This window comes from Osmerus mordax, chromosome 26 (assembly GCF_038355195.1).
Source record: "Osmerus mordax isolate fOsmMor3 chromosome 26, fOsmMor3.pri, whole genome shotgun sequence".
Lineage (NCBI taxonomy): Eukaryota > Metazoa > Chordata > Actinopteri > Osmeriformes > Osmeridae > Osmerus > Osmerus mordax.
Genome location: NC_090075.1, coordinates 9,081,667 through 9,213,018, shown reverse-complemented (window position 1 = coordinate 9,213,018; position 131,352 = coordinate 9,081,667). Strand labels below are relative to the sequence as shown.

Below are 131,352 nucleotides of genomic sequence, written 5' to 3'. Positions count from 1 at the left end.
ACCGATTGATCTCTGATCTCCAACTTAACCTGCTCCCGACCAGGTTAGCCGTTCAGCATGTGTTACCATGGCGATCTACCCCGGTAACAAGTGATCCTCCGTCGTAGTACAGAAAACCCTGGGTTGAACCTGAAGTTACCTCTCTAACGCCAAATCTTGATTCGTAGTACAGGCCCCAGGTAGACAACGCGAGGAATACAAATATTTCACTGAATTTTTTTATTGTGAAAAGTTTTCACAACATGACTATGACTCACCATGACTTGGATACAGCACGAGAGTTGTGTAACAGACTAGGTGCGGCGAGTCACAACAAACCCGATACAGCGCGAGAGTGGTGTAATAGACTAGGTGCGGTGAGTCTCAACAACTTGAAAACAGCACGAGAGTCATGTAACAGACCAGGTAGACAACGTAAGGAATACAAATATTTCACAGAATTTTTTTATTGTGAAAAGTTTTCACAACATGACTTTGACTCACAACGACTTGGATACAGCACGAGAGTTGTGAAACAGACCAGGATCGGTGAGTCTCAATGAACACGATACAGCACGAGAGTGGTGTAACAGACTAGGTAGACAACGTAAGGAATAAAAGAAAATGTTTCACTTTATTTTTGTATTATGAAAAGTGGTCACACCATGCGCCATGACTGTGCTTCACAACGACCCGGAGACTGAGCCGTTTTTCAACACGAAAGTATCTGGGACTTGGTCCTCATGAGGATCATTGTCGGCTTTGTCTTCTTCGGGCGCCGACAGGTCGCGGCGGTCTGCGTTGCGCTCTTCTCCGCCTTCTTCTTCTTCTGACACATTCTCTGCGTTGCGCTCTTCCTCGCCTTCTTCTTCTGACACATTCTCTGCATTGCGCTCTTCCCCGTCTTCTTCTTCTGACACATCCTCGGCCTCCTCTTCAGAGTCACCCTGCTCGACATTTGCAAACATCTGCTGTCAGCCATAGCTGCGTGACTCTAGACAACGGCTGCTGGCCTGACCCTAACCCACTGAATGTATGTAAGTAGGAGCACTTCCCCAGACAACCTCCTCTGAAACGTCCAAGCCCTCAGTGTCCAAGCGCTCAGTATCCCACCTACTCTGAGACGTCCAAGCACTCGGTGTCCAAGCGCTCAGTATCCCATCTCCTCTGAAACGTCCAAGCGCTCGGTGTCCAAGCGCTCAGTATCCCACCTCCTCTGAAATGTCCAAGCGCTCAGTGTCCAAGCTCTCAGTATCCCACCTCCTCTGAAACGTCCAAGCACTCAGTGTCCAAGCAGACAACGCGGATACAGCGAAAGAGTGGTGTAATAGACAACGCAGACAACATTCCTATTTCCTCATTCCTCCGACCGAGACGAGGGGGGAAGGGCGCTCATTCCGTCCAACCTAGTTGCAGGGAGGGGGAAGGGCGCTCATTTCGTCCAACCTAGTTGCAGGGAGGGGGAAGGGTGCTCATTTCCTCCGACAGAGACAATGGGGGGAAGGGCGCTCATTTGTCCGACCGAGATGAGGACGTTTATTCTTCCAACCGGGATGAGGAAGTGCATTTCTCCAACAGAGACGAGGGGGGGAAGGGAGCTCATTTGTCCGACCGAGATGAGGAAGTCTATTCTTCCAACAGGGATGAGGAAGTGCATTTCTCCAACAGAGACGATGGGGGGAAGGGAACTCATTTGTCCGACTGAGATGAGGAAGTCTATTCTTCCAACCGGGATGAGGAAGTGCATTTCTCCAACAAAGACGATGGGGGGAAGGGTGCTCATTTGTCTGACCGAGATGAGGAAGTCTATTCTTCCAACCGGGATTAGGAAGTGCATTTCTCCAACAGAGACGAGGCAGTGTATTTCTCCAACTGAGACGAGGAAGTGTAGTCCTCCTACCAAGACTTGTATGGGCTCTGGGGGTGAATGTGAGAGATATTAAACTCCACTGAAGGGAGAAGTGTACTCAGCTCCGCTCAGCAGAGGAGACAGAGACCCAGGCTCCGCTCAATCATGTCCTACTATGAGGTATGCAGCAAGGTCTTATTCAGCTTTGTTGTTGTATTTATGTATCTATGATTTGTAGGTGTACATTGAAGGTCATTTTACAACTGCTCCCCAATGGAAGGTCCCACAGTCACAATGTGGCAGGTCTGTCTAGTTCTTTTGGGTCTTTGAAATCTATCTTTAGATAAAGGATATTTATAAAAAGGATAAAGGATCATTATAGTCTGGAAAGTTGGTCTCAGCAAATAGAAAGATGATTGTGCAACTTGAAAAATATATGTTTGGTCAAGAATCTTTTCAGTTTTGACCAGTCATCATGTCATCCTTTTTTACCAAGGCAAGTTATGGTGGCTTGTGAAACTGCTTATTCTCTCTCACTTAATCTACTAGTGTCTTTCTATGTATCTCATGACTGTTGCCATCTCTCCCCCCCTCTCCTATCTGTCTCTCTGTCTCTCTGTCTCCCTACAGCATATTGTGTTTGACTATGACATAAACTACACTGGTTCTGGCGACTTGGGGGTGGCCCTGGAGGATCCGTGTGACCTGGATCAAGTTATAACCCCTGACCTCCAGTGTTCCTCCCTGTGGTCTACGACTTCATCTTTGTCCTGGGCATCACTGGGAACGGCCTGGTGGTGATGGTGCTTGGCTGCCAGCGCAGGTGAGAATAAAGATGGATGATGAAGACGATGACAAAGATGATATTAGTTTAGTTCATTAGTAAGTTTAGTTAGTTACTTTGTACATTTTAATCATAAAAAAATTAAGATCCATACATTCGTTTATTGTATGCACCTACCTGTCACAGTAAATTCCTTGTTTGTGTGAACACATTACATGGCGGATAAAACAAATTCTGATTCTGATTTAGAAGATGACACACAGAGGGTTTTATCTGATTGTCCCCAGGTCAAAATTGAGTCTGACAGACCGCTACCAGCTGCACCTCTCTGCTGCCGATCTTCTCTTCGTGCTGACGCTCCCGTTCTGGGCAGCGGATGCCGCACTGACGGACTGGCGTTTTGGATTAGGCACCTGTGTGGCCGTGCACGTCATCTACTCGGTGAACCTGTATGGGAGTGTGCTCATCCTGGCCTTCATCAGTCTGGACCGCTACCTAGCCGTGGTCAAAGCAACAGACGCGCACACCTCACGCACGAGACAGGTACTGGCACGGAGACTGGTGTTTGTAGGTGAGCTAGGTCTCTAGCATCATCCCTTATCTCTCTCTTTCTCACAACGTGCCCATGCCTCAGATGTACAGAGGTACATCTTCACTTGTATTCTCCATCTCCTGATCTAACCACCAAATCTCCTCTTTGTCTCCCTAACCCCTCTCCTTTTCCAGGAGCATGGTTGCCTCTCTTGGCAGTGTCAGACAAGTGTTTGCCAAGACTTGGGAAGCAGGAGATGGGATGATTGTGTGCCAGCGCTTATACCCAGCTGACAACGCTCCTCTCTGGGTGTAAGTGTTCCACCTGCAGCTGGTGTTGGTGGGCTTGGTGGTACCGGACCTAGTTTTACTGGTGTGTTATTGTGTCATCGTGTCCAGGCTGACCCGCAGCGGCCCTCTGCAGGGGCAGAGACAGAAGCGCAGAGCTGTCAGTACCACTGTGGCATTGGTCCTCTACTTCTTCCTGTGTTGGCTCCTGTATGATGCTGGAATCACTGTGGATGCCCTCATGCGCCTATAGGTCCTTCACAGGGACTGCAGTCTGGAGGTGGTGCTGGTTGTGTGGCTGGCGGTGGCTGAACCAATGGCATTTGCCCACTGATGTCTAAACCCGCTGCTGTATGCCTTCCTGGGGGCGGACTTCAAGTGGTCCGCCAGACGGGAGGACTCAACACTCGGTTGCGTCGTCTCCAGTCTGAAGATTCCACCTCCTAGACGCCCAGGAACCTGAGGATCAGTGATGGTGACCACAAGGTCACCATCACTGATGTTGTTGTTTTTAAGTTTGTTTATATACAATAACATTTCGAATTAAATGTTCTCACTTTTTGTGTTACTCTTCCTGTCTCTCAGAGTTGTCAGTGTGTGTGTGTGTGTGTGTTAGTTTCAATTATTTTGGAGGTGTTTACCCTTCCCTCCTCAGTTAGTGCTGTGGTAGTCTTGGATGTGTCTACATGACTGTCATCATCACACACCAACTATGACTCATCTTTGACTCATGATGGTTTCTGAACAAACGCATGTCAAAAGCATTGAAACATTATATTGAGAAAGAAACTAGGTTTCAGACTAGTGGCTTGGACCAGGTGTATGCTTCCTCCTTCTCCTCCTCCTTATTTTAGAATATACAAGGAGCAAAACACATTATTACAATGCCACATTAGTGGCGGTGTTGTAATACACAACGCGGACACGGCAGGGGGGTAACAAGGACCCTGAGACAGCGCGAAGGATAAAGAAAATGTTTAACTTTATTTTTTTATCATGAAAAGTTGTCACAACATAGCTGTGGGTCAAAACAACCCTGATACCGCGCGAAGGATAAAGAAAATGTTTCACTTTATTTTTTTATTATGAAAAGTTGTCACAACATAGCTGTGGTTCAAACTATTGTAAATATCCTTTGGCCTCTTCTCCAATTGGCCTTGATACAATCTAATCTAAAATCAAATGAGAGTGAATAAGAGATAATGGTAGAGGGATGGTGTTCCACTGTTCTGCTTCTCTTTTTCGCCACTCCTATGAAACTTTTCTGGGCACCACTGCTTAGTGGCTAGTCTAGAATGGCTATTAGGCCAAGGAGTGAAGGTGGGGGCTTGGTCAGCCCACAATGTCCTGAAATATTGTGGTGCGTCTCCCCAAGCTCGCGCGTGTGTCAAGGGCTCTGGCCCCTTGTGTGTGTGAGAATTTGGAGCACGCACGCAGAGGAGCAGAGGGAGGATTTGGGGGAAAAGCCCTAGCAATTAGCCAAGCATGCATATTTGAAATATTCACAATAAATCTACTTTTCATCTTACATTAAACTTTTTCTCAGATTTGTGTACTAAGCATTCTGAAGAGTCTTTTTGAACTTGTGACTGAATCAAAGTATCACTTTTTGACCGGCGGATGTGTAAAGCATTATTTTAGCGTCAGCGATAAATTCAATTACCTTTATTTCAATCATTTTTGGAGATATGAAGTTGCCTTTGCACATGGTAACATGTGGTAGTGTCTTCCTCGTGACATACCAAGTTTGGTGTTAATATCTCAAAGATTTGCTGAAATATGATCCAACTTCCTGTTTGGTTGCTTTGCTGCCGATTTTGATTTGCTGTACCGGACAAACGGTTTTCAGAATCAGAATAGAAAATCAGAAATCCCTAGGATGCCTTTTGTGAGGCTCAGTTTGGAGATAATCTCTGGCAATTTTGAAGAAAATTTGACCAAATATGTAGGAGGAGTAGCGAAAAAACGTGTTTCCTTAATCTTTATTGTACAGAAAAATCCAATATGGCGGCCGTTATAGGTTCTTGAGACTTTTTTGTTCCTCATGAGAAATAAGGCATATGTAATGAATTTCAGAATTTTGGGACTTATGGCCTGCAAATGGCATCACTTTTAAAATTGACATATTGGGGTGTGGCCTGTAGCGCCACCTATTGTCTAAAGTGACCCATGTTTGGTAATGGTCTGCAGTTTAAACATGCCAAATTTCAAAACTTTTAACAGCTCTGGTCTAGGGGCTGCCATTGAATCCCATGGAACCAGCATTGTAATACTAACAAAAACAATAGGTTCCCTCCTACCGGAGGAACCCTAATAATAATAAGAATACTAACAAAAACAATAGGTTCCCTCCTACCGGAGGAACCCATATAAATATAGCTGCAAGCAGCGATGCGGGTTCCTCCGCAAACTGGCAAAATATTATAAACATGTACACTGTAGAAGATCGAGAGTTGAAAAAATCGGGTTGAGGACTTTTTGAGCTATTGAGCCATTTCATGGAGAAGAGGAAAAATAATAATAACTAGAGAGGATACAATTTCTGGGGAAATTGTAGGGTGTGCTTGCTTGCGTCGGTTGCAGATGGGTCCATTTAATAAACATTTACATTTAGTCATTTAGCAGACACTCTTATCCAGAGCGACTTACAGTAAGTACAGGGACATTCCCCCGAGGCAAGTAGGGTGAAGTGCCTTGCCCAAGGACACAACGTCAGTTGGCATGACCGGGAATCGAACTGGCAACCTTCGGATTACTAGCCCGATTCCCTCACCGCTCAGCCACCTGACTCCCTAAACAAGCTGAACCCCCTTTGAAACAAGCTATTCTAACCACGTTGTCACCGGCAGTATTTTTCAGATGGAATCGCGATTCAAACAGTACTAGTACCATCTGCTGACTGCAAACACGTAAATAAGCTTGATATTTATTTAGGGGGAATGGCTAATTCAAAAAAAGTTTGCTGGAAGCGATCATTGTCAGTAACAAAGCCAAAAGCGACTTTTTGGTCTCAGTCTAGAGCCCTGCCTGGAGAAGCTGAATTGTGCTACGAGCAAGCTACTGTATCCTAGTGCTAGCTGCTGTTGCTAGCCAAACTACACTGAGGGGATTGTTTGAATGCGACGGAAATTAAAAACTTTTTGACATAAAGTTTAGGCTGTGGCATTGAAGACAGTGATGCACCACACAAGCTTGAGTTTAAATACATTCTTTAATGTGACATTACTTACTGTACATGCAAGTCTTGAATTGATTAAATGTATAATGCTGCTAGTACACCAAGGCACAATACGATACTTTCTGTGCAACAGTCTATATGCACGTCGTATCTAATGCGTCGTTGCTAACGTGTGCCGACGTTGTGACGTTGAGTTCGTTGACATAAGGCACTTTTTTGCCACAAAAACTGAATTTAAACTTAAACCATGCAACGGAACGTAAATAAAAATATATGCAACTCAATCGCTACCAAGACAAAACTTTTGACACCTACGCTGTCTATGTAGTCCAAATATTGACTGAGGCTTAGGGGTGGGAACAGAAAGAAAAAGAATATATATGAGAGAACAAAGGTTGCGCCCTTGCCGAATGCAAAGCACACCCAATAATACTAATAATAACAATAGGTTTTTTCCTGACGGAGGAATCCTAATAATAATACTAACAATAACAATAGGTTTCCTCCTGACGGAGGAATCCTAATAATACTAACAATAACAATAGGTTTCCTCCTGGGGGGTATTTCAGAAAGCAGGTTATGCAACCCCTCCCTGAGTCACCACCTTACAGCGGTGGAGGGGTTTGCATGTCCTAGTGATCCTGGAAGCTATGTTGTCAGGGGCTTTATGCCCCTGGTAGGGTCAGCCAAGGCAAACAGGTTCCAGGCGAAGGACCAGACAAAGCGTGGCTCAAAAACCTACCATGAAGAAAACAAACAATGGCCCCTGCCCGGAGGGTGTGCTCCAACTTTAGGGGGATCACGCATGTCGCGGCGGTAACCCTCGGACCCGGAGGTGAGGGAAGCCGTCAAGCTGAAAAAGGAGGCCTATCGGACTTTGTTGGCTGGTAGGACTCCAGAGGCAGCTGATGTGTACCGGCAGGCCAAGCGGAATGCGGCTTTGGCGGTCACGGACGCAAAAACCTGGGCGTGGGAGGAGTTCGGCGAGGCCATGGAGAATGACTTCCGAACGGCTTCGAAAAGGTTCTGGACCACCATCCGGCGACTCAGGAGGGGGAAGCAGTGCACTGTCAACACTGTATATGGTGGGGATGGTGCGCTGCTGACCTCGATGGGGGACGTCCTGGATCGGTGGAAGGAATACTTTGAAGACCTCCTTAATCCCACCAACACGCGTTCCGATGTCTGGGAACATTGGGGGGGGGCCCTTCTATCTCTGGGGCTGAGGTTGCCGAGGTGGTTGAAAAGCTCCACGGTGGCAGGGCCCCTGGGGTGGATGAGGTCCGCCCGGAGTTCCTTAAGGCTCTGGATGTTGTAGGGCTGTCTTGGTTGACATGACTCTGCAACATCGCGTGGACATCGGGGACAGTGCCTCTGGACTGGCAGACCGGGGTGGTGGTTCCCCTCTTTAAAAAGGGGGACCGGAGGGTGTGCTCCAACTTTAGGGGGATCACACTCCTCAGCCTCCCTGGGAAAGTCTATTCAGGGGTTCTGTAGAGGAGGGTCCGTCGGATTGTCGAACCTCGGATTCAGGAGGCGCAATGTGGTTTTCGTCCTGGCCGTGGAACTGTGGACCAGCTTTATACCCTCGGCAGGGTTCTGGAGGGTGCATGGGAGTTCGCCCAACCAGTCTACACATGTTTTGTGGATTTGGAAAAGGCGTTCGACCGTGTCCCTCGGGGGCTCATGTGGTGGGTGCTCCGGGAGTACGGGGTACCGGACTCCCTGATCGGGGCTGTTCGGTCCCTGTAAGACCGGTGCCAGAGTTTGGTCCGCATTGCCGGTAGTAAGTCGAACTTATTCCCGGTGAGGGTTGGACTCCGCCAGGGCTGCCCTTTGTCACCGATTCTGTTCATAACTTATATGGACAGAATTTCTAGGCGCAGCCGGGGCGTTGAGGGAGTCCGGTTTGGTGACCTCAGGATCGGGTCGTTGATTTTTGGAGATGATGTGGTCCTGTTGGCTTCATCAGGCCGTGACCTTTAGCTCTCACTGGAGCGGTTCGCAACCGAATGCGAAGCGGCTGGGATGGGAATCAGCACCTCCAAATCTGAGGCCATGGTTATCGACCGGAAAAGGGTGGAGTGCAATCTCCGGGTCGGGGAGGAGATCTTGTCCCAAGCGGAGGAGTTCAAGTATCTAGGGGTCTTGTTCACGAGTGAGGGAAGGATGGAGCGTGAGATCGACAGGCGGATCAGTGCGGCGTCCGCAGTGATGCGGGCTCTGCATCGGTCCGTCGTGGTGAAGAAGGAGCTGAGTCAAAAGGCGAAGCTCTCTATTTACCAGTCGATCTACGTTCCTACCCTCACCTATGGTCACAAACTGTAGGTAGTGACCGAAAGAACGAGATCGCGAATACAATAGATAAAATTAAAGAGTTTTCGCCACAGGGTGTCCGGGCTCTCCCTTAGAGATAGGGTGAGAAGCTCGGTCATCCGGGAGGGGCTCTGAGTAGAACCGCTGCTCCTCCGCGTCGAGAGGGGCCAGTTGAGGTGGCTCGGGCATCTGATAATGAAAAATGTACATTGTAAAAGATCTAGAGATGGACAACAAGAGAGCAAAATTACTTCATATTTGACTCAAGAGCATGAGGTTGCAAGCCACCCTTTCTGCTACACATCAACTGTTGAGCGTTTAGGAATAGCCATATTGTCTTGTACATAAAACCTGGACAATGGGCCTCATTCACCAAATGTTCTTAACCCTCGTGCTACCTTCGGGTCACATGACCCAAAGGTTCATAACGAACCATCATTGTGTTTACCCAATTTTACCCAATACAAAAACAAATAAAAATAATTTTCTTTTAACCATTCCAATGTGGGGGGTCTGAGACAGCCCGACAGTTAAAAGAAAATGCTTCACTTTGTTTTTGTATGAGGTAAATTTGTCGCAATACGACGGTGGGTCACAATGACTGATGGGTCAGAATGACCCGAAGATAACACAAGGGTTAAGAACAAATTTGTTCTTAAACCCCACTTACGCAGTTTTCACGATGATTCTGGCATTCACCAATGTTTTCTTATTTGGGATTTGTACTTAGGTAAGAACAGAATTTACGCACACCCAAGAGTACACTTACACACAATTGAGAGCTGACATGTTTGCGCAAAATAAGTAGTTATGCCGTTTTCATCTGTTCTAATAAAAAATTGAATATTTCTCTCCTTTATAATTTTGCAACTAATAATTTTCATTATTTTACACAATGATATGTTTGTTTGTTTTAATAAATACACACCACTTACACTTCTGCTCATTTGAAAAGCACTTGCCATTGTGTATGAATTGTGCTAGGCCTATATAAATAAACTAACCTTGCTTTGCCTTCAATTCACATCAATTATGTTAACGGGGAACCTTTCCATCCAATAATAATGACTGATCACGGTATTTATAGGCCCAAAGTAGGCCTATTCCACACACTAGGACTACTCCACACACTGGTGTATTTACTGCTTTGTATCCACCGCTGACGGAACTAAATATGATGCGTCGTTATTCACTAACTTCTTGCAGCTGTACCTACGCTTCAGAATTACTGAAGTTTTTCTTTCTTTTAGAGTCGAGGCCTCCACCGTCTTTACCAAGTCTTTTCGACATGGTAGAGACGAGTGTGCACACGACCCTGCCATCTCATGGACTTTTATGGGAATTAACGGGGTTTACCTATGCTCACAGGGCACAAGCTTTCAATTTACGACATATTGGGATTCATCATTCTAAGACCACACCTGCGAACAATTCTGCTGTTTAGGAACACGTCATGAATCACACATAGACTTTTCTTAAGAACTTTCTTAAGAACAAATGTAAGAAATAACTTAGAAGATATTGGTTTATGAGGCCCATTGGGATGACTGGGTTGCTGCTGTAAAGAATAGGTTACTCATAGTGCATTAAAAAGGTTGTTTGGGTTGCCATAATTTGTCATGGAAGGGAAATTCAAATCCTACGCACACCCAACATGACATGACCCACAGAGAGTTCAACGCCGCAAGAAAAGAAACAGACTGGAAATGCCTTGCCTGCAACAGACGGTGTCTGAAAATGTCCTGCACTAAAAATAATGTCTTTGTTTTAATAAATGACTAATACCACAATAATAAAGACTTGAGTTATGATGATTAGCGTGGATTTCATGCTATTTTCAGAGATTAGAGATTTTCTATCATTCTTTTAAAAACATAATTGAAAAAGTAAAGGGTGTGGAAGTAGGCCAGACATTATTAGAATAATCTGGTGTATATTTGAGATTTTTTGACACAAGTTTGAAAAATATATTGAGATTAGCAAGGATTTCACGCTATTTTCAGAGATTAGCGACTTTCTATCATTCTTTTAAAAACATTATTGAAAAAGTAAAGGCTGTGGAAGTAGGCCAGACATTATTAGAATAATCTGGTGTGTATTTGAGATTTTTTGAAACAAGTTTGAAAAAGATATTGAGATTAGCGAGGATTTCATGCTATTTTCAGAGATTAGCGATTTTCTATCATTTAAAAAAAAGTTTTATTGAAAAGGTAAAGGGTGTGGAAGTAGGCCAGACATTATTAGAATAATCTGGTGTGCATTTGAGATTTTTTGAAACAAGTCTGAAAAGATATTGATTAGCGAGGATTTCATGCTATTTTCATAGATTAGCAATTAATTGGAATTTTATTCAAAACTTTATTGGAAAAGTAAAGGGGGTGGAAGTAGGCCAGACATTATTAGAATAATCTGGTGTATATTTGAGATTTATTGACACAAGTTTGAAAAAGATATTGAGATTAGTGAAGATTTCATGCTATTTTCAGAGATTAGCGATTTTCGTCACCAGATTTGCATTGGTCTCTATGGGGCGAGAGTTGGACTTTGTCTCGCTTTCGTGGGGCTCTGAACAAATGTGTACGTCTGTTGGATTCAACAGACAACTGTCTACGATCAATTCTCAAAATGTAAACATTTAAAAATAAAAAATCCTGATTGTTAATTGTCAAACCAACATTTTTGTCCTGTGTGTAAGAGCAAGATAGACGATCTGTCATAGCCCCCAATCAAGCAGAAGAGAAATTTGTGAAGATTGACGACACAAAGTTAATCATCGAAGATGATATGTAGCTTAGTCCTACATGGAGTTGTATTCCCCACAGCACGTATTTTACAAAGACTACGGCAACAAAAGCCAAACGTTGCCACGTTATGTTGGGAATGGGATGCTGTTGCAACGGGTTGGAGCAACAAGTTGCCTAATTAGACTGTAGCCTGTGCCATGTTTATGTACCATGTCAGCTTGACATGTATAAAAGGAAAGCTCAGACAAGGTGAAAGGCTTGGTGACCGGCGTGGAGAAATGCGCGTCTAGTGTGAACAGCATCGCGCCATTCGTAGCAGATTGTGGCGCTTCAGGGCGCTTCGCAGCCAGTGTGTCCCAGGCATTCACGTCAATGAATGAATGAATGAATATATAAATGAATAAATAAATGAATATATAAATCATTCAATCAATTCATAAATGAATAAATAAATGAATACAAAAATAAATACATACATAAATGTAGAATATATGTAACTATTGTTTGACAATTGTGCATTAATGAATACATATATTCGTTTATTTCTGTCTAAATGCATGGATGTGGACATTTATTTATTCATTCATTCATTTGTAAATATGGCAGGTTTGGTCCTTCATAGGCACCATCGTAACTTTTTGTGAGCATTTAAATACATCTCTTGTTCTGCCTGTTTTGTAATATACGTGTCTAATATTTCTATACTAAAATAATATCGTTATTATAAGTATTATAACTATGATGATTTTTCAGTTGGCTATTTTTTGGTGCCCCCTCAGGAGTTGGTGCCCTACGCACAGCGCGTAGTGAGCGTTATGGGAGCGGCGGCACTGGCTACTAGACAACACAAACACTGTGTTTGACGTGATTTAACATAACATTTTGATCGAACGAGTTGCAATAAAGTACTCACATTAAGGAAAGTCATGACTGCGTTCATAACGTGATATAACATTTTAGTTGACATTGTCCAGGGCCCCTTAGATGTCATGTGCCCCTGGGCAAGTGCCCAGTTGCCCTAATGGTTAATCCGGCCCTGCATCACCGTGACAACGACAGTCACGCACCACTCAGTCTCACGCAGGTGATTGGTATTAGCTGATTAGTGGAGTCACAAGACAGAGTTTGATAGTATTTCAACCTAATACAATTTACAAGAGGTGACTGCAGGTGCTGCTAATATCTCTTTTACTACTATTGCTAATGGAACTGTTTTATTCTACTCAGAATCAGAATGGGATTTATTCGCCATGAAAGTTTGCACAGACAAGGAATTTGCTTTGGCAGGAAGGTGCATACAATAAACATATAGGGACCTAAAATTTAAATATGTGGACTATCTATAACTAAGGGTACATAAACTAGCAGTACTAAGTGGGATTGAATTGAATTAAATATACAATAAAATAAAATATAAATTGCCGTAAATTACAATATTAAAAATACAAAAATACAAATATTACAAAAAATACAAATGTACAAGATACAATTTTGTAATGCAGTGCAAAAAGCAGTGTGTTTTAAGCAGGATGTCATTTGAGTCAGTGTGGTCCCTTGGCCTTGTTGAAGAGGCCAACAGCGGAAGGGAAGAAAGTTTTTGTGGCGTGAGGTATTGGTCCTGATGGACCGCAGCCTTCTGCCGGAGGGGAGTGACTGAAACAGCGAGTGTCCAGGGTGGGAGGAGTCGGCCACAATCTTCCTCGCTCGCCTCAGGGTCCTCGAGGTGTGCAGGTCCTCGAGGGTAGGCAGATTGCAGCCAATCACCTTCTCAGCAGTGCGGATGTTACGCTGCAGCCTGCTCTTGTCCTTGGCAGTGGCAGCAGCGTACCAGACGGTGATGGAGGGGGTGAGGATGGACTCAATGATGGCTGAGTAGAAGTGCACCATCATTGTCTTTGGCAGGTTGAACTTCTTCAGCTGCCGAAGGAAGAACATCCTCTGTTGTGCTTTCTTGATGAGGGAGCCGATGTTCAGTTCCCACTTGAGGTCCTGGGAGAGGATAGTACTCCGTTTACATGTGTAATTAGTTATGCGATTACTCAATAAGCGCGTCTACATGATTCTTTTTATTAATCTTTGTATGCTCCATGGACAGAACTTGCACCATCATCCTTCTGCAACAAAGTGTCGCCGTGTCTTCTTGTATCGGCCCTACTGCTGTATGTTTCATTCAATCAACACATTGAATCCTACTAAGAAAGCCGAGTAAACGCACTCAATGATAGGCTACATCTGCTACTGCTATTACTATCCCAACTATAATTTCAACTGTTAAGACTATAATATTCTTTTTATGACTAGCTAGCCTAGGCCTACTTTTTCTTCTGTTTAACAGTTCAACCTTAAGCTTCTCCCGCATTGTATTTCAGCTCTTAGCATTGTTAGATGATGCAGTTCAGTTTCCACACTGCCTCTTTTGTGTGACACACACATTTTTGAAATTCATTTCAGCTTGCGGGTATTTTCTCATTTCTGTATTTTCTGCACCAGTGCTCACGATTGATTACTTGCCATCTAACTAGACAACATTCCCGATCAGGGTGAACACTCAAATGATCTAAAGGCCATAGCATTACACATTTCAAAACAGAACGAACACAACTATAGAACTCCAAACAATGCTTATTTAACTAAGCTAATGCCCTTAATTTAGTAGCTTTTCAGCTTGCCGCAGGGCATTCTGGGTACCAAGAGCAATGCACGAGTATAGGCGATCTACAGCATTGTGTAACACACTTCGGTTGTGGATAGTATGTCCAGAAATAAAGCAAAGTCACTCATTTAGTGGCAGAATCCATTGTTATGTCTACAAAATTATTTTAGATATAGTATAAGTTTAGCTGACTTGCAAATCCTGAGGATAGCCTACTGTAGCAGACCTTTCTATGTGACAACGGACAAGGGTGTTTTGTCCCTCGGGAGTTGCCGTAGGCTTGATGCTGAAAGCATTTGTAAAATCAGTGAGGGCTGTTCGAATAGCGATGCCAAGAAGAGCAGTGGTAAAATACAAGTTATGAAAAGAGACCGCGTCCGTGTCTTATTGTCCACACAATCATATACAATTAGATCTAAAACAAACTTACAAAGAGCTCGGTTACACTACCAAAGTTGAATTAGTAATGTTGTTAGCGATGCTAGCGTTATTTTTGCTAGAGCTAGCTAGCCTATAACATTTCACTGGGTCTTGCAGCTGTTTGATTAACTGAAATTATGATGAAATGTTATGTTCTACTAGCCATTTGCCTACTTTAGCAAGTCACTGTATTACCAAGCCCTGATAGTGTAACTGAGACTACTGTGTTGCCTAAATAATTCCTCTGTCAAGTAATAAGCCCCTGTTCAAGTGTTGAGCATTAAATTAGCTGCACGGTCTGTAGAGATCTTGAGACGAAGCCACTTTTTTGTTTTAAAACCGGATTATAAACTGCTTTGAAATATATGCCGCACAAGCACAAGCAAACTGTAAAATCGGAGTACAAGCCTACTGACTGTGTCAGTTTGTCTGTTATTGGAGTCGAAGTACTAACATTAACTTACACAGCTACTGTAGGCTAATCAACATTCGTAAAAAATGTTCAGGACACCTAAACCCAATGCAGACCTTAAAACTTACTTCAAATATTATGCCTTTTTCAATCACGAAAAGAGCTTGTGGAGCTGTGGAAATATTGTCTATTCTGCTGTCTGTTCTTATTCTTCTGTATCTCACAACAAACGTCTCTCTTCGATTTGAATAATGCAACGCAGCAAAATAAATTCTTCTTTCAACAAGAGGTCAAATGAGATGTCAATCAGCATCAAATTTCCAGTAGCAAATTAAATTTTGGGGTGGCACCCGGGGTGGCCAATCAGATGTCAGGGGTGTCCAGTGCCACCCCGGACACCCCTCTGTCTCCGCTACTGATCGCAATAGGGGTGAATTGTATCGTATGGCATTAGTAGTTGCTTTTATGTATCTTTAATGTATTGGATCGTTGGCAGTGCATCGAGATGGGTATTGCATCGTCCTGATGGAGATGCACATCCCTAATGGAAACCGATTATGAGGTCGATCGGACTAAATGGGCGAACACAAGGCACTATTTTCCCTAATCTCTCTATATTGTTTTTGTGCAGCCGGGAGAGAAATGTCCGTGGCAAGCTAACTAGTTATAGCAAAGGGCAGTTTGTCAACGCTCAGAATGTAGCCCTAAAACAGGAGCACTCGTCGGACATAAACTCAAATACCTCAAAAGTCCCAACTGGAAAATGTTAGCTGTTTTCCAGCGCTGTAGAGGAAACCTTAGTGAACAGATTTACAGTTTAGGCTTTGGCACACTGGAAATTCAAGTTCGTAGTCAGATTGTTTCACATTTGCAAAAATAAGGGAGAGCCGAAAAACTAAGGGAGTGCCGAAAATGTACTAGCGCCGTTTGGCTTCCTAGAACAGTTGTGGAATTGTTTTCCTTACCAGTGACAGTGGGCTACACTGGTTTAAAACTACAGGTATATAATGTTTATTTCACCAACTTATAGTTTACTTTCAATCTAATGTCATAAATCATTTTATTTATTTTGTCCCCAGTGATTTCTGTGATATAGCAGTATATACTGCAGTCTACTAGTCTGAAACACATTTTGCCAATCCCTTTACAAATTAAATGCCGCTACTGTAGCTAGCTAAACTTGAGGCAATCTCCAGTACAGAATGACAAACACTAAAGTTTGTGATTTTACTGTTGAGAGTGGATAAGTGTATGAATGTATGTATGTAATTATATTTGTCCAGGAGGAGGCACGTGTGACTGATGATCTTATAAAGGGGGATGTTCACCCTCTCTCTCTTCACTTGTTACCTGACTCTCACGGAGAGAAGCATGTTATACTTTCAATAAATAATGCCACGCATTGATGGCTAAAGAGACAAACGTCTAAATGTCCGTTCATTCCTCTGAATCATTATTCCGCTGTGCAGGTAGGCAGAAGGTATAAGCCTACCTGTTAACATTTACTGGTAATTTTGATGATGAATGAGGTGTTGAAATGTCAAACTAATCAATGTTAACTAGTTATGCCTCTACCTGTAACAGTACTGCACTGAATTTCTCCTTCCAAGGTTTCAAAAGATTTTTGTCAATGAGTTATGCTGGAAGTTTTTCCTTGTCTTCCTTAAGGGTTTATGTTGGTTGAAGGGCTAGACTAGACTAATTGAGGCTGTCAATAATAAGGGGTTGTCTGGGGACTCAATGCCGTTGCCATGGATGAGTCGTGTGAGACAATTATGGATAGGCATGTCCTGAGTGACATTCTACAGATGGATGCAGTGTGGCTAGCGGTGTCCGATTCCATTCTGTGGAGAGACTGAACTGAGTCACATCAGGATTTCGGATGCTGGAATTCAGATAAGGAGTACTTGAGTGTTTTAGTTCCAGGGTAGATTGACTGTTTTCAAAATACATTTCTTTTCTATTTTTCATTAAATCATAAACAGGTCTATTTTACTTTAAGGTATTTTCACAATAAAATTAGTGCAACCTCAAAATATATTTGGGAGCATTTGTACGGGTGCAAATAATCGTTGCGATGCGACCTGTTTTAATTCATTTACAAAACGCTAAAAGCGGTAGGCCTACATCTAACACAGCAGGAAGAAAGATGTGTCTCTCAGGTCACCAGGATCTGCCTTCCAGTGTGCCACTCCAATGACCCCCTCGGTCCAGTAGCAACTTGAGAAGGCCTGGTTGCAAGGTGGAAGCATTGCACAAACACATTGTCAATAATCAGTTTTATTCAGTTTGATACATACACATACCCATGTTAAATCCAAAATGAAGCCCTATCTGTCCAGGTGCCGATAATATACACTTTGAACAATGATGGCACAGCAGTAAGTATTTAGGTAAAGAGAAAGGTTTGGTATGGTATGGTTATTATAAAAAATACATGCAAAACACCTATTAACAATCATGTAACACAAGTGAGGTAATTCTGCGAGATGTTTTATATTTAGAAGAGTTTTATAAACTCAAATTTTTGGTTTTAACTAATTGCATTTTAAACTAACCAATCTGGCAACAATTTCCTCCTACATGGGACAATGCATCAAACACTGATTTGCAGGTTTAATAAAGGAATATGAAATTCAAAGATCCCAATGGAGGAATGGATGGTTTCAGTTTATGCTAAACAATATTGCTGTGAATACTATTATTGTAGTGCAATGATGAGTTACAACAGATTAATTTCAATCAACCCACAGCATTCTTTCAGATCAGGAAAACAGGTATTATTTTACTTAACTGTTGGCACTTGGTTAGATTTGAATTTAATTGATACCTCGTATACTAAAAACGTTATTCGGCATCTATTCTCTCCTCCAACCTGGGCGGGTCGTGGGGTTGTGTCATTACCACTCCAGCTCAACAGGGTATTTCCCTGTCAGGCAAGCAGTGCAGTGGCCAACCTTTCTATTTGCTTTGTTATTTGAGTCGATCATCTCATCCTTCTCCAGGAGGGATGGGATCCCTCCCTGAACAGCTGACACCAGGCCCTCCACTGACAAGTACTGAACACTGGTGGCACCTGTAAAACATCAAATTGTGTCTGAATCAAATAACTCCTTACAGATGTTACGGAAAATGATAAGGCCTTGTCAACAATCACCTTCATTTAAAAAGCTAAATGTAAAAAAATAAACACCAACTGGCTATGTTAATTCTCTTACCAATGTAGCCAGCTATGTCCTTGAACTCTGGCTTGTTGGCAATGAGCTCTTCCTTGGTAGGAATGTTGATCCCCATGTAACAAGGGAACCTTATTGGAGGAGAAGCTACCCTGATATGAACCTGTGGTAAAAATTATTATAGACCATGTGAGCCATGGTTAGTAAAAGTGCATTAGTAAAGGAAAGATAAATTGACATCGATTGTACTTAAGTCAGTTTTTGTGTACTGTGTATTAATGTATTTGTGTACTGTGTACATTTTCTAACTACTTTGGATTGCTCTTTTGTTGCTCTCACCTCAGTTGCCCCTGCCTCCTTCAGCAGTTTGATTATGGGGGAGATTGTGTTGCCCCTGACAATGGAATCGTCTATAAGCACCACTCGCTTGCCAGAAAAGTTGTCAGTCAGTGCACCAAACTTCTTTGCCACTCCTAGTTGTCTCAGTCGTGTATTTGGTTGAATAAACGTCCTCCCAACATATCGGTTCTTACACAAAACCTCCACATATGGTAGCCCAGACTTCAGAGAGGGAATATAAGCATAAAGACTGAAACCCCCCCCCCATCTCCTCTCCACACACACTTTTTAACAAATAAGTGCATTGTCTTTGTATTCTTAGTTTAAACAAGTCAAAGTATGTGTTCATAGTACAAATGTATACATTCAGTTCGTAGCTTCACTTCACTCACCTGTTGTGCGTAACCTAATGCTGCAGGGGTGGCAGACTCTGGCACAGTGCTGACAACATCTGCATCTGTGGGAGACTCAATGGCTAGTTGTCTGCCACATTGCTGTCTTACTGTGTAAACCATCTGACCTAGAGACATCAAGAGGAAACACTTAGTGCAACTGCTACTAGTGTTGCATCAACTTGACTGTTTGTTCACATTAATATATGACAAAATAGTATGTCCTGTTTGTAGTATCATGTATTCATTTAGCAGACATTGGCATCCAAAATGACATACATGTTTTGTACTGTTAAACTGTACATATGCCATTGTATGTATTTGTTGTATAATGAGAAGATTGCTGCAGTTTTGGCCAATTTGAGGCCACTAAATGTACCTTCAAATATGGAGTCAGGTCTGGCAAAGTAAACATATTCAAATATGCAGAAGGCTGGGAGATCTCCCTCTGGGCGGGGAACAATACTCAAGGTCTTCACTCCATGTTTTGAGATCTGTACTATCTCTCCTGGGAGGACTTCTCTGTAGTACCTGAGGAGCACACAACCAGGGATTGCAGTGCATGAGCCATGGGGCCAGACTTTGCTATGGCAATGAGGCAAAGAGAGGTCAGGTGATAACATACTTGGCACCAATGGACTGGAAGCTGCAAGACTCTGATGACACCACCCAGCCCTCTGTATCTCCTTCTCCAGCACCTAGTGAGAGTGATATAACTGAGCAGTTAATGATTCATTCTCCCTAGAAACCAGCTTGCCAAATCAGGGATTGCCTTAGATCCAAGCATAATGCCTGTTACTTAGATAACTTGCCTCATTAACATTATTTGGTTGATTAATTTAGATTTTTTTCTGCAGAAACAAACAAACTTTCAGTGTCTCTATACCTGATGTGTGGAGTTTAGAAATGGGGACAAGGCGTCCAAGACTGAGGGGTCGGTTTCCATATGGGTCACGGATAGCATAGATTACATCTGTATACATCACTAGCAAGGAGTAGGAAGTAGGCGTTTCAGTCATCAGATTCTTTATCCTGTAAGAGAATAAATAACAAAAGCAAGGTAACTAGATACCACTTGTCATAAGTATTATCTATGCATTTGCTAATTTGAGATTTGTGAATTACCTGGCAACCCAGTCAGGAGCATCTAGCTCCTCCATTGGTGGTGTCAGAGCCAACAGTTGGGTGATGAGCTCACTGTCTGAGCTGGTAGACAGGCCCACACCATGACGCATCACCTGCATGTCACATATTGAATCAGAATAAATATAGTGCATACAGAGTAATTAGATCTGCACAGATACTTTAAAACCAGCCATCTGGCTGTAGAGTTATATAGGAGGAAGAAGAGCACAACTCCCATCTTCCATCTAATCACCACACACATTGATACGCATCAATCCGACACATGATGCTCATGTACACCTGATACCAAGGGCATAGGTTTGGTTAGAACATTGGTGGGGACACAGTTTTACCAAATACTTAACAAATCCTTTTACAAGTTTGCAGGTACTAGCTAGCATAGCTTTGACCGCAACTACGGTATAGTGTCCATTCAAGACAAATGAATGTCCGATAGCTAGTCTAGCAAGCAGACAATTCCGTAGTTGTGTTCCAGAGTTAGCAAAGGCTTGTTAACTGTGTAATATAATTTGATTTTATCATTTATTATTCACTCAATGTTAACATATAGCTTACAGGATTAGCCTGCCAGAAATAATCATTAAATCTCTTCTCACAGTCAAATAACTTGGATATTATCAATATTATTATTGTTCTTCCATATTATTTGTCACAGTCTCGCTTCGATGCTCACCTGACCACTGACACTGACAGGCTGGTACACATTGTGATCAGCGCTCTCCTGCCAATCAGGAGTAACGCTGACCTTCAGAGTTAAGTAGCAAATTCAGAAATGTTAAAAGAATGAAAAAAATATGTTTAGACTCGCAATTATTGGTGGGGACCATTACATGTTTCCTAACATTGGTGGGGACATGTCCCTACTGTCCCACCCTAAATTTACGCCTATGCCTGATACCAATCAATAGATGACCATAAATACAACCATGCTGTGTGTTTGAGTACCTAGGATCCAGGTGCAAAAATATCATATATACTTTGGGGGGGACAATTACATGAAATGTTCTCAATTGCAATTTTTGAGAGGGGACATCAAAAGTAGTGCTGTAACACATTACCTACGTTGTAATATATATTGGGGGGACAAATTGTATTTTGCCTAGGACTGGGGGGGGGGGGGTCATGTCCCCCCCACCCCCCTGGTATTTCCGCCAATGCTAGGATCTCCCCATAATTGTTAAATTATTGGATACATTATGAAACTTTCCATAGGAATTTGAGATTTTGACATAATATGTAGTTTACAATGTTACCTGCAAACACAACTCATTATTGTTTATTTAAACAAGTGTTGACATTGCTTTATCAATAATACATGTCAAATACAGCTGCAATAAAGGAGGCCAAGCAGTCCCGCAAGGCAAATGACACAAAAACCTTTTGGAAATCTGCAGAACTGGGTTCAGAGTACATTTACCGAGTTTGGTATAAATGCATCAAAGAGCATACAAAGCAACTTCCTGTTTGGTGGCTAAGCGCCAATTTGGATGTATTGGAAAAATTGTTTAGAAAAAAAAAAATCCATCCGATATCTTTTGTTAGGTTGGTTTGAAGGTCATCTTTGCCAAATTTGGTGAACATGGACAAGATTTATCTACATGTTGGTTACATAAAAGCGACACCAGTTGCCTGTACTACGAATCAAGATTTGGTGTAACGAGGTAACTTCAGGTTCAACCCGGAGTTTTCTGTATCACGACGGTAGATCACTTGTTACCGGGGTAGATCGCCATGGTAACACATGCTGAAAGCCTAACCTGGTCAGGAGCAGGTTAAGTTGGAGATCGGAGATCAACCGGTATAAAAGCCCCGCTCTCTAACTCAATTCTTGAGGATAATGGCTTCATAGAGGATTCTGTGGAGCTTGGTGCGCTGATAGTGAGAGGTGCGCTCAGAAGAGCCAGAACATTTAGAGACCGACAAAACCCTTTGGCATTCCCTGATGATTATCTTTATGAAAGATATAGATTCCCAAGGGAATTACTTATCTTTGCCAACTTCTTGAGTCGTATGTTGCCAATGCGACACATCGAAGCCGTGTGCTCACAGTCCCACAGACTGTATGCATAGTGTTGCGTTATTTCGCTACGGGTACTTTTATGTAGTGTCATGTTGATATGTTATCCCTATTCAGTGGGGTGTCTCCCCTTAACCCCTTCTGTTGTCCTTGGGTTGCTTTGACCCATTTTCTAATTATTTCCATATCAGAAATTTGGGTTTCCTTCAACCAAAACATTTCAAACCAAAAAGAACGTGTATGGTACCGTACAATGCTCTTCACAAGTTAAATAAATGATCATTTCACTACTTTAATTGAATTTGGATGTTTCATTCACTTTTATAGCATTTTTTAAAACCAGCCTTACTTAAACGCCTCTTATACTCTATATCGTGCTCCAGGGTTCTTTTATACAGGGCCCTCACATTGTCTGCTCCAACCTGAAACAAATTAAGAACATTGTCCCTTTGCAAGGCACACTTGGAGAAAGTTGAAGGTGTCCATTTGACTACTGTGTTTCAAGGTTCATTGCTTATACCTTGTGTCTTTGTCTTGAAGTGGAGGCCCTAGGCTCAGGGGGAGGAAGAAGTTCCTCTTCCTGCTGAGTTTAACACCATAGCAATTTAATCAATTGAGTCATATTTGAAATTAGCACTGTAAGGTCTTGTGTCTCATTGTAGCAGAGAGTCAACAGACAAAGCATGGTACCATCCACACCTTTCTCCTACCCCCAACAAGGAAAGGGTCTTCCCCCTTTTGTCCTTATCTCCCAGAGCAGGAGCTTCAAAGCTTCTGGCCCAGCATGGGGTCAGGAACAGAGGCCACACAGCCTCATAGTATCAGACAAAGGATTTCTAAGGAAGAACTTTCTTTTGTGGATTTACAAACATATTCTCAAGGACTACATGGCTCATGAACACTATTTCAATGACAGTAGTTAATGTGTTATAATGAGTGCTTTTCTCATTTACTTAGAACGTTGTTTAATTGATGTTTGAGTATGACTTCCCTTCAGGAAGAGTTAGGTTAGTCAATTGTAGATCCAAAATAATTGTGTCATACTAACAAAACCATTTATGAATGTTGTATTGTTATATTCTGAAGTTTAAGCATTCCATGGACATTTGAAATAACGGAACTCAAAGCTAGCAGCCACTTCACACTTCTAGGCAAATCTCAGGATGACGCCCAGGTGGGGAATAACTGACCAATGACCGAGTTCACCTTCACATGGATACCCCCCTGTTCTTTGGAGTATAAAACCCTCAAACGTACAATCACCCCCGCTTGCTCGTAGGAATAACTGAAGTGAAACCATAGAGTTAATATTACTAGAGGAAGCAACTTTTGTCTTCCAAGATGGCGTCCCCATTCATTTCTATGAAAAGTGCTCAGTGGCGCAGTGAGGCAAGCGAGAGCGCGAAACTGGACTGCGCCATCTTTCCACTTCCGAGTCTTCCGGTCTAGCTTTAAACAGTGGCTCTTTTTTTCCCTAGCTCCGAAAGAAAATTCTCCAGAGAAATTATGCAAACTTTACGGAAATGTATTCTGTCACTGTATAGTATTCCTTTCACTTGGTTTTTAGAAATAGGCTATAGGGCTAAATATAGGGCTATTCTAGATGGAACTCATCACATGTTGCTTTTTTTCTTGTGATTTGAGTATGATTTCCAACGCATTGTATCGGATTAAATAAACTGTTAACATGAACACCTAGCTCTGTCGTTGTTCTCGCCAGGCAAAGAAAGCTTAATAGTTATTTTGGTAACAGAAATCCATAATGCAGACTTACCATAGCTTACTGTGAACTGTATATTCAAACGAAATGCCATGAAATTCACATATCAATGTAGAAATGTGGCCTGTGTTTTATATGTTCAACCTACAAAACCAAACGCCTATTAATGGATATAACGTGATCAGACTTGGAAATAATGTAATAAATAAAAGCTTGAGAAGTGTCTAAAATATACTTTATTTAAAATGTGCCTTTGAAAGGGGCATATTAACAGAACTAGGCCTATATACAAGATGTTTCCATCAGATATAAGTAGGGGTGACAGTCAGTGAGGACCTTCATTGTCCAACAAAAGCAGTCTGGCTTGATGACATGATTTAAAAAAAGAATAATGGGTGTGTTTAACAAAAGCTTCTGAAGGCAAGACTAATCATATTTATATCATTTCTTATTGTGGTTATCAGTATCAGTATCAGTATAAGTATTAATCTACGTCTTTGCTCCAGATAGACATGTCAACAATCTATGCTCACGCTTAAAGATCCTGTAAAGTAAATTCCATGTTTTGCTTCTAAGTACATTATATACGTGTGAAATGAGTTCCTGAAAGCATGTGCAAAGCGCTAAAACTTTGTCGCACTGAAATGTGGAGTTAAACCGAAGAACAGTTTCTCTTCCGTTTTCAGATCAGGTTTTAATGGGCGGAGCCAAAAAATGCCCTATCTACGTCATTTCGCCCTATCTACATCAGATCACTGAATGGCTCCTCCTGCTGTACTGTTATTGTAGCCTACATCAGCTAGCTAGCTAGCTTCAGGATGTCTCCCACCAACCGCAACTGCATCTTCCCTGGATGCAAGAACTCCAGCTGCGCTGCAACGCCATTTAAGTTCCCTATTGATAATGAAAGGAAAAATAGGTGGATAGATTTTGTGAAGAGCCACGCTGATGGAAAGCTTCGGATAAACTCCAACAGCCGCCTCTGCAGTGGATAAGAGAGTCTGCTAAATGAGTAAATGCAGTGACCATTTCACAGCGGATAGTTTTAACATGGACCAGAGACAGACGGGGTTCGCGGACACACGGCTTCTCTTGCAGCGCGGAGCCGTACCAAGCATCGCCCTCCCGGCCGTTCCTCCTCCCGGTCGCACCTGGACAATCCACCACTGCCAGCAGTTCATCACTCTGTTCTGTGTGCTTGTTATAATTATACTAGATAACTTTACCAGAGGTATCTCTGCTATGAGTTAGTGCAAACCGCTAAAAATTGATAGGCTACTCGGTGTAGAATGATGGTATTTTGGTGAAATGGTAGCTAATGTGTTAGAAGTAGCCTAGTTGGAGAGCTCACTGTCTGCTGTCTCTGGTGTCCATTTTTACTGTTACAGCTCAGGGGAACATTTCATTAATATGCATCTGTATGTTTCAGTCATTGAACAAATAAATTCTAATTCTAGCCTATTAGGCCGTAAGGTGAACCCTGTTATCGTTTCAACCCGCTCCACAGTCTGGCATCTACACAATCTTTAGCTCATAAAAAAGAACGAGTCCTGCTAAGCTACCAAAAAAAAATTGTTGCTGAAATTCCAGTCGATTGTCGATGCGTCTATGTTTTATGCAGAACTAGTTTCTTCAGAGCGTAATAGGATTTTGGTGGCGCGGTTCGACACGTGATCCTTCTACACCAATAAGGTAGCTGCTTTTTGTCAACATGGATGGATATGGTTGTCAAAAAGAGGATGGGACCTTGCACGTTAGTGTTTCCTATGTTTATTTTGCCGTGGCGGCCCGCCACGACTACATTTCTGCCGCCATGGTATCAGAAATAGGGCTGTACAAAATCTTAGGACGTCTATGTGATTGTTAGAGTGCATGTCGGAGAATAGCATGGATACGCGCATCACACCGCAGTTGAGATTGTGTGTCTTTGAGAAGTCGTATAGCTAACTTGTCAGTTAATTTAAGCCTGTTATTGTATTAGTCTATATTCTTGCTAATTTAAATTAAGTTAACTGGTGATCTGTATTATTCCCCTGCTAGGTAAATTGCACATGTCTGTTGATTCGATAGCGATTGCTGCCTTTGCTTACGTTTGTATTTTCAGTGCATTACTATGCAGAAGTAGTTTTAATTAATAAATAGTGGGTTTATTGTTATTATTTGCTACAGAATGCTTAGCCTATCAAGCTCAAATGAAGCAGACAGTGTACATGCTTTCGAGTACCTTAATCGATAGGCTACTGACCAACGTCAATTATTAATACGTCAATTAATAATTGGCAGCATTTATGCCATTTAGAACATACTTTATGAGTGGAAGGTCTCTAAGTAGCCTAACCTTATTGCTTTAGGGGAAATAGTACGAAAATATGTGCAATATTACATTAGTTATTAAACTAGGCCATTACATTAACCTGGGGGGGGGGGGGGAGAGACAGACTTATGTCGTTGTTGTAACATTCATTCATTCATTCTTCCACAAATTAAAACACATATCAACCATAAAAACAATCGTAATGAAAAATATGAAATGATATATAAAACTGTACAAAACATAATAAGGAATAACAGATTAAGGACACTCAGTCCTCACTGTCAGTGTCAGGACAGTTATCTCCCAGTTTCTCAGTTTCTTTTGTGTTGGCACAATTACAACAACGACATAAGTCTGTACAACACAGTCCTGCAGAAAAACATGAACATCTGCCTGTCTCACACGCACTTTTGCAGCCGCAGTGTATCACGACAAACTTTTTTTTGGTAGCTAAGCACGAATCGTTCTTTTTTATGAGCTAAAGATTGTGTAGATGCCAGACTGTGGAGCGGGAATCATTTTCTAAAAGACTTTTCGTGGTTCACCTTGCAGCCTATATATGGTTTTGTTCAGCTTGACATAGCGTCTATTATCTGGGTCGGAGGTAGGCACTAGGCAGCGAGGGGCGGAGCTTCAGCTCCTTCAGGCGACACGCCCCCCCAGTCTCAAGCAGAGAAGACTGCTGATTTTTTCACGATTTCAAAGCCTAATTTAACATACTTGGTGTTCTTTTTTCATTCTAATTTGGATGGGTAGTTAATAACACATTATTCTGTGGTGTGGCGAACTTAAAACTTGTTTTCAGGTCCACTTTACAGGATCTTTAACATAATATAATATTTGCCATCATGTCATGAACGTAAAAACGTTCTTGACAGAAAAATCTGTTTTTAAATAACGGGAATAAACTATATTAACAACATTTCATGTATGTGAGACAACCATTTGCTAAACTTGCTACAACAGGGCAGGTAACTCAAGCCATTTCTCCCTGTGCTCATTCAATATGGCTCATTCAGCTCCAGGTAAATCGGCTATCGGCCAATGTGAACTTTTCGTGCCCTGTTAGTATCCGCGAGCACATTTGCAGGCAACTTTTATTGACGTAAGCAAATAAATGGGGTGCTAGTTTACCCATTTCGGATTGGTTTCAAACTACAAAAATCAGGAAAAATGATTCTATGAAAAAGCTAATAGTGTGAGCCAGGTTCGAGAATCCAAAAAAATTATTGGGGGAGATAGTTTTGTAAATGTTGACTGGAGTTAATAGAATAAAAACGACCGGAAGAGCCGGAAGTCTAACAAGAAATGCAATACCACCTACATCCACCGGGGCCGTTGCTTCAAGCCGAGGGGCGAGGGGTGGGGGCTTGAGTGAAACGCGTCATTTCTGACTTTCCTCTTAACTTGCAAATTCACTGAGCGCCCGGAACGAGATTCCGCTTTCTATTCGTTGGACATAACGAACCATTGACTCCTTTCTTCAAACCGACAAAAGTAACTGTGATTTGCAATATTTCTTACTTGTGACATATGGGCATGTTGTGGTTTAATTGTTGATGTTTGATTGCAGTTTACAAATGATTTAACCTAACCATCGTTAGGTCAGTTGCCATTGATCGTCCATTTGTTGCTATAGAGGCCTACCTCTTCCTCTTTCTCACTCTCTCTCTCTCTCCCTTCCCCCTCCCCATGTGCTCGCCATCATTAGAATCTAGGCCAGACATGGGCAAACTACGGCCCGCGGGCCATGTACGGCCCGTTAGGCTTTTTAATCCGGCCCGCCGAACTTGTCCAAATTATAGTAAAAACCTTCTTTTTTCCCCTTTCCCTGTCAAACAAATCTTTCGCACATTTCCCCACACTAGCCGTGCAGAAAGAGGCCGCCCGAAATGCGAAGAAATACTGCAAATCACTGGACGATCTGCACAGAGAATTTTGCCGTCGGTTCTGTGATTTTGAAAAAATTGACAAGTCACTTCAACTGGTGTCCTGTCCCCTGTCGCAAGACCCCGAATTAGCACCGCAGGAGCTGCAATTAGAACTGATCGATCTTCAGTCTGACTCCGTATCAAAGGAGAAGTTCAAGTCTCTTAAACTGAATGACTTTTACGCTTCACTTAACGAGACCGCGTTTCCAAACCTCCGGAGGACGGCGCAGAAGATGCTGGTGTTGTTTGGCTCGACTTACGTGTGTGAACACGTTTAGCGTCATGAAAATCAACAAAGCCCATCACAGATCCAAGTTAACTGACCAACACCTCAGATCTGTCCTGAGAATTGCCACAACAAAACTAACTCCAGACTTTGATGCACTGGCAAAAAAGGGAGACCAACAACACTGTTCCCACTGAAATTGTGAGTTTTTCTGCTGTGTTTTGAAAAAATGCATTTGAAAAGTTTGGAAGTGCGTCTTTTAATTAAGAGCAATGCGTATTTACGCACAGCAGCGGTACAGTAGCTCAATTAACACGCCGCACATTGCTCTTAATTTAAATTTTCAGCTACAGGTAGCATATTTAATACAGCCCATGTCTGTGTGCTTGGCAACAATACACGTGTACTGTTTGCACGTGAAGGCGAGGTCTTCCGTGGCGAGTTTGTAGAGCGCGCGGTCAAGACAATCCATTTATGATTTTGCGGAGTTTAACACAAGTAGATATTATTGAGCTTGAGTATTTCGTTGTGTAATAATATGTTTTGAATGTTGAAAGTGATTCCATTTTTCAATAAATGTTGATTTCTTTAACTTTGCACCTTAAATTGAAACTTATTAAAAACAGACGCAATCTTGATAAATCACAGTGCGTGTGTTATTTGAATCTATTTACATTTCCTCATCCCAGTATCTGCGAAATAGTATGTAAATGTCATATCTTGCATATTCCTTGAGACAAATTTATTAATTGATAAGGGCTATTTTTCACATTTGAAAGACAGTTAATAAATTGGGTTGTAGTGTTCTTACTGTGCTATGAGGTTTGCACACACTACATTTAATGCTTTAGTATATCCGGCCCAAACACTCCCTCCAAATGCACCTGGCCCGGCCCCTCTGTCAAATTTGAAAACCCATTGTGGCCCGCAAGTCAAAAAGTTTGCCCACCCCTGATCTAGGCCTACTGTACTGCTTTAGCCAAACTAACCCATAACTTATCTGGTATCTGTTCATAATAATTACATTTTCTTAAATCATTGTGTATAATACTCGCGTATCTCTCACGTTATCTGATCTGCTTTACTTTCATAGAATTCACTACTTAAGATTAGGCTGATTATTACGAAGGCTATTATTCAACAAGGTCTCCCCAGTCCCTTTAAACAAATCATGGGGTGGTGTCCCGTCAACTAAATACTTTATTATAGATCAAGTATTCCTAATCTTAAACGTGTATACCCCGCTACATCATGTTCAGACCACCACTATTAGCAAGTCATTACAGACACTTCAATCACAGCCACACGTTCACACACTCTCACCATCTGTGTTGCAAGTGGTAAAAAAAAAAAATCAAGTGTACCCCCAAAGCGCTTTATGAGCAGGCAGACACAGTTTCCTGATCATCTAGGACCTCTACTTGAGAAAGTAAATGGCCTATTTGATCAATATTCAGCAACCACATATGGCATACATACTAGCGTATGACTATTAGCTTCACTGTTACCTCGGTATGGCACAGGGGGTCGACAGTGGGTGGTGGTGGACTTGTTGCTCTTGTGGTTAGTGGTAACTGATTAAAAAATGTTGTACTCGCTGTGATATATTGTTTTTATTATTGTTGCTTGTTTTTTCCCCACAGGTACACTTGCACTTATAGCGGTTCATGTTGTTTAATTGTAACTTGTTTAACTCCATGCTCTTATGGTTCTTCCCTTTGGAACTTACTTTGGTTGTTCATAATGTGTGCTTCATGTTTTGGCTACTCGCAATGTTTTTGTGGCTATCTTGTTGTTATGATCAGTGACCTATGCACTTTGTAAAGCTCTCTCTTGGAAGTCGCTTTGGATAAAAGCGTCTGCTAAATGAATAAATGTAAATGTAAATTTATGCCTGGGTTTCCGAGCTGCTGCCACCAGGGTCTGAAGAAATGCCCCCTTCGACTCCTTCCATCATGGGGCGACCCTGATTGCTGGTGAGGGCCAGCTCCTTAACAGAAGTGAAGCCCTGTGGAGGAGGGACCCCTCCAGTTCTTTGCCTAATTGGGTGTGCTCAAGCCTTCGGCGAGAGCACAACCTTTGTTCTCTCACATATATATTATTATTATTATTATTATTATTTTATTTTTTATTTCTTTTTGCCCCCCTAAAACTCAGTAAATACTTGGCCTACATAGACAACGTAGGTGTCAAAAGTTTCGTCTTGGTAGCGATTGAGTTGCTTCTATTGGAATTTACGTTCCGTTGCATGGTTTAAGCGTAAGTTAAGTTTTTGTGGCGAAAAGTGAAGCTAACGGTGGCTAATTTGCTAGCCACAGTCACTGACGTTACTAACGTCACTGCGTCACTAACGTCACGAAAACACGCGTGACTACCTTTGCCAGAACATTCGTTTCACATCTGTTAACTTGGGGGATAGCTAGGCTAACTATAGCTTTACTGCAAGGCAGCTGCAGAAACGCCACAAGAAAAGAGGCCAGGGTGATAACTATTTACTCATTTTACTTTGTGATATGACACACAATTGTGATGTGTAATGTACAATATAAGCTGATATTATTAAGGAAGTACATCTACTTTCGGAAACAGTAGTCTACTATTTCACTGAAGTATTAGCATCATGACATTAGCCTGTGTTTCCCGGGCAACACATACTACAGTGGTCTATGATGTAGCGTTATCTGTTTTCAATCGTTAAAATAAACATTCCTCACATATACATTTTCGTTGTAGGATTTATTCTGACATTAGAAAACGATTTGTTGGTGAAATTACCATTACCTGTGGTTTCAAACCAGTGTAGCTCACTGCAACGCTGTAGCTTACGCGAGACACACTACAAAAACATCTAGCTACAGTACACAGCTGTTTAGGAAGTCAAACGGCGACAGAAAATGTTCGGCACTCCCCTTACTTAAATCAAAAGTCTATCTAACTACTAACCTGAACTTCATTGCCACAGCCTAAACGTTGTCAATCTGTTCATGAAAATAATTAATTTCAGCCTAAACCGTACAACGGAACGTTAAATCCAATTCAACCAACGCAATCGCTACCAAGACGAACACAGCAGTAGTCTAGTACTGTACCGTAGTAGTACAATTTACCGGGGCAGCTTCTCAACACAGGGCTATATCGCATTTTGCGTTGTTACTGACAATGATCGCTACCAGTGAGCTTTTTATGAATGAGCAATTTTCCACTAAATAAATGTCAAGCTTATTTACGTTTTGGGGGGCATATTTTCAGTTAGCAGATGGTACTGTTTGAATCGCGATTCTATCTTCTGCCGGTAAAGTCGTAGAATAATCTTCAAAGGGGGTTCTTTATTAATGAATGAATGCAATATGAGTAGGCTAAATGCCTGAAAATATCACGAGAAGGGACAACTTAAAAGGACGTTTAAGTCATAGAGATTAGGTCCATTTGTACACCGGTCTGCCAAATGTATTCGTTTTGATTCAGCCTGTCAGCTGCCTCTTGCAGGGGAAATGAGAAGACATCATATTTCATTCTACACTTCACTCGTATTTTGAGTTGTAAATGAGCAGCAAAAAAAAGATGCTTTTAAATCTATGTAATCTTTATAAATAATAAGTAGGCCCGATGCATTTTTATATAAAATATACAGACCCCTGTGCAACCGACGCAAGCAAGCACACCCTACAATTTCCCCAGAAATTGTATCCTCTCTAGTTTTTCTTCCTAATTTCATTGTTTTATAGGCCCTTTGTAAAACAATATCCTACAAATGGGACTGACTCAAGCAATTCAGCCTTGTACTTGTTGGCCTTAAAATATGTGCGAGTATTGCCTACTGCAACTTACCAGTTTGAATTATGTTTTTATATTTATTTTTTTATCTGCTCCCACGATCATTTGCCAGTGCCAGAGTTGCAACTGAAATAATACAGCAACAAAAGTTTAACGTTATGGAATGCACAAGTGTAATTATGGTCACATCATGTGCCTAGGGCAGTGATATCAATAAGTCATGTAGCTTACATTTACAGCGTCTGCCAGCTTGGCAGCAGCGACTATGTTGCTTTTTGCCTGTAATATATGTCTGTATTCCTGATGGTTCCTGAGGTTTGTATTACAATATTTCACGCAGGAGGAGCAGAAAAAGTTAGTAAGATTATTATCTGCTCCTCCTGCGTGAAATATGCAGCTTGTTTTGTCCATGTTTGCGGATACGGTGCAAACACCGCCCCTTTTATGTGAATGCGCACGACTCTAGATGGAAAGAGTTGAGTTAGAGAGTTGATAACCACCGTCGTGATACCGCTCATCATAAGAGAGATTTCGTGAATTGTAGCTGCAGTGCAGCCAAAGACAACTGTTGCTGGCATTGTGACAAATGAATCATGCAGCTAAAAACTCAGGTTTCATTTACTACCGTTGACCTCCTTGTCTATTCTTTGTCTATGAGTGCGGCAACTCCCTTTCTCGTTGGCTATCAATTAGGTGTGCGTTGGTACATTTACATTTAGTCATTTAGCAGACGCTATTATCCAGAGCGACTTACAGTAAATACAGGGACATTCCCCCGAAGCAAGCAGGGTGAAGTGCCTTGCCCAAGGACACAACGTCAGTTGGCATGACCGGGAATCGAACTGGCAACCTTCGGATTACTAGCCCGATTCCCTCACCGCTCAGCCACCTGACTCCCACTAGTAGTACAAATGTCTCAAATACAAGTGTTCTACATTGTGTAGAACTCTGAAGCAGCATGCCGAAACGTTCATACACGTTAGCTTTCAAACAAAGTTATGTACAAGTGTAATAAATACTGGGGTAGAATTTAACCAATTAAATAACCGTTTTCAGATTTTTTGGGTGGGGCGTTTATTCGAGGGCGCCGTTTATTCCACAACGTTCATTTTTGGTGCAGCTTTTATTCGAAGAAATATGGTATGTGTTAACTACTGGATGGCATTGATTGATCTCCAGGCCTTATGATCATCATTTGATGCCCTCTCATAGTTTATTGTTTTAATAATCGATCAGTCCCACCAGAATTCCGCTGAGCACGGACAGGTACAACAAAAGCTGACAAAGTATTTGGCTAACTGGCTAGTAGTCGATAGTTGCTGGTAGCTGGAAGATCCAGTGCTTTGGAGAACTACAGTTACAGGACAGCAACTACAGTAGCACACTAGCAGGAATAATGTACCATTTTGTTCACATGGAGAAGCAGGCTGCAGTCGTGATGCTTTGCTTCTTCCTCCATAATCCGTTTTGCTCCAAAGTTTCAGACCGGAGGAAGTAGTTATTGCTATTAAGTAACTACTAACTACTGCTGTGTGGGATTGCTAAGTTAAACTATGGGTAGCCTACTTACGTTTTATAGACAAGAATGCTATCATATGACACATTATCACACTGGTTTGTGCCTGTTTACTGTACTGTAGCAGTTATAGCTAGCCAACTATCTGCCAGAAGCTATGGGCACCAAGCTAACAAAAACTGAGAAACAGCAGAACATACAGGGAAACATCATGAATGCAGCCAGCCATGTTTCCTGAAATAAAACACCACCCTGGTCTGTATTTTTGACAGCTGTAACTAGGTAGTGAAATAACTAGTAAAAAAGTAACTAGGTAGTAGGTAGCAAAATGACTTAGGAGTTATTGTTCACTGCGTGTTAGAAGCACATTTCATCGCAAAAATGTGTGTCACCAACACCTAGCAGTCCTGAGCTCCTCTGGCCGCGGAAACTGGTACGAGACCAGCACATCTCTCTTCCCCGGCTGTTCCTCACCAGTGGCGGACAAAGATCCAAATCTTCTATGGTTCGGCTCCATTGTCTGTGGGGTTCTACAACCTGAGGCTGTTTCAGCCCTGCCTGACGATCCTTGGATCGTCATCAGAGAACTGCCCAAAGAAAAGGCCAGCTCTCATCACTGCCACATCTCAGCAGAGGCATGACTACTCATTGAACTCCTGTGAGTTAATCTACACATCTACCGGAGCACCAGACTGTTTCCAGCAGGAACAAACATGATGCTAAGCGCCTGTCTCCCTCTCCTCCACTTCCAAACACCCCTTTCATTTAAAGGATGCTCTTGCCTTCCAGTGGCCAAACCTTCCTCCTCTCCCTCGAGGTTGCCGAAAAAGCCGTGTTCAGGAGAAGCTCTCAGTCTCTTCTTCCCAGTGACGGCAGGGAACCCCTCTGATAAGTACAGCACCCCATCGCTGGTGCAGTCTACAGCTACAACCATCCAACCACAGTCGGTAAATGCGGCACACACCTGACCTATGGAGACCAGACTAAACTTCGGCCGCTTTTCTCCCCCTCAACACTGATAGTCTGTGATTCCATAAGGGGATGTGTGTTTCTTCAATGCAGTCACACACTTGCCCCTGTGCCACTGCCTACGAAATGAATTTAAAAAGCTCCAGAATTTATTGCAATCATTCCCTTCCTCTATTGAAAAAGTTATAATCCATGTGGTGGATCAAATGATGCAGCTCTTAAAAAGTCCAAATTAACTTAATCTGATTTCAACCATCTTTAATATTTTCTTAGGGGATGTGGAAAGTTAGCTTTTGGCTCTGGCGGTCTTTTTGACTCGCAAATGCTAGCAACGTGGTCTTTATCCACAGGCCTGTTTACAATCCACATACCCACTTACCCCAATACCTCCCTCCCTTTCTCTGGTTATATCCCAGGCCACTATTCCCACTGACAACTAATATTAACCTCTAAATGTAAAATCTGCAGTAAAGTTTAGAACGCAAAGATGAAGTTTAATTGGTTATGGAACGTTGGATAGAACGGCGAACTGGTCAGTGTCAGCTCACAGCAGGCACGTACTGTGAAGTAGGCAAATTAGCGAGCGTTTAAGAAATTAAAACAGGTCGCATCATAGTGATTATTTGAACTTGCACAAATGCTCTAATATATTTTGAGGTCGCACAGACTACATTTCGTGAGCGTACATGACCAAAACTTTCGCAATTTCAAGCCCTGATTCACTTAAAATGGGGTTGTCCCCTCTGCTCTTAAAACAGCTGCAGTTATACTAGTCCTTAAAAAAAACTGGAAATTACACTGCTGAGATGTCCAATTACAGGTCCATTTCTTACTTACTATTCCTGGTTAAGGTTCGCAAACGTGTAGTTATGGATCAATTGGAAAATCATCTATGAACCATCTGTTAGAACCTTTTCGAATCAGTCTGGATATAGTACTTGTGGGGGTCATGAATGAGCGTCTTACACCACTGCCGACTCGAGAGCTTTTAGTATCTTGGACCTCATTGACGCATTTTACACACTATCTTGGTAGACAGACAGCACAGTGGATTGGCGCTTCTGGAATTGTTCTAAATACTATGTAGCTGAGTATTCACAATTTGTCATAGGTAGATCCCAGACAATCAAATGTGTCAGGGAGTTCCGCAGGGGTCAGTTCTGTGTCCCATTCTGTTCAAAATCGAAATATTGCCTCTTGGACAGATAACCTACCCAAAACCTCTGAGTAATCGTTATGCTGTTGATACCCAGATTTACATCAGCCTTCTGCCAGACTGTTCACTAGCATCCTCCACACTATTTATTTGCTGCAAATCAAGAACTGGTGGATAATAAGTTTGGGAAATAGAATGTTCCAAAACTGAAATTATTTTGATTGGCACTCTGACTGCTATCAGAAAATGTAGGAACTTGAAGCTCTGTGGATGACTGCTCAATTACTACTGCAAACCAAGTGGGGAACCTGGTGGTACTCTTTGATACACAACTCTTTATGACAAAAGTAGGATTTTCTTTTCCATCTCAGAAATAATGCCTGTGTCAGGCCTTTTCTGTCTGCCAGATGTAGAAAGGCTTATTCTTTCATCCAGTCTGGACCCAGTCTTGGCCAACTCAATAAAGAGGATATAATTCGTACAGAATTCGGCTGCTCGTATCCTGACCCACACATCTTCACATTACCTCTAGTTGCCTGCCAGTCCAATCTGATTTTGTAAAATGTTAATACTTCTGTTAATTTCAAGGCAGTGCATGAGCAGGCCCCAATTTACATTTGTTATCTGGTTACACCTCATACTCCACCCAGACTTATTTGGTCAGCTGACTATTACTCTGTACCAGCCTCTCTGCAAATGATAGACCATGGGGGGAAGGGCTTTCTCATGCTCCGCTCCTGAATTGTGGAACTTGCTACCTGTTTCCATCAGAAATGCTCCTTCGATTAGTCGTTACCTTTTTAATCTGGTTTTTAATTGATAATATACAATAATAATAAGACAATTAAATTATGGTTTATGATTGTAATTTGTACTGTAGCGCTTTGAGCGCAAGAAAGGTGCATTATACATATTATATTATTGTTATTATATTCTGAAAAATCATCAAGAAAAACCATAACAAAACCTGTTATCTGGCAGTACCTCCTGGAAGCTAACTAGCCATAGCTAACAAAACTGATAAATATCTGCAAAACAAACAGGGTGACACTATGGATGTAGCCAACTATGTTTTCTGTGATAACACCAGTTGATGGCTCAACTGAAGCTAACTAAACTCCTCAAAAAAAGTTCTGAAACGTTATTTCGGTCGAGTATTTTCTCCCCTTCAATAATACCAATTGGTATTGTATTTTATATAGTTGGAAAGCCTGATTAGTCACCTTTACAACGAGGTACAACTTGTAAGGTGCATTCGTGGAATGAGCAACACAGCTAACCGTGTGGGTCGCGGCCCCAAAAAATGTGCCAAAATCCTCTGCAATATTCTTCTGTTGGTATTCACTCTCGTTTTGGAGCTTCAAGTGGGATCAGCTTGGGCATGCTGTATGTGCCAGAGTGACCAACGCAAACATGTTGGCTGACGTGTGACAAATCCTGGTTGAAGAATGGGATGCCAACCAACAACAGTGTGTGACCAGGCTGGTGACCAGCATGAGGAGGAGGTGCCAAGCTGTTGTGGCTGCTATGGATCTTCCGCACACTACTGAGGTCCCTGACAGTGTAAATTTAATAAAGTGTAAAAATGGCCAATATGTGTTGTTTTTTCCTTATTACTGTGGAAGAGTGCCATCATCCAATCCACCAAGCAACTCAAAACAAGAGTGAATACCAACAGAAGAATATTGCAGGGGATTTTGGCAAGTTTTTTGGGCCGCTACCCACAGTTAGCTGTGTTGCTCATTCCACGAATGCACAATCCTCGTTGTAAAGGTGACTAATCAGGCTTTCCAACGATATAAAATACAATACCAATTGGTATTATTGAAGGGGAGGAATAATCGACCAAAATAACGTTTCCTAACTTTTTTTGAGGAGTTTAGTTAGCTACAGTTGAGCCATCAACTGGTGTTATCACAGAAAACATAGCTGGCTACATCCATAGTGTCACCCTGTTTGTTTTGCAGATATTTATCAGTTTTGTTAGCTATAGCTAGTTAGCTTCCAGGAGGTACTGCCAGATAACAGGTTTTGTTATGGTTTTTCTTGATGTTTTTTCAGAATATAATAACAATAATATAATATGTATAATGCACCTTTCTTGCACTCAAAGCGCTACAGTACAAATTACAATCATAAAACAATTTAATTTTGAGGGGTTTATATAAGTAGAAAAATGACTTGTTCACTGAGTCGGTCTCCACTTGAACATACCAGCTTGCATTTATTGTACAAGCTTTGTTACGAACGCACATTATGTGAAATTTCTGATTAGAAAGTTAGCTACTATTAGCTGCACTTAACACAAAAATGTAAACTTCTGCCTAAACCGTGAAAGGGAACCTTTGCGGAAATGCAAGCATTGCAATCAAGATCAAGACGAACATTTTGACACCGACAGCATCTATGTAGTGCAAAAATTGAGGGACTAGTTAGGGTGGCAAAATAATAATGAAAAAAATGTATATACATGTGATAATATAGACTTGCCAAACCTGTACTGTACAGTAATCATGATCAATGTTGCTTTCATGCACAGTTACACTGCCCACCTTTTTGCGGAGCACTGCAGCATTGACCAGTTCTCCATTGTGTGCCACAGCAATTTTGCCATGTAGCGTGTCTACCACAAACGGCTGACAATTCTGCAGCTCAGAGATGCCAGTAGTGGAATAGCGCGTGTGGCCAATTCCTAGGTTACCATAGCGCAGTTTCAGAAGATCCTCAGGAGGGAAAGCATTGTTCACTAACCCCATGCCCTAATACAAAGAGAGAGAAAAAATAGCTGTTGTACATATGCACAAAAACATACATGCACACCAAACAAATATATAGCCTGCAGGGTTGCAAAATGCCGGAAAATGTTCCAAGTTGGAAACTAACTATATGGAAATTAATGAGAATATATGGGAATGAACTGGACATTTACAAAACTGCAGGGAACTTGAATGCAGTTGAATAAAACATCTTTCAGCATAAGCTATGTAAAAAAAAAACGATTTAAATGTGAATACAGTTTAATTTCTACCCTGAACATTCCTCAAATCGCATGCACACAAAACGGTACTTAGCTACTTGCTGCCACACCACCAGCATGCACTATGCATTCCTTCCATCGCATTAATTAAATTCATTATTCAACATTCATGGTTTTTTTGTTCAATGAAATAATCGATTAAAGTTCAACTCACAAACTATTTAATTTTTTCTCACATTTGTAGTTGTTTGCATGCATGTCTGCTTATGACCAAACAAAATGTGATTATTATACAGTTTGTATGAATTACCCCAAATTTACAATTAATTCACTTTAATTCCAGGAAATTCCCATAAAATGTCCAACTTGGAATTCTTCCAAGTTTCCCATCTTAACTTCAGTGTTTCCCCTAGGAGTTTTTCAGGGGGGGGGGACCTTAATCTTGCCTCCCATTCATTTTCAATGGAAGTCATGTGTCATGTCCCGCGAGGCAGTGTTAGATACCTGGCAGCGCAAACAGGTAGCCTAGCAAGAGAAGCGAACTATGCGTTTATTAGGGCATCTGTGGATGAGCAACAGTAGTATGTTGCCAGTCATAACGAAACTAGCTAGAATAACACAGCTGGCACAGTATATGCATGTAAATAAACACAGCAACGTTGCACAAACTTTAGTCCCAAATGAATCAAACCTTTGAGGAGATGAGCAAGAAACAAGTTGCCTGTATGAATGAAAACAGCCACTCATCTTGCATATCTTATTTAGTATTTTTAAAACATCCCCTATTATTTAAATGTTTGTTTACCTTTCAGCTACTTTATCTGGGTGCTTCATTTATTTATAGTTTTAATAATAAAACCTATGACTTTAGATGTGTTTATTAAAACACCAAACTTAAAGCTACCCATGTCTACTACCGCTACAAGATCATTTCAATTGGTCTCAGGCAAGAACATCCCCTGGTATTCAGTTTGCATAAGAACAACTGGTACTGAATATGTGACTACACATTTAAAGTAAAGCTAATACCATGATTTTTTTTCAAAGAAAGTTTGGATAAAAGTTGATTTAGGGAAATATGAGACACATAAGATACATATATGCTTCGTGTTTACTGTTTTACCTTCAGGGCTGTGTATGTTGGTGGGTTGGCTCCATTACTAGTGACAACACCAGCACTTTCCTGTCCCCTAATGTGGACACAAACAAACACATTGATTAATAATGTATTAATCCAATATGACGCTCATCAATGCTCAATGTTGGTATATCTGCATTTAATAAAAAAAATACTTAAAAGCACAAAGACTTTAATTTATGCAATGGGAATACGTGAACTTATCCAGGTGTTGTCTGAGAAGGACATGAGTAAGCAGCTCAACAGTACCAACAGGAAGAGAGACATTCAAGCAAATGTCAAAAATTGCTGATGTATCAACGATCAGACAGGGACAGAAAACTGCCCAACTAAATACAAGAACCTCATGTACCTAAAAGTAAGGTTAAGTATGCAGAAAAAACAGACAATAGTATTGACATGATACCAAAATTTGGACTTCGATACTGATACCAAGTGTAGTATTGCGGTACTCGATACTGAAACGATACTAATGATTTAACTGAAATTGAGTAATTTAGACTGTTTAGTGAGTAATTTAGACTTCCTGTGACGTCATGACCGAGGCAATAGCCTGATTCAGAAGCTCCTGGAGGAGAACTTTTAAAAACTAGCCAAAATGTAATCACACTTTTTTTTTCCAATCTAAACTACTCACAACAACTAACCGTGATGATTACTCATGCACGCTTGCAACTTGCTGTACACGTCAGACTTTGAGACAACCACTCGCGGGCATGAGCTGGAGCTAAGGCATTGCAGAAAACTGGCAGAATGTGGTACAAGTCCGATCAAGAAGCAGATACATGTGAACTTTATGAAAATCAATGCTATTAGTACTGTAGTATTCCTTTCACTTGTTTTTTTTAAATATTACTATTTTAGATGGAACATACGTTCCACATATGACTAAGACTAGGGCTAGGCGGTATGACGGTAGAAATACGTCTACCAGGAGAGATTTGGCTATACCGTTTCAACCGCGGTATACATTTCTTTTCTTTTTTATTGGTTTAAATTATGTATTTCATACATTCTTATTAGGCATATATGCCATAACCCCCACCCCCCTACTCACATGAAATACATTCATTTAACAAATGTATACTCTTATTTTGAAAACAAATTCACACAGTAGTTGCATGTTGTTTTTGCCCTGCAGCAGAGAAGACGATAACTGCAGCAGGTAGGTTGGGCAAAAAGGGCTTGCATCCAAAGTCTTTACAAATTTGTGATATTTTTGGATTACACGTGTCAATTAAATGTCTTGTTGTTGTATTGTATATAAGCCATCATATAAATCACATTCTTGCGATATTTAGAATTGTAGTTTAACTTTTATTTTATTTGCTATTTTCGTTTGACCTTGAAGTACATTTGTGTTGGTCTGACGGAATTTTTGATGTGGAGTGTATTTTGTCTAAGCGGACCACATTCATGCCGATGATAATTAGTTATATATTTTATGACCAATTCGGGTCATAAAATCAGGTAACCAATTCGATTTGTTCTTCAAGTTTTATCTCTCGTGCTGTAAAAGTATTGTTGTAAAATTACACTGGTGGCGTTGCTAGCATTCTTGATCTAAGATGATCAGTGATGGCTAACACTTACTAACTGAGTGAGGCCATGCCGGGAAATATCAAACTGAGGCTTTAACGTATCGACTGAGCTTTAATGAGGTTGATACGCCGAAACCGAAGTTAGATATGGATAGTAAAACTGTAAGACTGATCGCTTTCACTCATTTAGAGTGAAAGCGCATCAGCCAATCGGAACGCTCGTACTGTTGTTGCCTTTAAGTAATAGCCAGTAACCTATTTCACCATTTAAAAATGAAACACGAGTATTACGAATGCCAAAAGATGCGTGGCGGAGGCGGTGCATCCATTGCTCCAAAAGGAAAACCAACTCAGTCACAGAAGAGTTTAGAAGAGTCTTTTGTCAGAGGCACTGTGTATGATAAAACATCAAAAAGATGGAAGGAGATAACACATGTCATTACAACCCACATATGTTAAGACGTGGTCCCGATCTACACAGTAGAAAAAAAGGTGGTTCAGAGAATTGGTCAAAACTCTTGACCCAAGGTATCTAATGCCAAGCCGCAAGCACTTTAGTGAAGTCGAGTTGCCACGGTTGTATGGAGAATGCCGGCACAAAATTGAAGAGGAACATTGCAGTATTATATATTATGCTACAACAACGGACATGTGGACGAGCCGAACCACACAGCCGTACATGAATATAACAACCCATTTCATCAAAGACTGGATTCTGTGCAGTAGATGTCTGCAGACCTCTTATTTCCCAGAAGACCACACAGGAGAAATGATAGCTCTAAAGGGATGCGCTGAAATCATGGGGATTGCGAAAGAGCAGATAATGCCACAGATAATGCCACAAACAACATACCTTACATTTAGTCATTTAGCAGACGCTCTTATCCAGAGCGACTTGCAGTAGTGCCCAAGGACACAACGTCATTTGGCATGGCCGGGAATCGAACTGGCAACCTTCAGATTACTAGCCCGACTCCCTAACCGCTCAGCCACCTGACATTATAATAATAAATTATATACATGATAGCAAAATGATAAATACTATGCCTCTATGTTGATTAAAATTTCTGCCGCTCGGGCTGTACAAAATTTTAGGCCGTCTATCAGCAGTGAATGTTAGAGTGCATGTTGGAGAATAGCACGGACAAGCGCTTCATACCGCAGTTGAGATTGCGTGTGTGCGTCCTTGAGAACTGTAAGTCGTATAACTTATGTTGTCAGTTCATTTAAGCCTGTTATTGTATTAGTCTATAGTTCTTGCAAATTTAAATTAAGTTAACTGGTGATTTTCGTGTTTGTATTCTTCCCCTGCTAGCTAAATTGCATGTCTTGATTCAATAGCGATTGCTGCCCTTGCTCACGTTTGTATTTTAGGTGCATTATTATGCTGAAGTAGTTTTAATTAATAAATAGTAGGTTTATTGTTATTATTCGCTACAGAATGCTTAGCCTATCAAGATCAAATGAAGCAGACAGTGTACATGCTTCAGAGTGGCCTACCTTAATCAATAGGCTGGGCTACTGACCATTTACAATAAGTCGTTATGTCAATTATTAATTGGCAGCATTTATGCCATTTAGAACATACTCTATGAGTGTACGTGTCTTTAAGTATCCTAACTTTATTGCTTTAGGGGAAATAGGACAGACCTGCCCCCACTGCAAAAAAAAATCCTAGAGGAAACACTGGTAAATGTAATTGTCAGATATTGTCAAAACATGTATTATACAAATCTTTCCCCCCACATCTTTATAAACAGAGAGAAGCGTGAAAGTGCCCCAAGTGGAACGTGCAGTTAGTGTCTGCAAGAAAGTGGTGAGTGCCTTCTCCAATACTTGGATAAAGGAAGCGTGAACTGGCCACTGCTCAGGCAGAGCTGGGCTTGCCTGCTCACAAGCTCATAACAGAGACTCCATCCAGATGGGGCTCTCGATAACAAATGATTTAACGAGTCCTTGAGCAGGAGAAGGCTACGTCCTTCGGGCTGACTGAAAGACCAGGCATTTGGTTCTAACATGGCAGGACGTGGATGTTCTTGAATCTGTGAACAAGGCATTGAGCCCTCTCGTTGAGTTCACAGATGCCTTGTCTGGGGAGCAGTACGTGAATGTGTCGTACTTAAAACCTGTGCTCCATCTTTTCAATGAGCAGGTTCTTAAGCCACAGGATGATGACACCTAGCTAACCAAGGACATCAAAACAAATATTCTCCAGTACTTGAATGAAAAATATGCTGAACCATTCACCCAAGACCTGCTTGACATGGCTTCCCTTCTTGACCCTCGCTTTAAAATTACATACATGGGAGGCAGAGAGGGTGGATCACATGAAGTCCAAAGCTGCTGCAGAGATGGAGAGCCTGGTGGCTGAACAGGCAAAGTCTGCAGAGGGAGTCTCCATTCCACCAGCTGATGCCGTCACAGACAAGCCAGAGTCTCCTCCTGCTAAGAAGAAGAGGAGTTTGGGCAGCTTCTTCAAATCACGCCAAGGCCAAGCTGTCCCTCAATCAGACAGAGTCCATAAAACTGGAGCTTAACAGCTATATACAAACAGTGGAGGCTGATGGTGAGACCAACGAACTGGAATGGTGGAAGCAGCATGAGGCCAACTTTCCACGGGTGGCCAGCCTGGCAAAAAAGTATTTGTGCATCGCAGCCACAAGTGCCCCATCAGAGCGGTGTTAAGTGGTAACATCATCACATGCCGCAGAACAGCACTGAAACCAGACAGAGTCAACAAACTGGTATTCCTTGCTCAAAATCTGTAGTTTAAATACTTTAAGTTTATAATTTATTATCAGAATAGTGGTCAACACATCACTCAGGGTATTTTCTACGGTGGCCCTGAAGTGCAAATCGCACCCACTAACATGAGTGCATCCCCCAAATGAAAACACTCCCCCCAAATACGAGTCAACTCTCCCCAAATAGGATGACTTTCTCACCTCCCCCAAACACAAAGACACACTCCCCCAAATGGGAAACAACATTCCATTAACTCAAAAACACATTACATTAACTCAAAACAGAAAGGGTAGGTACAACACTTCGTCGCTGAATGGATGCAGTAACTAATAAGAAATTGATCGACCTTCAGTACAAAATGCAATAGCCTGACCGAGTTACGTGCACCATGACATTTGTTTGGCTATTGAAGCATGTAGCCAATAGTAGGCTACTTATGCAAAAGTAGCCTATATATTGCGTGTTAAACGTAAAAATCGATAGCCAAACAATTATCGTGGTCCACGTAACTGTCATTGTGGCATTTCGTTCTTCTGTTGTGGCCTATTCGTTTTTTCTTCTGAAAAGTCCTGCTTCCTTCAACTGTGTTTTTAGCGTGCGCATAGGCTACTTATTTTAATGTTGTGAAACGTTAACAGCATATCTAAGATTTCCTAGGAATGTCCCTGATTAAAATAAAGAGTAGTGCAAGTCATGACTCTGAATTGTTAACACAAATGTTTCTTCTTTTCTTCCAACCAAAACGATCAACTTCATGGTAATGACAGAGTTATGTGGACCAGGATGGTTGTTTCGCTATCGATTTTGACGTTTAACATGCATTTATACTTTTGCGTAAGTAGCCTACTACTTGCTACATGCTTCGATAGCCAAACAAATGTCCTGGTGCACGTAACTGTCAGGCTATTGCATTTTGTACTTCTGTCGAGCAATTTCTTGTTAGTTACTGCATCCATTCAGCAACGAAGTGTAGTACCAACCCTTTCCGTTTTGAGTTAATGTAATGTGTTTTTGAGTTAATGTAATGTTGTTTCCCATTTGGGGGAGCGTGTCCTTGTATTGGGGGGAGGTGAGCAAGTCATCCTATTTGGGGGGAGTGTTTTCATTTGGGGGATGCACTCATGTTAGTGGGTGCGATTTGCACTTCAGGGCCACCGTAATTTTCATTTATTGTGAAAAATGTTTACTTTTAATATTCCTTATATGACCTTGCAGCGTTTAATTTTGCACACAGAAGTTTCTTATATACTTGTGTAATAATTGGACCAATACACTGTTCCTATTGGTCCAGAAGACGTTCTCAAAAGTTAACTAGAAAGGTACATTTCCTGAAGAAAATGTGTGTTTGCTGAAAGCAGTTGAAACGATTGTTTTGATGGCTTGAATAGTGAAGAAGGTTTTACAAAATTTTTAAAAGAGGTATGTGCTTTAAAAACAAAATGGTGAGAGTGTTAAAAGTATATCTGTCACTGTTATGCATTGCGATATTTTCTTACTGTTGAAAATGGAGAAAAAACAGTGATGAAAAGAGTATCTTATTGACTTTCATACATTTTTAAGCATTAAAAGTAGTAAAGAATGAAAGACTGAGAAACAGAAAAGTTTGAAGAAAAATTAGCAAATATAGTGATGAATAGTATATTGCATAACAGTTATCAATATCATAGCAGACAAAAGTATGTCAGCAGTATGAAGGTGAAAAAAAGTGTTGCTTTGAAACCAAAATGGTGAGACAGTGTTAAAAGTATATCTGTCATTGTTATGCATTGCAATATTTTCTCACGGTTGAAAAAGGAGAAAAAAGAGTGATGAAAAGGGTATCTTATTTAATTTCATAAATGTTGAAGCGTTATGTTTGAGCCATTTTATATTTGATTTCATTCTAACCCTTTTACATTTTTAGCCCCTTAATATTAGTTAGACTTGTACACCTCTTATTTAAGATTCTTATATGTTTAATGTGTGCACCTTCCTGCCACAGTAAATTCCTTGTCTGTGTGATTTTTCTTGGTGAATAAAACCCATTCTGAAAAGTATTAATAATTGAAAGATGTAGAAACAGAAAAAAGTTTGAACAGTGGAACAGTGAAGAGCGTTGGCCAATCGGATTGGTTCCTTGTAACGTAGCAACCATTGGTCATTGTCAACATTTCTAACCTAGAATCTAGGTTTCAGTATCAGGATTCAATGGGAGATTTCCTACAGTAAGCTAGATTTACTGCTTCAAATTGAAAACGGAGATGATATTTTGAATACAGACAAGTTCCTTAACCTCCGTTGTCAATACCGCCTATAAATAGTAAATATTGTTACGAAGCATTTGTTTGTAGGTAACGAACGATAGACGTAGCTAGCTATGTGACCTTGTTTCGCCGTTCTATGGCAGCTAACGTTATGATGACAGCGTTGTAAGCACTCGTCCCTAGAATGGCCATAACTTTAAAACAAACGATCATATTTCAAATCTGTCTGCTGTTCTACATTGCCCACACAATTATGTATATATATATATATATATATCAACTCTAACATGGCCTGTATCTTGTATTGAAAGTGCTCGAAAATTTGCTCGTCTAATGTATGGTGGACTGAGAAAACATGTTTGTCAAAGCGGAGCGAGCGGATGTCGTGGGAGAATTCCTACTGTGTTAGATTTACTGCTTCAAATTGAAAACGGAGAATATATTTAGAGTAAAGACAAGTTTCTTAACGTCTGTGTTCAATATCGTCAACTAAAAACTTTTCAGTTACGAAGCTTTTGTTCGTAGTAACGCCAGCTGCAGTAAACCTTTCGTGACCCCGGTTTGGATGTTCGTGACAGTCGGCTATGACAGTGTTGAGCCTCGATTTTTGCAGATTTCTGTGAAACTTTCTTAAAGAAAAATAATCTAGCTAGATTATGTACACTTTAAATTCAATGTACATACCTTGTTTGGCCAATTTGGTTGATTGTTGAAAAAAGTAGAACCGTTTTTAGTTATGGAGAGCCATCGCTCTAGATTAGAATAGCGTTATCGCACTCATCACTTCAGTGGTCATAAATTTTAAACAAAATAGTCTATCTTAAATCTGCCTGCTGTTCTGAATTCACAACAAAGGTACGCACATTTCATACGCTCTAAAGTATCCTCTATCTTGTATTGAAAGTGGTTAAAAATAAGGTTTTCTAAAAAGGTAATGCAGACGGTGTGGAAGAAATTGGGATTTCCTGCGTGCTTACATTAATCACTAATCCATAGAACTAGTCATTGGATACTAGTTAGTACGTTTATCATGTAAGCTTGCTATTAATAACAGTATATTGTGTCTGTGTCAGGTTAATAGATGTTCGGGGTCAGGAGAAAGTACTGGCTAAACGGTCCTTGTCATGACTACAAGGAGAGCTCCAACTATGAACTCTCTAGTGTGAGAGTTGTCATGTGTTGGGAGCAGTGAATCTTTTTCTCTGAGACTGTTGTAACGTCATTCCTGCCTGACTGTCACAATCTATGTTTACATTCTTGTGCCCTATAAAAGATGGTCCTCCGGCTTTCGGAGCGGGGGGAGACCTGGTTGAGACCTAAGCTTGGTGTTGTGTTGTCATTTATGGTCAGAAGACTGGTTTTCTCTCCCAATCTGCAGATTGATAAATACGTATTAAAATCCAGAACTTAACTGAACTTAGTCACTCCGTTTATGAAGAGACGGACAAACACTTTCTTCATCAATTGGCGTTGTCGAGCAGCAGGATTACAGAACCAGATCCAGGAGAGACCCACGGCAGCACCAGTATAAAGCAGAACCCGTGGTGCACAAAACTAAATGGTAAGGGGATCCTTTTCCAAAACCCCATTCACGGACTGCTTTATGCTTGGTTCGCCTGCTGTCCCTCTGCGATGCTGGTAACGTAAACAATTTAAGAACCTTTTATTGTGACGTTCAGTTGGGAGCCTGGTCTTAGCAGACCAGAGTCTGCTAGGCCTCAACAGGAGGAAGATAATATTAGAGTTTTGGTTTAGTAAATTTGGGTCATTAATTGACTTGCTATTTTTACTTGGTCAGAGTTGGCAAACTCTGATAGCGTACAAGAACTCTGGTCGTGTGAAGTATTGAAAAAGTATGTAAAACAATCTGTGTTCTTGATCTGAGGCAAAGGATCTGTTAAGAGAATACGTCCCATACTCTTGATCTGGGGAAAAGGATCTGATAACAGAGAGTATGGTTTTACAGATGCAGACCAGGGGTGAACCAAACAAGGAAAGGTATGTGTTTCTTTTAAAATGCACGTTTACAGCTGAAAACTTTAGTTGAACAGAGATCTTATGTTGGTTTGAATTGTATTAAGTTGAATTGTAACTGTATTACGTTTTGTGTTGGGCTTTTCTCTTTTGAACAGAGATCTTAGTGGGACTTTTATTTTGGTTTGAATTGTAACTGTATTAAGTTTTGTTTTGGGCTTTTCTTAAGACCAAGCACAGTAGGTGGGCGGTCATAATGTATCAGGGTCACAGGCTTTATGCGAGAGACCAACTTTTAAGGGTAAAGTTGTTTTAAACAAGTTAGGGATACTTTGACAATGTAAAGGGGCAGTTAGGCTTTTAACTGACAAGCTTGGCATTTAAATGATCAGCGAGGGACACAATCAAATACTGAGGGAAAGATAGACTGGCAGTTTATAGATTAACTCGTCTCTCTTAAGCACGAATTGTGATTATTTTGTTACTTATGAGGTAACGGAGTTGAGGAAATTATTGTATGCGCGTTCCCAAAAGGGTTGGTTTTTTGTAGGCGCGTCCCATGATCGAGCGCCGGAGGGCGAGGATAGTATGGCTTGAAAAAGGCCATATTTGTAGTTCACTACCACATGATATTGTAGTTCTTTTTATTCTTCAATATTGTGACCGTTTTACAGTGCTATGAGATTGTGCGACTGTTTAATAGTGCTATGTGATTCTTGCTGCAGTAAATCATAAGAGTTGGCTACATAGCCTACCGTTATGAGATTTGTTACAGATACATTGTAATTCAGTATGGGTAATTTAGCTTCCACTACGAGAACGTCAGGAAGGCCTAAGAACAGAAGAAGCACTACTGAGCTGAGGGAGCTAGGAAAGGGATTTCCTGACATGAGAGGACTCAGCAACATTTCTAAGAGATTTGCAAATAGTTATCAATGCCATACATACTTTTATTGATTTGAATCAAGGGTTAGAGGTTGCACTCCCGCCCGGTGTGTTGAGAAATAGATTCCTGATGGTGTTTAATGGCAGTAATACCGAAGGGGTGTTGCTTGACTGGAGCAAAGTGTATGATTGCAAACAGAGAAAAGATGAGGATCCTACAGATTATCTGGAAAGACTTACTAGGATTTTTGGAAAAAAAAGTTCTGGTTTTACAGCAGCTGCATCCCCATGCCACTTTGTCATGTGTTCATATGTGGATTGCTTCCTGAACTCCAGGTAGAAGTTAAGAAACAGGTTCTACATTGGGAGAACAAAACTGTTGATATGATTATGGATTATGTCAAACATAATTGTACATGATGCTGGAGAATGCAGAAAAGAAAGTTGAGAAATTAATGACATTGCAAATGAATGTCTTACAGAAAGAAAATAATATGTTTAAAGGAAAAAGGAGAGCCAGGGGCAGGCAGCAAGGGGAGTAAGAGATAGACAGGGATATGTGCATACTCTGTAAACAGATACGCCACAGGGCAGGTTATTGTCACAGTATACAGAAATAGTCAGTACCCTTCAGTCATATACTCCATACTACTGCACTCAACCCCTCCCGTTTTCTTCAGAACGAAGAGCTTGCTGTGGCCTGCTCAAGGACACTCAGACAGTAAACAGCCACCATCAAAATAATAAATAATCAAGAATAGGGGAGGCAGAGAGCTCCTCTTTTTCAAGTAAGACACAGAGCTACTAGGTTAGCTAGGTCAACAGTACACAGTACCCAAATCAATGAGATGATAGTGGTAGTTTCTAGGATTCCTGTGGACACAACTGTCAGTTAGCTCTTATGGGTGGATAGATGGATCTTTGAAAGATGAACATGTATTTCTTTCAACTAAGTAAAAGTAAGTAACAAGTAAATCTGTTGGAAAGGAATTTGTTGTGCAAACTGAACCGAAATGAAATGCACTACTGACTGTTTCTTATCTATTCCTTAGGATAAAGAACACTTGGCCTAGCAATCCCATACACATCCCCCAGCAGTGGAATGCAGATTTTAGCGACCGCAGATGTGGCCTTGCTAGAAGCTGGGCCTGAGCTACTGTGGTCCACACACACTAATCATATTGGGCGCATTAACAATGCTACCCAAGTTGTTATTATCATTGATTGTAGTACAACTCGAGAACCGTACCTCAGTATGCTAGTAATAGAGAAGTAGGGAAAGGTATTGTCCCAGTTATTGATGCTTTGTTGAAACAAGGAGTCATAGGTAGATTTAAGGTCAATGTGATCCTTTAAGGCTAATAACATACTTGGAAGTTTATTATGGGTTTATAAGCAGATAATGCCTGTGTTATACATCCTGTTGTGCCTAACCCTGTTACGATACTTAGCAAGTAACCTTGTTACTTTCTTGCTCTGTGAATGACTATTGTTTGCTTTCTTCTCTGTTCCCATTGCAGAAGAGAGCCAGTATCTGCTTGCATTCACGTTTCGCCAGGTCCACTATACATTTCAGTTCTACCACAGGGGTACACCGAATCACCTACGTTGTTTAGTCAAGCATTACGAGAGGACCTCCAGGATGTCACTTTAGCACCCGGCTCTACTCTGGTGCAGTATATTGATTACCTTTTTGATATGTTCTAAGAATCTTGTCTCCTGCCAACAGGACACTATTGCTGTATTACATGCACTGGCTGAGAAGGGCCACGAGGCCTCAAAGGCAAAACTGCAGTTATGGTCTGAGGAGGTCAAGTATCTGGGCCATACACTCAAAGGTACAGAGCGACTATTTGACTCCTGATAGAGTGGAGGCCATCCGATTGATACCGAAGCCTAGAACACCAAAACAACTCAAATCTTTTCTAGGTTCAGCCGGGTATTGTCGTCAGTGGATCCTTGATTATGCTGTGTTGGCTAGACCTCTCCTCGATTCAACTCCTCGCCCAGGCGCCAGCTCTCGGTCTGCCAGACTACAGCAAGCCATTCACACATACTGCCACGAGGCCAAAGGGTTTGCCCAGGGTGTACTGACCCAGGAGCATGGTAATCTTCGGAGGCCTATCGCCTATGTGAGTTCTTCTTTAGATACTGTGGCAGCAGGTTTCCCCCCCGTGCTTACGAGCAGTCTGTGCTGCGGCAACATGTGTGGAAGCAACTACAGATATAGCGCTGGGGTCGCCCTTGGCAGTGATGGTTCCTCACGCAGTAAGTGCTCTTCTGTTACGCACCAAAACTCAACACCTGTCAGCCACCAGAGCCACAAAGTATGAATTGATTTTGTTGACTCAAAGTAACATTACGATCCATAGATGCTCCCCATTGAAATCCAGCTTCATTGTTGCCCACCCCTGATGATGGTGAACCACATGACTGTGAGATGGTTGTCGATAAAGTGCTAACACCCAGACCTGATTTGTTTGACAAACCTATGGATAATGCTGAACTTGTGTTGTACGTAGATTGATCTTCGTCCCGAGCATGGGATGGCTCCCTAAACTCCGGATATGCGGTCTGCACGGACAGTGAGACATTCGAATCTGGTAAACTATCTCCACAATGCACTGCACAGCAGGCAGATTTGTTTGCGTTGACAAGGGCATGTTGTTTGTCAGAAGGCAAGGTTGTAAATATTTACACAGACTCGAGGTATGGATTTGGAATTACTCAAGATTTTGGTGCCATATGGCGAGAAAAGGGGTTTCATTAACTCCTCAGGTGGAGCAATCAAGAATGGAAAGATGATTGATAATTTGTTATCTGCAATACTACTACCGACAAAGCTAGCTATTGTTAAGTGTGAGGCTCATACTAACAATACAGATGATGTTTCAAGAGGAAATGCTAGAGCTGATTTAGCAGCAAAGGCTGCGGCCAAATCCTCTGATGTGTCCCAGGTCTCTATTTTTTTTTTCTGTGTCTCAGCAACCGGAAACACACACTCCCTCTCTTCATGATGTGGCAGACCTTCAAGCCGCTGCTGATAACACTGAGAGGGATGGTTGGTTATCCGTTGGCTGTGTGAAAGATCCAACTTCGGCAGTGTGGAGCCACCCCGACGGCCGCGTGGTGGCGCCACGTGCATTGTTCCCTTGGTTAGCTCGCATGGCACACGGCTGTGCCCATACGAGCAAGGGGGGTATGGTCTCAATAGTAAATACTGATTGGTTTGCACCTGGTTTTTCCACAAAGGCTGAGCAACATTGTGCTCAGTGCCATACCTGCCAGCAGCATAATCCTGGAAAGGGACCAAAGAGAAGAGACGCAGCCCACCCACCACCAAGTGGTCCTTTTATTCATTTACAAATTGATTTTATGCAGATGAACAAGTGTTGTAATTTTGAATATGTACTTGTAATTGTTGACATGTTCTCGAAATGGGTAGAAGCCTACCCATGTCGGAAAGTTGATGCTACCACGATAGCCAAGATTCTCATTAGAGATGTGATCTGTAGATATGGGACCCCCACAAGACTGTCCAGTGATAGAGGTTCACATTTCACAGATGAAATTGTTCAGGAACTTTGTAAAGCGCTCCAGATCAACCAGCATTTCCACTGTCCCTACCACCCACAGTCTGCAGGGGCAGTGGAGAGGCAAAATGGAACTTTGAAAAACAAACTAGCCAAGATATGTGAAGAGACTGGCCTAAAATGGCCTGATGCACTCCCACTAGCTCTTATGGCCATGAGGTCCACTCCCCAGAGGAGGAATGGACTTTCCCCACATGAGATCGTTTTAGGGAGACCAATGAGATTGCCTGTCTCTCCCCCACTATCATTGAAACAGATGGATATCCACCAGATGGATGATACAATGTTAAACTTTTGTTTTGCCCTAACTAGAGCAGCCAGGGTTGTGCATTCACAGGTGAAAGCTGCCCGCTGGGGAGCCATGTCATCCCTATCAACCGGGAGACTACGTGTACGTGAAAGTGCACAAACGGAGGACTGCCCTCTCACCGAGATGGACCGGTCCATACCTGGTTTCTCTTGGTGACTCACACAGCTGTGAAAGTGGAGGGTCGTCCGACATGGATCCATGCGACACACTGCAAAACGGCCCCTCCACCGAACAACACGGTGGAGGGTCCCAATGGAGAGCCAGGGGCCGGTGGAGGAGCAGGTGCACCTCCACATGGTGCCTGCTCCAACTTGTCATTTGTCTCATCCCCACTGGGTTACTCCTCCGGGAGTACACCAAGGGGGGTGGAGACCCGTTCGCAGCGGCTGATCCGGGAGCAGATTCCAGTCCAGCGGACCGATTTGAGCCAGAACCAGGACCCCGCCATCCAGCACTCCAATCCAGGAGCGCCGAAAAGGAGGTCCCAAAGAGCACCCACCCGGAGGTGTTGAAGACGTCGAAAGGTGAGTCACATGTGGAGAAAGCCAGAGAGGGGCTGCTGTTGCTACCATGCCTCTCTCCCCCATGTGTGATTCATGAAGCAGATGACAGCACCCAGATGGGAAACCAGAGAGAGGAGCCTAGAGAGGGGAAGACACTTTCAGTCTTCCTCCGGCCTCTACATGAAGCAGATGACAGCACCCAGAATGGGGACGAGAGGATACTGTGGTGGAGGCCCTCGGTAGTTTCAAGGAAACCGAGGCCGCTGCCGGAGCTACGATGAGAGATGAGATCCAGACATACACCTGACAGACATTTACTGATACTGGACGCACGAGTCCACAGACATCGCATACATGAGCCACACCGAGAGTCACTATTGCATGCTCCCAATTATACTGATGTGAACATTGAGATTCATTATAAAGCACACATGAAGAACAATCTGTACAACAACACCTTACCGTGGGCGGGAAAAAAATGACTGGACGCAGCATTAGAGGGGACAGACCTTGCAGGGTTTGTGGTTAGAGTCCCAAGCATTCTGGAGGTTATCCAGGGATATCTGTCCCTCTGTCAATGGCTGATATGTGTAAGGTCAAGAAGTGGCCTTGTGTAGGGTTGGATGTAACAAATGTGACTGTTCTGTCGAACGAGTCAGTCATCTCTTGAATATGCCCCACCTGCATTGTTTTGTGTATGGCATAGTTACCACTATGCCATACACAAAACAATGCTCACAGTGAGTGAAAAAAAAAATACATGCAAGGATACGGTTTCTATGTATGCTCACACTCTACTGGATGATTTGTAAGTTCAATTGTATCTGAGTTCAATGTTACTTGTCCTGTATACCATTTGGGCGGGTGACATAAATTCCTGATGTTGCTGACTATGCTATTCCTACACTTTTAGCATACTACAGAAGATGTAGTATATGGTTTATTAAATGTTTAAATAATTATTGGAAGGTATTTGGGAAAATACATGTAACCACACTGTGGTATGTATGCTAACAGCCTGTTGCATGATTTGCCTGTTGCAGATGGACCTGTAAGTAAAAGGGCATCACCATTTTGGGTTCCTCGTGCAGCTAACAATGGCACCATGTGGGTATGTGGTAAGAGTCCTTATTATTTCCTGCCGGCCGACTGGTCAGGTACGTGTTACCTTGGGTTTATTGTAGGAGCCCTCAGACCTGTAGATGGGTTGCCCCTGCACCCCTTTCCCAAACATTGGTGGCACCGCCACAAGAGAAGTATTATTAATTCAGATGCTAAGAAGCTGGGATCACATCACGTGGATTCAATAGTACACAGTCACTTTTCACGTTTTCAGCTGCCATTCTCCCTGTGTATGGTGTTATCACTGCCTTTAGAGATATTAGGAGCTTAGCAGTAGGGTTGTAGTCCATTGGTAATGAGACAGCCGACGCCTTAACTGCGGTTGCTTCTGAGATGAAGGCCATGAGGCAGGTAGTGCTACAGAACCGTATGGCACTGGATTATCTGTTGTCAGCTCAGGGAGGTAGCTGTGCTGTGATAGGTCATGACTGTTGTACTTTTATCCATGATGAATCTGCTAATATCACAAGTATGGCTGCTCACATTAAAAACATAATGTCAGCTTTGGGGGAACCTGAAGCTAGGAATTGTGCTGACTGACCTCCTCTGTTCGGGGTTTCTTTTTTCGACTATCATTCAAATAGGAATCACTGGATTGGGCATGTTAATCGTTGTTGTGCTGATTGTGTTTGCGCTTGGAAGATGTGTACTGCCTGCTGTGTACAGTAGGCTCTCGTAAGGCTGCCAGTAAGATTATGGTAGCCCAAATCAAGCCACAGACAAAAGCAAGCAAGACTGATGATAACTTTATTGCCCTGGGAATGATTGAAATGTCTGATATGTAATCTCAAGTCCTAAGTGACTATTTTGCCAATGTAATATAGGTGGCCATTTGCCTCCTATTTTCCAACTGATATACAATGCTGTATGCAATGTGAATAGATCTGTCCTTGACCACAGATCAGTTAACAATAATTAAAGATGGTTACTTTATTACTTTTTATACTGTTTGAAATACTCTGAATTTAATGAACAGTGTTTGACCTATACCCTGATGTGTTGAGCTCACGAGAGCATGACCAGTGGGTATGTCCAGCAGAGAAATATGCCTATGTTTCTAGAACTATTGATAAACTGTCATTATGCTATTCACTTCATGGACTTTGTACTTTTCACCTGATGGGATACTACCTAATACTTCTTCAAATCCTATAATCATGTATGCTGTGCTGAGTAGTAGCAGATAAAGTATTGTTTGATTGTTAAGGTTTTGAAATGTTATGAAACTTGTTTGTTGTGTTGACGTTAAACGTCAAAAGGGGGGACTGTGGAAGAAATTGGGATTTCCTGCGTGCTTACATTAATCACTAATCCATAGAACTAGTCATTGGATACTAGTTAGTACGTTTATCATGTAAGCTTGCTATTAATAACAGTATATTGTGTCTATGTGTCAGGTTAATAGATGTTCGGGGTCAGGAGAAAGTACTGGCTAAACGGTCCTTGTCATGATTACAAGGAGAGCTCCAACTATGAACTCTCTAGTGTGAGAGTTGTCATGTGTTGGGAGCAGTGAATCTTTTTCTCTGAGACTGTTGTAACGTCATTCCTGCCTGACTGTCACAATCTATGTTTACATTCTTGTGCCCTATAAAAGATGGTCCTCCGGCTTTCAGAGCGGGGGGAGACCTGGTTGAGACCTAAGCTTGGTGTTGTGTTGTCATTTATGGTCAGAAGACTGGTTTTCTCTCCCAATCTGCAGATTGATAAATACGTATTAAAATCCAGAACTTAACTGAATTTAGTCACTCCGTTTATGAAGAGACGGACAAACACTTTCTTCATCAACGGAGAAGATTTTTGTCAGAATGGCTCTGTGAAATCGTCTTGATAAAGGATGATTTGCCTACATATATATAATCATAATAATCATACAAATATTTATATCATTAGAAAGCCCTACTTCTTGTCTTCAAAATTGTATAAACAGTTCAGGTCTATTATTTGAAAAACAATGCATATTCAGGCAGGAAAGTGTTAAACAGTGTCAAAAATGTACGCGGTGAGAAACAGTTCTGTCAGTGCATGACGTCACAATTGAATTTGACTTGAACATTCTGAACCATTGAAACCCATTCATTTTTTTTTTTGCACTTTAAACTTTAATACCTTAACTTTAAAAAGTTATCAATGAGAAAAGTAATAGCACACTAGAGCAGTTCAGACTTTATCAAATGAAGTTTGAACGGTGTTTCTAGCTTAAACGGTGTGAAAGGAGTAGGCAACGGAAAAAGTGGGAGAAAAAAAAAATATATATGCTGAATAAGTGTTTTTGCTTGCAGAAAACACACTAATAAATCAGTTTATATACCTCCTGAAAGTTCGCAGAGGTAAATAAACGTTTTACGGACCTAGCAACAAGCGGTTGCCTTGGAGATGTAGCCATTGACCTTAAAACAACGTGGCATCTGCTCGACAACAAAGTAGCCTAAAAAAACCTAAAACAACCAAATATGTTTTTTGCACAGGTCTGCAAACGCCCCGCAATCGCTTACCGTTTTAAAGAAGTATCTGAAGCAGACAGAAGACGAATTGATGTTGTTATGTTGCCTTGGAGATGTAGTGACGTCACCAGTGCAAGTGCAGCTGATTGCTCTGACAACATGGCGTCTGCTCCAGATTCGACCTGTTTGATTTGTGATCTTCCCACGTATTGTTGTAGTATATAAGAAACCAAATGTTTACTTCTCGACAGGTCAGCAAACGCTTTGTCGCTTTGTTGTTAAAACGATTTGTTTGTAAACCTCGACCTAAGGTCTCGGTTAACAAACGTTTGAACAAATCTTGGTTTACAAAGGCGTTTGCAGACCTGTCGAGGAGTAAACATTTTCTGTTTATTTTGACAGTGTATATATCCTTACAAAGTTGTGTGATGTTGTGATTTTTTTATATTGTTAAATTGTGTTGTTATTGTTCTTAAACATTTGCACACTGTACTTTATTTTGTCTTTTTTCCATTTTGAAAGAATGTTGGTTTAACTGTTTTTGAGTCTTTGGTTTTTAACTCTAGTGTTGTCTCATGTGAGGCAGTTGTTTTTGTTTGTAAAAAATAATCGAGTGTGATGATGAAGTACGGTATGGTTATTTTGTACCATTTCTTAATTGAATTTACAGAACAAATACTATACCGTGATATATACCGTAACATAAAATTACTCATATCGTGATAGAAGATTTTGTCCATATCACCCACCCCTAACTCAGACTCACCAAATATACGTTGTTCTTTTTGTTTCGTGTTTTTAGTATGACTGCTTAAGTATTGTGACGGAGCCAAATATTCAAGTTTACAGTGTCTTTAGACACTGTAAACTTGAATATTTGGGAGTCAGGTGGCTGAGCGGTGAGGGAATCGGGCTAGTAATCCGAAGGTTGCCAGTTCGATTCCCGGTCATGCCAACTGACGTTGTGTCCTTGGGCAAGGCACTTCACCCTACTTGCCTCGGGGGAATGTCCCTGTACTTACTGTAAGTCGCTCTGGATAAGAGCGTCTGCTAAATGACTAAATGAAAAAATGAAATGAATATGTTGTTCTAGCTCGGAAAAGCAAGCTAAATTAAGCCTATACCAATGTTACTATTATAATGACTGTTGCTTACCATTACTAGCTTACAGTTTGTTAATGCCATCGTTGTGGTGTTAACTGACAAAGTTATAACAATATAACGACCATAACAATATTGTGGTTATCAGACATGATTTATTCATCTTCGTCTTTGCTCCAGAAAAACATGTCAACAATCTATAATGACCCCGTAACTTTATGTCAAAAGAACGGTTCTCATTTACGGCACTTTCAAACAATCCCCTCACTCAGTGATGTTTGGCTAGCAACCGCAACTAGCTTGCTTGTCCTTGTTCTCATTCAGCTCAGGTAAATCAGCGATTTGCTAATGTTCCCTTTTGTGCTTGTCCCCTGTTCGTATCCACGAGCACGTTTCCTGGCAACTTTTCTTGACGTAAACAAATAAATGGGGTGCTAGTTTACCCATTTCCGATTGGTTTCAAACTTAGCAAAAATTATTCTATTAAAAAGCTAGTAGTATGAACCAGGTTCAAGAATCGAACAAAAATTATTGGGGGAGATAGTTTTAGATATGTTGACTGGAGTTAAGCATTTGTTTGTAGTGGATGTAGGTGGTTTTAACCACCTACATCCACCGGGGCCTTTGCCTCAAGCCGAGGGTCTGACAAAGACCAACAAAGTCAAAGTGACTCAGGCTATGAAGAGAATATGGCTGCTGTGCTAGCCGAGTTGCACACATTCAGAAAGGAGCACTCTGAAGCCTCTAAAAACACCAAAAACTTGTTAGCAAGAGTAAAAAACTGTGCTCTGTGAGGTAGCTGAAAGTACGACACAGCTTGAGCAACGAGTGACAGAATACGAACAGAGGCTGGGTGCTGCCGAAATAAGACAACGACACGAAAGAGTCCTTCGCTATCTGCTACAACGAGATGCTAGCCTAACAGCAAAATGTGTGGATCTCGAGTCCAGAGCGAGGCGCAACAATTTCGCATTTGCGACCTTTTGAAATGCCATTTTAACCGTCATTTTTATGGGCCGCAAATGTATCACTGATGATTTTTGTGCTTACCATAGGTTTTAGGCAATATGCTATGATTTATTATGAGCATTTGTTAAAACAGTAATGTGTATTTTAAGAATACGTTTTTAAACGTGCTCTGAGCATTCAACCCATCAAGTTGGCTTTAGCCCCGCGACCCCCCCGCCCCCCCCCCCCCCCCTGGAATGGTGTAGCCTAACGTTGATTCTTAAAATAAAAATGTTATCAACCTTTCGTCAAGACGCATGCAGCAATCGCATATAGGCTACTCAATCTGACGTGTTAAAATTAAGTGGACAATTCGCCATGTACGGAGCATGTGAGTGAGAATGATACGGACATATGAATTTCGACACCAGTGGCTCGAAGAATACCAGTGGTCACAGGGCTCAACATTAAAAAAAAATTGCACTGGCCCCACCAGGCCAGTGGGTTTGAAACTTACTGGCCCCAAGACAATTTTTACTGGCCCCCCCTCCAAAAGTTGTAATTTATCATTGTTACAACAAAACCAAAGACTTTTAAGTTGTGTTATTCTGTTAACATGTTAAACTATTTATTAAATACATCCTGGATATAAAAAGAACTAAAATGAAATCACATTTCTAGTGATAAAAAATAAAAAGGTAATAGTAGGCAAAACAATTGACTTTTAACCTCAAACATGACGTGCTCTCTTCCCTGCTGACAGCCATCTCTGCACAACTCTGTCTGGCAGAAACTGAAACCTCTGGTCCCTCAATGCTAATATATAAAAGCTTCCATAGCATTTCATCAGTATGATACTAAGTACCCAAGTCGACACCATTCTTCTGCTGCAGTTCAATAGCCTGGGGGAACGAGGCTAACGGCTGGCCCGTCTTAATTACGTGATATGCCATTGTTATAAGTCGTGCAATAACACGATGGGCATCTACATTTAAATTCCTGACCAAGATGGTCAACGGCCTGGAATATGGATTGTCAACCATCTGCTTAGCTGTCACGCAAACCAGGTGCTGCCTGCTAGCATGGTTGGTCAGGGATTGTTTTCGAAAAATTGTCGGTGCCTGTGTAAAAAGATCTACTTTTGTACGCTGTAGACGGGAACATATGACCACACAGTGCATCTTTCCATAAAAAAAATGCTTCCCTTTCAGCTCGTAGCTCTACTTTGCTGCCATCTTCACTTTATTGTCTCGCGCCAGTCTCGCGCCAGTTGTTAAAAAAATTAGCAAGATTAGAGAATTACAATTTGACAACCACTCGTCACTCACTACTCAACTCTTGATTTGCCAACTGTGCGCCCCACGAGCTGCAAAGTTATTTATGCATTTAGCAGATAGCAAAACATGAAGGATGTTAACTTTTACAATGCAATTTTTTTTCCAATCAAAAATTTGCACTGGCCTGATCGGGCCAGTGATTTGCTAGTTTAACTGTCCCGGGGTTACTTTTTACTGGACCCTGGCCATCGGGCCATCGTTATTGTCGAGCCTGGGTCATATACGCTGGTGATGGCACCTAAGAAGTATTGCCAAACTTTTTCGCAAGTGCAAGGTGAAACGTGTAGCCTATTGAAAAGTCTAATGTTTTCGTATCGCTTTAGATTCCTCACTACATAATATGTGGTTGTCATTAAAGTTTACTTAAGTCCTCTAAATTAAATAAACCTTATACGGTCTGCGAAAAAGTAGTATTGCCAGGCAAATGAGGCAATACTGACGCCGGCGGCAATGGTTAAGGCAGCGGTTCCCAAACTTTTTAGGCCACGCACCCCCTTCTACATCCCCACCGGGTTCACGATTTTTTTTTTAAAGGTGTGGGGGTGCAACAGAGCCTATTTATAGCCGCATTAAAATCTGACCAATGAGAGAACAGTTTGCTTGCGCGTGGAGTTTGTTTACAAGATTTAGTCCGCTGTTAAATGTTGCAGTGTAAACACAAACCGAACAAAGGGGCAACTGCAACATTTTATCATATTAATCCCTGAATCGGAACAAAGCAAACGAACTACAGGTGTGAAAAAGTCGCTCATTTTGAAGATGACGTCAGAGGATCCGTATCAGACCGGCGAGGAGGGCAATACGCGGCTGGCATGACTACCCATTAGCCAATCAGAACGCTCGTACTGTCGTCCATCCATCCATCCATGAGACCACCATTACATTTTTCCTCTCGCGCATCCCCTAGAGCAGGAGTGTTCAATCCTGGTCCTCGAGAGCCCCTGTCCTGTTTTAGATGTTTCCCTGCTCCAGCACACCTGATTTCAAATTAATGGTCATTACCCGTTTCCACAGAGCTTGATAACAACCCATTCATTTGAATCAGGTGTGCTGGAGCAGGGAAACATCTAAAACAGGACAGGGGCTCTCGAGGACCAGGATTGAACACCCCTGCCCTAGAGGCAGCTCGCACACCACACATTGGGAATCCCTGGGTTAAGGTACCAAGACGGAGCAATGCACTGTGTGTACTGTAAATTATGTGGGCCTTCAATTGCAGGACTGTCCAAATTTGTAACAGTGTCAAAACAATTCAAACACTAAACATTGAAGCTTCACAATGACGGTATGAAGCACGCGAAGTGTAGGGACCGGTAGGGCCTACATATCTCATAACGCAGCAGCACTCCCGTCTGCACTTCTGCATTTATTTTTCCTCAAGATTTCAGGAGTCTGCCCATCTGTGCCCCAACCATAGTATGTTGAAATCTAAAATAAATTAATTTTGCACTTCATAATGTAGGCCTACTGTATTTTCTATTGCAGTAAATCTATCCCAATCAATGTTAACCCTTGTGCTGCCTTCGGGTCACATGACCCAAAGGTTCATAACGAACCATCGTTGTGTTTACCCAATTTTACCCAATACAAAAACAAATAAAAATTATTTTCTTTTAACCTTCGCAATGTGGAGGGTCTGAGACAGCCCAACGGTTAAAAGAAAATGCTTCAGTTTGTTTTTGTATGCGGTAAAGTTGTCGCAATACGACGGTGGGTAACAATGACAGATGGGTCAGAATGACCCGAAGCAAGAAGGGATGTGGTTTAAACGATGGAAAGTAATTAAAGGTCCCATGGTATGCTGTTTTTGGATGTTTTTATATAGGCCTTAGTAGCCCCTAATACTGTATCTGAAGTTTAGAAATTCAGCGTTGGTGCAGAATTACAGCTAGGGCTGCAACAACGAATAAATTAAAATCGATTATTAAACGCGTTGGCAACAAATTTCATTATCGATTCGTTGTGTCGCGCGATTATTACGACACTCAATACGTCGCGGAGATGTTTGAGTATAAATAAATAAAAAAAGTTTAGTTGAGCGCGGAGCGGAGGTAGAGGAAAGGCCATCGGAGAGACATTGTTGAGTAACGTTGTTCTGAAACACATGGCGGAGGCAGAGAAATCAGTACGACCCAAGTCATCCAAGGTGTGGGAGCATTTCACACTAAATACATTGAGACAGTGTGTTAATTGACAGAGCTGAAGTTAGTTTCATATTCGACATTCGTCTCACATTCGGAAGACGCTACTTTGCAGTAGGGATGGGCGAACGATGCCTTGTGAAGCTTTGGTGGTTTCTTCCGGATTGTGCCGGCCCAAAGAGCCGAACTATCGGCGCATTGAAAATGAACAGCGTCATCTAGCAGCCGTTTAAACTGGCTGAATGGGGCGTAGTGGTTGTCTCCGACGGTAGACTACCCTACGTTATTTAATATTTTAATTAAGGCTGCATGTGTTCATTTTTATCCGATATTAGTGCTCACACATTAAAATGTTGTGATACATCTGTAGGCTGTTAGAATTAAGTCATTTTCTCACAGTAAAAGTTAAAGAATATCTTCCGAGGTTGCCTGCACTGGGGCGAGAACTCGGGTATCTAGACTCGCATTATTAATACATTGTCGTACAAGGCTTTAACCAGCTACACCACCGAAAAAGCCGTTACTTGTCGATACGGGTGGACGGACTTTATACGATACGGTTTTTATATCAATTAAACTAGATTACACAGATGTTTTCTTATTCTTAACATTTGTGATATGTAGGCCTATTGTGAACTGGGGGGACTTTATTTTTACAAATTATTATTACTGTTGCCAATGTTGACAAATCATCAACATTTGTTTTCTGGGCACTGTATAGACCTACCTAGTCCTATCATGTTACGTTTCATTTCAATGAAATACAACACAACTCAAGTGCACAGATTTATAATTATTACAATACGGATTTGGTTAAATAATAATGACTCATGGAAGAAACTCGAGCGATGCCTTGTGCTGCTTCTCTGGCAATGTGAGATTTGTCTTTAACAAGAAGCGGTGGCTTCGTTCCCTCTATGGCTCTGGTTCAGAAGAGCTGCAAAACTTCGAACCAGTTCGGGACGTTTGAAGCATTGAACGTCATCCATCACGTGGTTTCGTAATTTGATACAAGCTCCAAAACACTTTTTCGAAACGTGCGTATTGGTTTTGCGACACAAGCATCGATGCGTCAGTGCCATACGTCCCATCCCTACTTTGCAGCATCACGTTAGGGACCGGGTGAAAACAACCCATACCATTTTGAAAAATGTCTGGTATACTTCCACAGCCTTTACTTTCTAAATTAAGTTTCAAATAAAATTATAGAAAATCACTAATCTTTGAAAATAGCTTAATCCTCGCAAATCTTAACCTTTTTCAAATTTGTGTCAAAAAATCTTAAATATACACCAGATTATTCTAATAAAGTCTAGCATACTTCCACAACCTTTCAATTTTCAATAAAGTTTTAAACAAAACTCAAATAAATTGCTCATCTTGGAAAATAGCATTAAATCCACGCTAATATTAATAACTTTTTCAAAATGGTGTGCCTGTTTGTGCACATTCTGAAGATTTTTTGCACTGTGAATTTGCACTGTCAGTTCTGTTTTTGAGTAAAGGGTTGGATATGTATGCTTTTTTATCCGATTCATCGAAAAAAGAATCGACAGATTAATCGATTAGTAAAATAATCGTTAGATGCAGCCCTAATTACAGCCCTACGAGCAGTCCCACAATGAGCTTTCCTTAGGACGTGCCATTTCTGTGTCTGTAGCTTTAAATACTATGAGGAGAAGAGAGGTGGGGCTAACTGCCATTGCAAGCCATGATGTCTCTCGAAGAAAAAACAATATTGTGATCGCAGGGTCGTAGCTCATTTTCTCATTGGTGGGCCAAATTCTCTGTGCGGGGAAAGCAGAAAGAGGGGAGGTAACCTTTCCCCAATATGACGACATAAGGGGAAGATTTTCAGATCGGAGCATTTGAGCTTTAATTTTCTCAAAAGGTGGAGAAAAAGACCCAGGGCTTGATTTATACCTATCGAAATTTCTAGCCACTGGGGGACGAAAGGAAGGCTAGGGGAACTCATTAATGTTAAATAACCTCATAAAGTGACATTTTCATGCCATTGGACCTTTTAAGTGCACATCTGTATGCAATACAGGTTCATTATTATCCAGAGCGGCTTACTATAAATAATTTGTGCGACCAAATCGTGTTTTGCGCCAGTAACTGAAAAAGTTAGTAGCACAAGTACCACCAGTGGAAAAGGTTAGTGTACAGCCCTGTATATACGGAGTAACAGAAGATAAAGAAAACAAGGGTATGCTGAGCTACATAAGCAATCTCATCCGAACCTCACTGACATTACCAGAGGATCTGAATTTAAACAGAGCACACCAATCTCTGACCATGAAACCGACAAGGGAGCCCCCCCCCCCCCCCCCCCCGAGGTCGATCATCATCAGATTCCTCGACTACAGAACAAAGGACTTGGTCATTCAGGAAGAATGCTCTTATTTTGCAGTATTAAGCTCAGTATTCCGAAGAGCACATCAGCAAAGTAAAAAATGCAGATGAAAGCAAGGAGAAAAAAACTGAACTCAAAGCTTTTCAATTGTGACAAGTGTCCTGATGCACAATGTACCGCTTCATGGTAAAAATCCTCTGCGTGATCGAGGATGTGCTGGAAAAGCTCGACCAGTTCAGCTCTTTTGACCCTGCCCACCAACCTGGAGTTGAAGTTGGTGTTCCATGTGGTGTTCCATGTTCCCTCACTGTTATTAAAAAGCAAACACGGCTAGCAAAATAGCTTGTTCCGCTCGGTGCTAGCTGTTAGCTAGTCATAGAGGTCGTTAGCCTCAGTGAAGTGCCGCACAAAACCTTTGCCAGTCTTGGTCAGCCCATCCAGCTTAGGTGTAGGTCTTACTCTTTAAATGATTTCTTTCTTCTCTCCAAACGATCGCCTTGAAAAAGGCACATGAAGGAGATCGGAAACTGGATCGTTAGGTGTGAAGGCAGTGGCCATAGCTTAGTTCACTCCTGCTCACAACCCGCCAAAAGGTTCAAACTTCGTTGATGACATCAGCGGGGGCTAGCGTCCGGCCCAACGCTGGGCCCCTAGGGCGTTCTGTCACTACGCATCAAAATTTTATTGACGTGCATCATCAGTAGGGATGCGTATTGATAAGGTTTTAACGATTCCGACTCCTTATCAATTCCTGCTTATCGATTCGATTCCTTATCGATGTTCCCCTCTACAGCCATAGGTCTGTGCGTCCTGCACCCCCCCACAGACTCGTTCTAAACAAATTTCTCAAACTGGCTTTGACAGGTTCTGAAATTAGCTAATACCTACCACCTCTAGGCCTCTTCAGGCCTCTGTTTTCAAAACAAAATCTAGTCGGAGATAGAAACTTTCAGTTTCCTTGTGTTCAAGCTTCTATTACTCAACACCAGTAGGACTTACAGGGGTCCTAACAACGGGAAATAACTTCAGTGTCACCTTTCAAAAGAGACCATTTACATGCATGTACTCCATGTACTTCCATGTACTTCCTTCGGCAGCTGAAGAAGTTCAACCTGCCAAAGACAATGATGGTGCACTTCTACTCAGCCATCATTGAGTCCATCCTCACCTCCTCCATCACCGTCTGGTACGCTGCTGCCACTGCCAAGGACAAGAGCAGACTGCAGCGTATCATCCGTACTGCTGAGAAGGTGATTGGCTGCAATCTGCCTACCCTCGAGGACCTGCACACCTCGAGGACCCTGAGGCGAGCGAGGAAGATTGTGGCCGACTCCTCCCACCCTGGACACTCCCTGTTTCAGTCACTCCCCTCCGGCAGAAGGCTGCGGTCTATCAGGACCAATACCTCACGCCACAAAAACAGTTTCTTCCCTTCCGCTGTTGGTCTCTTCAACAAGGCCAAGGGACCACACTGACTCAAATGACTTATTGCTTAAAACACTCTGCTTTTGCACTGCACCACAACATGGTATCTTGTACATTTGTATTTTTTGTAATATTTGTATTTTTATATTGTAATTTACGGCAACTTATATTTTATTGTATATTTAATTCTATTCTAATCCCACTTAGTACTGCTAGTTTATGTACCCTTAGTATAGTTAGTCCACATATTTAAATTTTAGGTATATGTTTATTGTATGCACCTTCCTGCCAAAGCAAATTCCTTGTCTGTGCAAACTTTCATGGCGAATAAATCCCTTTCTGATTCTGATTCTGAAATGGTTCAACAACAGCTTTCAATGTACTTTGGGTATGTTGTTTAGGCGTTTTCAGGCACATTTAACAGGACTATTAAAAGGTTAAACCTTGCTGTAATTAAAATGCTAAGTTTAATAATGGATTAAAAATCGATATGCTCAGTTTAGTAATGCGACACGCGAACGTTTGCAGATAACACATGCCGCCCCGATAACGTGAAATGATCGATAAGATCAATACTTATGGGAGACGAATTCCAGAGCTAAAATGTATGCTTCAAACGACGGGATAGAAGATAACTAGATCGACTACACACAATAAAGGCAAATTACTTCACACAGTAACAAGTGGTTGTGATCACTTTTGAGCAGATTAGCTCTACCTTAGATAGTTAGAGATGAAGCGCGAACGTTAGCTGCGCTGCTGCATGCATCGAACACATGACGTTCCAGTAACTTCATTCCATGCTGTGTGTTCAAATGCTTCTTCATATTTGTAGTATTTCCTCCCTTCGACGAAATACTTTTTACACGCGTTACAAGTGGCGTTGTTGTCATTTTGTCGTGTGAAATACAACCAAACTTTAGAACGCTTCTTCCTAGTTGCCATGTTTGCTGCAGTCTGTCTTACATTCTGTAAACTTAGTATTTTAATTGTTTAACGGCACAGAGAATCGTTAACAGAATCGTTAAGGAATTTTGATAACGATTCCAAGGAATCGATTAGCTGGGAACCGGTTCTAAACAAGAACCGGTTCTCAATACCCATCCCTAATCATCAGCCAAAGTTATAATCAAATGGGAAATGGCAGCTTCAACGAAAGGCTAGCAATGCTACTAGTGCTGGTCCACGGAGCTGTCATGCGTCTAGATGACATGGAAAATCCAGCAACTCAGAAAAAATAACCATATTCTTTCTGCAAATATAATCGTAACATACTGAAAAAGTTATTGGATTTCAGACACACATTAATTTAATTATGAAAAAATATATTCTTGATTTTGACAGAGAAGGCCCTGACAGCCCACCACTGGTTGAATGCTCAGAGCACGTTATAAAAAGGTCGCAAATGCGCCCATTTCAGTCGCAGTGTAGTGCCCTAATGTACTATACATGCACAATACAATACACACTGTTTCCTCTATGTTGATTTTGCAACAAAAATTTTGCCGCCACGGTATCAGAACTCGGGCTGTACAAAATTTTAGGCCGTCTATCAGCAGTGAATGTTAGAGTGCATGTCGGAGAATAGCACAGACACGTGCTTCATACCGCAGTTGAGATTGCGTGTGTGCGTCCTTGAGAACTGTAAGTCGTATAACTTATGTTGTCAGTTCATTTAAGCTTGTTATTGTATTAGTCTATAGTTCTTGCAAATTTAAATTAAGTTAACTGGCGATTTTCGTTGTTTGTATTCTTCCCCTGCTAGCTAAATTGCACGTCTGCTGATTCGATAGCGATTGCTGCCCTTGCTCAAGTTTGTATTTTAGGTGCATTATTATGCTGAAGTAGTTTAATTAATAAAGTGGGTTTATCGTTATTATTTGCTACAAAATGCTTAGCCTATCAATATCAAATGAAGCAGACAGTGTACATGCTTCAGAGTGGCCTACCTTAATCAATAGGCTAGGCTACTGACCATTTACAATAAGTTGTTACGTCAATTGTTAATTGGCAGCATTTATGCCATTTAGAACATACTTTATGAATGTAGTCTAACTTTATTGCTTACGAAAATATTAGCTATTAGACTATTACATTCACCTGCTCCGAAATAAAGGGTTAGAAATGTGTTTCGGGGGGGGGGCTCAGACAGACCTGCCCCCACTGCAAAAAATTAAATCCTAGAGGAAACACCGTTACACCCTGTGTACATGTAAACGGTATTTCCCACAGTCAATAAGATGCTTGTCTTAATACACTGATTAAAGTTATTGTAAGAGTTGTTAGACAAATGTCAGACCAGGGGGGTTCAAAATAATTTAGTTAATAATTTGTTACACAGAACTTTATTATATTAAATAATAATCAAAAACGAATCACACGCCCAACCCAAAATACACACATTTAACACCCTATACAAAATTCACACCCCATTCAAATCCTATCTGCCAGAAACAGAAGAATAGAAATGAGTTCCCTTATCCTGAGACCTGCTTTCTTACCTACCTGTTTTCTACATCTGTTTGTCCACCTCACCTGTTGCTTTAGCTGGCTCTTTCACAGCAGCATGTTGGATGCTGTCCTCCTCTCCTACTCTTTCTTCAGTGCCTAACGAATCTCTCTTTCTCTCCCTGACCCTGTCTTTCTGCTTGATCAGCACTGGTTGAAGCCTGAAAATATTTCTGGGGAAATTGTGGGGTGTGTAGTAGTTACTGCACTACGACAGAAGTGTAGTAGTTAGCTAGCTCTACAATTTACAGGCGCTAGGTCTGAATCTAGGAGAAAAACACAGCTGCCAGCTGTAGGTATATGCAGGTGGCAACGCTAGTGCTAAAAAAACTATTTAGCTGGTCGGCTCCATGACGCCGGTAAGTAGGGCACGTGAGATTGCTCACCAAAAGAACAAAGAGGAACCCACTTGTCTAGCAGATTAAGACATGTTCATAGGTACCCAGCGAAAAGTAACCTCAACTTTCCTAGACTTTTAGCTATGGTACTAATTAGGGTGGCCAGACGTCCAGATTTTCAATGCCCTGTCCGGCGCAGCAACAAGCCGGACGCATATTTGTCCTCCTTTTTGGAGTTGCACTGGGCCCTAAAGAGCCACGCTCTAGACTATTTTGCTGGAACGCAGTCTAACAAATGATTGGCTTAAAGCGGTGTCTGATTAATATCTAATAGGCTTAAATTAGGTTCTAACCCTATACCATTGGTTAAAAACGTAAACAAGGCTCCATGTGCTGGCTACGTCATACATACGCTGCTGTCTACATTGACAGAACGACCGTTAATACATTTGCAGAACGACCGTTAACACAGAAGAAACATGCCTAAATGTCAGACGTCACAAGTACATACAGATTACATCACAGCAAACAATTTGCCCTTTTCAGTGGCAACTGACGCTTCAAACAAGGGTACAACCAAGTGTTTCCCAATTGTACTTAGATATTTGCACTTTGAGGAAGGTGTACAACATGCCCTGTTGGATTTTTACAGTGACAGCAACAAAACTTCAGAGGCTAACAAGCCAGCTGCTGGCTAAACTGGAGATGTCTGGTCTAGATGTAAAATACATGTCTGCATATGCAGCAGACAATGCCAGTGTTAACTATGGAAAACACAACAGTGTTTATCAGAAGTTGAAACTGATTCAGAAGGATGTGTTACCTGCAAACTGTTTAGCCCATATTCTGCACAATGCAACACAACATGCAGCAGGCAGCCTGGATTTTGATGTTGAAAATGCTGTGCTCAAGGTTTACAGCCATTTTAGCGTCTCAGCAAGCAGAACAGCACAGTTGAAGGAATTCTGTGAGTTTGTGGAAGCGGAAGAATGCTATCTGCTGCAGCATGTCATCACAAGGTGGCTGGACCTGGTCGCGAGTCTCCCGGTCCTGTCCTACATCTATAAAGTTGAACAATGGATTTTGGTGTTTTAAAAACCCACCGACACTGTATGACTATGTTTAGCCTGTGTTCTGCTCCTCTCTCTCACCAACCGTCTCTGGAGGAGGGGATCCCTCTCTGAATTGCTCCTCCCAAGGTTTTTTTGGGGAGTTTTTCCTTGTCGTCCTTGAGGGTTTAGGTTGGTTGAGGGGCAGTTCTATGGGCATATGTGAACCCCTCTGTGACATGCTTGCGTGTAAAAAGGGCTATACAAATACATTTGATTTGGTTGTCCCTGCTTCCTTCTATTGACAGAATGCTGAAGTATGGAAGCCACTGACCAGCTACTTTCAGAGTGAAGGTGAGGAGGAATGCTTTTGTGGAAATGTTTTGGAGAGGAAAGCACTGAAATGTCTCAGACATTTTCTTTTCCTCAGTTACATTCTTAAGGCGTTTTCAGACAGCATTGAAGCACTTGGAGGCCAAATCATTCAGCATTACATCTGTGTTTAAGGTAATGACTGAATTGAAACAGGTTATTTGGCTTCACTTTGAACAGCAAACTCAAGCAGCTACCAGCTTACCTTGCAAAGAAATGTGAGACAGATTTTCTTGGTTTCTATGAAAGAGCAAATAAATACATAAGTGACAGATATGACTTCTCTGAGACCAGCTTTCATAGCAAAGTGGCAAAGCTTGGCCTCACAACTGCTGTGCCATATGAAGAATACAGTGATGCTATCCAGGCCTGCAATCTGAAAGACATTGATATGGATGGACTGTATGAGGAATATGCCATGGTGGAAGCTTCCTTCAGCTCTCCAGAAATGGAAGGTTGCCACAGTGAGGAGCGATATCTGAAACTGTTTTCCAAAGCAGATGTACCACTCCTGAATCTCAGGAAGGTCAGCGCCTATATTTTCTCCATCCCATGCAGCAATGCACACACAGAACGAGTCTTTTCAATGATGACATCTGCATGGAGAAACGAGAGGAATCGGCTGGAGGTGGACAGTGTCAAGGCTGAGCTGCAAGTTTGTTTCAATTTCATAGACGCAACGATAATCGACTGGAATTTCAGCGACAAACTTTTTTTGGGTAGCTTAGCACGAATCGTTCGTTTTTATGAGCTAAAGATTGTGTAGATGCCAGACTGTGGAGCGGGAATCATTTTCTAAAAGACTGTGTTTCACCTTTTTCAGCCTAGAATAACGAAACGCACTATGTGGCGGCCGGTGTTGATTCTGTGGCGCACCGCCACAAATTAGTCTATGTGTGGGAAACATAGACATATTATGGTAAAAATATTACAAATAAACTTGTGGAGCACAAAGACCAGGTGAAGGATAGGAAATGGGGTTTTATAATAATGTGTTTTTAGCTATTGTTGTTCTTCTATGAGAATAAATATGAGAATAGTATGGAAGAGAGCATAAGGAAGAGGAAAACATTGAGAAGCATGGATGAAGGTTAGAAATTCTAAATTTTCTATTGATTACTTACCAGCATGTCACAAGAGCAAGAACAATCTGCACAAGATAAAAGTGGATTTACTATGGATGGTGTAATTCTGTCGTGTGACTACTGGTCTCCCAACTAATCAAATTTGGGGAGTCATGAAACTGCAGTTAGACCAAGTATAAATTAATTACAACGTTAATAGTAAAGAATGTACGAGAGGTAGTGTTACCAAAACAGCTGACAAATGTTAAAAGGCACAATGCAACAATTCAAGACTGGACTTGAGAGAAAAAAAATAGTGCTTGACCCCAATAATCTACTGTGAACTCAAGAACTAGAGAACAATGTGGCCCTTCTGATTAACCTCCTCTAGAATTTTGTTTTCAGATACCACGAGACCTGTACAACGATTGGGCATTAATGGTCACCATGCCGAAAAAATCTAACAGAGAAAAAGGGTCAATAAATACTACCGATTTAAAAGATTAATTCCGTCTGCTCAATAGCAGCGCCAGCCCTAGCCCTACACCCACAGCAGGAGGTAAACGCACTACCCCTCGTTTTTAGACAACACTGACGTAGGCTACTACAAATGTGTGTGTAGAATTATACAAAATGTTTGCAACGCATATTGGTCAAATTGCCTAAATTCATGACGGTATGCCTATTTATGTATTGATCAATTAATAGTTTTGGGCTACACATCGCAAGTTCAATGTCCAACTCCAACCCCAGCTGGTAGACTAATGGTAGTATGTACAACCTGCTTGTTCGTTTTTCGTACCCGGATTATAAATTGTTCCACCCATCACGAGTTTGATGGGAATATGCTTGATGAAAGTTGTCTCTAAGCATGCATTCTTCATAACTGATCAATGTAAAACACAGACAGCTGGTTAATTAGCTTTACCTGTGCTGTAGAGCTACAAGTCCCAAAGTTAAGACTTGTGCAACCTCCAGTTGTGTTGGCCACTCTCCAGCTGCCACACAACCGAAAACTCCGCATTCTTCTCCGATGCCCGACTCTTCAAACTCCATTTGATTTCAGTCTGATCGTCAGCGTGTTCAGTGTTCTACCACAGTCCACGTGCAACTGAGAATACTCTGTTGAAAACGGTCACAATCTATGACTACTAGCTACAGGGCTACATCAAATGCTTTTAATTCAAAAGTTGCATAGGCAGGCTAATAGATTACTATCCGTAATAAATGGATTAGTAAAATCGATTAGTTAGGGGACTACGAGATCTAAATGGTTCGATTTCTGTCTTTCTGTGATCGAGTGCACTATTTTTACTGAACACTACAGCAGGGTTCAGCCGACTATTTTGTGCTCGCTAGTTAAGGAATGTCGTCTTGCAAATTTGTTGTAATAAACTTTTCCTAAAAATGGGCGGTACTGGGTTGACCTTATTGGTTCTATCTGAATCCACGGAGAGATGTAATTGGCTTCTTTTTACACGTGAGGATGGTTTGCTTTTGCATCATTGCTATTTCAACATTGGGGAAACAGCAAGTTGGTCATAACTTTTAGGTTAAAGCACCAATTTACGAATATCAAGACAAGGATTTAAGGTGTATAAACATCACGACCACTATCATTTTGTAATTTGTTCCTTTAGTACGACATACTTTCTACAAAGATGGCGGCTGCATCAGGTATGTGAGCAACATGTCTCGAGTCATAGCCCCAAAGAATTCTGTATACATCTTAAAGCACGTGATAAGGTATTGTGCATGCATCTTCGCATAGCCAAGTGTGGTTTAAATGTATTATCTACTACAGAGATAAAACTTGGACAGAAACTTAATGAGGGGAAGACCAAACAGATCTTCGAAATTGTGAACGAAACTGGTCACGTTCTGGTCCAGTCTAAAGATCAAATCACTGCTGGAAATGCCGCGAGGAAGGACCAATTGGATGGCAAGGCCGCGATTGCTAACAAAACCTCGAGTTCTGTGTTCAATCTGCTGCAGAAGGCTGGTAAGTTACCCAGACGACAAAAGTCACTTAACATTTGGACATGCATTTGAATGACCAACTCGTTTAGTATATTTTAAAATGGTTTTGATTGATGAAGTGATTGACAGTTTGATGCACGTGTAATGGTCCAGTGATGTTCTGAACAGCTAGTTATGTCTAGTTTGACCTAGAAGTCACATTAGTTTTCTCCCCAAATTACTCCCCATTTCGAAGTACATTTTATAAAGTGAGCTAAGTACATCCCATGTGTCCTGTCTAAATTGATTTTCTTGTGACCCAGTCATGCTTCTTTAATTGATCCAGGCATGCTTAAATTGAATACTCCCTAGCAGCCCATACTTAAGTCTCTGCATCAATAGACAAGGCTACTTTTGATTCCTAATTGAACATTATTCAAATGGAAGTTTAACAACTGTCATTGAAGTGAGTTTCTGATTTTGTTGTTTTATTGTTATTTTTTGTCAGGAATCAAGACAGCCTTTTTGAGGCAGCACTCAGATACTGCATTCATTGCTGCTCATTGTGAGATGATTCCCATTGAGTGGGTGTGTCGGAGATTAGCAACTGGATCATTCCTTAAGAGAAATCCTGGGGTGAAAGAAGGCTACCGGTTCTCCCCAGTTAAGATCGAGATGTTTTTGAAGGTGTGTGTGTGTTGGAATATGTTAAGGTTTCCTGCAGTAATCTGGGGTGTCATGTTGGTTACATTTGATATAGTTATTAGCACTTATCTACTTTGGGACTTTCTAATCAGCTTTATGCCAACAGGTGAAAACAATGTGCAATGTGGCACTAAATGAAAATGTTTCCTTTCTGCTATATCTACAAAACATGTCGATGCTTTGTGCTTCCAAATTGTTTAAGGGATTTACATTTGAGAGAAATTAGTATGTCTCCACGTGCTGAATTTGTCATGCTTACTTTGGTACAGGATGATGCCAATAATGATCCCCAATGGTCAGAGGAGCAGCTTCTGGAGGCTCAGTTTTCTCTAGCAGGCCTTACCATAGATCGCTGTGAGGTAGACATCATGAACCATACCACTGTGACAATCTTTGAGATCCTGGAGAAGGCTTGGGCCACCCAGAATTGCACCTTGGTAGACATGAAGGTACAGTGTGCGTCAGTTCTCAAGTACCGTATTTATTCTATTAAAAACCCACGTATTCAGCTACGTTTGTGGTGCAGCATTTATACAAGGGTGGCGTTTTATTTAATAAAAAATAACAAAGGGATAGCGCAAAGCAGTTTATTCATTACTACATCTGTCTCGTAAGTGTGCTGTCAACTATATTTTAAGTCAGCAAATCATAAACCGCAAAAGTACAGGTCGATTGATGAGTGGATGTTTCTAATTGATGTTGGCAAGGACACAGATGGTGATGCAGAAATTGATATTTAGTGACCGTTTTGTACTTGTGTACCTATTTGTAGTAGCCTAACAATACCATAGAATTATTGTAAGTATAATGTTGCAGCGTTTAACTATTAGATTGAATGCAACATTTAATCACGGATGGTCTAATCGAAGAAATACGGTTCTTAATTGCACTTCCTGCTATTCATGAGCTTAAACCGCCTTTCTAGCATGTACTTGCGTTCCTAACAGAGGAATAGAAGGGAATAAGAGATACAAGTGGCAAATAGAAATTGTCCCCTTTTTCGTTCATAGATTGAGTTTGGTGTGAATGTGACTTCCAAAGAGATTGTAATTGCGGATGTGATTGATAACGACTCATGGAGACTGTGGCCAGCAGGAGATCGGAGCCAGCAGAAGGACAAGCAGGTGTGTTATCTTCACTGTCTTTTACACCCAATCTGTTTACAAATTGTCTATGCTGTTGTGAAACCGTTCTGTCTTCATTAGGTTTACCGAGACCTAAAAGTGGTTACCCCTGAGGCAATGCAGATGGTGAAGCAGAACTTTGAATGGGTCTCTGATAGACTCGAGGTACTTTCAACATGCATCCTACTTTTTGTGTTGCTCTTTTGCCTGAACTTCAAAAACTTTCCATCTGTACTTCTTAGACGCAAAAAATATATAATGTATAAGTATTTTCAAAGTAGTTTTGTGGATGGTTATCTGCAAATGTACAAACACAAGGCAGTTATTTGAAAATGGTTTGCAATTAATCTGTAACACAGATCCTAACACACACCTGTGCCTACTGTGGAATACTTAAGTCTTAAAGGTCCCATTACATGCTGTTTTTGGATGCTTTTATATAGGCCTTAGTGTTCCCTAATACTGTCTCTTTCCCAAAATTCAGCCTTGATGCAGAATAGTAGCCACTAAGAGCAGTCCCACAATGAGCTTTCCTCAGGACGTGCCGTGTCTGTGTCTGTTGCTTTAAATACTAATGAGGAGGAGAGAGGCGGCACCATGCGCTGATGTTTACAGTGGATGTATCGCTGTAAGATGCCTCGAATTTTCTCATCTGATCACCCTGGTTTGCAGAGGTGTACACTCAGTCATTTCAATGAGGGGAAAGGCGGATATCGCGAGTGCCATAACACCAACAGCAGAACGGTTATCCAAATAACAAAGACGTGTACAACACGTGTGTGTGTGTGTATTCACACACATACTTGATGCTATCTACTTTTACATTAGCGACAGTAACTGAGCTGTTAGCTGCAGAGCTAATGTTACAGCCACATTCTAAGGGTATCAAGCTAGGTAACATATACAGTAAAGCAACATAATGATATACCGTTAGTTGACTTACTTGTACGAGGTTTGTAGCTGGACCAAGGAGAGTTGGTACTGATCCAGAATTTAATTTCAGACGTTCAGTAAGGCCAGCTTTGTATTGGCCGAAGTTGAGGAAACAGTCGTGGCTGAAATGTTTAGCGCAGACATACAAAACTTTGGGAAGTTGTGTCGGCGCATTTCCAGAGAAAATAAAATGAACACACTGGTTCTTCAGAGGCTCGGCTGAAGGAACTAAAAAAAGACTTTTGTATTTGTACATCCAAACACTGAACAACTGTTATGCTTTGTTCGTTTGCAAGCCATGATGTCTCTCGAGGGGAAAAAACAATATCGCACTCGCACGGTCATAGCTCAGTTTCTCATGGGTGGGCCAGATTCTCTGGGCGGGCAAAGCAGAGAAAGGGGAGGTAACCTTCCTACTTATGATGACATATGGAAAGGATTTTCAAAACCACGCGTTTGAGTTTTCATTTTCTCAAAGGTGAAGAATACCCAGGGCTTGGTTTACACCTATCAAATTTCTAGCCACTGGGGGACCAAAGTCAGGCTAGGGGAACTCATATTAATGTTAAATAACCTCCTAAAGTTAAATTTTCATGTCATGGGACCTTTTAAGTGCAGTGTTGTTGTTGTTCATTATGGCCATGTCCTGTGTTCCAAGCTACTAATGGAGCCCCAGGTCAGTGGACGTGTGGTGGTGCTAATGGGATCCACATCTGACCTGGCCCACTGCGAGAAAATCAGAAAGGCCTGTGGAGCCTATGGCATCCAGAGTATCCTACGAGTCACCTCTGCACACAAAGGACCAGAGGAGACACTCCGTATAAAAGCTGAATATGAAGGTGGGTTACACTTAATATTTTTTAATGTAACCTAACCATTGAATTTCTAAGTACATAAATGGGCCCCTTAGGTGATGCCGTGCCAACTGTGTTTGTGGCTGTGGCGGGCAGAAGCAATGGCCTGGGTCCTGTGGTGTCTGGAAACTCTGCTTATCCTGTTATCAACTGCCCACCAATCACTCCCGACTGGGGGGTACAAGACGTGTGGTCATCCCTCCGCATGCCAAGTGGTAAGCGTAGCCATGTTTGAGAACCATTAGTTTTGGTAGGTATTTTGGAAATTGTGATGTGATTGTTGGTATTAAAAACTAATTGAACAGCTATCGTCTTTAAATTAACATCAGCTGCTTTTCATTCAATCCGCCAATTCATTAACATAATGTAACGCATGATAACTTGAATCTGGGCTTGAGCACATTTCAGCCTCAAGGGAAGGAAAACTGCATTCTTGGATACCTAAGCTTCCAGTTGAGTTGTGGGCGTCATGCGTGATTTGCATGCCGGTGCATGCCGGTTTTCCCTAGCCTACTTTTAGCGCGGATAGGGGTCAATGGTTCCCTAATGATCGCTAATTGGCGCTTCTTGCACACAGACAAGACAAGGTCGGAAACTGAAGTGGCCTTCGCCAATCTATCAATACTTCTTGTGTTGATAAGTCGTGACTTTCGTAAGAACGATTGTTGTCTAGCCCTTCAATCATTCAGCAAAATGTAATTTATTATAAAGGATGTCAGTCACACACGTTGAGGGTTAGACTGCAGTTCAGTGTTTCCCACACAGACTAATTCGTGGCGGTCCGCCACAGAATCAACACCGGCCGCCACATATTGTGTTACGTCCCCCCCCCAAAATTACACTATTTAGGTAAAAACACACAGCGTATTCGTTCAGCTGCATTTCCTTTCCCTGCTCTCCCTCCGTCTCTCCGTCTTTCTCACATAAGCACAATGACAACATCAGCACACGTTAGCAACGATGCATACCTACGCCGTTCTAGTAAGACCGACAGCTATATCAGCGAGCCTTCAGCATTAGTGCCGTAGCTAAGGTCAAGGAGGCTACTTTTCGCTAGGTAACGCTACCTACGGACATAATCGAAGGTTCCCCTTCGTTCTTTTGGTGAGAAGTCTCAGGAGCTAGCTACTTACCCGGCGTCATGGAGCCGACCAGTTAAATAGTTATTTAGCACTAGCGTCGCTACCTGCATATGCAGAAATTGTTTTTGTGAATTATTTCGACCCCGCCACAAATAGCTTTCTAATCTGTGGGAAACACTGCAGTTGGTCTATAAATGTGTGGCCCGACATTATCAACAATATATTGTTGGCTGGCAATGTTACGTCCCCAAAAGTATAAACACACAGGGACAAAATAAACCTTCAATGGTCTAATTAGATCCAGTTATTCTGGCAAAACATTTATTGTTCATCATTGCTGGTCAGGGCATGGTCCAAGTAGACCAGTTGCAAATGTAACTTATTTGGAAATTCCTTCTGAAATTCGTCCTTTTATTACATAAACATTCAGCAGTAACGCATTGTGTGAAAACAATTTGCATTTGATAAATCAAGTTGGTGGCCTATCTACAACTAGAAGGATAGACTAGACAGTGAACATTGTCAATTCAGAAGCAAACTCTACCCCTATTTCCCAACTCCATTCAGTAGGCTATCTTTCTAGTGCAGTTAGTGGGAAGTTGTGTCGGTGCATTTCCAGAAAAATAAAATGAACACACTGGTTCTTCGGAGGTTCAGATGAAGGAACTAAAAGAAGACTTTGGTGTTCATTTGTACATCCAAACACTGAGCAACTGCCATGCTTCGCTTGTTTGCAAGCCATGATGTCTCTTGAGGAAAAACCAATATTGCGCCTGCACGGTCGTAGCTAATTTTCTCATGGGCGGGCCAAATTCTCTGGGGGTGCGAAGCAGAGAACCTTTCCCCGTATGACGACATACAGGGAAGATTTCAGATAGGCCCGTCTGAGCTTTCATTTTCTCAAGGCGGAGCAGAATACCCAGGTCTTGGTTTACACCTATCACCATTTCTAGCCACTGGGGGGACCATAGGCAGGCTAGGGGAACTCATATTAATGTTTTAAAAACCTCAGTGACATTTTCATGCCATGGGACCTTAACAATGCTTCTTTTGGATGGTGCCATAGAGCTTCATGGGATTCAAATACACTCTAATGCCCAATAACCAGTCGCTGGGAAAAAACACATTTTACAGATAGGTGAAGTAGTGTTTAATGTTATGCTGTTATCCTACTTGTCCAGTGTCCCCCTAGTTGCAGGATTTTGCACTGACTTACTCAACCCACAGGACAACAACACACTTTCTTTCTGACAGGTCTCGGCTGCTCCACAGTCCTGTCTCCAGACGCTGCTGCTCAGTTTGCTGCCCAGATCTTTGGGCTGTCAAACCATTTGGTGTGGTCCAAACTGCGTGCCTCCATGCTCAACATCTGGGTGTCTCTGAAGCTGGCTGATAAGAAGCTGAAGGCATGCAGCGTTTAAGGCATCCATCCCATCCCTGAGCTTTAACCTGAGAGTAGTAAAATGTCTGTCCCTATTTCCTGTTCGATTAAATGTTATCATAATGTTACTAACAATTTGATTAATACTTAATACTAATATCAATTAATTGAATACAAATGTATGCAATAAAATGTACTTCAATCCCGGATGTTTGTTTTTTAGGCCTTTTTAAAATTGTAATTACGTTTTTTTTTTTTTTGGTGCGCTATAAACATTTAACACCATGCATTAACACACCATTTGTTTGCATGTTTTTGGTGGGGGGGGGAATTGCCCCTCTTTTCAACAAGTGTCTTAGTTATGCTACTGACAGTCACAGGCTCTCAAGGAATCAGGGTATCCGCTGATCCGTAAGTCTTCAATTCCTAAATGTAAAAATAAGGCTATAATTAACAAACATTTCTTAAATTCACTTTTCAAAGGCCTTAAAATGCAATTGAGCCGATACCGTAACTAAAATAATTTTATTTTTACATGTTTCTTTTTTAAATTGTGTTCCTCCGTTCATAACAACCAACGCTAACGGTGTGTCCACTACAGCGACGCAAATTCCCACAGTTCACCATGCTCGGGGGCGTGTCAGACAGATGAATGCAGAGTTGTAGTTTCTCTAAAGTCACTGTTGTAGTTCGTATAATGGCAGTGTGCAGATTTGAGTTTACTTACTCGCAATATCGATCAAAATACACCTTTTACACACATTAAGCAAAGCTAGCTAGCACAGTTACCTTTTGTTACGAGACTCTTAAGATAATTTTAAAGTACAAAACCCCACCAGGAGCACCAACATTGGCAACCCTGAGCCATGCTTCATTCTTTTTGTTAAAGGGCTGTTTGATAACAGCCCTGTTATCAAACAGGGCTGGGTATGCAGCCACACAGACCATCAGTTTGTCCTCCATCTTGAAACTGAAAACTAGAAATGTTTACCATGACCAACGGTTGCTACATTACAAGAAACACAACAACAAGCCGATAGGCCATCACTCGCTAAAATCGCTCCTCATTTACATAAAGTTGAGAATCCCAACTCGAATTGCTTGATTTGTGTTGTGTCGCTACTCTGCACCACGCAAGCGATTCACCTGGCTCCATTGAAAATGAATGGAAAGCATTGCGTCGCTGTAGTGGACACGCACCATAAGTCTTTAAAGGATTTATGGAAGGCCATAAGTCAGGGATTCCAGGGTTACGGCCTGTGAGCATTCTCACTATTGTTTTCCTGTTTCTCTTTATTGTGGGAATGCTATTGTTTTCCTGTTTCTCATTATTATTATTATTATTCCAACTTCTTAGTTCTTCCGTAGGTTTTTTGTACTTTAACTACTCCTGCATTCTTTCACCGATTCCTTCAATTTTGCTATCAAAACGTTCAGCTCCTTCAGGAGATGTGTGCGTTATGTTTTGGTATTTCTCACTTTTATACATTGAAATAAAAACTACATTGCTGCGTTCCTCTAAGCCTTCTGGTTCTTTCGGTGTTCAAATTATTTTCCTCACTCTTCCAGTTTTCTCACAGGAGGTCATAGTATCCATTTCAGCCATTTCTGCTGGTTCTACTGTGTGTCACCTCGTTAAGCCTCATTAAGCCGCAGGTTTTTACAAACGTTCCTGTCACTGACACCACTACTGTGCTACATAATACACTGCAGCCATTTTAACTATTACTCACTTGACTTTTCACCTTCTTTATAGAATATTGTGCTAATAAACAATCCAGCAAATGCTTTTAGTTCTCGACAAGTAGCAGAAATTGTTAGAACACCGGTATTCAACGCCATTTAAGTGACGTCAACATCATTAGTGACAGTTCAAGACCAGTAATGCGGTTTTTAAAGATCCTGTAAAGTGGACCTGGAAACGAGTTTTAAGTTCGCCACACCACAGAATAATGTGTTATTAACTACCCATCCAAATTCGAATGAAAAAATAACACCGACATGTATGTTAAATGAGGCTTTGAAATCGTAAAAAAATCTGCAGTCTTCTTTGCTTGAGACTGGGGGGGCGTGTCGCCTGAAGGAGCTGAAGCTCCGTCCCTCGCTCCCTGCTCCGCACTGCAAGAGAAGCCGTGTGTTGGTGAACCCCGTCTGTCTCTGGTCCATGTTAAAACTGTCTGCCGTGAAATGGTCAGTGCAGAGGCGGCTGTTGGAGTTTATCCGAAGCTTTCCATGAGCGTGGCTCTTCACAAAATCTATCCACCTATTTTTCCTTTCATTATCAATAGGGAACTTAAATGGTGTTGCAGCGCAGCTGGAGTTCTTGCATCCAGGGAAGATGCAGTTGCGGGTGGTGGGAGACCAGCAAGCTAGCTAGCTGATGTAGGCTACAATAACAGTACAGCAGGAGGAGCCATTCAGTGATCTGACGTAGATAGGCCGCCCATTAAAACCTGATCTGAAAACGGAAGAGAGACTGTTCTTCGTTTTAACTCCACATTTCAGTGTGACAAAGTTTTAGCGCTTTGCACATGCTTTCAGGAACTCATTTCACACGTATATAATGTACAAGCAAAACAGGGAATTTACTTTACAGGATCTTTAAGGCGATACTGAAGCGTTAAAGAGTGGGAAACACCATGGATGAAAACTTTGAGTATATGGAATATCCACAAATCTGTGGGCAATGTAGAACAGAAGACAGATTAGAAATATAATATTTTTATTAAAAGTTATGACCATTCTAGTGTTTAGTGGAAACATGGGGGAAACCGGAATTCCTCTCCCTCAAAAGTAGCTAGCGCTATTGCTGGATACTACTGTACTCTCCATAACTAAAAAACGTTCGACTTTCTTCCACAATCGACCGAATTGGCCAAACAAGGCATACATTTAGCTTAAAGTGTACATAATCTAGCTAGTTAATGATGTTTTTCCTAGTTTCACTGAAATCTACTAAAATCGAGGCTAAACAGTGCTACTATTGTCATAGGTGCCTGTCACGAACGGCCAAGCCGGACACGTAATTCTTTCCTGAAAAAACTCACGTCACTCCCACAAACACATTCTTCGTAAGTAAGTAAGTAAGACTTTATTTATATAGCACTTTTCATACAATAATTGCAGCTCAAAGTGCTTTACATAAAATCAACAAAAATAATAATACAAGTGTTGATCTAAAACGTTTAACAAACCAAACTAGCCGCACTCTATCTGCGGTCTCTCGAATCCATGTTAGATCCGAGCTGCCACTTGCAGTTTCTATTACACAAACATGACAAGGGGGTAGACAGGACGAGACTAGAAAGTTACAGCATAACATGAGGAGAGAGAAGGAGAGAAAAAGGCAACACCCAGACACAATGCTCCTAGAGGAGTACAGTGTGGGAACAGACAAAAACCTCAGCACATAAGCACAACAACATTTACAAAAACACGTGACTTGCAACGGGGAGTGTGGGGGGGTAGACAAGCAGCATCTGGACCTGCAGCCATGGTAGGCGCTCGACACAGACCCGCCAGCCACCCTGGGGAACCAAGCAGGCAAAGGCGTTGGATGGGGGTGGGGGGGTGGTGATATCTGTAGTAGGTGAAAGTTAATGTGTGAGTAGGTCTGGGTTGGCTCCCTCGACCTAGGCCACAAGCAGTCCGATTCTCCCTATGCAGATTGTGTTGGCCAGGAGACATCCTTGGTCATGACCCGGGCAGAGACCAAACCACAGATGTCGGTGGGGGGGGGGGGGGGGGGGGGGGGGGGGGGTTGTTTTCCAGCGACGGCCTTGGCCAAGGCCTGTGCTGGTTACAGGGCCTAAAGTGGATAAGATTGGGGTAGTTGTTTTAACGAGTAGCCGCAACTCAATTTTCACGTCCACCCTTCAGGAAGGTCTCCATGTCCTCCATCTTCCTTTGCAGAGCCGCAAACTTATCCCTGTTGTAATCAATGCTGCGTTGTAAGTTCACAGTCTGAGCTCCAACAACTCTGCCCACCGCATCAATCATATCGGGCAGCCTAACGGGGCTTTTGATGGCTGCAGCCGTTTCCTTAATTTTCCGATATACAAAGCCAGCGCCTATTCCAAACAGCAGAAAGCCTGTAATCATGGTTCCGACACGCCAATTCTCCCATGCGTCCATCGTGTAGCCAGCTGCGAACGTCCCGTCCGGACAGTTGGGTTCCCCCGAACCCGAGCTTCTCTTCGAGAAGATGGTGTCAATAGCATTGAGAGCATTGAGAGACCAGCTAATTAATTCCATGCTTCTAGTTTCAGAGAGTGATGATGAGAGAGTATCTTGAGACAAGACAAGACACAGCCAAGCACCGCGTTCGTCGAGAGCCAAAAAAAAACGCTAAACTGGACCGCGCCATCTTTCCGCTTCCGACTCTTCCGGTCTAGCTTTAAACAGTGGCTCTTTTTTTCCCTAGCTCCGAGACCTCGTGCACGCACCTAGCAACTAGCTGTACACGTCATACTTTGCGACAGCCAGTGGCGAGCATAGATTTATATGGTTGCGAGCATAGATATATATAAACACTAGATGTCTCGTCCGCGTAGCCGGACAATGGAGTCGAACGTCCGCACATGGCGGCCATCTTGCTACAGTCAACTCGCTCACCCATAACATTGTGTTGAATCTACATGTTCTTTTTAAATGACCATAACTTGCTCAATTTTCAACCGATTTTGAAACGGTTTGGTTTGTTATCAACGTCAGAGATGTCGTTATGCCACTGCATACTTCTATTCTATTTTTTTAATAACATAATTATTCATAAGTATGCAGTGGCATACCGACATCTCTGAGCAAGATGGCCGCCATGTGCGGACGTTCTAGACTCCGCCGTAAGACATCTAGTGTTTATATATATCTATGGTTGCGAGAGTGTGAGCTAAGGCATTGCAGTGGCTGAATGGGGTAAAAGTCCGATAAGAATCAGAGACATGATGCAAACTTTACGTAAATGTATGCTGTCATTGTATAGTATTCCTTTCACTTGGTTGTTAGAAATAGGCTATAGGGCTAAATCTAGGGCTATTCTAGATGGAACTCATCACATATGTTGCTTTTTTTCTTGTGATTTGAGTATGATTTCCAACGCATTGTATCGGATTAAATAAACTGTTAACATGAACAACTAGTTCCGTCGTTGTTCTCACCAGGCAAAGAAAGCTCAATAGTTATTTTGGTAACAGAAATCTTCCATAATGCAGACTTACCATAGCTTACTGTCAACTGTATTTTCAAACGAAATGCCACGAAATTCACACTGCCTTCAATTTACATATCAGTGTAGAAATGTGGCCTGTGTTTTTTGTGTTCTACAAAACCCAACGCCTATTATTGGATATAACGTGATCTAACAAGACTTGGAAATAATGTAATAAATAAAAGCTTGAGAAGTGTGTCCAAAATATACTTTATTTAACATTTGCCTTTGAAAGGGGCATATTAACAGAACTAGGCCTATATACAAGACGTTTCCATCAGATATAAGTGGGGGTGAAACAGTCACTGAGGACCTTCATTGTCCCACAAAAGCAGTCTGGCTTGATGACACGATTAAAAAAAAGAATGGGTGTGTTTAACAAAAGCTTCTGAAGGCAAGACTAATCGTATTTATATCATTTCTTATTGTGGTTATCAGTTAAAGTATTAATCTTCGTCTTTGCTCCAGATATACATGTCAACAATATGCTCACGCTTAACATAATGTAATATTTGCCATCATGTCATGTACGTAAAAACGTTCTTGACAGAAAAATCAAATCTGTTTTAAAATAACGGGAATAAACTATATTAACAACATTTCATGTATGTGTGACAACCATTTGCTAAACTTGCTACAACAGGGCAGGCAACTCAAGCCATTTCTCCCTGTGCTCATTCATTATGGCTCATTCAGCTCCAAGTAAATCGGCTATCGGCCAATGTGAACTTTTGTGCTCGTGCCCTGTTAGTATCTGCGAGCACATTTGCAGGCAACTTTTATTGACGTAAGCAAATAAATGGGGTGCTAGTTTACCCATTTTGGATTGGTTTCAAATTTAGCAAAAATCTGGAAAAATTATTTTATGAAAAAGCTAGTAGTATGAGCCAGGTTCGAGAATCGAACACAAATTATTGGGGGAGATAGTTTTGTAAATGTTGACTGGAGTTAATAGAATAAAAACGACCGGAAGAGCCGGAAGTCTAACAAGAAATGCAATACCACCTACATCCACCGGGGCCATTGCTTCAAGCCGAGGGGTGGGGGCTTGCTGACGATGCATTTATTTTCCCCTCCCAGTAACCCCTTAACCAATGGTATGTGTAGCAGTACCTTCCAACTATGGAAGCAAATCGTGACCAAAATTCAAATGCATTTGCAGAAATGCTTTTTCATTTTAAGAATGTGTATGCATTATTTGACTCATAGCCTAAATGAAATTAGTAATCAATCATCCTATTTGCATTTTAATTTTCTTCTTCAAAAGTGCTCAATCTTTCACTTAATTAAAATGAAAAAGAAATGGACATTTGAGATTTAATTTTCAAAACATGCCCCAGCAAATAGATACCAAAATTCAATTTGAAATGTAAGATTTTAAAATTCAAATGCATTTGCAGAAATGCTTTTTCATTTTAAGAATGTGGCTGCATTATTTGACTCACAAATGAAATTAGTAATCAATCATCCTGTGCTCAATCTTTCACTTAATTAAAATGAAAAAGAAATAGACATTTGAGATTTAATTTTCAAAACATGCCCCAGCAAATAGATACCAAAATTCAATTTGAAATGTAAAATTTGAAAATTCAAATGCATTTGCAGAAATGCTTTTTCATTTTAAGAATGTGGCTGCATTATTTGACTCACAAATGAAATTAGTAATCAATCATCCTATTTGCATTTTCTTCTTCAAGACTGCACATTTTATGCCATAATCAAAAAGACATAGCTTTTTCTTTTTTGTGTTCTGCCCGCAAAGAACTGCCCATAATTCTTAAACGAAAATGCATTCTGAGCGGGTCCGTGTACTTTTGTTTTCATTCATTATTCTATTTTTGGAAGTGAAATGAAAAACAAAAAACAAGTGGTATTTGATTTTCCTAAAATCTGTAGTCACTAATTGAATGAAAAGTAGATAAAGTTTTTTATATAATTTAGGATTTAAAAAATAAATATTGACCCTTTCTTGTTTCTACGTCAGGTGTCTGAGCGGTGAGGGAGTCGGACTAGTAATCCGAAGGTTGCCAGTTCGATTCCCGGTCATGCCAACTGACGTTGTGTCCTTGGGCAAGGCACTTCACCCTACTTGCCTCGGGGGAATGTCCCTGTACTTACTGTAAGTCGCTCTGGATAAGAGCGTCTGCTAAATGACAAAATGTAAAAAAAATTGGATTCATATAAAAAGTGGAAATGCAATAATGAGAGAACGTCATTCAAATGAATTCGTAGGCCTAAGGATGGGCCACCTGGTGATGCTGTTGACCTGGAAAAACTAGGCTATTACCTGGCGGGTAATTTGAACTATCTGAGGGGGTGATTTGAATGAGGCATACGGTGATATAATTACTGATATGTTGAGAAGGCATGCGACTCATGCTGACATTTCACAGCACCTTACAGACATTGGGGTGGGACGTGGGTGCTCTGGTTATACCCAATCAACTTGCAGGGGGTGGGTGCCCAAAAAAGGTCTCGCAGGTGTTACTGCCTCAGGCACCTGAAGCAGCCAACCTTTACGCTGAGGAACTGGGAGGCACCTTAACAAGAGTCGTCATTTGGAACAGACCCCTTTTCAACAGAAGAAGAGAAAGCTACGGTTGAAAGTCTTTTTGCTGAAACTTACCCTGACATGGCTGGGGGGTATTCGTCGTAGCTCGCTAAGCGGTTTAGCGAGCTAATTTTCAGGCTAAGATAAAAAACGCCCCTCTTTTTGGTTCGTGGAAGCAACTTTCGATAAATCACCATAGTAACATATCAATTAGCACTAACCTGCTCCAGAGCAGGCTAACGTAAGTGTAGCTGGATAAGCTTGCCACACCCCCGGAAAATAACATGGCAGCTCCCTTTTTGAGAGACCCAGTTGACCAAGGAGCTATATTTTAGTTCGATTAGCTTTCCATACCAATAGAGTTCTTCGCGATTGCCAAGATCCTTTATTTCACACGGATGAGTTCTTGTTTGAGCGATATCGATTCAGCGGACAAGGACTCATTTATTTGCAAGACCTTCTCGGGCCGTACATTGCAAATATCATACGCCGCAGCAAGCGTTATGAGCTTATGCTGCTGTATGTGAATATGTAACGCTATGTTTTAGGAAATGTCTTGTCTTATCTGTTGTGCCTGTGCTTTTTATATGTTTCACTGTGGGAGAGTGGGAAACGTCATATCGATTCCTTTTTATGTCTTGGCATGTGAAGAAATTGACAATAAACTTTAACTGTGCTTCAGACTCTGCATAGCCTTGAGGTTTTTTGCGTCAGGTATAGGCTAAATTTTTATACAGTATAGGCGATGCAGAAAACATTGGCAAAGCCGCAGCATGCGTTGCTGTAAGAAAAGTGTACTTGGCGCTTAACCAGCTGATGAATCAACTCATCATATTCCCTGGCCATGTCCCAGTCAATGAAATCAAAGAGGGATTTACACATAGGCCTACATGCATATACACATATATAGTACATGATATAAGCTCAGTAGCCTACATATATCCTCATAAGTGTCTATGAATTCGTATCAATTAGATACTCTTTGGCCTTGTTTTTATCTAGCCTACTTATTCTGAAAATTTCCATTAAGCCTACTGCCAGCAGGCACATTTAAAGAAATGTGATCTGATTGGGGTAATGAGGCACTTAAGATGAGCCTATACATTTCCCCAAAACTTTCGCATTTATAGCTTATCGGAAATTTTGCCAAGCAGCTTGTCTTGCTCTGGCAGCGGCGGTGTTTGACTTAGGCATGATAATATGTTTATTGTCTTCGCAGAGACAGACTCATTATAATAGTTTGCTCGGATGGCGAGAATAGCCTATCACCGCTCTCTCTTTCGTCTTTTCCGCCATCATACCGTTAGAAAATCACGGTTTTGGTGATCGACCTTTCCTGCCTTTTGAAGTAGGACGTGCACGTGCAATTTCCCTGATAAGTTTAGCCTGATTGAAATTAACCACATGATTTGGATGCGGATCAGCCGTTGACGAACCGATATTTGCTGTTCTCACTCATCTCGCTAATGTTAGCGGGCTAAAGGGACAATTGATTAACTTAGCTTCAACCCTTACGACGAACGGGGCCCAGATCTGTTCAACAGTGCAGTTAACAAAAATCTTTCACCTTTTAAAGATGCAGTGATCCATCTTATTAACTTAACTAAAAGACAAGCATAGTAAGGTTATGCATGTGTGTAACTATCCCAGGGTTGTGTTACTGTAAACATTTAACCCTTGTGTTCTCTTCGGGTCATTCTGACCCATCAGTCATTGTTACTCACCGTCGTATTGTGACAACTTTACCGCATACAAAAACAAAGCGAAGCATTTTCTTTTAACCGTTGGGCTGTCTCAGACCCTCCACATTGCGAAGGTTAAAAGAAAATGATTTTTATTTGTTTTTGTATTGGGTAAAATTGGGTAAACACAACGATGGTTCGTTATGAACCTTTGGGTCATGTGACCCTGTGTTTTTGTATGCGTTAAAGTTGTCGCAATACGACGGTGGGTCACAATGACTGATGGGTCAGAACGACCCGAAGATAACACAAGGGTTAAGGAATTGGGTTTCAGCCAATTATTGCTGCAGTTATGTAAGAGGATCCAGCAACAACAACAAAAAAACATTCATACCATTTTTATGAAATACTTCAATGTGCGCATGTTGTGGCAACCTGTTTAGCTTGTTGAGTTTGTTCTATGTACATGTAAGGGTTATTTAAACAGATTGCACTGTAGATAAGAACAAAAAACATGAGCATAAATGTTTAATTCTCTACACATTGTAATTAAAAACCAATTTAAAAAAAATACTGTACCTCTTGTTCCTTCAGAATCAAGAATTTCGTTCCCCTGTGAGGATTAACGGGTCATAGCTGCCAAGGGCATCTTGTACTTTGCTGAGTATGCCCTGCACAGTGGCTTCACTCTCCATGAAACGGATCACCACCATTCTGCTTGGTCTTAGTTTGGCATTCACCAAGTCTGCAAAGAATATAGATCTAGAATATATCCAAAAGAGTGAAAAAATACAATATGACAAACTATAGTCTTCAATTATTCTGTGCACAACTTCATAACATTTAGCCAATATTCACCCAAAAAGTATACTAAAGAAGAGAGACAATATGGCCAGACATCTTGGAGTAAAATATAATGTGTAGCCTTGTGTTTTCAAGTGAAACTCAACAATAAATGAAACTCAACATACCTCTGAAAAGAGCGAGTCATCGCGGCTCTTGGAGGCAACGTTACAGCTGCAGAGGCAACGGGTGAACCAGCAGCAGCACTTGGGCGTGAAAAAGAGAAGTGCCGGGTGGCGCCTGCAAACGGGGGTGGTGGAGGCGCTGGCGCTGTGCTTGCATCTGCAGTTGCAACTTCTCCATTAACTTCGTAATGAGCACGTGGTGTTAGCTCAAAGGAGTTGCAGATCCCCGTCGATGATGGGAATATGGCTATGTTCGACTCATCCATTAAATAGAGGCTTTGTGCTGATACCTACGTTGTTAATAATAAAAAAAACTATTTTAAAACTATTAACCTAGGTATATAAGATGTAAGCAGGATCTTCAGGAGCTAGCATAACGTTAAGTTAACATTACCTAAGCTAGCTCGGCTAGTGAAGTGTCTACCAGTAGCTGGATCATGTTAGCAAAAAGCAATGTTAAACAATCTTACATCTCAAATTACCTGGAAAATTCTTCCAATTTTGTCCTGCGTCACATCATCCTCTCTCATATTGACCCTTTTGCTTTCTTTAAAGAGGATATAATGGTCCATGGTAGCAAGCTCACAACACTTCTAGCAGTTTGGTTACGCTCGCCTCGCGCTCACGAACGATTGAGTACACTGTACCAGGGTTGCCAGGTCTGTGTGACAAAACCAGCCCAATGGCCAATAAAACCAGCCCAAAAACCAGCCCAATATCAGAACTCAAAATATGCCCCTGCCAAACCATATACTCAGCTTTTTAAGTCCAACAGCATTGCTATCATTGCCAAATGTATTGTAATATCTACAAAGTAACACCAAATGTTTAGTATTCCAGCATTAAAAGCAGTTTTAATTTTCTCAGGAGACTGAGAGCATTAGGCACGTGTGCACACGCACAGTGCGTGAGTGTATGTGTGCGTGCCCCATGTCCATGTGTGTATGTGCTGATATGCCAAATATGCCCTCAGCAAAGCCATCCAGCATGCTAAAGGGGTGTACAAGGCTAGAATTGAACAACAGGTCGGGGATAAGAACATCAGTGCTGTCTGGAAGGGCCTACAATCTGCCACGGGCTACAAGAAGAAGCCCACCCCCCACCTCTAACGACCCAAATCTACCAGACCAGTTCAATGTGTTCTGCACACGAAAAAGCCCAAGATCACCTGCTTGAATGACTACAGACCGGTCGAACGCTTGGTCCTCTCCTATCTCAGAGCATCCACTGACCACCTCATGGACCCCCTCCAATTTGCATACAGACCTAACCGCTCAGTAGATGATGCAATCAACATAGCCCTTCACTACATTTTACAACACCTGGACAATCGGAATACCTTTGCAAGGGTCCTGTTTGTGGATTATAGCTCTGCCTTTAATACCATCATTCCCGACCTCCTCCATAGCAAACTGACCCATCTGAACACCATCCCTCACCTGCTTATGGATTACAGGTTTTCCCACCAACAGGAGACAGTATGTCAGGCTGGGCCCGTATTTGTCGCAGCCCCGCACACCGGTGCCCCCCAGGGTTGTGTGCTGTCCCCCATGCTGTTCTCCCTGTACACCAACGGCTGCTCCTCTGGTGACCCGTCTGTCAAGACCATCAAGTATGCAGACGACACCACCATGATAGGTCTCATCAGTAACAACAATGAGTCTGCCTACCAGAGGGAGGTCGGCCGTCTAGAGTCCTGGTGTGCAGTCAACAACCTAAAGCTCAATGTCAACAAGACAGTGGAGGTGATTGTGGACTTCCGTAAAAAGGTTCCGACACATCCTCCACTTGTCATCAACAACTCATCTGTCACCATAGTAGGGCATTTCAAGTTCCTAGGCACAACCGTCACAAACACACTAAAATGGGACAATAACATCACTCAATTAGTGAAGAAAGGTCAGCAGCGCCTGTTCTTCCTCCGGCAGCTGAGAGGACTACAGGTCTGCCCCCCCCATCATGGTGCAGTTCTACAGGGCTATCATTGAGAGTGTGCTTACATCCTCTCACTCGGACTGGTATGACTCTGCCTCTGCCCGCTCTAAGGCCAGGCTCCAAAGAGTCGTACGGGCAGCAGAGCGCATCATCGGCTGCCCCCTTCCCTCCATCAAGGACCTTCACAGCTCCAGATCCCTCAGGAAAGCAATAAAGATCACGGCAGACCCCTCACAAAAGTACACGGACCCGAGCGGCGCAGCAGAGTGACGTCAGTAGCCGCTCTTCTTCAGGTCCCTGCTGACCGAGCTACCCATCTTGTTCGATAGGGGGCGGTGTGCACATCTGCATTACATTGCAAATGTGCCGGGACATTTATTTAATTGCCGGGTCTTTTGAGGACGCATCACAGACTGAGCAACTTGATGTCAAACAATGACTAAAACAGTGGCAGAGCCAATGCAGATGTGCACACCGCCCCCTACCGAACAAGATGGGTAGCTCGGTCAGCAGGGACCTGAAGAAGAGCGACTACTGACGTCACTCTACTGCGCCGCTCAGAATGCATTTTTGTTTTCGAATTATGGGCAGTTCTTTGCGGGCAGAACACGAAAACGAAAAAGCAATGTTCGTCTGTTTTCTTTTTGATTATGGCATAAAATGTGCAGTCTTGAAGAAGAAAATGCAAATAGGATGATTGATTACTAATTTCATTTGTGAGTCAAATAATGCAGCCACATTCTTAAAATGAAAAAGCATTTCTGAAAATGCATTTTAATTTTCAAATTTTACATTTCAAATTGAATTTTGGTATATTTGCTGGGGCATGTTTTGAAAAATAAATCTCAAATGTCTATTTCTTTTTCATTTTAATTAAGTGAAAGATTGAGCACTCTTGAAGAAGAAAATTAAAATGCAAATAGGATGATTGATTACTAATTTCATTTATGAGTTAAATGATGCATACACATTCTTAAAATGAAAAAGCATTTCTGCAAATGCATTTGAATTTTGGTCACGATTTGCTTCCATATCCAACTGCCAGTACTTTTGCATTTTTCTTCTCTTTTCTGTACTTTTCTGCCTTCATCTCGCTGCAGGTCCTTTGTAACATACATTTCAGGCCTTTTGAAACCTGAGCAAATGACTTTCTACTAAATGTTCAAATTCTTCTGAATTATTTCTCTTTTTGCATTTTTCTTCTCTTTTCTGTAGTTGTATGCCTTCGTCCAGCTCCAGCCCCTTTCAAAAATAAAAATGCTGCTTCAGCATTCCAACAATAAAATTACATTCTTAGAGTTGGAAAAAATGCTGCTTCAGCATTCCAAGTATTGTTACATTACATTTACATTTAGTCATTTAGCAGACGCTCTTATCCAGAGCGACTTACAGTAACTACAGGGACATTCCCCCCGAGGAAAGTAGAGTGCCTTGCCCAAGGACACAACGTCATTTTGCACGGCCGGGAATCGAACTGGCAACCTTCAGATTACTAGCCCGACACCCTCACCGCTCAGCCACCCTGACTCCCTATTGTTCTTTGAATCTTTATTCAACTTCTTCATATTCTTCTTCTATTTCTTCCGCGACACCTTTCAGCGCCTTCAAATCTTCAGCTATTAAAACCATTCAGCTATCAAAAAATTCTGCAGTTTCAGGCTATGACTGCTATATCATTTCAGCTTTGTACATCTTATGCTTGAATGAATATAAATCAATATTCATAATATTTTTCAAATCCTCTCAATTCTCTTAAACTTCTTCAACTTTCAAATCCTTCTTCTTCCTCAATCCTTCAGCTACAGCCACCATTTAAACTTTAAAATGTTGACAAAACACTAAACTATTTTTTAAAAATTCAGCTTTTTGATATCTAATCAACTTTTTTCAATATCACTGATTATGTTTCATGACTTTTTCAAGCCGTTTCTGAGATTTACATGGGTGTGTACGTGAAAGCCTAGAGTGTTGACTGAAACGCTTAGACTAGGGATGGGCGAACGATGCCTTGTGAAGCTTTGGTGGTTTCTTCCGGATTGTGCCGGCCCTATCGGCGCATTGAAAATGAACAGCGTCATCTAGCAGCCGTTTAAACTGGCTGAATGGGGCGTAGTGGTTGTCTCCGACGGTAGACTACCCTACGTTATTTAATATTTTAATTAAGGCTGCATGTGTTCATTTTTATCCGATATTAGTGCTCACACATTAAAATGTTGTGATACATCTGTAGGCCGTTAGAATTAAGTCATTTTCTCACAGTAAAAGTTAAAGAATATCTTCCGAGGTTGCCTGCACTGGGGCGAGAACTCGGGTATCTAGACTCGCATTATTAATACATTGTCGTACAAGGCTTTAACCAGCTACACCACCGAAAACGCCGTTAATTGTAGATATGGGTGGACCGACTTTATACGATACGGTTTTTATATCAATTAAACTAGATTACACAGATGTTTTCTTATTCTTAACATTTGTGATATGTAGGCCTATTGTGAACTGGGGGGACTTTATTTGTACAAATTATTATTACTGTTGCCAATGTTGACGAATCATCAACATTTGTTTTCTGGGCACTGTATAGACCTACCTAGTCCTATCATGTAACGTTTCATTTCAATGAAATACAACACAACACTCAAGTGCACAGATTTATAATTATTACAATACGGATTTGGTTAAATAATAATGACTCATGGAAGAAACTCGAGCGATGCCTTGTGCTGCTTCTATGGCAATGTGAGATTTGTCTTTAACAAGAAGCGGTGGCTTCGTTCCCTCTATGGCTCTGGTTCAGAAGAGCTGCAAAACTTCGAACCAGTTCGGGACGTTTGAAGCATTGAACGTCATCTATCACGTGGTTTCGTAATTTGATACAAGCTCCAAAACACTTTTTCGAAACTGTGCGTATTGGTTTTGCGACACAAGCATCGATGCGTCAGTGCCATACGTCCCATCCCTAGCTTAGACTGGAGGGGAGCTTCGGATGTCGTTGAAAAAATATTTCTCGTTTGCCAGCATTGCCACAATTTTCGCTCTTCATGCTTCATTTTTGGATCAATAGATAGCTAATTTTGTGCTAGTTGTAGACAGTTGTCTGTGGAATCCAACAGACGTACACATTTGTTCAGAGCCCCACGAAAGCGAGACAAAGTCCAACTCTCGCCCCATAGAGACCAATGCAAATCTGGTGACACATTTCTCAGAGAAAGCAGAAGTTAGACGTTTTTGAAACTGCCGGTAGAGTCGTATTTCTGACCGCAAAGACATATAAAGGATATCTCTGGTTTCGGCAAAGTCTTGGGTCTCGGAAAATATCCTTATTTTTTGGATTTGACGTATAGTTTTGCGTCTAGGTTAACTTGTTTGAGGTGTGGATTCTAGCTACATTTCTGTTATTCGCTCTGCCCTCAGCGCGTTAGCAATCATAGCTGCACCATCACCGTGGCAACCAAACAGACATGCGCCACTCAGTCTCTCACACAGGTGATTGGTATTAGCTGATTAGTGGAGACCAGAGCCATAGAAAAAGAGAGTTGCGACACGCTTTGATCTCGCCGACACGTGATCACGTGGTTCATGTAGCTCGCTGTAGTTCCAAAAAGCCCCACTGCTGTCAACCGGTTTGAATGGTTTTCAATGAAGCTGGCCAACGGAAGTCGCTTTCTCAGGCAAATAATGAATGAAACAGGCTCGGTTAAAGAAATCCGATATTCTGGCTATCTTCAGCAGACTCGTATCTACAAAAGGCAGTCCTCCCTGATGTGTTTGGTGTCGAATGGAGTGAAATACAACATTGTGAACACTCACTGCCAGTGAAACACAGTAAAAAAGCTAGAGCTTTTTTGTCACGTGGTTCCGGTAGCTCCCTGTAGTTACACAAAACCCCCACTGCTGACAACCTGTTTGAATGGTTTTCGGCGGGACAGACAGCAGCACCATCTCGATTCACGGACATTTTCGGTATATTAACACATAATGTCAATTGGTTACTGGTGTGTTGTATCATGTATGTCTGATACTTTATTAACATGTATGTATTAAATGAACTTATACATAACGCAATATTGTGAAGCAGAGTGGCACACTCTGCTGGCTGCTCGTTTTATGATATTCAACTAAATTGTCTAACAAATTCCTCTAACGGTCATATAGTTTAACGTACAGAAACAAGTTATACCTTAAAATGTAGGAAAAATTGTCCTCTTTCAGCCAATGTAACTACTAAAGAGCTCACATTTACAGATTTTCAGCTATGGGCCTTGAAGCGAGAGCAGCCTTTCAAATTCTCTCACTAACTTCAATGGAGAGGTGGGTAAAATCCGTCAGAGAAAGCAGGAAGGAAGACGATTTCGAAACTGCCGGTAGAGACATATTTCTGACCGCACATACATATAAAGGACATCTCTAGTTTCGGCAGTCTTGGGTCTCGGAAAATATCCTCATTTTATTGATTGGACGTGTAGTTTTGCGTCTAGGTCAACTTGTTTGAGGTGTGGATGCTAGGTAAATGTTCGTTTTTCTCTCTGCCTGGCTCGTTAGCGATCACAGCTGCTCCATCGCCGTGGCAACCAAACAAACACGCACCAGGAAAGCAAAAGGAACACGTTTTTGAAACTGCAGGTAGAGTCGTATTTCTGACTGCACAGACATATAAAGAATATCTCTGGTTTCGGCAGAGTCTTGGGTCTCGGAAAATATCCTTATATTTTGGATTGGACGTACAGTTTTGCGTCTAGGTTATCTTGTTTGAGGTGTGGATTCTAGCTACATTTCTCTTATTCTCTGCCCTCAGAGCGTTAGCAATCATAGCTGCACCATCACCGTAACGACAGACACGCACCACTCAGTCTCTCACACAGGTGATTGGTACGTTTACTTGACCATGAGAAACCCGATTACTAGCAATTTTCGGTTTATACCAATAATACGATTACTCCGTTTACATGTGTAATTAGTTATGCGATTACTCAATAAACGTGTCTTCATGATTCTTTTTTATTAATCGTTGTATGCTCCACGGCCAAAACTTGCACCATCATCCTTCTGCAACAAAGTGTCGCCGTGTCTTCCTGTATCGGCTCTACTGCTGTATGTTTCATTCCATCAACACATTGAATCCTACTAAGAAAGCCGAGTAAACACACTCAATGGTAGGCTACATCTGCTACTGCTATTACTATCCCAACTATAATTTCAGCTGTTAAAACGATAATATTCTTGTTATGACTAGCTAGCCTACTTCTTCTGTTTAACAGTTCAGCTTTCAGCTTCTCCCGCATTGTAGGCTATTTTAGCTGTTAGCGTTGTTAGATGATGCAGTTCAGATTCCACACTGCCTCTTTTGTGTGACTCACACATTTTTTAAATTAATTTCAGCTTTCAGCTTGCGGGTATTTTCTCATTGATCACTTTTATACTTTTTTAAATATTAAGGTTTTTGTGCAAATTATTCTCCCTTTAAAAGTAATGGTAAATCCTTTCAAATCATTGTTGGAATGCTGCTCCAGCCCCTTTCAAAAATACCTTTCGGTTGCTTTGAAGCTTCAGCTTATAACTTTCTACTAAATTTTCACAATTTTCCGCTTTTTTAGCATGGTCAGCTATCCCCATTCAGGTTTTCAGCATTCTCACTGCTGTTTCGCAGGAACAGCCGTTTCTAGTTATTATTATATCAACTTCTTAGTTCTTCCTGCCGTTTTTTGGCCTTTAACTAGTTATGCATACTTTCACCGATTCCTACAATTTTTGTATCAAAACGTTCAGCTCCTTCAGGAGATGTTGGCTATGACTTTTGGTATTTCTCACTTTTATACTTTTTAAGACATTAAGGTTTTTGTGCAAATTATTCTCCCATTAAAAGTAATGGTAAATCCTTTCAAATCATTAAAAAGCTTCCTCCTCTTTCAAACGTAACTACTTCAGCATACTTTCAGCTAGAGACACCATTCAACCTTTAAAATGTTCACAAGACATTCAGCTATTCCCAAATGATTCAGCTTTTTCAAATATTCAGCCAATTTTGAATTATGACAGTTTGAAATACATTAAAATGTTTGCTCCTTCTTGATTCTTATGAATGAGCAGCTCTTTTTCTGATATTCAACTAAATTGTCAAACAAATTCCTCTAACGTTCATATAGTTTAACGTACAGAAACAAGTTATACCTTAAAATGTAGGACAAATTGTCCTCTTTCAGCCAATGTAACTACTAAAGAGCTCACATTTACAGATTTTCAGCTATGGGCCTTGAAGCGAGAGCAGCCTTTCAAATTCTCTCACTAACTTCAATGGAGAGGTGGGTAAAATCCGTCAGAGAAAGCAGGAAGGAAGACGATTTCGAAACTGCCGGTAGAGACATATTTCTGACCGCACATACATATAAAGGACATCTCTAGTTTCGGCAGAGTCTTGGGTCTCGGAAAATATCCTTATATTTTGGAATGGACGTATAGTTTTGCGTCTAGGTCAACTTGTTTGAGGTGTGGATGCTAGGTAAATGTTCGTTTTTCTCTCTGCCTAGCTCGTTAGCTATCACAGCTGCGCCATCAGCGTGGCAACCAAACAAACAAGCACCAGGAAAGCAGAAGGAACACGTTTTTGAAACTGCAGGTAGAGTCGTATTTCTGACTGCACAGACATATAAAGAATATCTCTGGTTTCGGCAGAGTCTTGGGTCTCGGAAAATATCCTTATTTTTTTGGATTGGACGTATAGTTTTGCGTCTAGGTTATCTTGTTTGAGGTGTGGATTCTAGCTACATTTCTCTTATTCTCTGCCCTCAGCGCGTTAGCAATCATAGCTGCACCATCACCTTAACGACAGACACGCACCACTCAAGCCTTCGGCGAGAGCACAACCTTTGTTCTCTCACATATATATTATTGGGTGTGCTCAAGCCTTCGGCGAGAGCACAACCTTTGTTCTCTCACATATATATTTATTATTATTATTTATTTTCGCCCCCCTAAGGATCAGTCAATATTTGGACTACATACACAACGGCGGTGTCTAAAGGTTCGTCTTGGTAGCGATTGCGTTGGTTGTATTTTTATTTACGTTCCGTTGCATGGTTTAAGTAGAAATTGCGTTTTTGTGGTGAAAAGTGAAGCTAACGGTGGTTAATTTGCTAGCCACAGTCACTGACGTTACTAACGTCACTACGTCACTAACGTCACGAAAACACGCGTGACTACCTGTAGCAGAACATTCGTTTCGCATCTGTTAACTTGGGGGATAGCTAGGCTAACTATAGCTTTACTGCAAGGCAGCTGCAGGAACGCCACAAGCAAAGAGGCCAGGGTGATAACTATTTACTCATTTTACTTTGTGATGTGAAACACAATTATGAAATGTAATGTACAATATTAGCTGATATTATTAAGGAAGTAAGCCCACATCTACTTTCGGAAACGGTAGTCTACTATTTCACTGAAGCATTAGCATGACATTAGCCTCTGTTGCCCGGGCAACACATACCACAGTGGTCTATGATGCATCTGTTTTCAATCGTTAAAATAAACATTCCTCACAAATACATTTTCTTTGTAGGATTTACTATGACATTACATTACAAGTAAACGATTTGTTGGTGAAATTATCATTACCTGTGGTTTCAAACCAGTGTTGCTCATTGCAACGCTGTAGCCTACGCGAGACACACGACAAAAACATCTAACATACAGTACACAGCTGTTTAGGAAGTCAAACGGCGACAGAACATGTTCGGCACTCCCCTTACTTAAATCAAAAGTCTTTCAATAGGTGAAACTATCTGACTACTAACCTGAACTTCATTGCCACAGCCTAAACTTTGTCAATCTGTTCATGAAAATAATTAACTTCAGCCTAAACCGTACAACGGAACGTTTAATCGAATTCAACCAACGCAATCGCTACCAAGACGAACACAGCAGTAGTCTAGTACTGTACTGTTGTAGTAGAATTTACCGGGGCAGCGCAATCGCTACCAAGACGAACACAGCAGTAGTCTTGTAGTAGGGGCCTAGTACAATTTACCTGGGAAGCTTCTCCACACAGGGCTACGTCGCATTTTGCTTTGTTACTGACAATGGCCGGGTTTCCTAGATTCGTTAAGAAGCTCTTAACGCTAAGAGCTTCTTAGGAGCGTTCTAAGAGCGTTCTAGAGTGTTCTTAGAACGCTCTTAAGAAGCTCTTAGCGTTAAGAGCTTCTTAACGAATCTGGGAAACCCGGCCAATGATCGCTACCAATTAGCTTTTCATGAATGAGCGATTTCCCCCTAAATAAATGCTCAACACTTCAACGGGGGCTTATTACTTGAAAGATGAATTATTTACTGTGTCGTCTCAGTTACACTATCAGGGGTGGGAAATACTGTGATTTGCTAAAGTAGGCAAATGGCTAGTAGAACATAACATTTCATAATAATTTCAGTAAATCAAGCAGCGCTGCAAGACCCAGTGAAATGTTGTATATCTTACAGCTAGCATTGGCTTACTCAACTTCGGTAGACCATCCTCAGTATTTGCAAGCTAGCTAAACTTAGCATATACTATATCTAAAATAATTTTGTAGACATAACAATGGATTTAGTTACTAAATGTTGGTGTTAACTTTTTTTTTTTCTAAAATGGTCCTAATCTCTATGACAAGTTTTTCCCTTCTCGTGATTGTAGTATGACCCTCTGGATGCCCCGTACCTGGGTCTGTATAAATGTATCAGTGGGTTGTCATGGAAGCAGTTCAGTAAATATGCCAGCAGACTAAAGACATGCCGTTGTCCGTATCCATTTGTAATGCAAATTACCACAGTGATATCTTCAGGCATTTAGCCTACTCATTCATTCATTAATAAAGAACCCCCTTTGAAGATTATTCTAACAACAACGTTACCGGCAGTAGCTATCTCAGATGGAATCGCGATTCAAACAGTAGCCTACCATCTGGTACTGTAACTGAAATATGCCCCCAATAACGTAAATAAGCTTGACATTAAATTAGCTGCACGGTCTGTAGAGATCTTGGGAGGAAGACACTTTTTTGTGTTTTGCTAATGCAGAATTCGGTCAAATGAAATCGATAGACGTAATGAGTGGCACATAACGTGAAATAACATTGGATTTTATTTTGTTTGAGTTTTAATAACTTGTCCAGTGGGGCAATTAGCCTAAATTAATATTCCAGACTTGCCCTACAAAAAAAATCCACTCGTCTCGGACAAGCCTTAATGTCGAGCCCTGTAGCTACATGGCTAGACTGTTGATACAGATCAGAAACCATCATATCTTGGACACCCAAAATCAGCGAATCTCACAGGCAAATCAATTACATATGAAGGCCTTTATATATGCCTACAAACTTCTGCCCGGCGTCTAGCTGGCTACTTGTTACTAAGTAACAACTTTGTTGCACGAGCATTCTTTCTTATCTTCAAACTTCTGCCCGGCGTCTAGCTGGCTAATTGTTACTCAGTAACAACTTTGTTGCAGGAGCATTCTTTGTACATTGCGAGCTAACAGTGTCCGGTAGGCTACTTCGCTATAAATAATGATGTTAAACCGAAACCACTCAGCCCTAAAAGAAAATGTAAGGTAAAAGAAACAAAAGAAAGGTTTGATGTTAGGCTACTTTGAAAATTATAAATAAAATAGGCTAATGTAATAATAAAACTGCTAAATCATTCTCTAACTATAGGCTCCTCTATATCGTACATAATGAAACATAACGTTTTTTAAGTAGCCTAATCAAAAAGCCTGCGCTTGCCCTCATTACTCAAGTGATGCCGATCAGGGCGGTAAAATTACAAAATAGGACGCGAGTGTCTCAGAAATAATATAGAGCTATTTGTCTAAAAGGCCGACCAATCAGAATATTTAGAATAAAAACAACACAGAAACAGGCGGCAAATAAAAGGGCAGATGTTAGCCTTGCATTGTTTGATAAAGAAGAAGCGGGAAGCCCTAGTATATAAGAGGCAGATGTTGGATGTTGGATCATATCACGCCATGGAAGACCAAAGTCGTCCCCACGTCTGGATCGTTGGCAGCTCGTTGGTCTACTGGCTTGCGCGGCACGCGGAGGAGGTCGGACTGTACCCCGACCTTGCACTGGAGTGCCATATTGAATGGGTTGGAGTGAGAGGCATGAGGTGGGCAGACCTTGTGCCTAAGCTCCGTGAGAAGCGTGGCATGCTTCCCAGCCCGGACATAATGGTGCTCCACGTCGGGGGAAACGACCTCGGCCAAGTGACCGGCATTGACCTGACGAGGCGGATGAAGCGAGACCTGGGGGCCATTATGGAGATGTTCCCAAACACTCTGCTGGTGTTTTCGGATATCCTGGAACGCTGCGTCTGGAGGTATCAGAGGAGCACCAGCGCGTCTGGTATCGACAGGGCAAGACGTCGAGTCAACGCAGCGGTGTCTAGCTTCCTGGCCGACCGTGGGATGGGGAGTATTCAACACCCCCAAATACGACACGGTTTCGTGCGGATGTACCGACCCGACGGTGTCCACCTTGATCACGTTGGAAACAATGTGTTCTTGGGAAACATTCAAGACGGTCTCCGACGACTCCTGTGCTAGCCACAGCACAAACAACAACGGCTCTTTTAAGAGCCACCCAAAATGTACAAAAAAAGAGCAATTAGACAGTTAAAAGTGCCGTTGTAATTTTACAACCAGGGCTCTTACAGGGTTAAATGGTACCATCTTTACATCTTTGAAGTGTGTCATGAAAAGCAGCGTCACGTATAGGCTATGGCTACATTGCGAGCTCAGCTCACGGTGTCCGGTAGGCTACTCTATGCTATAAATATAGAGAGCAACTCTACATTCGTCTCTGAGCTTGCTTTCAAATAACAGAAAACATTAATATATTGACGTTGATACATTCAGATGCTGTTATGAATCAATATGTCCTACACCAGCTTGCGATCCACTTTTGGGTCGGGACCCACCACTTGTGAAACACGGTCCTAGCCTACACATAATTAGACAAACTGGAATATTAGACACCTACAATTGACCCTTTAAATATAGCAAAAATGGATGTTAATTTTTTAATCCTTAATGTATTGTATAAAATTACATTATGCTGATGTCTTTCTAACCCGGCGCAACAGGTGCCTTGAGAGGATTAAGGAGTTGAAGCAGATGCTGTCTTCCTCTTGTTGGGCAAGAAGCTCATAGCGTTAAGAGCTTCTTAACGAATCTGGGAAACCCTGCCAATATCAGTGTAAGACAAACTTAATGGATGGATTTTTATTGACAATTGTCTGGGAAAAGTAGGTACACCATACCATTTAGTCAATTTAAGACTTTATGTAGCCTAAATAATGTGTCACATTAAAGAGTTTTCTTAATCCTACGTTTGTGTGGTTTGTCTATCCTACCTTCCTCTCATCCACAGGCCAACCTCTGACTCAACATTAACCCAATTGTTTCTCATTAAATACATAGTAGGCTACATGGATTAGCGAGGTGAATAGCAAATGGGATGTGAGATGAGCGGTTACGTTACACTGACACAGTAAATTCAGAAAAGTAAAATTTTCCAAATATTGGTAAAAAAATAAATATTGAAGTCACATTGTTGTAATTACATGTTAGCTTGTTAAATTATTTCAAAATTGTAGACGGAGGCTTTGACTGCGTCCATTTGGTTATGGTTATATTTTTCAGACACTTTGTACAGGCTCTATGTAGCCAGCGCAATAATTTAGAACGGTGAACAGACAGTTTTACTGGAACTACTTAGTCGCTGTTATCACCTGATTACGGACAGCCCCGCAGCCAATAAGAATCGAGTATTCACCCTGACCATGCCTATATACTGAAGTATCGCACGCAATCCGATCTCTTGGCTTTCGAGCTAGGCTACCTACATTGCAAACCTTGACTTGTCAATTGAGATTTCCCCAACGCTTACATCTTCACGATCCTGATCTTCAGTGCCACTGATAGTCACATATTTTGCCAACTATTTGCTTTTCAATCGTCAATCACAGAGGTAAGACATTAAAATGTATATATTCTAGCGTCAAAAAATAATCTGACAGGAAAATGTAAGTGGGTAACGCTAGCTAGCATTGTGTTCGGTACTGTAACAGTGCAAAACCGAATGAAACCAGACCAGAGCGATCTTTCTAGTTAGAGCTAGCTACAGTAATTTGCCTCAGACAGTTTGCATTGTTCGCATATATCTAGAGCCAGCAGTCAACCTGTAGCCACTCATATTGGCTAGTTGGGCATTTTAATATGAAGCTAGTAAAGGAACAGTTAAAATGCAAGAACATTAGCTACATTAGTTTGGCTTGAATTTTTTTTTTGCTAATCACTAGAACGGCCGTTTTGAAATGTGCAATATAAACTGCTAACGCTAATTGACTTTTCTCATACGTGTATTTTCAATGAAATAATGTATATAAATGACAAAGTGAAATAAAATATCACAGGGATCTATTCCGGCCATACATTGTAATATTGATTGCACAGAATGTATATTGTAAATATGTCGAGTGGTTGGACTACAGTAGGCCTATCATTGTGTATGTCAAAGAAACGTTGCTAGCGATCAGTGCTTCTAATAATTTGCTTACAAATTATTTGATTTAATTGGTTTATCAGTACAGGAGTTGAATAGAAAAACAAATATTAACTGAATTATATGTCAAGACTGTAATATTTAAGTTATCCAGTACGTGTGGCAATTCTAGCCAGTAGGCTACAGTAAGAATTCTGGGCATTGTCGTGTTGAGCGTGCTTTGCCATCTTAAATGTAAGCTTCTAATATTTTTTCAGTATACCTGGTCATAAAACGTTCTGATGACTTTACATTGCATTTTTTGGTCTCTGCAAATTATGTTCTTATTTATTTCGAATAGTTCCTGATCTGTGCTCTGCATCTCCAGAAGGCCAGACTGAGCCCTGTTGCCCAGTGACATTTGTGAAGGTAAATTATTATAAATCCCATTGTACTACATCCAATCATCCCACATACACGTGCGGTTTACAATACACTAGACACCTGCATGGTCAGGTTAGCAGATTGCTTTATATCGCAGACTACAGTTTTTTTAATCTGATTGATTGTACACAATATTTACCCCAACTAATTTAAGAACACTACAATTATTGTATGTGCCACTGTGTGTGTTGAATACCTGCTAGGGAGAGACTATTTTTTACCAGTAAGCACACGAGACGAAATGCTTCACCTTTTATGTCTGTACTGAGAATGAAGCGCCTGGCCAAAGTGAAGTCGTGTAACCAACACACAACTGCATCTGTTTTTAAGGTTCTTACAATTCTGACTTAATAAACTATAATTGTGTTCAAAATGTTAATTATTGTAGAATCACACAAGTATTAATAACTAGAGAGTGTACAATTTCTGGGAAAATTGTAGGGTGTGCTCGCTTGCGTCGGTTGCAGGTGGGTCCGTCCCCTTAAGTTTTTCCCATCTGTTGATATTTTCAAGCATTTAGCCTACGCAAGAACCCCCTTTGAAACAAGCGAACCCCCTTTGAAACAAGCTACTGTAACAACGTTGTCACCGGCAGTATTTCTGATGGAATCGCGATTCAAACAGTACCATCTGCTAACTGAAAATATGCTCCCAAAAACGTAAATAAGCTTTACATCTATTTAGGGAGAAATGGCTAATTCAAAAGAAGTTTGCTATGAGTGTGCTCAATTATATAAGCGTATATCTTGTTATATTAATGAACTTAAATAGTCCCATTAAATCGACCCTCATAAGACGCTGTATATTTACATGCCATATACTTCAAGGTATCACATAATCAGTCATAAATGTCTTTCCAATAAGACTTTTGTGTTTGACATTGTTTTTATTTTCTAGTCGTTCCAGATCTGTGCCCACATCTCCAAGGTTCTTCTCTCTACAGTTTGGACTGCTTCTGGTTAAAGGTTGGTAATAACAAGTACAGGCTACAGTAGCCAGCATTTGAGGTATGTAAACTAGCTTATTTACTCTGTATAAAGATCTTCCGATTCTACTCCACTTTTTCATCCCAGACAAAGCTTACAGGTTTGTAATAACTATTACACATTAATCAGAATTTCAGCAGTGTCAATACAGTCATGCCACGTAAGGGAAAGAAATCTCAGTCTGCAAAGCTGCGCTGGTCTAAATTGGACCTTTCAGACCCACGCTTGCAGAGTGCAGAGCCACACAGAAGTGATGGTGAATGTGGACAAGTGTGTAGTCAACCTGTGGTGTCATCCTCATGCACAGCTCAGTTTCCAGTTCAAGAGCCCAATGGAAGTGTGATTTCCACTTCTGAAAATTACAATATTCAAGAACAATGCATCCTACAAAGTCAGATATCAGTGCAGGCGTCAACTCATCAGGGTCGTATTGGCTATGTAAAGTCAAGGAACAAGCAGTGTACATGCATGGCTCTGACATTTTTGGCATATCACAATGAGGTTGATGACCTGAGGAAGGCTGATCTTGACAAGATACTGGACACGGGCAATAGATTGTATGACAAAACTATAAAACAGCTAAAGCGAGGAAAAGAATATAAAAGCCAACACTTGACCATGGAGGAACTACCACACAGAATCAACACTGACCAACATGAGTACAATGTACTTAAATCTCCGGTGGAGATGGGATGCGTGAGAGCCAGGAGAGACGGTCACAACCAGGCTTGGTTTCTTGATCTCTCCACAAGATTTCAGTGTCTCTCTGCGGGCGTTACTCATGCCCTCCTTATCATATCACCATATTGCATTGCTGTGTTCAGAGACAAGTCTGGAAGATATGGACTGTTTGATTCTCATTGTCGAAATGCAGATGGACTACCTGACAGAAATGGAAACGCGGTTATGCTTACTTTCACACATTTGAATGAGATGGTTGCAAGGATTCATACTTTGTATGAATTGCTACTGACAGATTGCAGAGGCCCTATTGATGGACTACAGTATGACTTCATGCCAGTCGCATTTCAACATGCAAGACATCTTTCAACGTCCAAGACATCCGGTGGTTCGCCATACCTATCAGTGCAATCTGAAAAGCCACAAAGTGAAAAGCATGTGGAGAAGGTGACACAGACCAAAGATGTAACACAAACTGGATTCCCACCCAACAAACATCTGCAGTCATTCAATGCACCATCCACACAAGGCATGTCAAAGGACAGTAATGCATTTCCCAAGTTAAATGTAGAACAGCGACAAAGAACCCAAATAATGCATGGTGCACACAACACCAGCAGATACAGAACAGATGCAGATTTCAAAGAAAAGCAAAAAGAAACTTTGCGCCTAAAGTACCATAATGATCCTGTCTTCAAAAAACATCACTTAAATAAGCAAAAAGAAGCTTTGCGCCACAAGTACCACAACAATCCTGCTTTCAGAAGAAAACAAAAAGAAGCTTTGCGCCACAAGTACCACAACAATCCTGCTTTAAGAAGAAAACAAAAAGAAGCTTTCCGCCACAAGTACCACAACAATCCTGCTTTCAGAAGAAAACAAAAAGAAGCTTTGCGCCACAAGTACCACAATGATCCTGTTTTCAGAAAACATCACTTAAATAAGCAAAAAGAAGCTTTGCGCCACAAGTATCACAATGATCCTGCTTTCAGAAAACGTCATTTGCAATAATGCATCAGTTACATGAAAAGCAAGTGTCACAGTGAAGCATGTTTTAAGATGGCCCACAAGATGCGCTGTGCCTTGAAAGTAAGTAGGAAATACAGACAATGGACTCATTCTACACGTGAATACAATCAACCAGTGGACAACAGCCTAATGCAGACAGCTATATCCACTTTCAAGGAATGCATTAAAGCTGGACCAACTTTTGTGTGCACAATGTGCCATCGCACCCTTTTCCCCAACCAAGTAAAGTGTTGCAATCGCAGCAATTACAAGAAGAATCCACACGTTGTTGCTGTCTGTTTGACAGGGCAATATGTCCATGTGTGCGACGATCAATGTCAAGGTCCTGAACAATGCACTGTACCAGAAGAAAGGAAAAAAGAGTGGATTTGTCACAGCTGTCATTCCCATTTGAAGGCAGGAAACAAATCATCCATTGCTGTGGCTAACAACTTAGAGCTGGCGCCCATTCCCCCAGAGCTCTGTAATTTGAACGTGCTGGAAAGACAACTTTTGGCTAAAATACTGCCATTTGCCAAGATTGTCACACTTCCTAAAGGTCGACAAGCAGCTATACATGGCGCTGTGGTGTGTGTGCCATCCGAGGTGGAAACAACGGTAAATACTTTACCAAGACCATGCAGCTCATCCCAGTTATACAGAGTGAAGCTGAAAAGACGTCTGGTTTACAAAGGCCACCAGCTGTTTCACACTGTAAACATGAGAAATGTAGTAGCAGGACTATCAAAGCTCATTGACACACACCCTGACTACAGAAACGTTACAATCAGAGCTGATGAGAGAACGGATGATGATGATGAGATGGACCTTGATAGCGGTGATGAAACTGAAATGATGGAGGTGCTTAATCGCATAGAAAGTGCTGATCTATCAGAGGTAAAGTCTGCAGGTTTACAGCCTGCTTATGAGCAACAGGAAGGCCATGACCAACAACCTCCCAATGCAGAGACTGAGAAAGCTGCACTAAGACCTGGAGTTGGGTTGGACAGTTGTTTACAGCCACCTGACCTTGGAGAAGAAACACTGACCTACGGGGATGGGATTTTCAGCATCGCCCCAGCACAAGGAAACACGCCTGTTAGCTTTTCCCAAGTCCCAAGGCTTGAGGCAATGGCTTTCCCTGTTCAGTTCCCTACTGGAAGAAAAACATTAGACGAGACAAGACAAGTCAAACTATCCCCGAGCATGTATTTCAATGCAAGGCTTTTCTGTGTTGACACTCGTTTTGCAAGAGACCAAAGCTACCTGTTTTTTGCGCAGTTTGTCACAGAGACTCACCTGGCAAAAAGCAGCATGTCAATTCAGTTAAGGAAAGGAAAATCCAAGACCAAGGACGGACGGAAAATATCCAACAAGTTGCTACAGGACAAACGTGAGGTTGAGAGGTTGGTGAGAAACAGAGATGCTACAAGATTCATGCAACCACTGAGAGGGACTCCAGCTTACTGGGATCGAACTCTGAAGGATTTGCTAGCCATGGTCAGACAATTAGGAAAGCCAACTTTCTTTCTGACCTTCTCTGCTGCAGAATTCAGATGGCCAGAGGTAATCACAGCCATCAAAGCACAACAAGGTCAACGAGTGGATTTTTCTGAGCTAGACTGGGCTGAGAAATGTGACATTCTCAGAAGTAACCCTGTAACCACCATGCGCATGTTTGACAAGAGGGTTGATGCTCTGATGAGACAGTTGCTGTTGGGTCCTGCGCAGCCAATCGGTGAAGTTATCGATTACTTTTACCGGGTAGAATTTCAGGCGAGAGGAAGCCCCCATATACATTGTCTCTGTTGGGTAGCAGGAGCTCCTATCGTCGGAGAAGACCGGGATGACGAGGTATGTGACTTTGTGGATCGCTACATTTCATGCCAGCTGCCTGATGAAGACAAACAACCCTTACTTCACAGATATGTCACGGACGTTCAAATGCACAGCAGAAGTCATTCCAACTCATGCAGGAAAGGTAACAAAGTATGCAGATTTGGATTTCCAAAACCACCTATAAAAAAAACGTGCGTAACTTACCCTATGCCACAAGAAGAGGAAGGACCCCCCCAAGAACATGCAATGGCACCACAAGCAGCCAAGAACAAACTGAAACCGGTCTGGGACTTGCTAAACGACCCAAAAGCACAGGTTGAAGACATGTCACAGCTATTGGCGCAGTGTAATATGACATTTGATGAGTACGACACGTATGTTGAGTCGTTGACCTCCGCAAGCGTCATTTTAATGAAGCGTGATGTCAAGGACTGCTGGGTGAACAACTACAATCCAAATTTGCTAATGGCGTGGAACGCAAACATGGACATCCAGTACATTCTTGATGAGTATGGTTGCATCATGTACATGCCCTCCTACATATCCAAGCCAGAGCGTGAGATGAGTGACTATCTCAAAACGATAGTCAAAGACATGAGCCCAGAAAATCAGACGGAACGAGAAGAAATGAAAGGTGTTCTTCAGGCCTATTCAAAACACAGAGAGGTCAGCGCCCAGGAGTCTGTGGCCCGTACGTGCAGCCTGAAAATGAAATCTTGCTCACGCGAGGTTTTATTTCTACAAACGAGTGACAACGCACTGAGAATGAGTCTCCCGCTTAGCGCGTTGCAGAAGAAACCAGAAGAAAGTGAGAATGTGTGGATGACGGGTATACCCGACAAATACAGAGCCAGGCCTGAAACGCCAGAGTTTGAAAACATGTGTCTAGCAGACTTTGCATCACATTACAGGATTGTCTACGGAAAGGAAACAGAAGACGGCAAGCGTGTCAGTCTATTAAACAACATGGGAATGATCCAGAAGCGCACCAAAGGGAAGCCTGCAGTTATCAGATATGCTCGCTTTTCAGAAAAGAAGGACCCAGAGAACTTCTACAGAAGATTGCTCAAACTCTACCTCCCCCATCGGTCAGAGTCATCGCTGAAAACGGAAATGTTCCCCACACACCAGGAGTTTTACAAACATGCCCATGTGAGATTACCAGGAACACACGAGATATGCGCAGTGACTGCAATTGTTCAAATAAACCAACAGAATTTTGAACAACACAGTAAGATAGTGGAACAAGTCTTAAACGACTACATGCAGAACGGCCCTGTGGAAGATGCTTGGAACACCTTCGCCCCGGAAGCTGAGTTGGATAAGTTGGAATGTATAGAAGAACGAAAACAAGCAGAGTTCATTCACGAGAATGAACAAGATGATGTTCCGGAGTTTACACGTGAGAAGCAAACTGGGGGGATTGCATTTACTGTAAAGGCCCCACAAATGTGCCCAGATTTTGTTTGGAAAATTTATCGAAACCTTAACCGGACACAAGCTGGCACATTCTACTTGGTTCGTGATTGGTGCGTTAACCGTGTGCGTGGCCTAAATCCTGACCCTTTTTTTTACTTTGTCACTGGTGGCGCAGGCACAGGAAAATCTCACCTCATAAAGTGTGTTCATGCTGAGGCAACAAAAATACTCAGTAAACTGCCTAGACTATGCGAGGAAACCGACATATCCATGCCAACCGTTTTACTGACTGCATTTACAGGAACCGCTGCTTTCAACATTTCAGGCAACACTTTGCATTATGTCCTAAAGTTGCCACGATGCTTAAAGCCACCGTACCAAGGACTCGGAAATCTCATAGATGAAGTGAGGGCCCAGCTGTCAAACGCCGAGATCATCATTATTGACGAGGTGTCAATGATTTCAAAGCCCTTCTTTGCCTACGTCAACTGGAGATTACAGCAAATCAAAGGCAGTAAGAAACCGTTTGGTGGCATGTCGGTTCTGGCAGTAGGAGACTTTTATCAGCTCCCCCCACTGGGAAGAAGTAAACCGCTCTGCGTGTTTGAAGAAGATACAGCTGACTTCTGGAAAGACTACTTTCAAATTATCACACTCACAGACATTATGCGTCAGAGAGATGATGTTGCATTCGCTGAGCTTTTGAATAGAATCAGAGTGAAGCAGAAGACGGACGCCTTGAGCAATGATGACAAAGCTCTGCTTCATCAGGCTGTGACTGACCCCACCCGCTGCCCTAATGACGTGCTACACATCTTTTCCACCAACAAAGAAGTTGATAGACATAATGCTGCAACCGTGTCTGTTCTCCATTCCAACGTCATCAACATAGATGCAGAGGACTATAGAAGAGACCCTAAAACTGGAGTGATGAAGAAGCAACACCATCCTTTTAAAGGACAAAAAGACAATCTGCTTGACATGCTACAAGCAGCTGAAGGTGCCCGAATCATGATCACCAGAAACATAGATGTGGAAGACGGGCTTGTTAACGGAACATTTGGAAAGATTGCGAGAATAGTCACCCACACAGAGAATGGTGCTACAGCTATTAACTCGCTGGGACTTGTGCTGGACAATCCAAATGCAGGACAAAGGTATCGGGACAATTCATCAGGTGAAGCTGGAAACTTGGTGTACATAGAGAGGGTAGAGGAAAACCTCAAACAAAAAGAAGTGGTTCGCAGGCAGTTTCCCGTCAGGTTGGCTTTTGCATGTACAATTCACAAAGTCCAAGGAATGACAACACAATCTGCAGTGGTTTCGTTAAAACGTGTCTTCCAACCCGGAATGGCCTACGTGGCTCGAGTAGAACAACTTCACTGCAAGGACTGAAAATGACGGACTTTGATGAGAAGAAGATATTTTGTGATCCTGCAATCACAGCATCACTGGACTCAATGACAAGAGCATCGTTGGACAGCACTATGCCACTTATCAAGTATCAACAGACCACAAACAAGGTGCAAACATTGACGATAATCCACCACAACACGGAAGGATTACAAGCTCACATTGAAGATATCAAGTCTCATCATCAGTTAACACTTGGAGATGTTTTATGTTTTACCGAAACTCATCCATCAGGATCTTTTGTTGCTGAAAGTCTACAGCTGGAGGGCTACACTATGTTCAAACGCAACAGACACCTCTCTTACACCAACCATCCTCACATTGCGAGTAAAAGGGGAGGTGGTGTCGCTATGTATGTCAGAAAACATTACCATGCCTATGAAAAGCAGTATCTTCAAAATGTGACCGACTTGGAGTTTTTGGTTGTCAAACTGGAGTCCCCTGTCAAAGCTTTGATTGCTGTTGTGTACAGACCACCGGATTACAATATTGGCCACTTCCTTTCAAACCTGCAAAGCCTCTTGGAATCTTTAGACGTTATGGATTGCCAGCCTATCGTACTTTGTGGAGATTTCAACGAAGATTTACTGTCCAGTGGAAAAAAGCCAATATCCAACCTTCTTCAGTCAAGAGGATATACACAACTGGTCAGAGAAGCCACCACTGAGAAGAACACACTGTTGGATCATGTTTACATCTCCAGAGCACAAGACTGTCTCCAATCAGGATTATTGCAAACTTACTACAGCTATCATGATCCTGTATATTGTATTCTAACATCTAACATCTAGACCAAAGAAAAAATTTGACTCTCAAAACAGTCAGCGCCTCCGAAGTCTTCCAGCATTTGTCATCATATGGATAGTACGCCTCCAACCCTCCAATTCACGTTGTCTGATCAAGTGGGCCTGTGCGGCACTGACAGACCTAACTCTACGCCACAACATTGACAGTTATTCATTTAGCAGACGCTTTTTTTTTTGTCTGATCAAGTGGGCCTGTGCGGCACTGACAGACCTAACTACGCCACAAGAACCCACCATCATCTCCAGCCTTCAAAACCAACTCAGAATCATGTCACGCCACAGCAACCTACCAGCCACTCAACAGCCTTCCAAATCAACGCAAGATCACAGCACAGCAGCAATTTGTCACGCCATGACAAAGGACCAACAAAGCGACTCACCACCACACGACAACCAACCAGCACTTGTCACCATAGGGATAGCACGCCTCCAACCCTCCAATTCACGTTGTCTGATCAAGTGGGCCTGTGCGGCACTGACAGACCTAACTCTACGCCACAAGAACCCACCATCATCTCCAGCCTTCAAAACCAACTCAGAATCATGTCACGCCACAGCAACCTACCAGCCACTCAACAGCCTTCCAAATCAACGCAAGATCACAGCACAGCAGCAATTTGTAGGACCAACAAAGCGACTCACCACCACACAACAACCAACCAGCACTTGTCACCATAGGGATAGTACGCCTCCAACCCTCCAATTCACGTTGTCTGATCAAGTGGGCCTGTGCGGCACTGTCAGACCTAACTACGCCACAAGAACCCACCATCATCTCCAGCCTTCAAAACCAACTCAGAATCATGTCACGCCACAGCAACCTACCAGCCACTCAACAGCCTTCCAAATCAACGCAAGATCACAGCACAGCAGCAATTTGTAGGACCAACAAAGCGACTCATCACCACACAACAACCAACCAGCACTTGTCACCATAGGGATAGTACGCCTCCAACCCTCCAATTCACGTTGTCTGATCAAGTGGGCCTGTGCGGCACTGACAGACCTAACTCTACGCCACAAGAACCCACCATCATCTCCAGCCTTCAAAACCAACTCAGAATCATGTCACGCCACAGCAACCTACCAGCCACTCAACAGCCTTCCAAATCAACGCAAGATCACAGCACAGCAGCAATTTGTCACGCCATGACAAAGGACCAACGAAGCGACTCACCACCACACGACAACCAACCAGCACTTGTCACCATAGGGATAGTACGCCTCCAACCCTCCAATTCACGTTGTCTGATCAAGTGGGCCTGTGCGGCACTGACAGACCTAACTCTACGCCACAAGAACCCACCATCATCTCCAGCCTTCAAAACCAACTCAGAATCATGTCACGCCACAGCAACCTACCAGCCACTCAACAGCCTTCCAAATCAACGCAAGATCACAGCACAGCAGCAATTTGTCACGCCATGACAAAGGACCAACGAAGCGACTCACCACCACACGACAACCAACCAGCACTTGTCACCATAGGGATAGTACGCCTCCAACCCTCCAATTCACGTTGTCTGATCAAGTGGGCCTGTGCGGCACTGACAGACCTAACTCTACGCCACAAGAACCCACCATCATCTCCAGCCTTCAAAACCAACTCAGAATCATGTCACGCCACAGCAACCTACCAGCCACTCAACAGCCTTCCAAATCAACGCAAGATCACAGCACAGCAGCAATTTGTAGGACCAACAAAGCGACTCACCACCACACAACAACCAACCAGCACTTGTCACCATAGGGATAGTACGCCTCCAACCCTCCAATTCACGTTGTCTGATCAAGTGGGCCTGTGCGGCACTGTCAGACCTAACTATGCCACAAGAACCCACCATCATCTCCAGCCTTCAAAACCAACTCAGAATCATGTCACGCCACAGCAACCTACCAGCCACTCAACAGCCTTCCAAATCAACGCAAGATCACAGCACAGCAGCAATTTGTCACGCCATGACAAAGGACCAACAAAGCGACTCACCACCACACGACAACCAACCAGCACTTGTCACCATAGGGATAGTACGCCTCCAACCCTCCAATTCACGTTGTCTGATCAAGTGGGCCTGTGCGGCACTGACAGACCTAACTCTACGCCACAACATGTACATTTATTCATTTAGCAGACGCTTTTTTTTTTTTTTTTTTTTTTCTGATCAAGTGGGCCTGTGCGGCACTGACAGACCTACTTAACTCTGGTGTATCTTGTAATGAGATTTGGTGCTAGACAGGGGGCCCTAATAGAGGGCTAATCCTTGTTAAGCCAAGGTGTCACGCCCCACAAAAACCCACCAGCATCTCCAGCCTTCAAAACAAACTGTTGTTCTACCCCCCCCCCCCTCCCAAACTTTGTTATAGTTCATGTTTTACACCCCCCCTAAATAATGCATTGATGTTTATTGTGTTACAATCATGTTGTGGTACGTTTCATGTTTTAACGTCTGTTGTTTTGTCACCTATTCTATTCAGTAGGTGCGGTGGGCAGCTGTGGAGCAGTGATCAGGCACCACCTCCTGATTTATAGCATATGTTCATTTAGTTACAGTTTGTGTAAATGTTATAAATGTGTATATATTTTGTATCCATCTTGTACACAAGGAGCAGTGAGCAGCTGCAGAGCATTGACCGATGACCAACTCCAGATCCATTTCTAATTCCCACCACTGGTCATTCTGGAAAAGTGTGTACAAGTCTCAATTATCCAGATAAATTAAAGTGCACCAGTTCTCAATGTTCTTGTGATTCACATTGAATATGAGATACAGGTGCTACATGGGCATCAATAATAACCATTTACAACATTTAGGACAGTATTTATAAAAAAATCATTTAAATGTACCTGTAGTTGTTACAAAATAAACCTGAACTTGTCCACAAGGGATTTCAAGTGTGCTTTTTTAAATACTTATTTGTTTGTGTAAATCTGATACCTTTTGCGGGAGACGTTTAACCCCAAATCTATATGATGCTTAAAATACTTTTGAAAATCAAATATCCATTTTAGATAGAGTTGTTGCTGGAAATCCTAACCTGGAATACTGGACATAAGTTTTGATGGAATTATATTTCGAGAAATTTTATACAAATGTCATGTAATAAGGTAAAACATGTTATTTAAATAACATTCCCATATCATATCACTTTGCTTAATCAAGGCTATCTTTCTGTTGCTTTGGATGAGTAATTTGTATATATGTTGCCTATCAACTGGAAGAAATGTTGGTTGTATGGTTTATTACAAGTTTACAAAATTACATGTCCACTAATGGTTGCTCTCAAGGAATTATAATCCTAGTAACCAGATAACGGGACGAGTTGACCAATAACCTACACACATTTTCTTTGCTGTCTAAAACCAATGTAAAAACACACTGAATCGTTGATAACAGTTAACACCAGGAGACTATGGGCAGCTGGGGCAGCCGCAAGCACACCCTCACAATTTCCCCAGAAATTGTATCCTCTCTAGTTGGGTGTGCTCAAGCCTTCGGCGAGAGCACAACCTTTGTTCTCTCACATATATATTTATTTATTTATTTTCGCCCCCCTAAGGATCAGTCAATATTTGGACTACATACACAACGGCGGTGTCAAAAGGTTCGTCTTGGTAGCGATTGCGTTGGTTGTATTTTTATTTACGTTCCGTTGCATGGTTTAAGTAGAAATTGCGTTTTTGTGGTGAAAAGTGAAGCTAACGGTGGCTAATTTGCTAGCCACAGTCACTGACGTTACTACGTCACTAACGCCACGAAAACACGCGTGACTACCTGTAGCAGAACATTCGTTTCACATCTGTTAACTTGGGGGATAGCTAGGCTAACTATAGCTTTACTGCAAGGCAGCTGCAGGAACGCCACAAGCAAAGAGGCCAGGGTGATAACTATTTACTCATTTTACTTTGTGATGTGAAACACAATTGTGATGTGTAATGTACAATATTAGCTGATATTATTAAGGAAGTAGGCCCACATCTACTTTTGGAAACGGTAGTCTACTATTTCACTGAAGCATTAGCATCATGACATTAGCCTCTGTTGCCCGGGCAACACATACTACAGTGGTCTATGATGCATCTGTTTTCAATCTTTAAAATAAACATTCCTCACAAATACATTGTCGTTGTAGGATTTATTATGACATTACATTACAAGTAAACGATTTGTGGGTGAAATTATCATTACCTGTGGTTTCAAACCAGTGTTGCTCACTGCAATGCTGTAGCCTACGCGAGACACTACAAAAACATCTACACAGCTGTAGGAAGTCAAACGGCGACAGAACATGTTCGGCACTCCCCTTACTTAATCAAAAGTCTATCTAACTACTAACCTGAACTTCATTGCCACAGCCTAAACGTTGCCAATCTGTTCATGAAAATAATTAATTTCAGCCTAAACCGTACAACGGAACGTTAAATCCAATTCAACCAACGCAATCGCTACCAAGACGAACACAGCAGTAGTCTACTAGTACTGTACCGTAGTAGTACAATTTACCGGGGAAGCTTCTCCACACAGGGCTATATCGCATTTTGCGTTGTTACTGACAATGATCGCTACCAGTGAGCTTTTTATGAATGAGCGATTTTCCACTAAATAAATGTCAAGCTTATTTAAGTTTTGGGGGGCATATTTTCAGTTAGCAGATGGGACTGTCTGAATCGCGATTCCATCTTCTACTGCCGGGTAACGTCGTAGAATAATCTTCAAAGGGGGTTCTTTATTAATGAATGAATGCAATGAGTAGGCTACATGCCTGAAAATATCACGAGAAGGGAAAAACTTAAAATGACGTTTAAGTCATAGAGATTAGGTCCATTTTTACACCGGTCTGCCAAATTTATTCGTTTTGATTCAACGATGAGGCTGCCTCTTGCAGGGAAAATGAGAAGACATCTATTTCATTCTACACTTCACTCGTATTTTCAGTTGTAAATGAGCAGCAAAAAAAAATGCCTTTAATTCTATTTAATCTTTATAAATAATAAGTATGCATTTTCATATAAAATATACATAAAGCAGTTGTAAAAATGTCATTCAAAAACGGACCCCTGTGCAACCGACGCAAGCAAGCACACCCTACAATTTCCCCAGAAATTGTACCCTCTCTAGTTATTATTATTTTATTTTTTATTTCTTTTTGCCCCCCTAAAACTCAGTCAATATTTGGCCTACATAGACAACGTAGGTGTCAAAAGTTTCGTCTTGGTAGCGATTGAGTTGCTTCTATTGGAATTTACGTTCCGTTGCATGGTTTAAGCTTCAGTTAAGTTTTTGTGGCGAAAAGTGAAGCTAACGGTGGCTAATTTGCTAGCCACAGTCACTGACGTTATTAACGTCACTACGTCACTAACGTCACGAAAACACGCGTGACTACCTTTGGCAGAACATTTGTTTCGCATCTGTTAACTTGGGGGATAGCTAGGCTAACTATAGCTTTACTGCAAGGCAGCTGCAGAAACCCCACAAGCAAAGAGGCTAGGGTGATAACTATTTACTCATTTTACTTTGTGATATGACACACAATTGTGATGTGTAATGTACAGTATAAGCTGATATTATTAAGGAAGTACATCTACTTTCGGAAACAGTAGTCTACTATTTCACTGAAGTATTAGCATCATGACATTAGCCTGTGTTGCCCGGGCAACACATACTACAGTGGTCTATGATGTAGCGTTATCTGTTTTCAATCGTTAAAATAAACATTCCTCACATATACATTTTCGTTGTAGGATTTATTCTGACATTAGTAAACGATTTGTTGGTGAAATTACCATTACCTGTGGTTTCAAACCAGTGTAGCTCACTGCAACGCTGTAGCTTACGCGAGACACACTACAAAAACATCTACAGTACACAGCTGTTTAGGAAGTCAAACGGCGACAGAACATGTTCGGCACTCCCCTTACTTAAATCAAAAGTCTACTAACCTGAACTTCATTGCCACAGCCTGAACTTTGTCAATCTGTTCATGAAAATAATTAATTTCAGCCTAAACCGTACAACGGAACGTTAAATCCAATTCAACCAACGCAATCGCTACCAAGACGAACACAGCAGTAGTCTACTGTACTGTAGTAGTACAATTTACCGGGGCAGCTTCTCCACACAGGGCTATATCGCATTTTGCGTTGTTACTGACAATGATCGCTACCCGCGAGCTTTTTATGAATGAGCGATTTTCCACTAAATAAATGTCAAGCTTATTTACGTTTTGGGGGGCATATTTTCAGTTAGCAGATGGTACTGTTTGAATCGCGATTCCATCTTCTACTGCCGGGTAACGTAGAATAATCTTCAAAGGGGGTTCTTTATTAATGAATGAATGCAATGAGTAGGCTACATGCCTGAAAATATCACGAGAAGGGAAAAACTTAAAATGACGTTTAAGTCATAGAGATTAGGTCAATTTTTACACAGGTCTGACGAAATTTATTCGTTTTGATTCAACGATGAGGCTGCCTCTTGCAGGGGAAATGAGAAGACATCTATTTCATTCTACACTTCACTCGTATTTTCAGTTGTAAATGAGCAGCAAAGAAAAAATGCTTTTAAATCTATTTAATCTTTACAAATAATAAGTATGCATTTTCATATAAAATATACAGAAATCAGTTGTAAAAATGTCATTCAAAAACGGACCCCTGTGCAACCGACGCAAGCAAGCACACCCTACAATTTCCCCAGAAATTGTACCCTCTCTAGTTACTTCTATAATCTTTCCTATTTGACCTACACCAAAATAAAATATTTATATAAATATTTACAGAATATCCTTATTCTTCTGATAACCAGTAGCAGCTAATCAAAATATATACTTTACTGCTTTTTACAATGGGAGAAAATGAATAGTGAGCAAATTGATGAGGCCCTCCAACACATTTCAGGTTTCTCATGTGACCCCTTGTAAAAATGAATTGCGGACCCCTGAGTTACGAAGCTGGGCCATGGAGCTAACCCATGGAGCTAGGATTTTGATGCTAGGGAGAGTGTGGCAAGATGATTTAGCCAAGGCCATAGGGCAAGAAGGCCAAATTACAGGTGTTGGCCATCTGAAGGGCATGGGACAGCAAGGTGGGACCTGCTATAAGACTTTGAGCCATGAAATGTTAGGTCTCAGTTCAGGGAAGCACTTTTAACCCTCGTGCTGCCTTCGGGTCACATGACCCAAAGGTTCATAACGAACCATCGTTGTGTTTACCCAATTTTACCCAATACAAAAACAAATAAAAATAATTTTCTTTTAACCATTCCAATGTGGGGGGTCTGAGACAGCCCGACAGTTAAAAGAAAATGCTTCACTTTGTTTTTGTATGAGGTAAATTTGTCGCAATACGACAGTGGGTCACAATGACTGATGGGTCAGAATGACCCGAAGATAACACAAGGGTTAAACTGTAGCACTTTCTATTTTGAAATGTTTTATTTTGCTTAAAATGTTTTAGTTTGGTAGCTCAGCGAGGCCAGACTCTGTACAAATGCAATGTACGAGAGTCTGGTTAGGACCAGGCAGGGCCGGGGTGGGTAATTGGGAAAATCGGGAGAGTTCCCGGTGGGCCGCTTCACTTTTGGGCCGCTTCACTTTTGGGACGGTCGAGGATTTTTTGGTCACATTGGTCACGTTAGTCTATCTTCTCTTAAAGGTGACATGACATGCTGTTTTTGGATGCTCTTAAATAGTGGTCCCCTAATACTGTATCAGGAGTCTCTTTCCCGAAATTCAGCCTTGGTGCAGAATTACAGCCACTACTAGCAGTCCCATAAGGAGCTTTCCTCAGAATGCGCTTTTTTGGTGTCTGTGGCTTTAAATGCTAATGAGGAGCGGAGGGGCGGCACCATGCGCTAATGTTTACAATGGATGTATCGCAATGGCTGTAGCCCCGTTGCTGTAAGATGCCTCGAATTTGCACATTCTCATCTGATAACCCTGGTTTGCATAGGTACACAGTCAGTCATTTCAATGAGGGGAAAGGCGGATATCGCGCGCGCCATAACACCAACAGCAGAACGGTTATCCAAATAACAAAGTGTACAACACTCACGTCACAGCATGTGTATTCACACACATACTTGATGCTATCTACCTTTCCATTAGCGACAGTAACTCAGCTGTTAGCTGCAGAGCTAATGTTACAGACACATTCTAAGGGTAGCAAGCTAGGTAACCATATACAGTAAAGCTACAAAATGATATAGCGTTAGTTAACTTACTTGTCCGAGGTTAGTAGCTGGACGAAGGACAGTTAGTACTGATCCAGAATTTAATTTCAGCAAGGCCAGTTTTGTATTAGCTTAAATTGAAGAAACAGTCGTGGCTGAAGTTTGGCGCAGGCATACAAAACAAATGCGCCTACAACAGAAGTTGTGTAGGCGCATTTCCAGAGAAAAAAAAATTAAGACACTGGGTCTTCAGAGGCTCGGATGAAGTAACTGTAAAAAGATTTTTGTTTTCCTTTGTACATCCAAACTGAGCAAATGTAATGCTTTGTTCGTTTGCAAGCCATGATGTCTCTCGAGGATAAAAACACTTGCACGGTCGTAGCTGTGGAGGGCCGTAGCAGTGGAGTCAGGTGGCTGAGTGGTGAGGGAATCGGGCTAGTAATCCGAACGTTGCCGGTCATGCCAACTGACGTTGTGTCCTTGGGCACCCTACTTGCCTCGGGGGAATGTCCCTGTACTTACTGTAAGTCGCTCTGGATAAGAGCGTCTGCTAAATGTAATGTAATGTAGCTCGGTTTCTTATGGGCGGGCCCGATTCTCTGGGCGGGCAAAGCAGAGAGAGGGGAGGTAACCTTCCTCCTTGTGACGTCACAAAGAGGAGATTTTCAAACAGAGCAATTGAGCCTTCATTTTCTCAAAGGCGGAGAAGAACACCCATGGCTTGGTTTAAACCTATCGAAATTTCTAGCCACTGGGGGACCAAAGGCAGGCTAGGGGAACTCATATTAATGTTAAATAACCTCCTAAAGTGAAGTTTTCATGTCATGTCACCTTTAAAGTAGGCTACACACGTTCCGCATTCTGACACCTCAGCCTCTGCATGGGTTGTACCATGTGAGGGAGTTCTCCCCTCCCAAATAGAGTTGGTTGGGTCCATAGCCCGTCTTTTCCAAAAAGTTTCCCAGATCGGCTACGGGCGGCCCTACCGTAACGATACGCGTCAGGGAGGATGGATGGGAGCAGGGCCGGATTGATGGCATCGCTAGACAAGATTTTACCAATTGAAAAACGTCTGTTTATTTTACATAAATCTCAAAAAACTATTTTGCGGTCAAATAATGGCAAAAAAAAAATCATTAACTGTAGAAGTCCCTATCTTGCATCACATCAAACCCATACGTCCTAGGTTGGGGCAAAGCTCCTAATGTTTACAACGTCTGGCTCCGTGCCTGATTAACACTCGGATCGTTAAGCAGTCTCGAAAATTGTATCAGTATAAAAGATAATACGATCCCTTTCTGTAATCATGATACCCCCCAGAAAAGTTCACTGCACCCCCAGTCAAAGCAGGCTGCATCCGGCCCTTTTTTTTGTATACCAAACAGCCCCCTCTGTCACTATATCCTGTGCCTGGAAACTGTGAGAAAAAAGTAATGATCCCATTTACATTTCCATAATTGTTGTTTGTTTTTTTAAGGTGTAAAAGTAAATAGTTACACTCCTTGTTACCCCAAAAAGTATTGGAATTAATGCCTTAATTTATAACTGTTTGCTCCCTTATAGGTGCTGATGTTGAGAATGATCTCCACACGTTCTCATCACTGCAAACCAGTAGGGGTTACCTTGGCCCCCAGCCGAGATGTCCAGGTGGACTGTAAATTCTTTCTCACTGCCATCCGCCTAGCCTATTTTGGTTTCAAGGTACCCATCAAATACAAAAACAACTTCCCCCTACTGGTTTATTTTACATTCTGTGACATTTTATTAACTTGTTATTATTTTGTAGGATATGTTTGAGGAGGTACATTTATGGAGAAAAAAAAATTTGGTCAGCAAAACATTGAGCATAGACAGGGAGTCAGATGGCTGAGCGGTTAAAGAATAGGGCTAGTAATCAGAAGGTTGCTGGTTCGATTTCCGGCCGTGCAAAAATTACGTTGCGTCCTTGGGCAAGGCACTTCACCCTACTTACCTCGGGGGAATGTCCCTCTACTTACTGTAAGTCGCTCTGGATAAGAGCATCTGCTAAATTACTAAATACAAAAACAACTTACCCCTACTGGTTTAATTTACATTCTGTGACATTTTATTAACTTGTTATTATTTTGTAGGATATGTTTGAGGAGGTACATTTCACTTCAAGACTTGGAATATATTCCACAATACAAGGGAACTTACAAACTTTTTCACGTCAGAATCAGGTATATGTTGTTGTCTATACTACACACACACACACACCAAATCCATTTGCACACATACATTTACACACACTCTAACCCTCCAACAGGGCTATGTTTGGAAGTACACTGGAGTATCACTTTAAATGCACACATAACTACACATGCATATGTCCCCCCCCCCCCACACTCACTCTCTTACCGTACTTCCGTGGATGTACGCACACACACTCCCTCCTTCATACAAGCAACCCACTAGTGTGCGCACACACTGTCACACACACAAAATTAATTTAGTTACATCCAGTATATACACTATGCACATGCCTTTGCACATGTACTTCTTAATTATAACACATTTGTTTGTCTTTTTTCCACAGAAGCAACTTGTATAAAGGTGTTAGCTGCCCTCTGCCAGACATCTCCACTCTGAAAGTTCAGGAGGCGTACCATAGACTTAGTGCAGCCGAAGCTCCCATGATCACAGCAATGGCTCTCTCCAGTGATGTACCTCTGGTTGAGTCCATGTTTGGTCCGGTGCACGAGGGAAGTGTGCCGTCCTGCCAGCTACCAGTAAGGACAGTCCCCAGTACCCGTCTACACACAGATGCCCCTTCTCACCCACAGCTGCCACTCTCGTATTACAGACTGGGACCGTCTACCTGTGCATTTGTTTTTTCTGAACATCAGCACCATCATCTGGCATCCCTTGCGACATCTTTGGAGACAGCACACAAAATTGACAGCACACGAGAGCAGAGTTCCTGCATTGAGTGGCATCAACTAAGGAGGTGCCGCATCACCTCTACCAAATTCGAAGAGGTTTGCCACACCAGGGGGGAAAGCTATGCTGAAAACCTTGAAAAAAGAAAAAAAAAAGAGAAAAATTTATTTTGCCAGCAAAACATTGAGCATGGACAGGGAGTCAGGTGGCTGAGCGGTTAGAGAATAGGGTTAGTAATCAGAAGGTCGCTGGTTCGATTCCCGGCCGTGAAAAAATGATGTTGTGTCCTTGGGCAAGGACTTCCTTGGGCAAGGCACTTCACCCTGCTTGCCTCAGGGGAAATGTCCCTGTACTTACTGTAAGTCGCTCTGGATAAGGCTGTCTGCTAAATGACTAAATGTAAATGTAAGGAGTTTTGGTACAGAATGCAAATACTGCAATCAAACACACTCCATATACAGTGTGCTCCTGACTCACTGCTTCTTACAATCGTTACAACCCCTGGTCTTTCCCTTCTCTTCCAAACCCCCGGTCTTGTAGGTGGAAGGGAGAAGTTTGTTCCATTCAAATAACACAAGAACAGCACCCTTTTTAACAGCCGTCGACCTGTTTCTGATGCTGGTTCACGGATGTCTTCCGTTTTGAAGTGCCGGTTACACACCGTGCCGGCTACTTTCCAGAATCCTGGCACTGTGGCACACAGCAGTGTTCGGCAGTTGTACCAGACACTCTCTGGAATTTAAACTTTGACTTTTTCATGTCAACTAGCGTAGCAGCTAGCTACCAGAACAAGTGGACGTGTAGGCTAGTAACGGAAGTATTCGCGGTGGCTGAGATTTCAGCGGAAGTACGTCACAACAGCTGTTGGCATTTAGCCTATTGAATAACTATATGAACATGAACTACATATATAATTTATAAATACTATAAACATTGGTTAAAGCGCCAAGCACTGGTTGTAGCCACTCACAACAAACTTAATTTAAATTAATCACCAGAACCACAATTGTTTTGGTCTTCATCTGGCCTCTTGCCCTCAGTTGTTGTGAGAGTTGGGTAACGTTACTTTTTAAAGTAACTAATTACAGTTACTAGTTACATTTCTTGTAAAGTAACTAGTTACGTTACTTAGTTACTTGCTGTAGAGAGTAAGGCGTTAAGTTAATTTTGCGTTACATTAAGAAAAGTATTTTATTTCTAAGACAATTCACCTTGGTCACTCTTATGCACAGAAGGCACATTTAATGGGTTGACCTCAGCAATAGCACATATTGTACTGAATATTCAGTGTCACTTGCATATAACACGATCAATCCTCATTATACAGCAAGACGGATCAACAGTGGCGTAAATCTGCAATCAACTTTGGGGGGGACAATTATATGATATAAATATTATATATTTCTCAAGAGCAATTCCTGAGGGGGACACCAAAATTACTGTTGTAACACAGCACATTAAGCAAGCGCCATTGTGTCCATAATCAGCAAAGCGCTTTCATTGCGTATTATTAATATTATTGAAATTACATAGTTATGTTTACACTGATTTATTGGGGGGGGACAAATCATTTTTTTCCCAGGATGGGGGGGGGGGGGGGGGGGGGTTGTGTCCCCCCTGGGATTTCTGCCTATGCGGATCAAGGTAATAATCCACCATAATGAAAAGCAATATTTAAATTAAGTTCTTGAATCAAGAAACTCTGTAATTTTGTAAAATGCCAGGCAGAAGTCTAGTAGTTAGCTAGCTCTACAATTTACCGGGGCTAGGTCTAGGAGCAAAACGAAGCTAAGCTGCTAGGTATATGGTAGCAAAATGGTGTTCACTTCACTCATGTACTGAACCAGACTATTTTACTTACTGTAATATAATCCTAAACCTCTGCAACGATACAGCGACGCACCACACAGGCTTAAATACATTATTTAATGTGACACTACGTAGGCCTACTGTACATGCAAGTCTTAAATAACTAACTATTTAGCTGTTCGGCTCCATGACGCCGGGTAAATTGGGCTCGTGAGACTGCTCAGCAAAAGAACGAAGAGGAACCCACTTGTCTAGCAGATTCTGACCAGAGCCATAGAAAAAGAGAGTTGCGACACGCTTTGATCTCGCCGACACGTGATCACGTGGTTCATGTAGCTCGCTGTAGTTCCAAAAAAAAACACTGCTGTCAACCGGTTTGAATGGTTTTCAATGAAGCTAGCCAACGGAAGTCGCTTTCTCAGGCAAATGATGAATGAAACAGGCTCGGTTAAAGAAATCCGATATTCTGGCTATCTTCAGCAGACTCGTATCTACAAAAGGCAGTCCTCCCTGACGTGTTTGGTGTCGAATGGAGTGAAATACAACATTGTGAACACTCACTGCCAGTGAAACAGGAAAAAAGCTAGAGCTTTTTTGTCACGTGGTTCCGGTAGTTAAACAAAACCCCCACTGCTGTCAACCTGTTTGAATGGTTTTCGGCGACAGCAGCACCATCTCGATTCACGGACATTTTCGGTATATTAACACATAATGTCAATTGGTTACTGGTGTGTTGTATCATGTATGTCTGATACTTTATTAACATATTAACATATAACGTATTACATGAACTTATACATAACGCAATATTGTGAAGCAGAGCTAGAAATGGCTATGCTAGCTGTACCATACTGTAAATACCAAACAGTAGCCTAATGAGGACTATATTGTTCCACTTAACGTTTAACCTTAGACGGTTGAAGTAAATGGGTCTTGTTAAACGTTTTTTTATTCATCAGCCCACTTACAATTTAGCCTACCACATTAACAACACTTAAATTTGTAGTACTTGATGCAAGTTGAATCTAACCATTATCACCAGCAACTGCTCAATTTAAGACAAGAAAGGAGTTTGGTAAATAGAACAGAATAAACAAGGCAACCAACTGCATTCAATAAAACATTTTATTGTGCAATATGTCCTGTGTTCTTCCACTCCTTTTGTTTGTAGTGATCCGGTGATCTTCTGGCTATGATACATGTACAGCTAGCTAGAGTAAAAGTGTTGCTTACGTAGAACAACAGTCTAGCTCCAACTGCATTTAGAATCTAACAAGCTTTCGCTAAACTTTAACTAAAGCTGGCTATATAAAATACTACTAATAACAATTGATATGTGGTGGTCGAAATATGAAAAAATAGCTCTACTAACTAGGCTAATAAGAGCTATATATAGAAGACTTACTTTGTATGCCAACGAACACCAATAATTAGAACTAATTTGACAGACTATAAGCCAACTGACTTCTGGTTATGATACACGTGCTCTCTAGCTAGCTTCAGTAAAAGTGTTGCTTATGTTAGATACTAGCTAGACCTACAGTCTAGCTCTAACTGCGTTTGGAATCAAACAAGCTATAATCTTACGATAAACTTTATCTAAAGCTAGCTATATGAAATACCACTAATAACAATTGATATGTGGTGGTGAAAAAATGAAGGATTTTCATCAATTTACCAGCTAACTTGCTTCGGAGACACTGAAAATGAATGGGGTTGAACGGTGGAAAATGCAATGTTTGGAACTAGGTCGCATGTGACACGCTTTACTTCCGCATTCCTCGATAACAATGGGAGTCTATGGAAGTGTCGCAACTCTCTTTTTCTATGGCTCTGATTCTGACTACGTACCTAGCGAAAAGTAGCCTCAACTTTCCTTGACTTTTAGCTACATGCTGAGGGCAAAAGACTAACTTGAGTAACGCCTTACTTTTTTGAACAAGGAACTAATAACAGATTAATTCAATTAAATAAGTAACACATTAAGTTACTCGTTACCTAACAAAAGTAGTCTGACTACTGTAGCGCGTTACACACCCAACACTGCTTGTTGTCAGGTTTACATTTCACATATATAAAATTTTAAGGTAAAAAGTATCTTAAAAAGTGTTTAACATTTGTGCATGTAGTTTGAACCTAGGCACCAATTCACAGCTGTAACCTGCTAAACATCTAGTTGAGACATAGATTATGAGAAATACTGTCTTAAAAGATGATAAGAATCGAAGTAGCCCTCCGTCATGAGTCTGACAGGCCAGAATGTCCCCCTCCTTGTCTGATTGAATTGCAACTTGACCACACAACCGCCAGGTGGCACATTGGAGCATATTATGGAACAGGGATCACCGTAATAGAGTTGAACAACAGCTCAACCATCACCAGAATTCACCTCCTTAATGTAAAATAGACGGTGTAAACAGGATGCTGATAAAACTGCTCTATTTAGTTGGCTAGCTGCACATATCTTCAAACTTTGCCAATGCACATACAGACCATTGAGCTCATGACCAGCAGCTTTTTGTAGAGCACTGAAATGATGTGCTGCCTCACATCGTTGCCTGTGTGAATGTACCATTGCACTGACTATTTTCATGGCATGGACTCTACATGTTACTTACAACCCCTCTTTATTGCAATAAATAATGACCATCACCTCCTGGATTTAAATACTCAGCATTATTTGGAACTAATTTCTGTGTTAATGCTCAATCAGGAATCACAATCAAAATGTAACCATTTATAAAAAAATATATTCTGTCTTTTTGTAACTGTGTAATTTAAGTCTTTCTGAGGGGTGGATTTATTTGAACAATAAAAATACAAACAGGCCACTTCTATAAGTAACAAGAAACAATCAGCAGTATAGGTGGACTCTGGGATGATTGACTATTAGTTATCAAGTGTTGCAAATATATACAAATACAAGCAGAATTTGATGTAACTAAACATTTCTGACGAGGATACAGTGAGGGGGAGAGAATTAACAGATTTAGTGTCATCTCCCAGTCTAGGAGAGGAGTCAAAGTATAGACCACCTTAATCCCTTCATCTCTCTTCCTCCTCATCCCTCTTTACCTCTGTCTACCTTTAGTCTTTTTGTCTGTCTTTTGTCTCTGGCTGTCTGTGTTTATGTCTATTCAGATTAAAATGAGCTAATGCCTATGTTTATTTGGTGTTCCAGTCGTGTCTAAATTGGTACATTTTTGCACAGATTAAGATGTTAAGCCTTTCAACAACAAAATGTTTTCTCTTGGTGAGTTGGTACTAGGCTTCACATTAAAAGTAAATTATGGGAAAAGTCTAATCAAATGTAATGAGCACACGAAAGACATGTAAAACAGAAAGAAATACACAACAAATCCAAACAATGAGTGTTTGGATAAATCCCCTACACAATTAAATCTGTGGTGGTATGGCAGGTTGTCATGACCTCGGTTTTACAAAGGTTGATAGGTATTAACTTGGTAAGGAACTCCATAACATGAAGTGACCATATACAGTTTTGGATAACAGCTGTTTTACTAACAGGTTATTTCTACATTAAAGACAGTTCAGACAAGGCACTCTTGAAGTCTTTATTAAACAGACATTAATTGCAATGGCGATAGGTTGGACTTTTGTCTTTTCTATTCATGGCGAGAATTCGAACAAAGAACATACCTTGCCAGAACTTTATGGAAAGTTCTTCAAGACTTCACCTTTACAGCAAGAGTAGAAGGTGGAGAATTATGAGAGGAATATTTGTGTAATGTTTGCTTCTTTGTTTTAATGTTGTGTTTACTGTAATGTTGATTCTAGTAACTACCAGAGGTGTCAAAAGTATTCACATTCATTACTGAAGTAGAAGTATAGATACTAGGGTTAAAAAATACTTCTGTAGAAGTTGAAGTATCAATTCAAGCTTTTTACTCAAGTAAAAGTATAAAAGTACTGGTTTCAAAACTACTTAAAGTATAAAAGTAGTAAGGGGAAAAAATGTTATTAAGGACAAAAGCTTAGGCACAGGGGTCTATAATGCACGACCCCACCTCCCCCCAAAAAAACATTTCTCCAAAGGCCATAATGACTTGTTATATTGAAATTTTAATGTTGAAAAATGTGGGCTGCACCAGTTTATGGCCATTGAAAATGAACGCATTTTAGTACAATGAAAATACATTAAAGAACCATATACGGTTAGGTCCATAAGTATTTGGACATTGACACAATTTTCATCATTTTGGCTCTGTATACCACTACAATGGATTTGAAATGAAACAGTCAAACTTCAGAGGCATGTTATCAATAGCCTTTATTCAAATTAGACGGCGAGTTTGTGAAAGCCATTAGCTCGTGGTAGCCTACTTGGGTGCGCAGAGCTTGCAGCGCATTCGAAAGGAGTTGTTTTTGCATCCAAACATGTCGACAAATTCTTCCAGGTACGGCCAGGGATGTAGAAGGGTTGGCTAATCTTCCTAGCTACCAACCTCCTCGCTGGTGCTTGGTTCGGACATTTTGCTCGAGTTCTCTTGAGTCTCTGCCACGGACATCTTCGTAGGCTACATACGTCTGCTATTTCCTTGCTGGAGTTTGACGTGATTTTGTGTCATGACGGCCAGACGGACGGACGGAGTCGGACGGATTGGTTGAATTTATAGTACTCCGAAGGCTGTGGGTGCTGAAAACAATTCACCACCAGAAGAGTAGGTGGCGCAACGGTTTTTTGTAGTCGTTGTCGAGTGTTTATTTACCTAGGTTATCGAGAAGTCGGAGCAAATGTACAAATTAGCCGTTTCATCAATTAAATACGCACATTTTCAGCAACTACACTGCCCATTTCTCGTCACATTTTAATTCAGATGCTGATTTACATGTACTGTTTAGCTGAAATATGAATTGTAAAAACTTACAGCAATGGCGGTCAAAGGATTCTGTTCGTCCTGTTTATCACGGCAACCCCGCCCCTGACGCAAGCGGTTCTTAATACGGACCAATCACAGCCAAGGGGTATCCGTAAAATGACGGACGGACGGACGGATAGTAGGGAAAATCAGGAGGTGCACGTAGAGCTC

General features: G+C 41.7%; 2 protein-coding genes and 1 pseudogene across 3 annotated transcripts; 2 read left to right on the top strand and 1 right to left on the bottom strand.

Moving 5' to 3' along the window:
• The first annotated feature begins 1,951 nt into the window (after positions 1 to 1,951).
• LOC136936097 (C-X-C chemokine receptor type 4-like) lies at positions 1,952 to 3,894 on the top strand (annotated as a pseudogene).
• A 13,530-nt stretch (positions 3,895 to 17,424) lies between these two features.
• On the bottom strand, positions 17,425 to 73,318 carry ppat (phosphoribosyl pyrophosphate amidotransferase). The gene is made up of 11 exons (XM_067230069.1): positions 72,873 to 73,318; positions 39,931 to 39,997; positions 38,383 to 38,589; positions 20,187 to 20,299; positions 19,948 to 20,093; positions 19,687 to 19,759; positions 19,441 to 19,592; positions 19,062 to 19,189; positions 18,670 to 18,891; positions 18,373 to 18,493; positions 17,425 to 18,230 (listed from the first exon to the last, which is right to left on the bottom strand). Exons 1-11 carry the CDS (start codon positions 72,998 to 73,000, stop codon positions 18,055 to 18,057), a joined length of 1,533 nt encoding a protein of 510 aa, XP_067086170.1. The 5' UTR covers positions 73,001 to 73,318; the 3' UTR covers positions 17,425 to 18,054.
• On the top strand, positions 71,741 to 80,189 carry paics (phosphoribosylaminoimidazole carboxylase, phosphoribosylaminoimidazole succinocarboxamide synthetase). Of its 2 annotated transcripts, none has more exons than XM_067230070.1 (10): positions 71,741 to 71,970; positions 73,585 to 73,621; positions 73,749 to 73,946; positions 74,412 to 74,590; positions 74,878 to 75,057; positions 75,619 to 75,732; positions 75,814 to 75,897; positions 77,324 to 77,504; positions 77,576 to 77,734; positions 79,856 to 80,189. In XM_067230070.1, the coding sequence occupies exons 1-10, from the start codon at positions 71,965 to 71,967 to the stop codon at positions 80,020 to 80,022; spliced, it is 1,305 nt and encodes a 434-aa protein (XP_067086171.1). In that variant the 5' UTR covers positions 71,741 to 71,964; the 3' UTR covers positions 80,023 to 80,189. The 2 variants fall into 2 exon arrangements, with proteins under 2 accessions (XP_067086171.1, XP_067086172.1); XM_067230071.1 differs by lacking the exon at positions 71,741 to 71,970 and adding an exon at positions 72,487 to 72,503.
• Positions 80,190 to 131,352: the final 51,163 nt, after the last annotated feature.

What these genes read in the sequence shown, in the direction of transcription:
- paics (XM_067230070.1), top strand. An exon ending in CAATCTGCTGCAGAAGGCTG is followed by an intron (nt 73,947 to 74,411) that starts GTAAGTTACCCA and finishes ATTTTTTGTCAG; the next exon opens with GAATCAAGACAGCCTTTTTG. An exon ending in GCCAGCAGAAGGACAAGCAG is followed by an intron (nt 75,733 to 75,813) that starts GTGTGTTATCTT and finishes TGTCTTCATTAG; the next exon opens with GTTTACCGAGACCTAAAAGT.
- ppat (XM_067230069.1), bottom strand. Translation starts at nt 73,000, where the DNA reads ATGGAGTTTGAAGAGTCGGGCATCGGAGAAGAATGCGGAGTTTTCGGT. An exon ending in TTCTAAACTCCACACATCAG is followed by an intron (nt 19,760 to 19,947) that starts GTATAGAGACAC and finishes CACTCTCACTAG; the next exon opens with GTGCTGGAGAAGGAGATACA. An exon ending in GGACATAGCTGGCTACATTG is followed by an intron (nt 18,231 to 18,372) that starts GTAAGAGAATTA and finishes GATGTTTTACAG; the next exon opens with GTGCCACCAGTGTTCAGTAC.